This window comes from Sus scrofa, chromosome 12 (assembly GCF_054392235.1).
Source record: "Sus scrofa isolate SSC_HxYL_T2T_F1_AM1 chromosome 12, Sscrofa_HxYL_maternal_Yorkshire_Landrace_v2.0, whole genome shotgun sequence".
Classification (NCBI taxonomy): domain Eukaryota; kingdom Metazoa; phylum Chordata; class Mammalia; order Artiodactyla; family Suidae; genus Sus; species Sus scrofa.
In genome coordinates, this window is record NC_139394.1 from 66,635,558 (window position 1) to 66,767,644 (window position 132,087).

The 132,087-nt window shown below is 57.5% G+C and overlaps 5 protein-coding genes and 2 long non-coding RNA genes across 16 annotated transcripts in view; 2 read left to right on the forward strand and 5 right to left on the reverse strand.

Moving 5' to 3' along the window:
- The window catches only part of TNFRSF13B (TNF receptor superfamily member 13B), a 24,084-nt gene extending 10,762 nt beyond the window's left edge, over window positions 1–13,322 (forward strand). The window contains exons 2-6 of the mRNA XM_021068044.2: window positions 82–210; window positions 4,029–4,274; window positions 10,607–10,792; window positions 11,067–11,339; window positions 11,478–13,322. Of these exons, the coding sequence (XP_020923703.1) occupies window positions 102–210; window positions 4,029–4,274; window positions 10,607–10,792; window positions 11,067–11,326 (801 nt within the window). The 5' untranslated portion in view covers window positions 82–101 and the 3' untranslated portion in view covers window positions 11,327–11,339; window positions 11,478–13,322. The remainder of the gene's footprint in view (window positions 1–81; window positions 211–4,028; window positions 4,275–10,606; window positions 10,793–11,066; window positions 11,340–11,477) is intronic.
- A 3,788-nt stretch (window positions 13,323–17,110) lies between these two features.
- On the reverse strand, window positions 17,111–59,095 carry USP22 (ubiquitin specific peptidase 22). 2 transcript variants are annotated; one of them, XM_084986442.1, is made up of 13 exons: window positions 58,757–59,095; window positions 39,169–39,301; window positions 29,716–29,829; window positions 27,639–27,740; window positions 27,142–27,311; window positions 25,738–25,885; window positions 24,670–24,775; window positions 23,631–23,789; window positions 22,497–22,623; window positions 21,280–21,371; window positions 20,598–20,660; window positions 19,976–20,125; window positions 17,111–19,731 (listed from the first exon to the last, which is right to left on the reverse strand). In XM_084986442.1, exons 3-13 carry the CDS (start codon window positions 29,720–29,722, stop codon window positions 19,689–19,691), a joined length of 1,167 nt encoding a protein of 388 aa, XP_084842568.1. In that variant the 5' UTR covers window positions 29,723–29,829; window positions 39,169–39,301; window positions 58,757–59,095; the 3' UTR covers window positions 17,111–19,688. The 2 variants fall into 2 exon arrangements, with proteins under 2 accessions (XP_084842568.1, XP_020923704.1); XM_021068045.2 differs by lacking the exon at window positions 58,757–59,095 and adding an exon at window positions 51,151–51,470.
- A 151-nt stretch (window positions 59,096–59,246) lies between these two features.
- On the forward strand, window positions 59,247–90,715 carry DHRS7B (dehydrogenase/reductase 7B). Of its 8 annotated transcripts, XM_084986427.1 has the most exons (9): window positions 59,247–59,676; window positions 60,976–61,232; window positions 61,599–61,791; window positions 79,446–79,624; window positions 82,694–82,803; window positions 85,972–86,188; window positions 86,552–86,644; window positions 88,787–88,939; window positions 90,272–90,715. In XM_084986427.1, the coding sequence occupies exons 3-9, from the start codon at window positions 61,769–61,771 to the stop codon at window positions 90,475–90,477; spliced, it is 981 nt and encodes a 326-aa protein (XP_084842553.1). In that variant the 5' UTR covers window positions 59,247–59,676; window positions 60,976–61,232; window positions 61,599–61,768; the 3' UTR covers window positions 90,478–90,715. The 8 variants fall into 8 exon arrangements, 7 of the variants coding, with proteins under 7 accessions (XP_084842553.1, XP_084842554.1, XP_020923708.1 ...); XM_084986428.1 differs by lacking the exons at window positions 59,247–59,676; window positions 60,976–61,232; window positions 61,599–61,791 and adding an exon at window positions 63,882–64,187; XM_021068049.2 differs by lacking the exons at window positions 59,247–59,676; window positions 60,976–61,232; window positions 61,599–61,791 and adding an exon at window positions 63,882–64,116.
- On the reverse strand, window positions 73,827–75,534 carry LOC110256148 (uncharacterized). The gene is made up of 2 exons (XR_002337424.2): window positions 75,395–75,534; window positions 73,827–74,471 (listed from the first exon to the last, which is right to left on the reverse strand). It is a non-coding gene; the product is annotated as an uncharacterized LOC110256148 (long non-coding RNA).
- Window positions 90,716–93,976: 3,261 nt separating the features above from the next.
- On the reverse strand, window positions 93,977–105,775 carry TMEM11 (transmembrane protein 11). The gene is made up of 2 exons (XM_021068054.2): window positions 105,706–105,775; window positions 93,977–94,757 (listed from the first exon to the last, which is right to left on the reverse strand). The coding sequence occupies exons 1-2, from the start codon at window positions 105,762–105,764 to the stop codon at window positions 94,241–94,243; spliced, it is 576 nt and encodes a 191-aa protein (XP_020923713.2). The 5' UTR covers window positions 105,765–105,775; the 3' UTR covers window positions 93,977–94,240.
- Window positions 100,235–104,753, reverse strand: LOC146398442 (uncharacterized). The gene is made up of 2 exons (XR_014822089.1): window positions 104,651–104,753; window positions 100,235–104,013 (listed from the first exon to the last, which is right to left on the reverse strand). It is a non-coding gene; the product is annotated as an uncharacterized LOC146398442 (long non-coding RNA).
- A 4,136-nt stretch (window positions 105,776–109,911) lies between the features above and the next one.
- Window positions 109,912–120,030, reverse strand: NATD1 (N-acetyltransferase domain containing 1). Of its 2 annotated transcripts, XR_014822044.1 has the most exons (4): window positions 119,795–120,030; window positions 113,356–113,474; window positions 111,900–112,219; window positions 109,912–111,851 (listed from the first exon to the last, which is right to left on the reverse strand). XR_014822044.1 is itself a non-coding variant. In XM_021068053.2 (3 exons), the coding sequence occupies exons 1-3, from the start codon at window positions 119,898–119,900 to the stop codon at window positions 112,103–112,105; spliced, it is 342 nt and encodes a 113-aa protein (XP_020923712.1). In that variant the 5' UTR covers window positions 119,901–120,030; the 3' UTR covers window positions 109,912–112,102. The 2 variants fall into 2 exon arrangements, 1 of the variants encoding a protein (XP_020923712.1); XM_021068053.2 differs by having other exon boundaries at window positions 109,912–112,219.
- Window positions 120,031–132,087: the final 12,057 nt, after the last annotated feature.

Below are 132,087 nucleotides of genomic sequence, written 5' to 3' on the forward strand. Positions count from 1 at the left end.
CACAGGTGTTCTGATAAAAAGTAGCTCCTGAGAGAGAGCTGTGCCCGTGGCCCTCACCCTCCCTGCCTCTCTGCCCCACAGGGCCAGCGGACAGGGTGGCCATGGATCCCTGCCCCGAAGAGCAGTACTGGGACCCCCGGCTGACCGCCTGCCTCCACTGCAGATCCATCTGCAGCCATCAGGTTCCGCGCACGTGTGCAGCCTTCTGCAGTGAGTCCTGGGGCCTGAGCCTGGGTGGAACTGGCCCTGCTGCCCCTGCTGCCCCTGCCCCTGGGCCCGAGGAGGGGCGGAGGGAGGCGGACAGCGTGGCACCCTCCGCCCTCGCCCTCTTGCTCTCCTTGCTGCTTCCTGCTCCCAGCCTCAGGGCCTTTGCACGGGGACTGCATTTTCCCACGTCCCCCGGGCTCCTCCGACGCACGCTTCAGGTCTTCTCCGACAGCGTCCTCCTTGGTCCTTCTCTGTTCACACTTTCTTCAGAAATTTTGTCACAGAACGTATCAGCCAGACAGTGGACAGCATAATCAACCTGTCTAACCAGCAGAAGACAACTCTGCCCTTGTGGTCCCAAACCAGTTTTTTGCTTATGCGGGGTTTTTTTTTTTCACTGCCAAAACTCTCATTTTATTTTTGCATTCTTTGCTCTTTTGTCTTTTTTTAGGGCCGCACCCTCGGCATATGGAGTTTCCCGAGCTAGGGGCCCAATCGGTGTCAGCCTACACCACAGCTCACAGCAACACCAGATCCTTAACCCACTGAGTGAGGCCAGGGATCGAACCCGCAACCTCATGGTTCCTAGTGAGATTCATTTCCGCTGCGCCATGATGGGAACTCTATTTTTGCATTCTTATGAACAAATGCTTAAGTATTTTAAAGCAAATCCACGAACTCCTATCATTTTACTTTTAAGTAGTTGATCATGAATCCCTAACATACAAGGGTCTTTAAAATACAACCTCAGTACTTATCACCCTCAGCAAGAATTCCTTAATATCCTCTGTACTCAGGCCACATCCGGTTCTGTCGTGAAGTGTATTTGCTTTTGCTGTTCTTTTCACAGCTTCGTCTTTGCCTGATGGAACTCGGCACACTGTGTGTTAGGTTCTTGCCTGTGTGGCTGCTGGGTGTCTGTCTCACCAGCATACTGTGAACTCCTGTCCTTTCTCAGGCCTGGCACAGTGCCTGACACAGAGTAAGGGCTTCCTAAACCCTGGCTGCGTGGGGCTCGGAGAAACTGGGTAACTCGCCCAAGATGACCCAGCACACGAGTGGCAGAGTTGGGATTTGCACACTGACTCAGACTCCAAAGCTGTGGCTGTGAGCCTCCCTAGGAGGTAGAACACCCCTCATGTCGACTCCCAAGCCCCCGAAAAGAGACAGGCCCTCCCAGGAGGTTATCACCTAATGGCCAAAAGGTGCAGTGCCACACGACGTCACAGTTGGGAGACACCAGCTTCGGCTGGGGGCTGGGAAGTGCCCCGAGACGCACTGCTATCAAGTCTGTGGGCACAGACGCTAGATGCGGGAGGGCACCCTGGAGGGACCCGCGTGGACAGAGGCGCGGTGCAGGCAATCTCGACGGGGAGCAGCGAGGCCCAGCGGGGAGCTCGCGAGGCCGGGCGGGGGGGACTGTCACCTGCAAAGGCCACACGGGGGTCCGAAACCAGGGACAGGCCTGCCCTCAAGCCGATTACCTCTCACGAGTGTCGGGTCAGGGAGACCCGGGGCCGGGCTGGGGGAGGGGAGGGCACTGGTCCCCTCAGGGCCCCGCGTCTCCCCTGAGGCCCCAGCTCCAGTCTTCCGCGACGGTCGTTACTCTGAAAAGGATGTGAGAATGTGTGTGTTTGGTTCAAAAAGAAGCAGAAGTGGGAGTTCCCACTGTGGCTCAGTGCAAATGAACCTGACTGGCATCCATGAGGATGCGGGTTCGATCCCTGGCCTCGCTCAGGGGGTTAAGGATCCCGCGTGGCTGTGGCTGTGGCTGTAGTTCCGATTAGACCCCTGGCCTGGGAACCTGCACATGCCAGGGGTATGGCCCTGAAAAGACAAAAAACAAACAAAAAAAGAAGCCAAAGTGTACATTCTACTCAAAGCTTGAGCATGACTGACTGTGTGGCAGGCACCGTACGGGTCACTTCAAGTCCTCCTCACAGCCCCGAGTCTCCGTCAGCCTGTCATCAGCCCTCCCGGGAAAGAGGCGGCCAGGACACGGCGACGCCAAGCCCCCACGCGAGGTGGCCCGCCAGGGCTTCCCCAAGCCCGCGTGGCTTCAGGCTCTGGGTTCTCGGCCTCTGCCTCGCACCGCCTCCAAAATGCACCCTTAGGACCTGCATGTGAGATGCATTTTGATATGAGCAGAAGCTTATTAAAGACACATGCTGTCAACGTGGAAATTTCTGTTACGCCTGCGAAGCCGCTCTCGAGCAAGTGTGCTCAGCTTATGCGCCTTGGCACTGGTACCTGTTTGTACTCCTGCAACTCTCATTTATTATTAAGACAGGAAAAACACTTTTTTTTCTTTTTTTTTTGGTCTTTTGTCTTTTTAGGGCCACACCCGCAGCATACGGAGGTTCCCAGGCTAGGGGTCCAATCGGAGCTACAGCTGCTGGCCTCCACCACAGCCACAGCAATGCTGGGTCCTTAACCCACTGAGCAAGGCCAAGGATCGAACCCGCATCCTCATGGATACTAGTTGGGTTCGTTAACCACTGAGCCATGATGCCAACTCCAGAAAAAACATTTTTTTTTTTTTTGGTCTTTTTTGCCTTTTCTAGGGCCACTCCCGTGGCACATGGAGGTTCCCAGGCTAGGGGTCAAATTGGAGCTGTAGCCGCCAGCCTACGCCAGAGCCACAGCAACTCGCTCTCTGAACCGCATCTGTGACCTACACCACAGCTCACGGCAACGCCGGATCCTCAACCCACTGAGCGAGGGCAGGGATCGAACCCGCAACCTCATGGCTCCTAGGTGGGTTCGTTAACCACTGCACCACGACGGGAGCTCCCAGAAAACCACTCTTTTTTTTTTTTTTTTTTTTTTTTGTCTTTTGTCTTTTTTTGTTGTTGTTGTTGTTGTTGCTATTTCTTGGGCCGCTCCCACGGCATATGGAGGTTCCCAGGCTAGGGGTTGCATCGGAGCTGTAGCCACCGGCCTACACCAGAGCCACAGCAACGCGGGATCCGAGCCGCATCTGCAACCTACACCACAGCTCACGACAACGCCGGATCGTTAACCCACTGAGCGAGGGCAGGGACCAAACCCACAACCTCATGGTTCCTAGTCGGATTCGTTAACCACTGCGCCACGACGGGAGCTCCCAGAAAACCACTCTTACTTTGAGTCTTCCCACCTTCCTTCCAGCGCCTGCCCCAGCTTCCTCTCCATTCCTCATGTTTACATGAAACAAGTTTCTCCTTCATGACACTCAAAAAGTCCACATAAAGAAACCATGAGACAACAAAGTAACCTGGACATCAGCTTTAAAAGATAACTAAAAAGTCCTTACGTGGTTAGAACTAAGAAATACACTTTCAAGCAATATATATGTCAAAGGAGAAATAATAATGAAAAACACAAACATTTTAAATTACATATAGAAAAAATACTACATACCAAAATGTGTGTGATGCAGCTAAAACAGGACTTAGTGGACAATGTATAGTCTCACCCTCGCATATTGGAAAAGGACTTGGATTATTCTGGGATTGCTTTTGGAGAACTGGACTAGGATTTTTTTTCCTGGCACCAGTGGCATGTCGAAGTTCTTGGGACAGGGAATTGAATCTGAGCTGCAGGCGATACCTCTGCCGCAGTTTTGGCAATGCAGGATCCTTAACTCACTGCACTCAGCCGGGGATTGAAACTGCACCTCTGCAGTGACCTGAGACACTGCAGTTGGAGCCTTAACTCGATGTGCCACGGTGAGAACTCCCTAGGACATTTTTATTTTTAAACTGTGATACCCTTTGAGGCCAGACCTACAGTTGCAGCAAGTGTGGGTCACCCCGCAGCATCACACATCTGTCTTCCAGAGTCATTCAGCTGCCGCAAGGAGCAGGGCAGGTACTATGACCAGCTACTGAGGGACTGTATCAGCTGTGCCTCCGTTTGCGGACGTCACCCCAGGCAGTGCGCATTCTTCTGCGAGAGCAAGGTCAGGAGCCAAGGGAGCCTCCCACCGGAGGTCAGGAGACAGCGGACCGGAGAGGCCTCGACCAGGGCAGACAGCCTGGGCAGGCACCAGGGGTCAGAGCACAGAGGATCGGATGCGGGTCCAGGTAAGCCACCTGAGGTCGGCCGGTGTGGAGTCCAAGGGTCAGAATGGGTGGGAAGCAGGCACCCGGCCTCGGCAGGGAGGCCCTGCCAGGCGGCAAGGCCAGTGCAGGCAAGGGACCAGACGCTGGCTGGGGTCGGGTGGGGGGAATGGGAGGTCATCACAGGAGAGGAAACACCAGGCAAAGCCCACAGACGTCTGCGGGCAAGGAGGAAGCAGGAGAGGGAGAAAGACCCGCCAGGTGGGAGCCTTGCACCGGAGGACGAACGCGTTCCTGAAACAAAGGGGAGCAAGTGGCCCGCACAGGCGACCTGTGAGCAAGACTCGCTTCCAGTGACAGGGGGTGGACTTCCTACGGACGAGGAGGAACAGGTCACCAAAAAGCTCACGGTGGGGGGCAGCCAACTTGGACTTGGAGGGGCCTCCACGAAGCACGAGCGTTGGCCTTGACCTGAAAACGCCTCGGCTCAGCTGCTCCGCTCTATGGCGCCAGAAGGGGCGTGTGGCTGAGGACCCGCAGCCCCTGGGGAGGGTGGCCACGCGGCTCCTGGCCTGGCGGGGCGGCTGGTTCCCTCCTGCACGTGACCTTCCTCGTGGCATCGTTTTCATGAGGCCAGGCCCTGCGTGTCCCCGGAACGGAGGGGCCCGGCCTGGCCCCTCATGGTCAGACTGCCACCCTTTGCTCTGCTCTCCCGTCAGGGAGCGGCTGCCACGTAGCAAACAGCCCCAGGTCCAGGGGCTGTTACTGCTCACCGGTATGGGTCTGGCTGGAGGGAGCCGAGCTCTGCATGTCTCGCACTCTCCTCCTGGGGCCAGAGGGCTGGCGGGAGCGTCAGAGGCAGACGCGCAGCCTCTGGACCCTTGGCAGGAGGAGAGCGAAGCCTCCCTGTGGGAGGAACTGCCAACGCACAGGCAGGAGGCGTGGATGTGGGGCAGACGATCAGAACCAGGCCGGACCCTCCCCGTGCCCTGGCTCTCCTGTCAGTTTGCCCCGTCGTGGGGCGGAGGGGCCTCAGTACCAAAACACGGGGGAGTGGGGACCCCAGGCCCTCGTGAGGGGCTCCTTCCTGCCAGGGGTTGGGCACGGGGAAGGGAGCAGCCGCCCCGGAGCAGTGGGTGCCCGGGCAGAAAGGGGGGTGGGCCCCTTGCGGGAAGAAGCAGGGGACCAGCTGGAGGGGCCTGGGGAGGGGACAGACAGCAGAAGTCAGACAAACGATGCCACGAGGAAGGTCACGTGCAGGAGGGAACCAGACAAACGCCCCATCTGCCTGGCGTTTTCCTGGAGGCTGGGGGCAGCGTCGGAAGGAAGGCCGTAACTGGGATGCCCTAAGAGAGCGCCCCCGTCACGCTGGGAGACAGGTGGTGGGTGGCACAACCCCTCAAGGGGCTGTTTCTGGAAGAACAGAGGGGACAGGTGACAAGGACGGGACTGAGGGCAAGGGAACCGATCCGTTCAGATTGGCAGGATGAAAAGGCCTCAGCCCCATGGGCCCCACGGCACCGGGGGCCCAGCACCCTGCCAGGAACAATGTTCTGAGGTGTCTCAAACAAAGCCACAGGGTTAGAAGAACCAGCGACACGGAGATACCGTCAAAACGGTACCTCAAAATAGTAAACCAAATGAAATACTAAATCTAAGTATTACCAAAACGGCACAGCCTGCGACATGAGAACAAATCTAGGTGCTTCTCTACAGAAGTGTTTCGATAACCAGACGGTGTGGCGGGGGCCGTGCTGGCGGCCCGAGGCCTGTGGGCGGGGGACTCCCTGTGGACAGGGGCGGCTACCGCTCGGACGCCGGGCCACGGCCTCCCTGACGTGGGAGCAAAGGCCAAATTCAGTGAACGTAAGACCGGCTTTTTCTTTTTTTTTTTTTTTGTCTTTTTGCCATTTCCTGGGCTGCTCCGGCGGCACATGGAGGTTCCCAGGCTAGGGGTCGAATCGGAGCTGTAGCCACCGGCCTATGCCAGAGCCACAGCAACACGGGATCCGAGCTGTGTCCACACCACAGCTCACGGCAACGCTGGATCATTAACCCACTGAGCAAGGCCAGGGATCGAACCCACAGCCTCACGGTTCCTAGTCGGATTCGTCAACCACTGAGCCACGACGGGAACTCTAAGACTGGCTTTTTTTATCGAAGCCCACGGGGCCCCCAGACCCTACGTGTGGGCCCTGGGTCCCAAGTTCAGAGCTCTGGGTGGCGTGACGAGGGCCCCCTCAGCCTCTGGGTGACCGGAAGGACTCTGGGTGACTCTGTGCTACCCGGCCCCCACCAGGACAGTCCCGGCAGTGCCCAGCTCCAGGGCCTCGCTGGGCGGGGAGGGTGCACGCGGGTCCTCTCCTGGGGGGGGCACACCAGCTTCCCGTGGCTGCCGTGTCGCCGCGCCACCACTGGGGCTTGAACACAGACCTCCTCTCAGCCTGGAGGCCGGACGTGTGCGCCCCAGGGCGCACCCCTGGCTCTAGGGAAGGGTCCCCTGATCCTTCCCAGTTCCGCAGCCACAGCCCCCCCACACCTCTGCCTGTCCCCACGGGGCTTCCCTGCGTGTGTCTGCTAAGGACACTTGTCTCTGAATCAGGGCTACCCTTCCCCAGGCCGAGCCCATCTCAAGACCCTAACTGGATCACACCTGCCAAGACTCCTTTTCCCCAGACGCAGGTCCCATGTCCTTTCGTGGGAGGGCCGTGTCCATGAAGGCTGGGGTGGACGTGGCGGGAGGGGCACGCGGCTCCCTCCCCGGAATGAGCGCAGGGGGTCATCTCTGGAGCATCCCCCCCCCGCCACATGTCACAGTGGAGGCTGCCCCGGCCCCCCACCCAGGGCTGAAGCCTGGTGTCCTCAGTGACCCCGCTTGATAAGAGGCTGGGGGCAGGAGCCAGAGAGGAGAGGGGTAGCTGTCCGGGAAATCGGGGCTGGGGAGGGAGCCGGGGAGGGGGCTGGAACGGGAGCCACGTCCCCCTTCCCTCCCATTCCCAGCAGCAGGACTGGGGGCCCCAGGCCCTGATCGGGGGAGGGGGGCATTCTGGAAACAGCTCCTCGCCTATTCTGGCCCAGATGTGTCTCCCAGGATGATGGCGGCCAGGTGTCCCCCCAACACACACACGGAGGAGACTCAGGTGTGTGGGCATCGCCCCAGTTCCCAAGCAGGCAGGTTGCCAGCAGGCCGTGGTGGCTGCAGGGCCCAGGCTCCAATCACGTCCCGCCCTCGGCTACACTGGCTGAAACAAGGCCCCTCTGGACGGTCACAGCGCTGCTTCCCATCCCAAGCCCATCCCAAGCGCAAGCCCAGGCCCAGGCAGCCACTGCTGAGAAATCCTCTTTCTAGGTGACTCCTGGCTCTAAGAAACAGTAAAACTAAACAAACCAAATGGAAAAGCCACTTCGAAGTGAACAGTGCTGCCCCCAGGTGGCGGTGCTTGGAACTGCACCTGCAGGCTTGGTTTTCCAACAGGACGGAGGTCAGAAGTCACATCCTTTCTGAACAAGAGCCCCCAGGTCACTGGGGTGAGCAGACGGTGAGGGGCCAGCTGAGGCTGCCCTGTCCTGAGGCCCAGGTGACCGAGGGCTGGCAGAAGGCAGTGTCCAAGCCTGCAGATCTCCACGACTCAATGACAGAGCAAAGCAGTCAGAGGTGGTGGGGACTGCGTCCTGCAGCCTGCAAGCCGCTGGGACTCCCTGACCCCCTCCTCCCATCTGGCCGGCCTCTACCTCAGCCTCAGCAGTGCAGCGGTGGGCAGGCCCTGCTGCTTCCCCAGCCGGAGCGGACGACACGCACAGGTGGCGGCAGACGACGGAGAGGGCACTGGACAAGACTTTGGAGACACGGCACCAGCTGGGCTTGCTGGCTCACCCGGACTCTGACCTGCGCAGGTTCCACACCAGCCGCACTGCAGCACCACCTCGCCCTTCCTGTCCACCTCCTGCCTCTCAGGTCCGGCCCATCTCAAGCCCGACATGCCGTGCGTTCCCAGCCGTGGACACCCCCCCACACGCAGCTGGTCCCCGGCTTTGGTTACACACGAAGCTCCTGCAAACGCCTGTGTCCACGTCGGGTGGGCTGGGGTGTCCCCTAACGTGGAAGTGGGGGATCAACAGGAAGCTGGAAAGTGCATGCCCCAGGAGGCCCTCAGGGGAGGCCACCCACCAAGGAGGGGCCTGTTTCTCCAGCCTCCTGACACAGGCAGAAAGTGATACCTTTTGCAGTTTTAACAGCCTTTTGCCTCTGGGTCCAGAGGCTTTATAAAGCATGTGCCAGGGGCAGGTGGCCAGGCAGGCACTAGTTCATTTCCCTCAGGAAGCCCCAAATCACAGGTCTGCCCTCCACCCTCCACCCTCCGGAGCAGGTCCCAGCTTTGGTTGTCTAGCACAGCCACTAAAAGCCACTGAGAACTCGGTGGCCTGCAGACAAGCCTCCGCATCTTCCCGGCTGTGGGCTGCGGGGCTCAGAGCCAACACTGGGCTGGCCAGGCCTCACTTCTCCCCCAGGTCAGGGCGGCGGCCCTGCCAGCTGCACTTCTCATGTGGTGGCTGAGGGCACCTGGGAGGGCGGAAGCCACGCCAGGCCACCTCAGGGTGCAGCCCAGGCGAGCCAGGCCTGATCGAAGGGCAGGACTCGGGGACCACCTCTGAACACTTGTCGCCAATCCTGAGTTATCTGGGTGTCAGAAATTGCACTGAAAACATCGGCTGAAAGACGCACGATCTTTCTTCTTGCGCTGACCCCGAGGTTCGCTGCAGACTTAGCAGCATTCTGGCCGCGGGGAGCTCCGGCGCTGACGTGAAGGCTGCCTGCCTCTCCCTGATGGCCCAGGATGATGCTTTAATTTTACTCTGGAGATGATCAGGGCAGGGGAGCAGGTGAAGGACCTGGGCATTGGGAAATCCAGCTATCGAGGGCCCTGCGACCGTTCCCTGGGTCGTCTCACCTTAGGGCCTCCGCCTCAGATCTGCAGAGCCGGGTTCCGTGTGCTCCCCACCCCCGACCTGGGGGCTTGGCTTCCCCTGCCCCGTGGCCTCTCAGAGACCTGGACCAAGGACACAAACACCAGCATCCCACGCCCGGGGTGCTGACGTCAGCCCACTTTTGTCACTTTACAAAACGGACTCTAAGGAGCACACGGGAGAGACAGCAGCCACCAGCCTTGTCACCTCTGTGTGGCCAGCCCGGAGCCCTGGCCTGGAGTCCATCAGACTTATCCGTTTACTGCTCTGCCTTTGGGACCACGGGAACTTCATAGCTCAGTTGTGTCATCTGCAAGATGGGCTATAAAACGGTGGAACCACCGTGGCAAAGAGTCTACAGTTTCCTCAAAGAATTCGACACAGAGGTGCCACATGACCCAGCGATTCCACCCCCAGGTGCATGGCCACAGGAACCTGTGCACGAACGCTCACAGCATGAAGCAGGCGGAAACACCCACAGGCCCCTTGTGAACGAACAGAGCAAGGAAGCATCCTTCAGTCCTGCACCCACAGGGATGAGCCTGGGGAACGAGCAGAGTGGGAGGGGCCGAGCCCAAGGAAGGCCCCGTGTCACGTGACTCCACAGATGCCAAGTGTCCAGAACAGGCAGCCACAGGGACCAGGCACGCGGCTGTGGCTGGGGGCGGGGAGTCAGGGGGGACACGCCCAGGCGGTAGTGACAGCACACAGCCACACATCCCCTTTAAGTGGCGTGTTTGAGGGCGTGCGATTGTATCTCAATTTCTAAACGGAGGCGATGGATCCCCCTTTGCAGCATCGGGAGGGGTATCGAGACCCTGCAGCAGTGTTGGCACAGCCTGAGGGCGCAGCGGGCGGCCAGGAGCATGTCACGCTCCCTTACATTGGCTTGGGCTCAGCAGTCCTTGCCCGGCCTGGGGGTGGGGGGTGGATCTCAAGGGACCATGTCACGCTAGCAGGCTCTGGCAGCCACACCAGAGGCTCAGGGCCCTGAGGTGGGGACACGCACCCACCCCAGGGGCCCCCCGCTTACACCTGCAACACACTGTGACCCCGTCAGGAGACAGAGACACCCTCCCCGGACACCTGTTCACCTCTGCTGCTGCCCCAACTACGCCCCCCAGCGAGGGAGGCGGCGCAAAGTCCCCTCTGGGTCTGAGGTCACACTAGCAGGCTGGGGCAGGGCCGGGAGAACAAGCACACCGGCAGGCCTCAGGGCGGGGAAGGCCCCCAGTGGTCTGGGCCCAGTTCTCCAAGGGACACGGTAGCGTCTCGTGGTCTGCCTAGGGCCTGAGGAGGAGAGAGCCCACAGACCAAGGGGTTGCGGGCGGGCGGGACAGGAAGCTTCAGAGGAGGCCCCTGCTGACCTCGGGCCTCCTGCTGTCTTGCAGCCTCCGCAGGGCTGAGGCTGAGCGCCGACCAGCTGGCCCTGGTCTACAGCACGCTGGGTCTCTGCCTCTGCGCCGTCATCTGCTGCTTCCTCCTGGCCGTGGCCTGCTTCTTCAAGAGGAGGCAGGGCCAGTTCTCCTGCCGGCCGCCCCCCGGGCCATGCCGCATCCAGGCCAAGTCCTCCAAGGGTGAGCATGCACGGGGCCCCGTCCTCGCTTTCAAGGGGAGAACCGTGACCGGCTCTTCCCCAGCGAGCTGGGGGCACGTCCTGCCTTGCTGAAGCCAGCTCAAAATCAAGGCGAGCAGAGAGAGCAGGCACCGGGGGAAGGGGGCGGGCCTGCAGGGCAAACAGCCGAGGAGGTGGGGCCCTGGAGCGGGCAGAAGCGCCCGGCCGTGGCCAGGGTGACTGGGGGGCGGGCCGGAAGGGTGCCGGTGGAGGCCAACGCCCTCCCCCCTGTGCAGATCACTGGATGGCAGCGGGCAGCGCGGCTGGGGGGCCGCCGGAGCCGGTGGAGACTTGCAGCTTCTGCTTCCCCGAGCGCAGGGCGCCCACCCAGGAGAGCGCAGGCGCGCCCGCCTCACCCGGGCCCGAGCACGCGGGGAGGTGGGCGCGCTGCGGCCCGAGCGCAGCCGGACAGCCCTGCGTGCGCGCCCCCGACGGCGAGACGGCGGGCTTCGAGGTCATGCGCACGCCTGCCCAGGAAGGAGGCCCCCCCACGTGAACCTGGCGGAACGGTGAGCGGAGCTGGGGAAAAAGCGAGGAGAGAATTGGAGGGGGCGGACAGGGGCGAGAAGGGGAGCGAGGAGGAGGGACGGGGTGGGGGGCACGGGGGGAAGGGCCGGGGCCAGGCCTTGACCCGGGTCTCCCTGCAGGTCCACCATCACCCCCCCACACCCCTGCTGTCCGGGCGCCACACCTGCTGGACACGGCGAACCCTTCTGAAGAAATAAAACCGCCCTCGCTGCCCAGTCCCGTCTCCCCGTGATCACTGCGCGGTCGGGCCCCCCACCCCCCGCTCGAGGGCTGGGTCTCTCCAGGCAGGTGGCCTCTGTGGCGTCCGAGGTGGCAGGTGCGCTGCCGCTTCCGTGTAAGAGGACAAAGCTGCCGGCCTCCTGCGCCTCCTCAGGGAGGCGTGACAGCTGCTGTGCGCGCGCGCGGGCACGGGGTGCTGGTCCCTGTGTGCGGAAGGCTGGCCGAGGGTGCAGAGGAAGGGCGGGCAGGCTGCGCCCGCCGCCAGGCTGCCGCGTCCCCAGACCACCGCAGGAGCGCGCTCACTTAGACACGAACCTGCACGCTTCTTTAAATAATCTTTTCTTCCTTTGTTTTAAGGGCCGCCCCGCGGCATATGGAGGTTCCCAGGCTAGGGGGCTAATCGGAGCTGTAGCCGCAGGGCTACACCACTGCCAAGCCACAGCCACATCCAGGCCGAAGCTGCGGCCTGCTCCACAGCTCAGGGCGACGCTGGATCCTTAAACCACTGAGCGGGGAGGCCACCCTGCGTCTGCACGGGTTCTGGCCAGACGGGTTTCCTCTGAGCCGTGTCAGGTACTCCAGTCATCGTTTTAACTTACCTTTGCTTCTAGACCCCCTCTCACCTCCTGCTGAATTGCACGCATTCTGACTGATGGCGCTGGTGACATCCAAGCATTCCTACGTTCCCAACGCCACGTATTCGATGTACACACATCCCCGTTAGCACTGAAACCTCCATTTTAGCAGCATTTAAACCTGAAACCGCATGACTCCGAGAGGCACTTGCACAGAGAGATAGAGGCAGGGTCATGCACATCACCAGCCACCTCCCGAAACGGCCTGGCACACGGACACACATCCAAGGCTCACACAGCACACTCTGGCTGGTGTGGACAGGAAGGCTGATGCTCGTCTTCGAGCCACCCGTGGGCTAAGAGGCCCTGCCCGCTTCCAGGGCTGCCGTTTGGAGCACCTCACACCAGCAGCTCCACCGGCAGACACCGTGCTGTCTGAGGCTGGAGCCCACGGAGGTGTCCTCGGGCCGGTCCTGCGGAGGCCGAGGCAGGAGGAGCCGGGGCCCTGCGGGCGGTCTTGCTGTGACTCCTCTCATCCGCTTCCCTCCGTGCAGCTGTCGCTGCATCCAAGTCCCCCCTTTTCATAAGCACCCCATTCTCACAGGACCACGGCTGTACGTCTCCGAAGAGGGTCGTGCGGGTGGCAGCCAGGGTTAGGAGGCCACCTTCCAGGGGACACGCTCAGGCCAGGACATGTGCCTCCCCAGGTCACCCCTGCTTCAGCTCTGTCTGAAGGCAAGTTGGCTTCTAACAAGTTCCTGCCCAAGACAAGTCAGCCCAATGTGGGAAATGGGGACATTTCAGTGCAGTGTCGCCTGTACAGCACTGACTCTCAACCCTGTACCTGCCGGCAACGCAACAGCACACTTCCGAGCTGCCCACATGCGCCAGACGTGAAAGCCCGTCCAGGGAGTGGGGAGCCCCTCTCCCTCTGCAGTTCTCGAATTCTGCTCATCTGAACCCAAGGGGCTCTGGGGATGCTTCTGGGGCTGGAGGGGGCAGGGTACGGCTGCCGAAAACACAGGGAAACGAATGCCATACTATGGCTTTTGACAGACAGAATAACCTTGCTTTTTGTCAGTTTTTCAATTGGTCTTTTGTACATTTACATGGGTTTCGGACCGGGGTTCCTTGCTGGAAAGAAAATCTGAAAACTCTGCATACCATCAATTTTATCTGCGTTCTGTGTTCTGCTTTGACGTCCGAGATACACCCTGATTCCCAACACCTGCTGCACCTCAAGCGGAGCTCCGGGGCTCCCCCAGCCCCCACGGGGCTCCCCAGTGCCCCCTGTGCCCTCCCGCCACCTGGCCCCTGCCGGACTCAGCAAGCTCTTCTGCAAAGGACCAGATGGCAGACTCTGCTGGGACTACCCGACGGCCACCTGGCTGTGTCCACGCAGCCAGAGCCAAGGGGAAACCTGAGGAGGCCGAGCCCCCAGGACCCAGCATGGGCCCCACTCCCGCCTGGCCGCCCTGCTCAGTGGCAAGAGCGTGCGTGACCTGAAACATTGGGTTGTTGGGGCGGCGATGGGATACGGATTTGACACATGCCCACACAACCGCTCCCTCTGGAGGGAGCCCCCGGCACACCTCTGTCAGGTTCTGAGAGCTACTCTGCGGGGCACGCGTGACACGGCATCGACAACCACCAGCCGCGTCACACCCTTGGCCTCACCCCCAAGTCTACGCCCTCTGACGGGGATCTGAGCACCCCCGTCCTTTTTGTGCCTCCTTCTGTGGCTTCGAAAGGCTGTTCGCCACACACACCTTCGCGTCATCCCAGCAACCTCATCCAGCAGTGTCATGTCGTGTGTCTGGTGGTGACGCCCAGACCACACCTGGTGCTGGTTTTGCTCTTAAGTGTTCTGCACCTCCTGATGCACTTGCTATTCTGCTTTAGACACTCAAGTTATCTTTCAGAGTGATTACAACTAAGACAGGAGTTCCCCTGTGGTGTAGCAGGGTTGAGGAGCTGGCACTGTCACTGCGTCAGAGCTTCCACCTTCCGTGAGCACAACCAAATGTGCAAATGAAAAAACCTAAACGATGCCTTTCAAATCCACTTCACGCCTAGAAATCCTCATTTTCCGTGTGGCTTTGCCTCCTTCCCGTGGTAGAGTCTGCAGGTGGTGAATACTGTTCCTTTGCCCTGAACGTCTCTCTCTCACTTTTGAGGGATTTTGCGGGTGTGCAGATTCTGAGCTGCCAGTGTTTCCCTCCCAGTATTTCGGAGACGCAGCCCCACTCTCAGGCTCAGTTTTTGACAAGACAGATGCTCTCCTTCCTATCTTCACTCTTTTCCCTTCATCTCACTTTATTAGCAGTTTGAATGTGATGTGTCTAGGAGTCTCTTGCTGTGAGTACATTTGCTTTGTCATCTACCCTGCTCGGGGTTCTCTGAGATGTTCGGATCTGTAGGTTGACTTTTTTTTTTTTTTTCCCCCCTCCGCCACACCTGCAGCAAGTGGAAGTTTCCGGGCCAGGGATCGAACTTGAGCCACAGCAGCCACCACCGCAGTGACAACTGGTCTTTAACTCTGCTTTGCCGAAAGGAAACTCCCTTAAAACTGTTGGCTGTCACCTGTCCAACTGTTTGATGTTGTCCCACAGCTAAGGTGCCCTTTTTTTTTTTTTTTTTTTTGTCTTTTGTCTTTTTTTGTTGTTGTTGTTGTTGCTATTTCTTGGGCCGCTCCCGCGGCATATGGAGGTTCCCAGGCTAGGGGTCGAATCTGAGCTGTAGCCACCGGCCTACGCCAGAGCCACAGCAACGCGGGATCCGAGCCGCGTCTGCAAGCTACACTACAGCTCACGGCAACGCTGGATTGTTAACCCACTGAGCAAGGGCATGGACCGAACCCGAAACCTCATGGTTCCTAGTTGGATTCGTTAACCACTGCACCACGACGGGAACTCCAGCCCTTTTCTTTTGATCCCAGCAGGGACCCAAGGGGATGCCGGCACTGCCCTTCCAAGCACATCAAATCCATCTTCCCCCGTAGGCGCCCCCACCCCCACCCACAGACATGCGACCACACAACCCAAGTGTTGTGCCGCCGACCTGGGGGGCCCGCGGCTGGGTGTGCACAGCAGTGGACACGGCTTGGCCAAAGGTGCAGCTGGAGCAGGTGGCTCACTCTTCCAGAGACACACCGGCTGTTCGGCCCCTCAAGCATCCTTGGGACCAGGTGCCAAGGACAACCCCACAGGACGGGGACGATGGGATGTCTCTGCTGCGTGAAGGAGTGTCTGGTCACCCACCTTGTCTGAACTGAGATTGAGCCAAAAGCGCTGACTGACGCCGACTTAGGGGGAGAGACCAACGGCTCTGCCAGATGGTGAAGGGTTTGGAAGGAACAGGTGTGAAAGACCAGACAGAAGACCTGGATGGGAAGGGACCTCTCAGAGCAGGCAGACTCTGCTCACCAGCAGCCCTTCAGGGGACACCTGCCACCAGCAAGACCAAATACCAGATGGCAGGTGTGGGTGCAGGAACAAAGGGCCCATTGAGACGGCTGGGGGCCAGACCGGCTCCACCTGCAGTCCTCACCCCACCTCACCAGCTAACTCCTAACGCCTGGCAGGTGCCCACCAGGTGAGAGCCTAGCAGCAAACCCCCCGGGGCCGTGTCACTTTCCACTTCCAAAAACCTGTCAGCCACCTGCTGGCAGGTCAAGTGCACGGAGGGCAGAGGCTGGCCGCCTCTAGAAGAAACCCATCTTCTGGACGTGGAGCGGCCCCGCTTGTCAGCACCAACGCCAGGTCAGGCCCCCAAGCACAGAACGGGACAGTTGGCAAGGGGCCTGCACCCACACAGCCGCTTCTGAAGGCACGAAGGTCGGCTTCCAGGACAACCAAACGCCCTTAACCAAAGACCAGTGTGCTGACCACCTGCGGCCAAAGCTTCGGGTCCCAGGATGGAGGACGGGGCAGGATGTCGACACTCACCAACCCAAGCACAGGCCTTCGTTCCCGGCCTGAAAACTCTGGTTTGAAAGCCTGAGACCCCAGAGTGAAGCTTCCTGCAGGGGACGCAGCTGGGGACAGGGTGGGTACTCTGGAACCCAGGGGGATTCACAGGTGCTTCCGCGAAAGGGCCCTGTGACAAAGGTGTCCAAAAGGATGCTTCAGAGACGAAAGGTCAGCCTTGGCACACGGCCAGGCGCAGACGGCACGGAGCTGCCCCTGGCCACACGCCTCTCTGACCATCGCCGCATCTCGGGAGGAGCTCGCTGCAGGTGCAGGTCCTACACCACGTCCCAGGCACGTCTCGGCATCACGCTCTGGCAACGGTCCCTGCATTTGAAACACTCCGCTTGGAGTCCCCGGCGTGGGTGAGGCGTCTGACCACAGCATCTCAGGGCACTGCAGGGGGGCGGGTTCGATCCCAGCCTGGTGCAGTGGGTTAAGCATCTGGTGTTGCCGCAGCTGCAGCGTGGATTCAATCCCCGGCCCAGGAACTTCCCCACGCCTAGCGTACAGCCATGGCAAGTGAGATAAGTCAGTGAAGATGGCCCTCAGGTGACTCTATGTATGTATTTATTTATTTCTGCTTTTCAGGGCCACACCTGTGGCATATGGGGGTTCCCGGGCTAGAGTCTGAATTGGAGCCGCAGCTGCCGGCCTGCACCACGGCCATGGCAACGGGGTATCTGAGCCACGTCTGCCACCTACACCACCGCTCACGGCAACACCAGATACCTAACCTGTTGAGCAAGGCCAGGAACGGAACCCGCATCCTCATGGAACCTGGTCGGGTTCATTTCTGCTGAGCCACACCGGGAACTCCCCAGGTCACTCTGAAGTATCCAAGTCCTGGACGTGTCACCACCCTGCCCCTACAAGGAGGAAATGCAGGCAGCAGGGACACCCCGGCCCCAGGGCAGGTCTGGGTGGGAAACAAACTGGTCCCAGCCTCTCTCCTCGGCTGCTGGAGGCGCTAAGGGGAGAATAGGCCGGTTTTCAGAATAAAATGTAGCTTTATTGTAACAGAGGAAAGACCACAAGCCATTAAAGAAAGAGCAGAATCGAACGTTCCCTCAACTCCACAGGTCAAGGGAGGTGTGAACAGCTCGGTGATAAAGTCCACAGCACAATCACTGGAATCTCATAATTTTTGTTTTCAAAGTGAGAGTAAATGAAACAGTCACTGGAATTCTCAAAAGAACAGCGATTTCACAACGCGAGCATCCACACGAGCAGAAGTACAACAGCACAAGGAGAGATGTTGCAGGAGGTGGCATCTGGTCGTCCGGGCACCGACGGGGAGCTGGAGGTGGCGGAGAGGGGCCCAGGGCCCGAGGGAGGCTGGCCAGGCCCGCTCCAGACCCACTCGGCCCAGCCGCGCGGCCACTCCCCAGCTTCTTGCTGGTCAAAATCCCCACTCACGACACTGAGGACGCAAGGCCCACTGCCTCCCTGGGAGGAGCTGCGTGGCAGACACGCTAGTGGGAGGGGCCGGCTGGTGACTCAGTGCTCGGACACCCGGGACAGCCTGGCCACCCCACGGCGTGGTTACAAGGACGGGAGACCATTCTATTTAGTAGCTGGACTGAAAGAAAACAAATCCCAAGTCCATGGGGTTCCTGACGAGGCGAAATCAAAGGCGGACCTCCGTGTGGAGGGCTCGGGGTGGAGCAACCCCCACCCGCAGCGCCTCCGGTCACAGGGGAAGCTCGGCAGCACAGAGAGAGGAAGCGCCCACAACACCAGCGCCGGGAAAAAGAGGATTCACCTGGATGTCCGCATTCAACAGGACGTCCAGAAAGGACGCGGCCTGCCTCCCCAGCCCTCACGCTCCTGGAGCAGCTGAGCCCTCAACGAGCGGGTGGCGGGGAAGGGGTGCGAGGAGGGACAGAGCGGGCAGAGAGGTGACCAGACTGCAGGAGACCTGCCAGAAACCCCGAGGCCAGGACAAGGGCTGTCCCCGCTTTGCCCGGGGGACGCCCCCGAAATGCACTGGCCACAGGTTGGCAGGAAGCCCCGGGACTCAGAGCCTGCAGCCACCATCAGCCAAGGGCCAGCCCCGCCAGACCTCTGCCCAGGGGAGCTCTCCCTGCAGTCACACACAGACGGGCCACCTGTGGCCACGTATGAGGACGTGGAAAGTGGACCTGCCCACGCTTCTCTGAGGATGCCTCTGGGTATTGACAAACAGGCCTTAAGACTTGTGTTTCCTGAATGCAGAAACACAAGGCAGACTGAAGCACAACCTGAACCCAGGCCTCTACCCTACACGGTGACCCCACGGCTTGACCCCAGCACCTCAGCACAGAGCAGCAGCCACTCGGCGCCTGCAACGCAAGCAGCCGAGGAGCCAGACCTGGGACCCGCCGGCCTGTGTGCGGCCTGCAGCCAAGGACAGTGTGCTCACCCTACGTAGTGAACGAGCCTAAAATCTGGAGAGGTCTGAAAAGCACATGCAATTCAAAGGTCCGTGTCCCCCCCAGGTTTTACTGGAACACAGCTTCGCTCACTTGCGTGGGACCTGGGGCAAAGACGGCACCGTCCACAGCCCCAAACAGCTACTGCCTGCCCCTGATGGAAGATCTGCCGACCCTGCGATGGCCCAGCCCCTCCGGGAGGAACCTCGCAGGTCAGGGCAGACTGGCTCCAGGATGCCCCCTGCCTGGGGCTCCGGCCTGTCACTCCCCAGACGCAGACAACCCCCAGGGACAGTGACGCTGTGGCTGCCCCTCACCCACCCTTCCCAGGCGCCAGCCCCGCCGTGCCTCCTGCTCCAAGAGAAAAGGCCAGATGCAGTGCCCACTGGACAAGGCGGCAGGAGAGCTCTTAGGACGGCCGGGCGGCCGGAAAGGAGACACGAGGAAGGGAGACAGGCCAATTCTGCGCCTTCCTTCACTAAAGGATGGGCACGATGGAGACCGTACCCGCTGCGCCCGCCAGCGTCGGCCAGGACACGGACGCTCCGACCAGGGGCGGGGCAACGAAAACAGCACCAAGTAAAAAGCAAGATTCACTCAGGGAAAAGGGAAGACAACCCAGTGTCAGCACGAGATCAGCAAACCCTCACGTCACTACCACTACGCCTACGAGACCCACCGTTCTAGAAAAAGAAAAAGAGGAGCCTAAGAAAACGCCTATTCCTAGAAAGCCGGGACGGCACAGGCGGCCTCCCGCATGCAGGGTGGCGCTAAGTTATCTGCGGGACAGACCCGCCGGCGCCTCCAGCCCCACAGGCTCCGGGGCTCCCGTGCCTAAGCCCGCGCCACGCACGACACACTGACAGAGAGACAGACCCCGCCAGGGCCGCCCCCTCCACTTGCCTGCTTTCTGGACCCACGAGAAACGCTGGCACCTCCACCCCCGCCCCGCGAGAAGCAGGAGCCACGGCCCAGGCCCCCCCGCACCCGGCCCACCTCCAGCCCACTGTCCGAACACCACGTCCTGGGCACTCCTGGGGCCGCCTCCTGGGGGCCCAGGCTGCAGGGGAGCCGGGGCGCTGGGGGCGTCTGGCGGGCGGCAGGAAGCGGGGGCGGGGGGGTCAGGATCACTCTGGGGGGCTTCCAGCTGACGGCTACTCGTACTCCAGGAACTGCTTGTGATAGAACAGCAAGTACCTGCGGGGAGAGAGCAGGAGCTCACGCCCTGCAGCACCAGGGGCCGAGCACGCAGGCCCCGGGGAGCAGAGACCCAGCGGGGAGCACCAGCGCCCCCACCCACATGGCCCAAGGTCTGCCTGCCGCTGCCGCCAGGGGCCAGGTTCCAGCCTCAACTCCCGGCCCCGCCTCCCTGCAGCCCCAAGGCTGTCTTCTCAAACTCGGGCTCCTCAGGGACCCGCGGGACCCAGGCCAGCACACCCACCCCTCGCTGTCCAGCACGTCCTCAATGCTGGCCTTGGTGATGATGGCGTCGTCACACTTGAACCACTGGTCCTTGTGCTGCCGGATGAAGCTGGTGTAGTGGCCGCTCTCCAGGGTCCCCTGGTGGTTGACCACCGCAAACAAGGAGTACCTGGTTTGGGGGGGCAGCAGGGAGGTTCCCTCAATTCCACCAGCTCCCGAGACCGTGGTCCCCACGGTCAGAGGCCTGTGTGTGGGGAGCAGTCCACTGACCAACGGCGAGAGCCCAGAACGAGCGCTGATGGATGAGGGCGCGGGGACTGGGCTCAGCCCCCGCCCCAGCGCGAGGGGGTGGGGCCGAGGGTCAGTGCCGGAGACACCGCCGCCGCTCTGCCCTCCCTCCTCCCGCCAACGAGAAGGATGGGAGAGAAGGAGCAGGGGCCCCACACCCAGGGGAGAAGGGCGGGCGCACGAGCCGCTCGTCAGAGGGTGGGAGGCCCCGGCCAGGAAGCAGGCCAGCCGCCAAAAGCACGAGAACGGCCCCTCAAACGCAGCCGGGCAACGCTCTGGCCACCCCTGCCCAAGCACAGGCCCACAGCCCGCCTCGCGCTCCAGCTGCCAGGACACACACAGGCACCGCTTACTTGTTGTCGTTACTGAGGCTGTCCGTCGGCTGCTGGTACTGGCCGTTCATCCTGCTCTCCTTGCTGCAACAGAGGGCGGAGACTCAGCATCGGGCCGCACAGTTAACGCAAGGCCTGCCGCTGAAATGATGCCAGCACTGTGCCAGGTGCGTCTGGTCCTGCCAACTCCACCCTCGCGGCCCGTGAGGAAACCCAGGCCCAGGCCGGCGGTGTGAAGCGTCGGGACGGAGGCTCGGAGACGGGATGGGCCCAGCCCCACGGCCGCTGCCCCACGACTTCCGGCTGCCGGCCTCCAGAACTGGGGACGGGTCTCTGCCGCTTGAAACCTCCAGCCTGCAGCTGTGCTCGACGGCAGCCTCGCTCATGAGAGACTGTCCTGGCATCAGAGGAGGGTCCGTTTTAAGTGCTCTGCGACATATCGACTCCGAAACAAGGCCACCGAACTCTCCAAGTGCAAAGTCACACTACTGCTCTGTGCTCCACGCCTGTGCCTTCAGCTGCAACGCTACCCTGTGACCCCGCGTGGAGGGTCCCCGTGTGGAGACCCCCCTGCAGGAGCGCCCCCCTCACGCGGGGACTGTTTTGGGCTGAGTCAGGACAGTCGGCATTAGCAGATGCAGCGGCCCCACCAGGGACCTGGCAGCAGCCCGCGCGCCCACCCGCCCCTGGACCGGGGACAAACCTGGAGGCCATGAAGGGGGTCATGTCCAGCTCCAGCGGGAAGGACACGTAGGTGGTGATCTTCCGCCGGAGCTTGGCCGAGTGCTCGAACCGCTGCAGAAACGGGAGAGGGAAGCGGTGGTCTCCGCGGCCCCTTCCCTTTTTAGGCGGCCTCGGCCACAGCAGAGCCCGGGGACAGCCTCCACCCATGCCACGGCACCCACGGGCTCCGGCCAGCCGCCAAAGGCACGAAATGCTGGGACGTGACCAGAGCGCAGTCGGGGTGTGGGGGGCACTGACACACCAGACCTGACACTTGCAGATCCAGCTCCAGACCTGCCAGCCAGGACCTTCCTTTTCTCCTTTTTAGGGGCACAGGGGTGGCGCATAGAAGCTTCGAGGCTAGGAACGGAACTGGAGCTACAGCTGCTGGCCTACGACACAACCGCAGCCACGCAGGATCTGAGCCGCGCCTGTGACCCACACCACAGCTCTCGGCAACACCAGATCCTTAACCCGCGGAGCGAGGCCGGGGCTCGAACCTCATCCTCATCAGTACTAGTCGGGTTTGTGACCGATGAGCCACAACGGGAACTCCTGTCTTAGGTTTTTAAAAGGTCACGAAATAAAAGCAACAGAGACAATGATTTATACACAAAACCAGACAAAGGTCCAAAACCAGCACACGCGCAACCTTTGCTGCGAAACCTCCTGCAACACGCTGCCCACAGCTCGCAGCTCGCACCCACTGCCGGCCTTCCCGGGAGAGGCCGGCCCGCGCCAGGACGAGACGGGAGCGGAGGGTCTTTGCCGTGGGCCTGCGGGATGCGCAGGGAGGAGGAGCAAAACCCTAACGCGCCCTGAGGAACTCACCCCGCCTTCCTCACGAAGCAGCTCCTCTTCTTCTTTCCCTTTTCTGCCTTTCTAGGGCTGCACTTGCGGCATACGCAAGTCCCCAGGCTGGGAGTCAAATCTGAACTGCAGCCGCCGGCCTACACCACGGCCATAGCAACACTGCATCCAAGCCACGTCTGCCACCCACACCACAGCTCATGGCAACGCCGGACCTTTAACCCACTGAGCAGGGCCGGGGATTGAACCCGCAACCTCGTGGATACTAGCTGGGTTCCTTACCACTGAGCCATGATGGGAACTCCTGAAACAGCTGCAGGTCCTCCTCCTACTCCGGCCGCTGCCCCCCTCCCGCCCCCCTGGCCTGGAGACGCCGGTGGAACTTACTTTGAGATGAAAACAGGCAACAATAGGCAGCTTCTTCATGGTGAGCTGCTTGGTGGACTCCTGGTAGCTGTGGCAACCGCTACACTTGATCTTGGCACTGCTCCCCAAGTGCTCGGGTCTGGTAAACCTGCCGTGCGTTGAAAAATGCAATTTTAGGAAAGAGGGATGGAGAGGTCGGGGTGAAAGGTTACTTTATTACGTTCAGCATCACTTTAAAAAATATTTTCTTGCAGTTCCCGTTGTGGCTCAGTGGTTAACAAACCCGACTAGAATCCATCAGGATATACTTTAATCCCTGGCCTTGCTCAGTAAGTCTAGGACCCAGTGCTGCCATGAGCTGTGGTGTAGGCAGGGAGCTACAGCCTGGACTGGACCCCTAGCCTGGGAACCTCCATATGCTGCAGGTGTGGCCCTAAGAAGACAAAAAACAAACAAAATTTCTTAAAACTTTTCTAAAAGTGGAAAGTCTAAAGTGCCCACTGTGGCTCAGCAGGTTATGAAACCCAACATTGTCCCCATGAAGAAGCGGGTTCAATCCCCAGCCTCGCTCAGTGGGTTAAGGATCCGGTGTGGCTGTGGCTGAGGCAGAGACCTCAGCGGCAGCTCCGATTCAACCCCTGCCCCAGGAACGTCCATAGGCCACGAGGTGGCCCTAAAAATGAGGGGGGAAAAAAAAAATCTTTAAATGTGGGATTTCTAGAAATGGAGACCAGATCTGCGGCTGCCAGGAGCTAAGGAGGCAGTGGTGGTGGGTGGGCAGGCGTGTGGCTGTGAGGGATCCCGCAGGGACTGTGCGATGCTGCTGGCCTGACTCTGATCCTGTGCTCTAGCCTTACAGGATGCTACCCCTGGGGGAGCCGGGTAGAGAGCACGTGGGATCTCTCTGGGTTACGTCTTACAACTGCAGGCAAAACGTCAATTATCTCAAAGGAAAAAGGTTAATTAAAAAAAAAAAATGAGATTTGGGGGGTTCCCACGGTGGTGAGTGGGTTAAGGAGCCGACTGCAGCGCTCAGGCCACTGGAGAAGCGAGGGTTTGACCCCGGCCCAGCACAGTGGGTCGAGGCTCTGACGTTGCTGGACTTCACCCTGAACAGCCTGGACGCAAAGACGGGCCCCCTCCTCCGTAACTCGCCTCCGCAGGCAGTCCGTGAGGGTCGTGGTCCCCGACGCGTGGCTCTCCCCGTTCACCACGCTGCCCTCGCTGCCGGGGCTCAGCGGCCAGAAGGGCGTGGAGGAGCCAGGCAGGTCCAGGCTAATGTCCCAGAAAGGGTCGATGGTGGTGGAGACGCCGCTGGGAACGAAAGAGACAGGACGTGTGGGCGCGGATGACGGGAGAGCGAGGACGCCGCCGGGCCAGGGGCACAGCGCGCAGACCACCCACGGCCACGGCTGCCCCTGCAGCAACGGCCTCCGAGCCCCAAAGATCAGCACGGCTGTTCCGGGAACTGCGGAAAAACACAAGCTCCTGGGCCTCCCCTGAGGGATCAACCGCAGCGCCTGGACCGGGGGCTTCGGGCCCAGGAGCTGGGAGCTGCAGGCCTCGCCGCGAGCCGCCCTCCGGGGCACGCGACGCACTGCCTCACAAGCCGACTCCACCCGAGGACCCCGGCCGGGAAATGCCGCAGACGGGCCCACAGGACAAGAGCCCCGAGTCCAGACCCTGCTCGGTCGGTGGCCTGGAGCACCCTCGCCTCGGAGGCGGCGTCACACGGGAACCTGGCCCCTTCCCAACCGCAGGGCCCGCTCACCACAGGTTCGGAGTAGCTTCAGTGGGTGACCAGGGCTTTTTAAAAACACAACAACGACCGAAGTGGAAGAAAAAGCGGGGAGGGCCTGAGGGGAAGGAGGGCTCGCGACCTCCCCAGCCAGGCCCTCGGCCCCCCGGAGTCAAAGCCGAGCCCAGGACGAGGGACGCTGCTCCCGAGAAAACGGAAACACAAATGCGGAACCACCACCAGGGACACCCGTGGGAAGCGGAGACGTGGGGGCGGTCGGAGCAGCTTGGGGGAGGCCCCCGCCCCTGAAGGGCACCCAACGCCGCACCAAGAAGGCCCGGCTGGGGCACCGGGGTCTGAGCCCTTCGACCTCGGCCGTGACCAGCCCCGTGGCGGCAGCGGGCGGCACAGGAGCAGGCGGGTCTGAGGCGGCCCGCGTCGGCGGGAGGCACTTACTGGCACACCTGGCAGGTGACGTCGGACTGCAGCCCGCCCGTGAAGATCTGGTCTATGATGCAGTTGCAGTGGTTGGGGTTGTTGGCCTTCTTCCCGTTGTCGTCACCTGGGGAGACCGCAGCCCTGTGATCCCGGCCCCAGGCCGGCGGGTTCCCGCCGCAGCCGCAGGCGGCCGCGCTTGCCAAGGCCGCCCGGTCTTTCCCACGCGGCGGGGAGGGCCGGCCGGCCGCGCGCGTCCCGTTTCCTCCTTGTGCCCCTCCCGCGGACTCCCCACCACCCGCCAGGACCCTGAATGCGTCTGCCGGCAGCAACGGGGGAGGCAGGCGACGCCCTCTTCACGAGCGGAAACGCAACAGTTTCTCACTGGGGGGCCAACACTCTGGCCAGAAGCCCCCAGAAGCCTTCCGCTCCTGGACCAGACAGAATGGGGTCCCTGCTCTAGGAGGCAGCCCTGCAGGACCCCTGCCCATCCCTGTCAGCTCCGGCCCTGGGCACCCGAGAGCCCCGATGGCACACGCTCCCCACACACCCGGCCGGCAGACAACCACACACGCGTGCTGCGGGGCCTGGGCTCAACTACATGCAGGGCATGGGGTGTTGTCTGGGCCCGTGTAAAGTCACGTAAAGCTACACTGTTACAAGGGATACAGGACGGCCGTTGGGTCTTCTGACAGCAGCTGTCTGGAAAGACAGGAGAGAAGACCCCAGAAGGATTTCAACCTTGGGCACAAAAAATTAGGATACGGGAAACACACAGAAAGATGCCACGAAAAACAGGCCGAAAGTCACCTGAGGTCACGACCCACGTGCAGGGCAGGCCTGGCTGGACGGCCCTCCCGGTGCTGGGGGCCGGGAGACCTGACCAGCCCAGGGCATCCTGACGGCCAGGCTCCCCACAACCAGGCGCCCAGGCCGCAGCTCCCTGTCCTCAGGGTCAGAGGCCACCCTGCTGCCCCTGCTGCATAGACACCACGCGACGTTGCCCGCTCAAGACGCACCAAGCAGCTCGCTGTGGACACAGCTCGCTGGGGACAGGGGCCGCCCCCGCCCCAGGACCCTCTCAGGCACCTTTGCAGTGGCGGTGCAGGACGTCCAGGGCCGCGATCAGGAACTCGTGCGCGTCCTGCTGCTCGTACCCCGCCAGGTGCCGGGCGTGCGTCCACACCAGGTGCAGCAGCTTGTACGGGATGTGTGGGGACCGGTGCCCGGAGTAAAACTGCTCAGAGAGAAGGAGAGCGAGCCCTGGACGCTGGGCGTGGACCTCGAGCAAGACCCTCCGACCACGGCGAGCTCCACGGACAAGCTGCCGCCTCTCCTTCAGCTCCGGTTTTATTTGGAGTTTTTTTTTTTTTTTTTGTCTTTTGTGTTTTTTGTTATTGTTGTTGTTGTTATTGTTGCTTATTTCTTGGGCCGCTCCCGCGGCATATGGAGGTTCCCCGGCTAGGGGTCAAATCGGAGCTGTAGCCACTGGCCTACGCCAGAGCCACAGCAACGCGGGATCCGAGCCGCGTCTGCAACCTACACCACAGCTCACGGCAACACCGGATCGTTAACCCACTGAGCAAGGGCAGGGATCGAACCCGCAACCTCATGGTTCCTAGTCGGATTCGTTAACCACTGCACCACGATGGGAACTCCTATTTGGAGTTTTTGATCTGCACCTACTTTTCTCTATCCCACCATCCACTTCCCAGAGATGAGCAGAGGGATGAAGTGGGACAAACACTTGCCAAAACAAATACATACACAAAAAGGCGATGTTTGCTGTGTGTAAACTGTACCTTAATAAACCCGGGCCAAAAAACCAACCCCAGCAGCTGCTGGCAGGTTCCGGTAGGGGAACTCGTTAGGCTTGGCCAGCGGTTCGCCACCTCTTCCTGAAACGGGCCTGGCGATGAGCAACCGAGCTCTGCGGCCAGACGAGCGTGGACCAAGTGTACCCTGCTCTTGCCCCTGCCCTGGGCAGCCACTGCCCCGAGAGAAACGCGGGGGTGCAACAAGGGTCCCGACACAGTCAGACCAGGCTGAGGCTGCTGGCCCTGCGGGTGGACGCCTGATGAGCTGCTGGGCCTCCTAGTGGCCGAGGGGGCGGGAGCCAGGCCTGCGGGGTGGCAGGGCGGCTGCAGCGGAGTGCAGTCCTGCCCTTGGGGCTGGCCCGGGGTACGTGGACGCGCGTGGCTCAGGGCAGCCTACGAGCCGTCAGACAGAACCTGACTTCAACACAGGCGCCCCTAGAGAAGCAGGATCCCAAGGTCGGGCCACAGAAGAGGAACCCGCCCACCCTGCGAACGGAGCAGGGCACACGCCCTCTGTGTCGTGCTGGACACTCGCCCGCTGCTGACACCCACTAGACCCCGGGGCTGCCAAGTCCTCCCCGACAGCCCCTTTGGGAAAACCGTGCGTGCCACTGTCGAGGCACCTGTGAAACAGGCCCCCGCCCCGCGGTCCCGGGCTCCGCGGTCCCGGGCTCACCTCCTGGAAGAGCGACGACATCTCGCAGACCAGGCAGGAGCTGGGGCTCTGCATCTCGCAGCGGTGCCGGTCCGACAGGAAGAAGTCCCGCAGCAGCGGCGTGTGCGTGAGCGCCTGCACGATGCAGTTCATGAAGCACGTGTTCCCCAGGTTGATGAGGCCCCGCAGACCTGGCGCGGGAGAGCGGGCTGACGGCGCTGCGGGCAGGCGGCTACCCCCACCCCGCCCTCCAAGGCAGGACACGGGCAGGTCTCCAGTTTTATGCCGCTTTCCTATAAAACGTCCGGGGGGGGGGGTCCCCTGCCCCAGGACCCGAGGTTGCGATGGCAGCGCCAAGGTGTTCAGTGGCAACGGGAAGCCAGAAAGGAGCCTGACAAACTGGTGAACCAGGTGCGTACTTGCCGACGCCTCAGGAGGCCTGGGGACCCGCTCACAGGTGCCTCTGCCCAGGCCCCCGACCTGCAGCTGCCCACCAGGATGCGTGAGCCCAGGCCCACCTATGGTGCAGTTGGCGGTGATCTTGCGCCTCTTGGGGTTGTGGGTCAGCAGCTCCAGCTCCCGCTTGGTGGGCTCCCAGGTGGAGAACTTCTCCCCGATGCCTGGGCGGGCGGAAGGTGCCGTCAGGCGGCCTGCACGTCAAGGGGGGCCGCGCACGGGGCTCGCGGAAAGCGCCTCACAGACATCAGGGAGCGTCTTTCGGAGCCGGGGCCATGACCAGGCTGCCTTCTCGGGGGACAGGAGAGCAGCGCCCCGGCCCCCTTCTCCCCCGCCTGTGGCCCCGGAGCCCAGACGGCGGCGTCAGCACCCACGGGGGCACCAGGCAGGAAGGTGGAGGACCCTCCTGTGAAGGAGCCAGGCCCGAGAGGGGCCGGCGAAAGACACAGCGAAGCCCGGAACTGGGCCAACACTGCCACGAGCCACTCTCCCCCCGACACACAGCCTGCTCCCAAGACCCTGGCTCCATGGACCCCAGATTTCTGCATAACAACAATTAAAAGCCACACCCCCTGCGGGCAGGTGGAGACGAGGCGTGATTTCAGAAAGACTCCGACACGCGTCCCTGAGGTTTCAACGCTCTACGCAAAGAAGTAACGTCCTCAGACTCGGCTGCCTGCTCCCCCATCCCCAGGCTCAGCTCACAAGACAGTTCTCCAGAGAAGATCTGCCAACCAGCTCTGTGACCAGCACTGTCTCTCCTGTTCTAAGATCTCACATGAGGCGTCATTAAAGCAGAACAATTAAGGCAAAGAAGTGCGGGCCAGATGCTGGGGGTGTACACCCGCTGCACTGGCAACAGCTCTCCTAGCTGGGACATGGTCAGAGTCCATCGGGCTTTTCTGTACCTGTGATGCTGCCGTGGCCCACGGCCGTCTGTTAGAAGTGAGAACAAAATAAGCAAAAGAGAACGAAGAAGGAAAAATACCGGGGCAACCAAAAGGAAATACATGAACAAGAAAGCAAGCAGCCTGCATCCATCCCCCCACCTCTAGCCTGCAATCCACGTCCCTGATTCTCTTCTCTGTGGAAAGGTTCGTTTGTGCCGTAGATCAGACTCCAGAGGTGAGTGATACCATGTGGCATTTCTCTCTCCTTCCCACGTACTTCACTTAGTGTGAGAGTGGATGAGCAGTGGGACCCTGCTGCAGAGCACCGGGAACCACATCTGCCCTTACGACAGAGGCGATGTGAGGAAAAGAACGCACACTGTGTGCCACGGGGCCACCCTGCTGAGGAGCACAGCTTGACGACACTGTAAACCACTGAGGCGGGAAAATAAAAATCACTACAAAAGGGGGGTGCGGAGTTCCCGTCGTGGTGAGGTGGAAACGAATCCAACTAGGAACCATGAGGTTGCGGGTTCGATCCCTGGCCTCGCTCAGGGGGTTGAGGATCCCGCGTTGCTGGGGCCCTGGTGGAGGCCGGCGGCTGCAGCTCTGATTCAACCCCTAGCCTGGGAACCTCCATGTGCCGTGGATGCGGCCCTAAAAAGCAAAAAAAAAAAAAAAAAAAAAAAGACAGAAAGCAAGCAAGCAGCTACGTGACGCGCGTACCCTGACTGTGTGCCGGGTGTGGACAGTGTGTGCCGCAGCCGTGGGGGCGGGAGGGTCCGCAGGGCACCGTGGCTCCCGCGGGACAGGAGACCCCCGCCTGTGGCCCGGCCCCGTCCCTGACAAGCACCCCAAACCCGCCAGGGCCCTGGCCATGGGGGCCCCAGGAGAAGCTCTCGTCCTAAAGATGAGAGTCCAGGGCTCCCCGGGTGGGGGCTGCTCAACAGAAAGACCAGGCGGGGATGAGACGCTGGGGGTTTTGAGCCCCCCGCCCCGACTCCACGTGGGAGGGAGAGGCTGGAAATGCAGCGGAGGACGCAGCCTGCCTCCGGAGGGGCCCTCGCCGGCCCCGAGCGCGGGGCTCAGGGGCTTCCGGGCCAGGGGGGGCGGCACCCCAACCCCGCGGGGGCAGCCGGGGCGCTTCACTCCCAGACCAGAGCCCGCAGCCTCTGCCTGGAGCCGGGCCCCGGCTCGCCGTGCGGACGGTCGGGGGCGCGGGGGGCGGCGCGCTCAGTTGAGGCCACACCTTGCATCTTCCAAGCCTTCCGCTGCTCCTCTTTGGCGACGGCCTCGATGTCCCTGTCGTAGATGTAGTCCTGGCACAAGAAGCAGTAAACGCCGCCGTACACAAGCTCGATGGCTGAGGACAGAGAGGGAGACACCACGTTTGCCGAAGACCAAAGCAGACGCCGCCTCAGGACACAAAGCAAACACCCAGCTTCCGAGGCGTCTCGCGTCTGCACCCTCCGCGCCCCCGAGAACCTGCAGCCCTTGAACCTGAGAACCTGAGAGAGCGCCCCCCAGAGGGTCCCGCCAGGAGCCGAGGGACCTGAGAAGGCCCGTCCACACCTCACACACTGTTTAAAAGGCGCTGTCACATTTCGGCAATTCTCACGATACTTCCAGCACCTCCATCATCACCGCACTTGTGCGGAGGTGTGGGAGCAGGGACCATCTGCTGAAGGCTCACACGATAGCCCTTTCCGGCAATAACAGGGTGTTTTTGGGTCTGCGCCCTCAGCACCCGCAAGTTCCAGGCCAGGAATCAGACCCAAGCCACAGCAGTGACAACAATGAATCCTTAACCTGCTAGGCCACCAGGGAACTCCAGCAATACAGTACTTGTCAACTGAGGTGTCTACCCTTTGAAAGACATTACTACTATCACACACCTAACAAACTACAGTATACTGTCAACGTAATTTTTTTTTTTTTTTTTTTTGTCTTTTGTCTTTGTTGTTGTTGTTGCTATTTCTTGGGCCGCTCCCGAGGCATATGGAGGTTCCCAGGCTAGGGGTTGAATCGGAGCTGTAGCCACCGGCCTACGCCAGAGCCACAGCAACGCGGGATCCGAGCCGCGTCTGCAACCTACACCACAGCTCACGGCAACGCCGGATCGTTAACCCACTGAGCAAGGGCAGGGACCGAACCTGCAACCTCATGGTGCCTAGTCGGATTCGTTAACCACTGCGCCACGACGGGAACTCCCTGTCAACGTAATTTTTAAGTGCAGTGGGAAACCAAAAATTTGCGTGACTCGTTATGGAGGTATCTGCTTCATTAAGAAGCCAACCCACAGTGTCTGCGAGGTCTGCCAGTACCCAGAAGAGATGAAAACATGTCAGCACAAGAGCTCCTATATGAGGCTTGCCACGGTGGCCCAGCGGTAACGACCCACTAGTACACGGAGGACACGGGTTCAATTCCTGGCCTTGCTCACTAGCTTAAAGATCTGGCGTTGCCATGAGCTATGATGTAGGTCGCAGACTCGGCCTGGATCCCGCGTTGCTGTGGCTGTGTAGGCTGGCAGCTACAGGGGATGGCAACGGTAGCCTAGGAACTTCCGCATGCTATGGGTGCAGCCCTGAACAGACAAACGTGCACACACACACACGCGCGCAGCCTCAAGCGTTATCATCCACAGCAGCATCATTCAAAACCCAAGACAGACACCCAAATGTACACGAGCGGCTAACCAGATAAGCAAACTGTGGAACAGCTGCCCCAGGAACACTCTGCAACCACAAAGTAGTCCTGACACGTCACGGATGAACCCTGAAAAGCTGCTCAGAGGGAGAAGCAGATACTAAGGCCCACATTCCAAGAGTGCTTCCACATCAAATAGTCACTCAATGAAACCAGAACACACTCTCAAACTATGCACAAAAAATAAACTCAAAATGGGAGTTCCCGCTGTGCCTCAGTGGGTTAAGAATCTGACAAGTATCCATGAGGACTGGGTTCCACCCCGGCCTTGCTCAGTGGGTCAAAGGATCTGGTGTTGCCGTGAGCTGCGGTGTGGGTCGCAGACACGGCTGGGATCTGCGGTGTAGGCTGGCAGGTGCGGCTCCAATTCAACCCCTAGCCTGAGAACTTTCACTTGGTGCAGGTGTGGCCCTAAAAAGACAAAAACCAAACCAAACCAAACCTCACAATGGCTGAAAGAATTAAACACAAGACACCATAAAACTCTTAAAAGCTGTGTTATGTTGTGGCTCAGTAGTAAGGAACCTGACTAGTACCCATGAGGATGCGGATTCGATCCCTGGCCTCACTCAGTCGGTAAAGGATCCAGCATTTCCGTGAGCTGTGGGAAAGGTCGCAGACGTGGCCAAGATCTGGCGTGGCTGTGGCTGTGGTGCAGGCTGGTAGATGCTGCTGTGTCTCAACCCCTAGCCTGGAACTTCTATATGCTACAGGTGTGGCCCTAAGAAGACAAGTAAAAAACAAACTCTCAGCGGCCTTGGTCTTTCGGCTTCCAGGACTTAATGGACCCTCAGAGCCTGATGCCAACGCTACCAGAACCCAGAACCGCGGGGGCAGAGGGGCTTTGCTCTGACTTTCCAATAAAGCTGTTGGTCTGAAAACAAAAAACCAAAAACCAACCAAACAAGAAACCTCCTAGAAGAGAACACAATCGAACATTCTCTGACATCTGAGAATTGATTAGGTGAGTCTTCCACGATCAAGAATTAAAAACAAAAATAAACAATTGGGACCTAATCACTCACAAGCTTTTGCACAGCAAAGGAAACCATAAAACAAGTGAAAGACCAACCCACAGAATGCGAGCAAACAGCTGCAAACGACGCAACCAAAAAGGGCTTGATTTCCAAAATACAGAAACAACTCATCCAATTAAACGGCAAATAAAACAAACAACCCCACTGAAAAGGGGACGGAAGACCTCAGCAGACATCTCTCCAAAGAAGATACACAATGGCCAACAGGCACAGGAAAAAATGTTCCAACAATGTAATCACTAGAGAATCCAAGTCAAAACCACAGTAAGGTACCCTCACACCAGTCAGAGCGATCCTTGAGAAGCCCACACATAAATGCTGGAGGGGGCGTGGAGAAAAGGGAACCCCCTGCAGTGCTGGCGGGAATGTAAACTGGTACAACCACTATGGAGAACAGTATGGAGATTCCTCAGAAAACGAAATACACAACCACCACATGAGCCAGGAGTCCCACTCCGGGAACATAGGAGGAAAAAACTTTCATTAAGAAAGATACACGGAGGAGTTCCCGTCGTGGCTCAGGGGTTAACGAACCCAACTAGGAACCATGAGGTTGAGGGTTCGATCCCTGGCCTCGCTCAGTGGGTTGAGGATCCGGCGTTGCCGCGAGCTGTGGTGTAGGTCGCAGATGCGGCTCGATCCCGTGTGGCTGTGGCTGTGGTGTAGGCCGGTGGCTACAGCTCCGATTCGACCCCTCGCCTGGGAACCTCCATATGCCGCGGGAGCGGTCCTAGAAAAGGCAAAAAGACAAAAACATAAAGAAAGAAAGAAAAAGATACATGAGATGGGATTAAGACGGTGGAGGAGGAGGACTGGAGCTCACCTTCTCTCATAAAAGCAGCAAAATTACAACCAACTGTTGAACTTACCTTCAACCAAATGGACTATAAACTATCAAAAAAGACACCCTACTCCAGAAGACAAAGAGGAGGCCACGTCAAGAGGCAGGAGGGGCGATTACATGATATGAGCAACCCCATGCCCGCCAGGTGGGCAGCCCAGACTGGGAGGTAACTGTATCACAGAGACTCACCTGTGGCAGTGAGAGTTCTGAGCCCCACGTCAGGTCCCCACACCTGGGGATCCGGCACTGGGAGAGGGAGCCCCCAGAGCATCTGGCCTTGAAGGCCAGTGGGGCTCGTATGCAGGAGCTCCACGGGGCTGGGGGAAACGGAGACCCCATTCCTGAAAGGCGCACACAGGCTTTCATAGGCACTGGAGACCAGGGCAAAGCAGAGGCCTCCTGGGAATCCGGCTCAGACCTGCCTGCTGTTCTTGGAGGATCTCCTGGGCAGACAGGGGGTGACTGTGCCTCATTGTGGGGCAAGGACATTGCAGGCAAAGGTCTCAGGAATAGTCATCAGTGTGTGTTCCTCTAGAGGGGGTGTTTTGAATTTTTTTAAAGAAAAAAAATTTTTTTTGGTCTTTTTGTCTTTTTAGGGTCGCACCCATGGCATATGGAGGTTCTCAGGCTAGGGGTCGAATCGGAGCTACAGCTGCCGGCCTACACCACGGCCACAGCAACGCAGGATCCAAGCCATGTCTGTGACCTACACCTCAGCCCACGGCAACGCTGGATCCTTGACCCACAGAGCGAGGCCAAGGACTGAACCCACACCCTCATGTATACAGGTTGGGTCATTAGCCACTGAGCCACAGGGCATCTCCTAGGCGTGGCCATTTTGGAAAAATCTGGGCACACACATCAGGGCTGAGAAGCCCCAGGCCTAACAGTAATCTGGGTTGGAGCTCAGCCCCACCCTTCAGGAAAAAGGCTGCCTAAAGAGCCCCCAGGCACACAGCTACCTCAAATCCCACCCAGACAAAGCCCCACCCACCAGAGGCATAAGAATCAGCTCCATCTACCAGTGGGCAGACTTCAGAGCAGGAGAGGAAACCACCCACTGTCTGCAAGAAAGAGACCACACCAAACCCCACAGTGACCGTGCTCCAGACAAGGGAGCAGAAAATCCCCAGAAAAACAGCTGAGCAACCTGGAGACAACGAGCCTCCAAGAAAGACTTCAGACGGACGACAGGGAAGATGCTCCAAGACACTGGGAGTAAAGTGCAGGCGAAGACGGACGCATTACAAGAAACGCTGAGCAAAGAAACACAAGAGTTAAGGATTAAGCAGGCAGAGACGCAAAATTCAATAACGGAAATAAAAGATTCATTAGAAGCAACCCACAGAAGAATAAGGAGGCAGAAGAACAAACAAGCGAGGTGGAGGACAGACCAGTGACAATCACAGATGCGGAGCAGAAAGAGAAACCTCCCTAAGTGCGTGGGGAAGTTATCGCTCACTCAAATCCAGGACGCAAAACGAGTACCACACAAACCCACGGAGGAACACCCCGAGACACGGCTTAGTCAGACTGACCAAAATTAAAGACAGAGCGAAAACACCGAAAGCGGCTAGAGAAACAAACCAGTAACACACAAGGGAACCTCCATAAGGTTACTGGCAGATTTTTCAGCTGAAGCTCTGCAGGCCAGAAGGGAGTGGCAGGATACACTTAAAGAGAGGAAAGGAAAAAAGCCTCCAACCAAGATCACTCTACCCAGCAAGGCTCTCATTCAGATCTGAAGGAGAAATCAAAAGCCTTACAGATTAGCAAAAGCTAAGAGAATTCAGCACCACTAAACCAGCTTTACAGCATTTACTAAAGGAACTTCTCTAGGTGGAAAAACAGCCAAAACTACAAACAAAAGTATCACAAATGACAAGGCTCACCAGTGAAGGCACACATATGGTAAAGGCAGGAAATCACCCACCCACGAATATGCCACCAAAATCAGAAATCGTGAGAAGGGGAGGGTACAAATGCAGGACACTGGAGGTGCACTTGCAATTAAGAAACCGACAACCTAAAACACTCGTGTGTGTGTGTGTGTGTGTGTGTGTGTATAGACTCATGTATCAAAACTTCATGGTAACTACAAACCAAAAATCCACAACAGAGACACAAATAAAAAAAAGCAATCCAAACACATCACTAAAGACAGTCACCAAACTACAAGAGGAAAAGGGAAGAAAAAAGACCAACAAAAACAAATTCAAAACAGTTAATAAAATGGCAATGAGAACATATTTATCAATAATTACCTTAAACGTTAAATGGACTTAAATGCCCCAACCAGAAGACTGTCTGACTGGACACAAAAACGAGACCCACTTCACTTCTAGGGCCACATACAAACTGAAAGGGAGAGGATGGAAGAAAATACTCCACGCAAACGGGAGTCAAAGGGAAGCTGGAGCAGCAGTGCTCCTATCAGACAAAACAGACCTTAAAACAACACCATGAGAGACAAAGAGGGACGGTACATGATGATCAAAGGGTCAATCCAAGAAAGAGGTAGAACAACTGCAAATACATATGTGCCCAAGACAGGAATCACCTCAATATAAAGGCAACTGCTACCAACCTTAAAAGGAAAAATCTACAGTAACACAATCATAGTGCGGGACTTTTAACACCCCACTTACAGCAACGGACAGATCATCCAGACAGAAAGTCCACAAGGAAACACAGGCCTTAAAAGACACATGAGATCAGATGGCCTTAAGAGACCCGTACAGAACACCACCTAGAAGCAGCGAGACACATGTTCTCAGGTGCACACAGAACACCCTCTAGGATTGATTACCTTCTGGACCACAAATCAAAGCCTCAGTAAATTTAAGAAAACTGAAATCATATCAAGAATCTTTCCTGACCACAACGCTATACAACTGGAAATCAACAAGGAAAAAAAACGTGCAAAAAACACAAACATGTGGAGACTAAACACCATACTACTAAACAACCAACGGGATCACTCAAGAAATCAAAGAGGAAATTTAAAAATACCTAGAAGCAAACGACAACAAAGATACAACACTCCAAAACCTATGGGATGCAACAAAAGCCGTTCTAAGAGGAAAGTTTATAGCAATACAAGCCCACATGAGGAAACAAGAAAAAGCTCAAACAACCTAACTACATCTAAAGCAACTCGAGAGAAGAGACAAGACCTAAAATTAGCAGAAAGAAAGAAATCATAAAGATCAGAGCAGAAATAAATGAAATAGAAATGAAGAAAACTCTAGAAAAGATCAATGAAACTAAATGCTGGTTCTCTGAAAAGATCAACAGAATTTTTTTTTTTTCCTTTTCTAGGGCCTCTTCCCTGGCCGACCTACACCACAGCCACAGCAACTTGAGATCCAAGCCACATCTGCAACCTACACCACAGCTCATGGCAACGCCGGATCCTTAACCCACTGAACAAGGCCAGGGATCGAACCTGCAAACTCATGGCTCCTAGTCGGATTCATTAACCTCTGAGCCACAAAGGGCACTTCTCAACAGAATTGATAACCTCTTAGCGAGACTCATTAAGAAAAAGAGAGGACTCAGGAGTTCCCGTCGTGGCGCAGTGGTTAACGAATCTGACTAGGAACCATGAGGTCGCGGGTTCGGTCCCTGCCCTTGCTCAGTGGGTTAACGATCCGGCGTTGCCGTGAGCTGTGGTGTAGGTCGCAGACGTGGCTCGGATCCCGCGTTGCTGTGGCTCTGGCGTAGGCCGGTGGCTACAGCTCCGATTCAACCCCTAGCCTGGGAACCTCCATATGCCGCGGGAGCGGCCCAAGAAATAGCAACAACAACAACAGACAAAAAGACAAAAAAAAAAAAAAAAAAAAGAAAAAGACAGGACTCAAATCAATCACACAAGAAATGAAAAAGGAGAAGTTACAGCGGACATCGCGCGAATACAAAGGATCACAGAGATACTACAGGCCACTAAAATGGACAACCTAGAAGAAATGGACAAGTTCTCAGAAAAGTACTACCTTCCAAGACTAAACCAAGACGAAACAGAGAAGATGAATGGACCAATCACAAGTACTTAAACTAAAAACTGTGATTAAAAAACTTCCAACAGAAGTTCCTGTCATAGCACAGCACAAACGAATCTGACAAGGAACCACGAGGCTGCGGGTTCAATCCCTGGCCTTGCTCAGTGGGCTGAGGATCTGGCATTGCCGTGAGCAGACGTGGCTCAGATCCTGGGTTGCTGTGGCTGTGCTGTAGGCTGACAGCTGCAGCTCATTCGACCCCTAGCCTGGGAACCTCCGTGTGCCGCAGGTACAGCCCTAAGAAGGAAAAACAAACAAAAAACCACAAAACTTCCAACAAACAAAAAATCCAGGACCAGATGGCTTCACAGGCGAATTCTATCAAACATTTAGAGAAGAGCTAACACCTACCCTTCTGAAACTATTCCAAAAAATTGCAGAGGAAGGGATACTCCCAAACTCATTCTATGAGGCCACCATCACCCCAATACCAAAACCAGACAAAGATACCACCAAAAAAGAAAATTACACGCCTACATGACTGATGAACACAGATGCAAAAATCCTCAACAAAATACCAGCAAACCGCATCCAACACGACATTAAAAGGGGTGGACATGATCATGAAGTGAGATTTATCCCAGGGATGCAAGACTCAGTGTCTGAAGATCAGCGTGACACACATGAACAAACTGAAGAATAAAACCATATGATCCTCTCAATAGATGCAGGAAAATCCAACAGCCATTTCTGACAAAAACCCTTCAGAAAGTGGGCCTAGAGGGAACCCGCCTCAACATGATAAAGGCCACAGATGACAACCCCACAGCGAACATCCTTCCCAATGGTGAGAAGCTGAGAGAATCCCGCTGAGATGAGGAACAAGACAAGGATGCCCGCTCTCGCCACTACTCTTCAACATGGTTCTGGAAGTCCTAGCCGCAGCCATTAGAGAAGAAAAAGAAATAAAAGAAATCCAAATTGGAAAGAAAAAAACCACTGTTTGCAGATGACACGACACTATACCTAGAGAATCCTAAAAGATGCTACCAGAAAACTGTGAGAGCTCATCCATGAATTTGGCAAAGCAGCAGGATTCAAAATTAACACACAGAAACTGACTGCATATCTATATACTAGCAACGAAAGATCAGCAAGAGAAATTAGGGGAACAATCCCATTTACCATCACATTAAAAAGAATAAAACACTTAGGAATAAACCCCAAAGAGACAAAAGACCTGTACTCTGAAAACTGTAAGATGCTGATGAAAGAAATTAAAGACGACACCAACAGATGGAAAGACACACCATGCTCTTGGACTGGACGAACCAGTTCCCGTCGTTGCGCAGTGGAAACGAATCTGACTGGGAACCAAGAGGTTGCGGGTTCCATCCCTGGCCTCACTCAGTGTGCTAAGGATCCGGCGTTGCTGTGAGCTGTGGTGTGGGCTGCAGATGCGACTCGGATCCGGCGTTGCTGTGAGCTGTGGGGTAGGCCGACAGGTGTAGCTCCGATTAGACCCCTAGCCTGGGAACCTCCATATGCCATGGTGTGGCGCTAAAAAAAAAGAGACCAAAAAAATTTATATATATGTATCTCTAAATGACTGTACTACCCAAGGCAATGTACAGGTTCAATGCAATTCCTATCAAATTACCAAGGACATAGAGACGGCCAAAAACACAGGAAAACATGCTCCACATCACCAATTTTTAGGCAAATGCAGATCAAACCACTATGAGATACCACCTCACACCGGCCAGAATGGCCATCATCAAAAAGTCTACAAACAGTAAGTGCTGCAGAGGGTGTGGAGGAAAAGGAACCCTCTTACGCTGTTGCTGGGCATGTAAACTGGTGCAACCACTTGGAGAACCGGATGGCGATGCCTCAGAAAACTAACACAGAATTCCCACTGCGTCCAGCAGTCCCACGCCTGGGCTTCCACCCAGAGAAAACCACCCGATGCTACAGTGTGGGGGCCATGTGCGCTGCTGCCCCTGGAGCTCCAGGAGGACCACGCAAACCTCAGAGGAGCGGACGTCAGAATGCAAAGAACAAGACTCAGGGCCTCGACCCCAAAGCCCGGCGGCATCTCGGGACCTTACCCAGGTTGTGCCTCTTCGACTTGGCGTGCTCGTGAATGTGCTTCTTCGTGAAACAGCCAAAGAAGACGCAGTGGAGGCAAGAGTGCAGCCTGTTCAGGTGGACGCCACACACGTGGCAGACGCAAGACTTCGCCTGAAATCCAGAAAAGGGAATTAGAAAGCTGTCATTCTCCGGTGCCGGGCGCAGCTCAGAAGGAAGCGCGAGCCCAGGTTCCGTCCCAAGGCCCTATTACTTAGCAGAGCACCTCCTTAATCCTGCCTATCACCCCAAAATGTCCTCAGGTCACCTAGCTCAGTGTATGCTAGGAGAGCTCAGTCCGGCCTCAGGGACCAGGGCCCGCTGCCTGCTGACCCAGGTGAGAAGCCTCCAGGTCCTCCTGCGTCCCACGTGCCCCCCATGGCTCCTGCCCCCCAACCCTTAATCTGGCCGTTGTTTATTTTTTAGTTTTTTCCACTACAGTTGATTCACAGCATTCCTTTATTATTATTATTATTATTATTTGCTTTTTAGGGCTACACCTGTGGCATATGGAAGTTCTCAGGCTAGGGGTCCAATCAGAGCTGCATACGCCACAGCCGCTGCAATGAGGCATCCAACCTGCACTACAATCTACACCGCGGCTCACGGCAATGCCAGATCCCTAACCACTGAGCGAGGCCAGGGATCACACCCTGCCCTCGGGGATACTGGTCAGGTTCTCCACCTGCTGGGCCACATGGGAACCCTGTGGACGTCACTTCAAGGATGACCTGTCAGACTCCACCACCGGATCAATTCGGCATCCACCCACCGGGAGGGACACGGGTCAAAGCGAGACACAGAAACGGGACAAACACCGAATCCATACCTAAGTCGTCATCCACCCACCGGGAGGGACGCGGGTCAGAGCGAGACACAGAAACGGGACAAACAGCGAATCCGCACCTAAGTCGGCATCCACCCACCGGGAGGGACACGGATCCAAGCGAGACACAGAAACGGGACAAACACCGAATCCGTATCTAAGTCGTCATCCACCCACCGGGAGGGACACGGGTCAAAGCGAGACACAGAAACGGGACAAACACCGGATCCGCACCTAAGTCGTCATCCACCCACCGGGAGGGACACGGACCAAAGGGAGACACAGAAACGGGACAAACACCGAATCTGTACTGAATTCGTCATCCACCCACCGGGAGGGACGCGGGTCAAAGCGAGACACAGAAACGGGACAAACAGCGGTCAGAGGTGGAACCTGAGCAGAGGCCCGACGGCTTCACTGCAGCAATGACGCGTGCGGGAGTAAAACCTCTCACCCACCCAAACTCCCAGGGACGCCCAGCAGGACGATCACACCAGCGCTCACCACGGACCCCACGCACGGGGCTGTCAAGAGAACACCCAGCCTCGGAGGGAGCCAAGGACACGGTCGTCTGGCTTTGATGGGGGTGCAGGGAGCACGGGGAGGAAGGGGGCGGTGAAGGCGAAAGGAAGCGAGGAGGGAAGGTTAAAACAGAAAGGGCCCAGGAGCTCCTGCTGTGGTCCTGCAGGGTCAGCAGCGTCTCTGCGGTGCTAGGATGCAGGTCCGACATCCACCCGGCACAGCAGGTTAACCGCCTGGAGACGGCTGCCGCTGCGGCTCATGTGCGATCCCTGGCCCGGCGTCTCCTTACGCCATGAGTCGCGAAAAGTGAAATGCGGGGTGGGGAGGGGGGAAGGACAGCACCACGGACATGACACAGACTCTGTCTGGGGCTGGACATGGGGCCCACTTATGCCAACCAATCCTGGCGGCCAGTTCTAGAAGAGGCTGTAAGCTCTACTTTTTTTTCCTTTTTAGGGCTGCACCTGCAGCATGTGGAAGTTCCGGGTTAGGGGTCGAAGAGAAGCTGCAGTTGCTGGCCTACACCACAGTCTCACAGCAACGCTGGATCCCTGGCCCACTAAGCGAGGCCAGGGATCGAACCTGCAGCCTCACAGCGGAAACTCCAGCTGTAAGCCCTTCCCACGTAAAGCCGTAGCTGACTAGTGTGTGGGCTGGTGACCACATGCATAAGGACCCTTAGAAAGGGATTCCTGGCACCTGTTTACTGCTCACTCCCACTATGGATGGAAAGATTAAGAGGTGTTCCTTATTTTATCTCTAAAGGCATAATCCTGATTTTGCAAAACTTCTCTGTGGACTTGATAAACAAGCAAACACGATTCTATTTATAGAATTCAAGAGAAGACTCAGGACTGGCCTCACCCTGAAGATATAAACAAACACACAAGGATAAGCACGTAATTCTAACACTATTATTTTCCCTTAAGCCCCACAAAACTTTGAAAAACAGGTCAAAATTAAGCCTTGATTCTTATTTTGTTTGTTTTAGCCAGATCCACAGCAACTGGAAGTTCCCCGGCCCAGCGACTGAATCTGTGCCAAAGCAGCAAGCTGACCTGCTGCAGTGACAATGCCAGATCCTTAACCCGCTGTGCCCCAAGAGATCTCCAAGCCCTGATTTTTAAATGCAAATCTACATTGCCCAATCTCTTGCAGAACCTCAAAAAGGAAGGAAACATCTGCCTAAAGAAAAAAAAACCTTCAAGAATTTTAGCTGCACAAAAACAAACTACAGGAATTAAACAGAAGCAAATCAACTACAACCAGAAACAAAGGAACTGGTCACAGTGGAGGGAAAGAAAGCCTCAGATATAACCCAACACACACACGGTCTGACTAAATCTTTTCCACATAAATAAAAGCCATGCTCAGGACTCATGTGAAGGCAGCGAATCAGGTTTTATAACTGGGGCTCCGCTGACTGGCAGCCCCAAGCACAAACCTAGTTTCCATAAATGCCAAGGACTCGCCACACACTCAAGGTATGAACAACTCTTTGTGGTGCTTCCTAAATAAAAACGACCATGAACGGGCACCTCTTCACAAGCCACTGACTCCCACACTGCTGGGCATGAGAGGAACAGAATGGCACGGGCTTAAGAAATTCCTACTGGGCAATCCTGGCATGATTTGAGTATATAAATTAGTGACAAAAAGAATGGATTACACTAAATAAAAAAACCACAGTCTTCCTCATAAAAGGATTCCATCTAATGTAGCAGAAAAAAACAAAATAGAAAACCCTCAGCATTCCTGCTGTAGCGCAATGGGATCAGAGACGTACTGGAAGCCCTGGGACACAGGTTCGATCCTCAGCCCAGCACAGTGCGTTAAGGTTCTGGTACTGCTGCAGCTGTGGCTCATGTCAAGACTGCAACTCGGAATTGACGCCTGGCCAGGGGAACTCGATATGCCTCGGAGTGGCAAAAAACGAAGGAAAGAAAAAAAAAAAAAAAAACAGTAGAGAAAACCCTCACTGTATAATCATCACAATAATAACTGATTCGAGCTAAAAAAAAAAAAAAGTCAAAACCATGGGGTAAAAACATATTGGGTCATTCACTGCAGTTAATAGGTGGAAACAGGAGTTTCCACTGTGGCTCAGTGGTAAGGAACCTGACTAGTGTACATGAGGGTCAGAGTTCCACCCCTGGCCCCACTCAGTGGGTTAAGGATCCTGCAGGGCCATGAGCTGTGCTGTAGGTTGCAGACATGGCTCGCATCCAGTGTCGCTGTGGCTGTGGTGCAGGCTGGCAGATGGAGCTCCAATTTGACCCCTAGCCTGGAAACTCCCAGATGCCGCAGGTGCACCCTAAAAAGCAAAAAAAACACAAAACCAAAAAAAACCGGGGGGGGGGGGGAGACAGCCCAAATCTCTCGTCTCTATTAAACTCCATAACGGATACACATAATGCCGTGTAGTCACACAACAGTCTCACCCAACCACATAAACCAGAAGGCAACGACGCATGCTACAGCATGGGCGAACCTTCAAAACACGCTAAGTGAGAGAAGTCAGACTCCAAAGGTCACGGAGCATGACCGAGTCCGTTGAAATCTCCAGAGATGGCCAATCCACACGGCAGAGAAATGAGATGCGGCCGGGGGCTGGGAGAGTCTGGGGAGCAGATGAGATGGTTGGAAACACGACAGAGGCGGGGAGGCAAACGTGCCGGATACAGCAGCTCATTTTTTTTTTTTTTTTTTTTTTTTTTTGCTATTTTTTGGGCCGCTCCCGCAGCATATGGAGGTTCCCAGGCGAGGGGTCTAATCGGAGCTGTAGCCACCGGCCTACGCCAGAGCCACAGCAACGCGGGATCCGAGCCGCGTCTGCAACCTACACCACAGCTCACGGCAACGCCGGATCGTTAACCCACTGAGCAAGGGCAGGGACCGAACCCGCAACCTCATGGTTCCTAGTCGGATTCCTTAACCACTGCGCCACGACGGGAACTCCAGCAGCTCATTTTTATGTGACCTTCACCTCAGGGTAAAAACAGGCAGGTGTACAGACACAGGCGTGTCACCGGTAAAGGTAACAGTCGGGGACAAGGGTTGACAGCACCTCTCTGTTTATTTTTGATAACTTTCCCGTAAATCTAGAACTACCGTGTCATTGATATGTATCAACCCACATACAAACGGGCACGAAGAAAAACGGGGGGAAAAGGAATAAAAGGGGAGGACGGTGTTGAATTCAAACACAACACACAAGACAAGAGAACAAAAAAAGAAATGAAAAAAAAAAAAAAGACTTACAAAAAAAAAATCCAAAACAATTAACAAAATGACAATAAGAACATACATAACAGGAGTTCCTGCAGCAGCCTGGTGTTAATGAACCGGACTAGTACCCATGAGGATGCGGGCCAGACCCCTGGCCTCGCTCAGTGGGTTAAGGATCCAGCATAGCCGTGAGCTATGGTGTAGGTCACAGATGCAGCTCAGATCCTGCATTGCTCCGGCTGTGGTGTAGACCTGTAGCTGCAGCTCCAACTGGACCCCTAGCCTGGGAACTTCCATATGCCCTAGGTGCAGCCCTAAATAAAAAGATAAAAAAATAAAAAAAACCCAGGACCTGTACATGCCATCTACAAGAGATTCACTCCCGCCCTAGAAACACAGACAGACTCAGAGTGAGGGATGAAAACAGGCATCACACACAAGTGAAAATCCAACTAGGGCATTCCCGCCGGGCTCAGCATTAACCAACCCCACTAGGAGCCATGAGGACACAGGTTCAATCCCTGGCCTCTCTTAGGGGGTCAAGGATTCGGTGTTGCAGTGAGCTGTGGTGTAGGTCGCAAATGCAGCTCAGATCTGGTGTGGCTGTGGTGTAGATCAGCAACTGCAGCTCCGATAGATTTTAAAATAAAGACAAGTACGAGAAACAAAGTATGAGACATTAAAAGATCAAAGGATACATAAAAAATCAAAGACCACAGGACCAATCCCAGAGGAACACACAGCAATTGTACAAATGTACACGCACCCCACGGATAAGGCAACTGTGAACAGACGAGTAAAGAGAAACTGCCTGTAACGGAGTCTCGGGGAGCTTCTGCACCTCATTTACAGCAAGAGGTCATCCAGACAGAAAACCACAGAGGAAACACGGGCCTTACATGACACATCAGACCAGATGTGCTAAGGCGACATGTACAGAACATTCCATCCTAAGGCAGCGGGATGCACATTCTTCTCAAGTGCACACAGAACATTCTCCAAAGCAGATCACAGGCTGGGCCACAAAGCAAACCTCAGTGAACCTAAGAAAATTAAAACCATACCAAGCATCTTTTTGGACCATAGCGCTCTGAGATGAAAGATCAACTACAAGGACAAAAAAACGGCAAAAAACACAAAAATGTGGAGGCTTAACAATATGCTATCAAATAGGGAGTTCCGGTCGTGGCTCAGCAGTAACAAACCCGACCGGTCTCTGTGAGGACAGGGGTTCAATCCCTGGCCTTGCTCAGCGGGTTATGGATCTGGCGTTGCTGCGAGCTATGGTGTAGGTTGCAGACACAGCTCAGATCTGGCATTGATGTGGAGCAGCTACAGCTCCCATCTGACCCCTAGCCTGGAAAATTTCAGGATGTGGTTCTAAAGAGACCAAAAAAACCAAAGTTATTAAATAGCCAACAGATCACTGAAGAAATCAAGGAGAAAATCAAAACATACTTTGAGACAACAAAAAATGAAAACAAGTGATCCAAAACCTGTGAGGTTTTTTTTTTGTCTTTTTGCTACTTCTTTGGGCTGATCCCGCGGCATATGGAGGTTCCCAGGCTAGGGGTCCAATCGGAGCTGTAGCTGCCGGCCTACGCCAGAGCCACAGCAACGCAGGATCCAAGCCGAGTCTGCAACCTACACCACAGCTCATGGCAACGCCGGATCCTCAACCCACTGAACGAGGCCAGGGATCGAACTCGAAACCTCATAGTTCCTAGTCAGATTCGTTAACCACTGTGCCACGACGGGAACTCCAGCAAATGCAGTTTTAAGGGGCAAGTTTTCAGCAATACAAGCTCACCTCAGGAAACAAGAAAAACCTCAAATTGGTGATCCCACCGTGGGACATGGGATCAATGGAGTCTCTGCAGTGCCTGGATGCAGGTTCCACCCCTGGGCTGGCACAGTGGGCCTAAGGATCTGGCACTGCTGCAGCTTCGGCATAGGTCACAACTGTGGCTCAGATCGGGGGGGAAAATGAAGAAAAACCTCCAATAAACAAACTTACGCCTAAAGCAACTAGAGAAAGAAGAACAAGCACAACCCAAAGTTAGTAGAAGGAACAAAAATCATAAGGAGCAGAAATAGATCAAATAGAGGCTAAAAAAAGAGACAGAACAATCAGTGAAACTAAAAGCCAGTTCCTTGAAAAGACAAAACAAAATTGATAAACCTTTAGCCAGACTCATTAAGAAAAAAATGGAGTGGCATTTCTGTTGTGGCATAGCTGAAATGAATTCAACTAGTATCCAGGTGGACGCGGGTTCGATCCCCGGCCTCCCCCAGTGGGTGAGAGATCTGGTGTTGCCATGAGCTGTGGTGTAGGTTGAAGACATGGCTTGGATCTGGCGTTGCTGTGGCTGTGGTGTAGGCCTGCACCTGCAGTTCCAACTGGACCCCTAGCCTGGGAACGTCCATATGCCACAGGTGCAGCCCTAAAATGCAAAGAAAAGGGAAAAGTTCCCACTGTGGTGCAGTGGGCGGAGACTACAGAGGCACGGGGCACCGGGTAGGCGTGGGTTTCATCCCAGACCTGGTGCAGTAGGTTGCAACTGCAGCCAGGATTCAATCCCTGGCCCAGGACCTTCCACAGTTTGCCGGTGCAGCCATTAGAAAAGATAAAAAACGGAAGAAAAAAGATTAAGAGTAGAGTTCTCCTGTGGTGCAACACGTTAAGGATCGGACGTGCCAATGCAGCAGCTTGTATCGCTGCCACGGCACAGGTTGAATCCCCGGCCTGGGAACTTCCACATGCCACGGTTACAGGAAAAAAAAGAGAGGGAACCCAAATCAAGAAAATTAGAAATGAAAAAGAAGAGTTCCCGTCATGGCGCAGTGGTTAACGAATCCGACTAGGAACCATGAGGTTGCGGGTTCGGTCCCTGGCCTCGCCCAGTGGGTGAAGGATCCGGCGCTGCCGTGAGCTGTGGTGTAGGTTGCAGATGCAGCTTGGAGCCCGCGTTGCTGAGGCTCTGGCGCAGGCCAGCAGCTACAGCTCCGATTCGCCCCCCCACCTGGGAACCTCCACGTGCCGTGAGAGCGGCCCAAAAAATGGCAAAAAGACAAAAAAAATAAAAAAGAAGTTAAAACTGATGCCACAGATTTACCTATGACCATAAGAGACTACCACAGGCAACGATATGCCAATGAAACGGACAACCTAGAAAAAACTGACAAATTCTTAGAACAGTCCTCTCTCCCAAGAGGGAGTCAGGAATAAACAGAAAAAAAGGAACAAACCAATCACAAGTACGGAAACTGAAGCTTTGATTTAAAACTCCCAACAAAGACTGGGGCCAGATGGCTTCACAGGTGAATTCTACCAAACATTTAGAGAAAAATTAACACCTGTCCTTCTGAAACTATTCCAAAAAATTGCAGAAGGAACGCTTCCCAACTCATTCTATTAGGACATCATCACTCTGATACCAAAGCCAAAGATATACAAAAAAATAAAATGACAGGCCAATATCCCTGATAAACATAGATGCGAAAATCCTTAACAAAATACTAGTAAAAGCAAACCCAACAAAACATTAACAGTATCATACACCATCATCAAGAGGGATTTATTCCAGGGATTCAAGAATTTTTCCACGTCCATAGGACAACCAATGTGTTACACCACATTAACAAACTGAAGAGCAAAAACTATACAAACCATCTCAATAGATGCAGAAAACACTTCTGATCAAATTCAACAGCTGCTTCTGATAAAAACCCTCCAGAAAGTGGGCACAAAAGGAACCTACCCCAACACAATGAAAGCCATATACGATAAGCCCATAGCCACCGTCACACTCGGCAGTGAAAAGCTGAAAGCATTTCCTGTAAGATGAGGAACAAGGATGCCCACTCATGCCAGTTTTACTCAGCGGAGTTCTGGAAGTCCTAGCCACAACAGCCAGAGAAGAAAAAGAAATAAAACGGATCCAAATTGGAAATGGGAGTTCTCGTTGTGGCTCAGTGGTTAACAAACCCAACTAGGAACCATGAGGTTGAGGGTTCGATCCCTGGCCTCGCTCAGTGGGTTAAGGATCCAGCGTTGCTGTGAGCTGTGGTGTAAGCCAGCAGCTACAGCTCCGATTTGACCCCTAGCCTGGGACCCTCCATATGCTGTGAGTGCAGCCCTAAAAAGACAACAACAAAAAAGGAAACGAAGTAAAATCACCACTGTTTGCAAAGGACATGATACAAAGGAAATTCTAAAGACGCTACCAGAACTCATCAGTGACTCTGATAACACCATAAGACACAAATGTAATACACTGAAATCTAATGCCCCCCCCTTCTTCTGTTTATGGGCAGGCATGCAGGATATGGAAGTTCCCAGGCTGGGGAGTCGAGGTGGAGCTGCAGCCTACACCACAGCAATGCCCAATCTGAGCCAGGTCTGTGACCTACACACACCACAGCTCACAGCAATGCCGGATCCCTACCCCACTGAGAGAGGCTGGGGACTCAACCCACCTCCTCGTGGATATTAGTTGGGTTCATTAGCACTGAGCCACAACAGAAACTACCCTAGTCCCCAAATCTTGTTACAAAAGAACTTCACAACCTGTTTTTTTTCCCTCCAACACTGCCCAAGTTAAATCAGAATCAGTATGGTCCAGAAGTGTCACTGCTTCGCTTCAGGTAAAGTATTTGGGGGCAGTTCCTGCTGTGGCGCGACAGGATCAGAGCCCTAACGAGAGGTTTGATTCCTTAGGTTGAAGCTGTGGCTTGGATCAGGTCCCTGGCCTGGAAACTCCATATGCCAAGGTGGCCAAAAGAAAAAAAAAAGTGTTTGGGTTAAAACATTTACTGTGGCTACAAAAAGGGCTCTGGTTTGTGTGGGGTTTGTTTGTTGTTTTGGTTTTTTGGTTCTGGGGTTGTTTTGTTTTGGCCGTGCCTGAGGCATACGGAATCTCCAGGACCAGGGACTGGACACAAACCTCAGCTGCGACCTGCACCACAGCTGCAGCAACAGCAGATCCTTAACCCACTGTGCCACCAGGAAACTTAAGGGCTTTGTTTTTTTGAGGACACGCTGCTGGAAAATTTTAGAGTCACAGAAACAGTTCAAAGAAGAGAGATGTGATTATTTAAAAAACATTACCTGTCCCCCAAAGTGTCTACACACTCCAAATGCAACATAGACTGTGTTAAGTCCTAACATCCAGGAGAACTGAAAATTCCTGATGTCTTCATTGCCAGGTGCCATTTTCACACACACTCACGTGGCAAGTCATATAATCGGAAACATGCAGATGGCACTCCGTCCTCTATCCGAGGAATATCTTACGTCTAGTAGTACCAAAAGTTGTCAAGGCTGACCACTCTCTTCTCACTCTGCCTACCAAAAGAGTAATCAAATTTTGGGTATCAAAAACCGTTACCCACCTCTACCTAAAGGAAAGGGAGTTTTTTGCTTTTGCTTTTTAGGCCACATCCGAGGCATATGGAAGTTCCCAGCCTAGGGGTCAAACAGGAGCCACAGCTGCTGCCCTATGCCACAGCCGCGGCCACCCCAGATCCCAGCCGTGCCTTCAACCTACACCACAGCTCAGGGCAATGCTGGATCCCCGATGATCCACTGAGTGAGGCCAGGTATGGAACATGCATCCTCATAGATACTAGTCTATTTCCTCTGAGCCACCACAGGAACTCGGAGGAGGAGCAGGAGTTTTGTAGTTACACTGTAGCTGGGACCTCACTGTAGCCTCTTTAAGTAACTAAAAAGAGACTTAACTTATGTATAAAAAACTTCCTACTGTTAAAACCAACTGCTAAGCCTACTGAGAACCCCCAGTAAACTGCCCAACATGAGAACATGCATTGCTTACTATTCCTCAGTGTTAAACCATTCCTCAAACCAACTTGTCCCTGGCTGGGCCACTCCTAGGGAGGAGAACTGCACAGGACCCCCGCCGCATTCAGCGCATTCAGAGAATACCGGTGCTCCTGGGACAGGATCAAATGATACTGCAGTGCTGACACACCTGACCTCTGAAAAAGGTACTTCAGCTCCTGCCTGTCTGTAGTTCAAGTTCCTACTAGCGAGTAACACAAATGTGGTTCAACAGCTTTTGAACTGGGCAACTGACACTAAAAGATCAAACCAAGCCACAGAGAGCAAAAAAAAGGGGAGAATTCCTTCCTTATGAAATTAGAAAAAGTCCATAATAGGTTAAACAATACTCCTTCCTCGATGTTAAAACTGCAGCTGGAGGAGAGGGTGGCGACGAAGAGGAAAGACAGGCAAGGAGCTGTGGCGACGGGTCACACATCTCACCCAACAAACACAGCGGAGCAGTAACACACAAGGTTATCGTTGAAAACCTCAAAGGTAACCAGTCGGTTTTATTTCACGGGCGTACAATTCCATCAGCAAGGACCTCATTCCCATCCTAGCGGAAACCTTTCACCCCCAATTTAGTTCATCCTAAGAGATCGTGCTTCCCAACGCCGTTTCTGATCCAAGAAATTGGTGCTTAGCGCTCTGGGCAGTCTCACCCGAGGTTAGTTTTCCCATTAAAGATGCTACTAAACGTGGACACTGCCAACTGCAGAATCGCGTTACACAGTAAAAACAAGGCGTGTTCATTGTTCAGGTAAAAGGAGAGAAAAACGCCGTCCTCAGATTTTCAGACCGCTAATAAGCCGAAGGGCGTAGATGGCCCGTTTCCTGAGCGCCTCAGGGAGGCGACTCGCGTCTCCCAGGAGGCACCCAAGTCCCACCTGCGGTCAGACCAGCGCCCCCCCCCCCCAAACCCGCTCCTGCGCAGCTACAGGTGACGCCGCAAATCACCGTCGTGACCTCACGACTCAGCCCTGGGCCGGCTCTTTTCCCGGCGCCGCCGCGCGCCGCACCTGCGCCCTGCACACCTAGGGGGAGGGGCGCGGGCGGGAGCGTCCCGCGGACCCCGGGCCCGGGACGTGCCCCGCGCTGGAGCTGGGGGGGCAGTGAGCGCGTGTGCCCCCGCTGATATGGGGGGGAGGAAGGGGCGAGCGGCACCTCTACAGCATCCAGGGGACCCCGCCCGACGGCCGGCCCCCAGCACGGCGACTCCCAGGGCTCGGGCCGCAAAGGCCGCTTCCCCTGCAGCTGGGTCGGTCCTCTCTTTCTCCAGCGCCCCCATCCCCGCCACCACCCCCAACGGGAAGGCCCCTAGGACACGCCCCGCAGCGTCGAAGACCCTCCCCCTCCTACCCAGCAACCGCGCGAGAGACCGCCCCCCGCACGTCAGCCCGCGCCCACCCCACCCCCGCCAGTGCCACAAGGGGTGGGGGAGGGGAAAGCGAAGACCCTACCCCCCCACCGTCCCGAGACAGACGGACGGACGGACACACACACACGCACACGCCGCCGCGTGTTGCGGGGGGGGGGGCGCACCTTGCGCTTGCGGGCCTCCGCCGAGCCGCTCCACACGAAGCACTGGTAGATGGCGCGCAGGTTTTGCTTCCAGTTGTCCACCTTGAAGCTGCCCAGGTGCGCGCAGCCTGGCGGCGTCACCACCAACTCCGCGTCCATGGCCTCGCCGTCCGGCTCAGGCCGGGGCGCCGGCGGGGACGAGGACGACGCCAGCGCGGCGCGAGGCTTCGGGCGGCCCGACCGACGGACCGGCCCAGGACAAAGCAGAGCTGCACAGCTGATGTGGAGGGAGCCGCCCGCGCTGCGCTCGCGGGTCGCTGAGGCCGCGGCGGAGCTACGTCACCGCCGCCGAGCGCGCACCGCGCATGCGCTAGCCGCCCCCAGCCCGCCTGCTCCCCGCTGCCCCCGCCGACTCCTGAAGGCGAGGGGTGGGGCCAGCGAGGCCCCGCCCCACCACCACCACTGGCCACCGCCGGCCGCGTGACGTCGCTCGCCCGCACCTCCCTCTCCCCGCCCAGGAGGGGCGGTGCCAGACCGGTCTGTGCCGCCGGGCGTTGCCGCAGGGGCGGGGCGGGCGCCCGGCTTGGCTCCCGCCCTCGGGCCCTCGGTCCGGTTCGGCCCAAGCGTCGGCGACTCGGGTCCGCCAGCCGCGCTTCAAGGCTAGGGAGTTGGTGCCCTGTCCGGGGGCGGCAGGTTGTGCGGATAGGTGAGTGCTTCTCGGGAACCAAGGCCGGAGCCCCTGGGGCTGCCCCGCTCGCCCGCATCGCCAGCGGGAAGGTAAAGATGGAGTCGCGGCAGCTGCAGCTCAACAGCCAAGCCCAGGGGAGAAGCGCTCGTGGTGGGGACACCCCGCCAGCCCTGCGCCCGCAGCGCCGTCAGCCCCGGTCCACGGTGGGCCGCCTCAGGGAGGCAGCGCCTGCCCCCCAATGGGCCTGACAACCCCCGAATCCTTCATTTCCTTACCAAAGAATTTACTGGTTTAACTCATTGCATGAAAGCTCCGTGAGGGTAATGATTTTTGTGTTTTATCAGTCTCTGTATCCCCCACTGCCCAGAGTAGTAGTGGTTATATGTAGGGTCTCAAAAGTAAGTTTCTAATTAATTAAACCAAACAAACTGATTTTCAGAATTAAACATTAATGAAGTTAGGCACGCTGGGGAAAGGAGTACCATTTTAGTGAGAAGTGAAATCAGTAATGGTAGCGACATGGGAAAGATATTACTGGAATCTGGGTTCTTGTTCACAGAGCTTAAGAATGAACTTCACGAACACAGGCCGCGAGCAAGCAAGTCTTTATTACAGGAAAGCAAATAGCTGCCAGCACGGACACTGGGAAGGGGAAGAAGAGTCCGCCTTTCTAATCTTCTAAGGAGGTTTTATCTCTTAAAGACAAGGGTACAGGAGTTCCCATCATGGTGCAGCAGAAACATATTCGACTAGGAACCATGAAGTTGTGGGTTTGATCCCTGGCCTCACCCAGTGGCTTGGGGATCCAGTGTTGCTGTGAGCTGCGGTGTAGGTTGAAGACGCGGCTCGGATCCCAGGTGGCTGTGGCTGTGGCATAGGCCGGTGGCTACAGCTCTTGATTAGACCCCATCCTGGGAACTTCCCTATGCTGCAGGCGCGGCCCTAAAAGGACAAAAACAAAAATAAAATATGACTAAAACTTAAAAAGAGATGACGAAACGTGATACAACTAAGCCTGGGAAAGGGAACTTGCTCAGGACCCACAGCGTCAGCTGTGTCTAGACTTTCCATTCCTTCATGGACTCAGAAAAGAAGGCAGGACGGCTAAACCTGAGACTGGCTCCACCATTTACTACCTGTGTCACCTGGAGAGGATCACTTATCTGTTGAAAGTGGTGTGACACCAACTCAGCGCCTACATTAAAGGCTTATGGCAAGGAATCAGTGGTGAAACATGCCCAGCTCTTAGTACACGACTGTCAAGGAAACATTAGTAATTGACCTGAGAGTGGCTGGGCATTGAGATGATTAAGACAATACCCTATGTTAAGAATCCCACAGTGGGAGCTCCCTGGGGCTGAATGGGTTAAGGATTTGGCATTGCCGCTGCTGTGGCACGGGCTGGGGAACTTCCACAGGGCAAGGGGTGGCCAAAAAGGAAAAAAAGAATCCCACACAGTAGTGGGATAAACAGCCACATGAGCAGGTAATTATAGTACAGTCATCTCTTCCTAACCGTGGGTACCTCATCCATGGATTCAACCAACTTTGGGTGGAAAATATTTGAAACGAATTTCCAAAAAACAAAACTTGAATTTGTCCTGTGCTGCCAACTAATTACATGGCCTTTACATTGTATCAGGAATTATATGAGTTCCCATCATGGCTCAGTGGTTAACAAAGGCGACTAGTATCCATGAGGATGCAGGTTCGAGGCCTGGCCTTGCTCAGTGGGTTAAAGATCCGGTGTTGCTGTGAGCTGTGATGTAGGTCACAGATGCAGCTCAGATCCTGAGGTGCCGTGGCTGTGACGTAGGCCGGCAGCTGTACCTCTGATTTGACCTCTAGCCTGGGAACGTCCATATGCTGCAGGTGCAGCCCTAAAAAAAAAAAAAAAAAAAGAAAAAAAAAAAAAAGAGAGAGAGAGAGAGAGAGACCAAAAAGAAAGGAATAAATAAGCTAGAGATGATTTGAAGTACACAGGGGAGTTCCCATTGTGGCTTAGTGGTAATGAACCCGACTAGTATCCGTGAAGACTTGGGTTCAATCCCTGGCCTCGCTCTGTGGGTTAAAGGATCCAGTGTTGCTGTGAGCTGTGGTGAAGGTCACAGACACTGCTCAGATCCTGCATTGCTAGGGCTGTGGCGTCGGCCAGCAGCTACAGCTCCCGTTCAACCCCTACCCTGGGAACTTCCACATGCTGCGGGTGCAGCCCCAAAAAGACGGAAAAAAAAAAAAGTATACAGGAAGATGTGTATACGTCATTTTATATAAGGGGCATGAGCGCCTGGGGGCTGGTGTCTACAGGGTGTCCGGGACCAGCGCCCCGAGGATACTGAGAGATGACTCTAACGTGACCCTGCAGAGATAAAGGCAGGTCCGGTGGCTGAAGACACTCTGACATCTCTTGCCCCGCCCCCGTCCAGACGGTTTCGGGGGAGGGATCCGAAAACGCCTTATCTAAGTGTAGAAGGATGGGTAGGAGCTGGCCAGTTGAAAAATAAGTGACACAGTGGGGTATCTGCCTCAAAAGGGATTTCCCACTGTCCATGGGACTAACATGGCCTCAAGTGGTATTCACGTTTTCTTAAAAAATTGATTTCAGGAGTTCCCGTCGTGGCTCAGTGGTTAACGAATCCAACTGGGAACCATGAGGTTGTGGGTTCGATCCCTGGCCTTGCTGAGTGGGTTAAGGATCCGGTGTTGCCATGAGCTGTGGTGTAGGTCACAGATTCGGCTCGAATCCCGCGTTGCTGTGGCTCTGGTGTAGGCTGGCGGCTACAGCTCCAATTAGACCCCTCGCCTGGGAATCTCTGTATGCCGCTGGAGCGGCCCTAGAAAAGGCTAAAAAAGACCAAAAAAATTTGATTTCAGATTTTCAATTTTTTAAATTTTTCTAGCTGTGCCCTCAGCATGTGGAAGTGCCCAGGCCAGGGATGGAACCCATGCTGCAGCAGTGACCCAAGCTGCTGCAGTGACCATGCCAGATCCTTAACCTGCTACACCACAAGAGAACTCAATTTTTTTTCTTTGGTTTTTTTTTTTTTTTTTTGGAGGGCTATGGAAGTTCCCAGACTAGAGATCAAATCCAAACCACATATGCAACCTACACCACAGCCCATGGCAACAGCAGAATGTTAACCCACTGAGCCGGGCCAGGGATTGAACCCACATCCTCATGACTAATCAGGTTTGTTACTGCTGAGACACGACAAGAACTTTTTCCTTTTTAAATTTTTTGGCCACTTTGCAGCGCATGAAGCTCCCGGGCCATGGATCAGATCTGAGACACAGCTGAAGCTGACCTACGCTGAAGCTTCGGTAATGCTGGATCCTTTAGCCCTCTCTGAGGGGCAGGGAGTTGAACCTGTGTCCTGGTGCTACAGACACTTAAATCTCATTGCACTGCAGCAGGAACTCCTTTGCTAATTTTTTTTTGGTCTTTTTAGGGCCATACCAGAGGCATATGGAAGTTCCCAAGATAGGGGTCAAATTGGAGCTGCAGCTGCCACCCTATGCCACAGCCACAGCAAAATGATGGGATCCAAGCCATGTCTGTGACCTACACCACAGCTCATAGCAATGCCAGATCCTTAACCCACTGAGCAAGGCCAGGGATCAAACCTGAGTCCTCACGGATCCTAGTCGGGTTCGTTAACCAGAGCCACGAAGGAACTCCCAGGCCTTGAAGTTTCTAAGGCCTGGCTCTGAAATACTACTCAGCATCACGTGCAAAGAATATAGCTGCAAAGTGCCTTTTTTGCTGCAGAAATGGAGCATGGCCTGAACGCGCATCTTGTTGAACACGAATGAAACGGAAGCAAAGAGTACACCCTGTGGGGAACGCATCAGGCCATCCTGTATTTAACTTTCTTCTGGAAAACGTTCCAGGTGTTATTAACCTTTGATGCTTCTTGAAACAACTGCTTTCCCATCCACACTGGTGTAACGGTCACAGCAACCCTTGAAGCGGGCATCAATTTTCATGTTGCCCACTCAGGAAGTGAGGCTCAGAGACCCAACGCACAGGCCTTGCTCCGCCCAACTCTTTCATGGCAGTGCGAGGCCTGGAAGCCTTGCCTTGTCAGGCTTTGATGATGGCAGTGATACAGACAGTAACGGCAATGACTAACACCTACGAACACCTGCTACATACCAAAGACGGTTCCGTGAAAGAAATCCCCTCATGAGAGCCCAGTGAGGTGCCTGCTGAGACCAGCTCTGTCGCACACAGATGCATCAGACTCTTAAGCCCCCAAATATTTACACTCCAAAAGGCAAAGAGGTTTACATTTTTAAAAACCTTTTGCATTCTGAGATGGGCCATAAATATAGATGCTTCCAAATATCCTTGAAGCAGAGTTCCTGTCATGGCTCAGTGGTTAATGAACCTGACTAGGAACCATGAGGTTGCAATTCGATCCCTGGCCTGGTTCAGTGGGTTGGGGATCCAGTGTTGCTGCGAGCTGTGGTGTAGGGTGCAGATGCAGCTCAGATCCTGCGTGGCTGTGGCTGTGGTATAGGCTGGCGGCGACAGCTCCGACTGGACCCCTAGCTTGCGAACCTCCACACGCTGTGGGTGTGGCCCTAGAAAAAACAAAAAAGCAGAAAGAATCAAACAAACAAATATCCTTGAAGGGAGTTCCTGTCCTGGCTCAGGGGAAACAAATTTGACTAGTATCCATGAGGACGCAGGTTTGAGGCCCTAAAAAGACAAAAAAAAAAAAGTATAAATTAAAAATAAAAATAGGAGTTATTGAAAAGATAACTATAAACTAGAAAGAACTACAAAAAGCCTTGAAGTACAAACTTCAAAAGCTTCGCATCTATAGATAAACCATGTCTTGTTTTTTATTAATAAAAGAGGAATTCCTGGGAGTTTATATTGTGCCTCAGCAGTAATGAACCTGCCTAGTATCTATATGTGGACCTGCTCAGTGGGTTAAGGATCTGGTGTTGCTGTGAGCTGCAGTGTAGGCCAGCAGCTGCAGCTCCGATTTAACCCCTTGGCTCAGAACCTCCATAGGCCGTGGGTGCAGCCCTAAAATGACCAAAAAAAAAAAAAAAAGAGGAATTCCTGGTTTTCATCAAAAAGACACATTACCCAGTCAGAATTGAAGACTTGTATATCATGATCTGAACTACACCCACCATCTCTTTTCAGCTGCTGACCAGTTTTTCTGAAAGGCAGACTTCACATGCATGCCTGGCAAATGGACACTTTCACTCAGTGCTCAGAACTTGTTCGTGAGACTTTTTCTTTCCTTCTTTCTTTCTTTTTTCTTTTTTTTTTTTTTTTTTTTTTGTCTTTTCTGGGGCTGCACCCGTGGCATATGGAGGTTCCCAGGCTAGGGGTATAATTGGAGCTACAGCTGCCAGCCTACACCAGAGTCACAGCAATGCCAGATCTGAGCCACATCTGCGATCTGAGCTGTGTCTGCAACCTACACCACAGCTCACTGCAACGCCAGATCCTTAACCCACTGAGCAAGGCCAGGGATGGAACCCCCAACCTCATGGTTTCTAGTTGGATTTGTTAACCACTGAGCCACGACGGGAACTCTTTTTTTTTGAGACTTTTTCTTTGACAGCACCAATAACATCATCGTGTTCCAGAAACTGGACACAGAAAAGTTTGGTGACCTGCCTGAGGCTGCCCGGCTGGGATAAGAAACCAGGCTTGCCTAAGCCCACTTTGACTCTCTCTGCCATGTTCCGGCCACTGCTTGACTGCTTAGCCCCTGCTCTGCTAAGGAAGTAGTTTCTTCCACATAATTGACCAACCCCTATTTTCTTTTCTAGCTTTGTCCTAGCCACTGGTAAGATGAAAAATACAGTCACTGCCCATGCAAGTTTGGATGGGGACATCAGATAGTGACATAGGCCCTGGAGGGATGCACAGGGGCTCAGAAGTCCAGAGGACGGCCCCTCACCCCGCCTTAGAGGTCAGAGAAGGCTTCCCAGAGGTGGTGATTAGAGCCGAACCTCGCAAAACAAAAAACAAGAGTTATCCAGATAGGGAAAGAGAGGGTGGGAAGGAGTGCCCGTTACAGCTGTCCTGGTCATCTACTGCTGTGTCACAAGTCCTCATGGTCAAGGGGCTGACGAGCTTGGTCTCTTTCAGGATCTCTTATGGTTTCAGGGGGAAGGCTGGCTCTGGATTCATCCTGGAAATACCGATTGCTGACACTGGCTGCAGCATATGGAAGTTCCCAGGCTACGGGGCAAATTGGAGCTTTAGCTGCTGCCCTACACCAGAGCCACAGCAACGCAGGATCCGAGCCGCATCTGCAACCTACACCACAGCTCAGGGCGACGCCAGATCCTTAACCCACTGAGCGAGGCCAGGGATTGAACCTGCAACTGCTCCTTTAACCACAAGATTACATTACTCATCAAAAAAGTATGTGCTTCGGCCTGAAGATGATAGGGAGCAATGTATTAGAAAATAAGATTTCGGGAGTGCCCTGGTGGCTCAGTAGGTTAAAGATCCTGTGTTATCACTGCTGTGGCGTGGGTCACTGCTGTGGTGTGGGTCACGGGCCAGGTTCCATCCCTGGCCAGGGAATTTCCACATGCTGCAGGGGCAGCCAGAAACAAAAAACAAAAACAAACTAAAAAAAAAAAAAGGAGATTCGATTATAACAAAAGCAGAGAATTTACACTAAAACTTGGTGGCGTGATTTTGGAGCTCATGGGGAAATACGGACTCAAGGATGAAGTGTTACCACCTTCACTTTTTTGGAGGTGTATTGTAACGCAGTGAAGTGCACTAATCTTAAGGGTAGAAACGTGAAGAATTTTTACGAATGCAGACACCCACTTAACTACCCCCAGATGAAGACGTAGGCGAATCCCCATCCCCGCCCACAGTGCCCCCTGCCCCATCACCACACCCGCCCAGGGAACCACTGCCTCGGCCTCCGTCGCCTCCAGCACCTGTTCCTGGACTCCACGGAGGGGCACGGTCTCTGTGAAAGATCCTCCTCACCCGGTCAGCCGCACACCCACGACACTGCGTTCCCGACGCTTGGCTGACAGTCCACTACACGAAGAAGCCCCAGTTGGCCTGCCGGTGAACGGCTCGTCTTCCGGGGGTTCTGGCGACTCCGACTCGAGCGGCTCGGCACGTTCTGACACTCCTGCTGGTGGGCCACACCTTCAGCGCTCGACTCGGCGGTTCTTCCGCGGGGAGCGCGGGCGCTATAGCCGCACCGCAGCGCAGGACCTCCCGCCGCCCTCCGGGCCCCGAGTCCGCGACTCGCGGACGAGGCTTCCAGGGAGTCTCAGGCCGGGGGCGCCCCGCTGGCAGGACGCCGGAAGTGGTCGCAGCCTGCTGACGTCTCATTGGCCCCGGCCGGCAGCGGGCTCCGGAAGTGCCTCCCCTGTGGGCGGGGCGAGCTGCAGGGCCGGTGGGTCTCCCGTCCGTGCGGCGGGGGAGGCGTGTTACGGCGAAAGGAGGGATTTTTGCGGAGAGGAAGGAGCGGGGAGTAACCCGCAGCTTCACAGGACTGGACGCCGGGAACCGTCAGCCTCCTCCCGTCTTTTCTTCTTTCTGGACCTGGCGGGACCTCTCGATTGACAGTCGAGGGTCCGAACCGGCAGACAGACGCGCGGTGCGGGGACCGTAGACTACAAGGCGGGGGAGGCCATGATTCCTGCGGGCGGGCCGTGGATCTGGGGCCTCGGCCGCCACCCAGACCCACGCCCAATCCTTCGGCGCTTCTCGAAGCTCCCGCGGCAGTTTCGGTCTTTGGGGGCTGCCCCAGTTGAGAGCGCCTGCCGGAAGGGGCTGCCTCCCTGGATGGGGGCAAAATTCGCATTTCTCCGCTAACTGTTCAAGGAGAAAAAGGAGAAAAGTGAGTAACTCATCGGGATCAAAACTGTGACATCTGGAGTTCCCGCTGTAGCGCAGCGGGTTAAGGATCCGGTGTGGTCTGTGCGGCGGCTCAGGTTGCTGCTGGGATTCGATCCCTGGCCGGGGAACTTTGTGCCAGGAGTGCCGCTGTGGGGAGGGGGGAGTGATATCTGATTCCCCACCAATTACCAGGAGGACAGTATCCACTTTATACTGACCAGGAAACCTAGAGTGAGGAAAGAAAATCACTTTAAATAAATTCCAGGCAGCGGGCGTTTCCTGTCCCTCAGTTAAGAGGACTGCCACCCTCTGTCCGCATCCAGTAATACACCAGGTGACATTTGGATCCCAAAGCCTTTGCCTCCGAATAATCTGTCATCCCGATTCAGTTTGTAGATAGGAGCCCCTCACTTCCAACATCAGTACCTAAATTGCAAGGCGGAATCAAGACTGTGTAGACACAGATCGAGGTATGAGGCTTTAAAGTTCCTTGTCTTAGGTTTTCCTCAACAGAAGGTTATTGAAACCAACACCGGGTCCTTTACCCACTGAGCAGGGCCAGGGATCTGCCCGCGCCTTCACGGGTACTAGTAGGGTTCATTACTGCTGAGCCACAACGGGAACTCCTGACGGCTAATTCTTTCCCTCTGTCTGACACACAGTTTCTTCGACAGGGGTAGAAACGCTTGGCGAAGGGAAGGCCTACAGACAGGCGCCCTGTCGGGGTTAACGTGCCTCACCTGGCTCATCCTGCTGAACGTTCTGAGGGCGTAGAAATGTTCTACCTCCGTGTGGCTTAAAGTGTGGCTTATGTGACTGAGGAACTGAATTTTTAAAAATTTTGTTTTGATGAATTTACATTTAAAGAGCCACTGGTAGCTAGTATTGTCTTTGTGCTAGCCCCAGAGGCCCCCCGCCTCCTGTGGAAAAATCAGTTTTATTAAAATGTCTCGGAGTTCCTGCGTGGTACAGTGTGTTAAGAATTGGACTGTACTGGCTCGGGTCGCAGCGCAGGTTGCACGTTCGATCCCGGATCTGGCACGGTGGGTTAAAGGATCTGGGGTTGCTGCAGCTGCAGTGTGGTTCACAGCCGTGGCTCAGATTCCGTCCCTGGTCGGGGAACTTCCATATGCTGCGGGTGCGGTTATAAAATAACAATAATAATACCAATAAAATGTTTCTTCCATCTGATAGTTGATTAAGGATTTGAAGAAATACTGCATAGATATTATTTGTTAGAACAGGCAATAGAACACTACAAGACATTTAATTTTTATTTCCTTTTTTTTTTTTTTTTTAGTTTTTCTTTTTCAATCACCCCTGTGGCATGTGGAGGTTCCTGGGCCAGGGATCGAATCTGAGCTACAACTGCAGCAATGCCAGATCCTTAACCCCTGTGCCAGACCAGAAATTAAACCTGTGCCCCAGAGCTCCAGAGACGCCAACGATCCCATTGTGCCACCGTGGGAACCCCAAGCACTTGCTTTTCTACGTTTGAGTAGCGGTAAAAGTCCCCTTCCGTCCAGGAACCTTCCCGGGAATGACAAATAACAGCAGGTGTGTATGTCTCAGCTTCGGGCTCTCTGGCCCCGCGGCAACAGCCTTCTTCAACCATCACCTCCTCCCTGTGGTTCTTCTGACCATTAGTAACCTTGGCCTAACACTGAGCGGGAGGAAGGAGACCGGAAGTGCTGTGTGATATTTAGTAGCTGTGCCAGCTCCTGGGGGGGAGGCCTTGGAATCATCTCCCAGCTCCAAGCAGCATCACACAGAGCACCCATCAGGAGGAAGCAGGCTTTACCAAAAGACTCACAGGGTGCGGGTGGGGGTCGGGTCATGTCCGAGTTCCTGTCCCTAAAGACAAGGTCTCCTTAGAGCTGCAGGTTTAGCCTGGAAAACTCTTTTCTTTTTTGTCCTCCTCAGGAAAGCACGGTTGTGCCACTTTGTATTCTTGCAACAGTTCCACCTCAGAGAGCAATGAAAGCTACAACTACAATGTACGGAACAGGAACTCAGGACCGTACATTGTGTTTCACAACTGTTGCTGCCTTTGGTCTCACACTTGATTGTCTCCAGCTCAGGCTGAATGAATTATGGACTCCCCAAAGTTGCAAAGGTAGTATACAGCATGATTACATTACATGGTCAAAGCCAGGAACCCAGCAGTGCATGGGTGGGGTGTGTGTGTGTGTGTGTGTGTGTGTGTGTGTGTGTGTGTGTGTGTGTGTAGATTCGTAGCCACCAATGCAGTCAAGATGCAGAGCTATCCTGTCTTACAAGGACCTCCATCCTACTGTCCCTTTGCAGTCACTCCCCTCCCCACATTCCTAACCCCCTTTGACCATTAATCTGTCACTACAAGGATGTTATATCAATGGAAACCTATGTATGTGACCTTTTGCAGCTGACTTTTCCCCTCATCGCAGTGTTCCTGAGACCATCCAAGCTGTTGCGTGTATCAGTACATCTTTCCTTGTCTTCCCTGACTCATAGTCCATGCTCAGGATGTACCACAGTTTGTTCAAGCAAGAGGGACATTTTGGCTTGCTCCCAAGTTTTTGTCTGTTACAAATAAAGTTTCTGTGAACAACTGTGTTCAGGTTTTGGTCTGTTCCTCCGTTTCCATTTCTTTGGGATAAATGTAATTAGTAGGTTGGATGTTTAGTTGTTTTGTTTTTAGAAACTGTCAAATTGTTTTCCAAAGTGTCTGTACTGTTTTATATTCCCACGAGTAATGCAAGAGAAACGCACTTCCTCCGCAGCCTGTCTAGCATTTGGTATTGTCGCCTTTTTTTTTTTTTTTTTTTTTTTTTTGTCTTTTTAGGGACATACCTGCAGCATAAGGAAATTCCCAGGCTAGGGGCTGAATCGGAGCTGTAGCTGATGGCTTACACCACAGCCACAGCAGTGCCAGATCTGAGCCGCATCTGTGACCTACAACACAGCTCACCACAATGCCGGATCCTTGACCCACTGAGTGAGGCCAGGGATTGAACCCACAACCTCATGGTTTCTAGTCGGGTTTGTTTCTGCTGCACCACAATGGGAACTCCTACTATTGAGTTTTGAGTTCTTTATGTAATTTGGATATGAATCCTTTTTCAGATAAGTGATTTTCAAAGATTTTCTACTACTCTGTAGTTAGTTTTTGCAGCCCACTAACAGGGTCTTTGCACAGCAAATGAGTTGAATTATATCATTTTTATCCACTCTTCCAATCTCTCTTTTTTTTTCTTTTAGTATTGTAATTGTTGTTTTTCTTTTTGGCTGCACCCTTGGCATGTGGAAGTTCCCAGACCAGGGATCAAACCTGCATCATAGCAGTGACCAGTCACAGAAGTGACGACACCAGATGCTTATTAACTCATTAAGCCACAAGGGAACTCCTTAATGTAATTATTAATAAGTTATGGTTTAAGTGTGTCATTTTTTATTTTCTGCTTTCTGTTTTTCAGTTTAGTTTTTCGTACCTTTCTGTTACTTGAACATTTTCGGATTTCATTTTGATTTTTTTTTTTTTGGCTGCATCCACAGCGTGTGGGAGTTCCTGGGCCAGAGATCACACTTGAGCAAGAGCAGCTACCTAAGCCACAGCAGTGACAACGTTGGATCCTTAACTGCTAAGCCTCCAGGAAACTCTTCTAGAGCTTTCTTTAGGTTTGTGTTTTAGGGCTGCACCTCGGGCACATGGAAGTTCCCAGGCTAGGGGCCAATTGGAACTGCAGCTGCCGGCTTAAGGCCACAGCCACAGCAACATGAGATTGGAGCTGCGACTGTGACCTACGCCAAAGCACGACGCCGGACCCTTAACCCCTGAGCGTGGCTTCATGGATACTAGTTGGCTTGTTAACGCACTGAGCCGCAATGGGAACTCCCCACTGACTTTTAATTCACCTTTGTGCCAATATCACAGGCTTTAATTATAGTTTTATATGAAGCAAAGTACATTCTCCATCTTGGTGTCACCTGCACCCCCCACGAGTTCCCCTTCGCGGAACTCCGAGACGACGTTCCCCATTTCTCCCCGGAAGACTGAGGGGCAGCACTGACGTGAGAGGACGCTGCTCAAACCTCAGCGCGCAGCCCTAGCTACCTGCGCCTTACAGGGCGGGGCGTGTGTACTCCCGACGCGCATGCGCACCCCCAGGGCTGGGATTGGACGGAACCGCCTGGCTGGGCGAAGGGAAAATACGTCACGGGCGAGGCGGGACGATGGAGCTGACTCGCCATGGTCTCCGCAGCTACCAGGTAAGGCTGTCGGAGACACCGCCGTGGCCAGCGGCGCGGCGAGTCCGGCTCGAGCGCATCTCGCGTGCTGAGCGTAGAGAAGCGGTGGAGAGGCCGAAGCCCAGAGAGCCTTCCTCGGTGGGCCCAGCTCGGGCCCTTGCTCCGGAGTCCGGCTTGGCGTTTTCTGGTTGGGGAGCTGCTCCTTCGCTGAGCTGTGAGCCTCGGTTTGCGCCGCTGCAAGTGGGTGTAGGCAGGCGGTGGACCCAGTTTCCCCGACTCTCCTCGGTGCGTGTCAGCCCCGCCCCGTGCAGGCTGGCAGCACCTGTCAGGGTTCAGAGTTAGGGAAGCAGGTACTCTCTTTTCGGAAGCAGGGCAGGGGTAGCCACTGTGGATCTCTTACTCCTCCCGCCCTGGCTCTGCCACTTCCCGAGCTGTGCTGCTTGGGCTTGCGTCCTGAACTGTAACTTTGGGAATGATGCGTCCACTCCTGAGACTGTCGTGACGCGTAATGAGATTGCGCGTGGCGCGTGGACCATACTCAGCTAGCGTGTGGCACAGAATAGGTAGTCAACAAATGGTCCTACCCATAGAGCCTTTCTTCAGTTCCCTTTCCTACAGTGATTTGACAGTTGACTAGCTACTTTTTTGTTTGTTAGCTTTTCAGCCGCGCCGAGGCATGCCAGAAGTTCCCAGGCCCAGGATCCCATCCTGTCACTGCGCCACAGCAGTGACAACCCCGGGTCCTTAAACGCTAGGCCGCCGGGGAACTCCTAGCAGTTTTTATTATTATTTTCTTTTTTTGCCTTTTCTAGGGCCGCTCCCGAGGCATATGGAGGTTCCTAGGCTCAGGGTCGAATCAGAGCTGTAGCCACCAGCCTACACCAGAGCCACAGCAATGCGGGATCCGAGCTGCGTCGGCAACCTACACCACAGCTCACAGCAACCCCAGATCCTTAACCCACTGAGCAAGGCCAGGGATTGAACCCGCAACCTCATGGTTCCTAATCGGATTTGCTAAACACTGAACCACAACGGGAACTCCTGACAATTTATTTTTAAAATAACTTTTGGGCGTCATATACACGTATGTTTCTTGAACATGATACTTCTCAGAGTTCTCTTGTGGTGCAATGGGTTAAGGATGCAGCGTCGTCACTGCAGCAGATTGGGTTGCTGCTGTGGCGCAGTTTCTGTCCCTGGCCTGGGAACTTCGAGCTGCTACATGCATGGCCAATACCCCCCAAAATTTGCTCTTCTTAGTGGAATTACAAAGACGTGTGTTTTTCTTCTTTCAGCCTGTGTGTGGGGAAAACAAAGAGGAAGTCAGTTTCTAGAGAAGTGGTAGATAGAGGAGTTCCCATTGTGGCTCATTGGTAATGAACCTGACTGGTAACCACGAGGATGAGGGTTTGGAAAAGACTTCTTTCCCTATTTATTTATTTATTTATTTATTTTATTTATTTATTTTTACTGCCTATATTTAGGGTAGTATACCTAGGAATAGACTCTGTAAGCCTGGACATAAAAGGGCTGGATGTTGGGGGGGGTTCTTGTATTACTCCTCTGATTTTATCATAATTAACTTTTTTTTTTTTTTTTTTCCTTTTTAGTCTTGCAGTCAAGGCATAGGGAAGTTCCTTGGCTAGGGGTCGAATCGGAGTACAGCTGTTGGCCTACTCCACAGCAACAGCAACATGAGATCCAAGCTGCGTCTGCAACCTACACCACAGCTCACCACAATGCCGGATCCTGAACCCACTGAGTGAGGCCAGGGCCCAAACCCACATTCTCATGGATACTAGTTGGGCTCGTTACCACTGAGCCACAATGGGAACTTCCCATAATTAACTATTTTTAATGAGGACGTCCATATCCCTTCTATTAGGCAAGAGATAAAGTGGCCTCTCCTGTGTCTGGGGAGTCTACCTGCTCGTTCCAATTAGGCTCCACATGAAGGACAGTAGAGTTTACTGGATCGTTAGTGGGGTCTTGAGTATGTAAGGTGTCTGCATGGGCTTGGGCTGCCAGCCAGATTCGTTCCTTTGGGGGAGAGAGTAGAGCTGAGCATAGCATAGATATCTTGCCAGGTTAAATCAGAAGAGGGGAACTCCTGTCATGGTGCAGCAGAAACACATCCGACGAGGAACCATGAGGTTGTGGGTTCGATCCCTGGCCTCACTCAGTGGGTTGACGATCTGGCGTTGCCGTGCTCTGTGGTGTAGGTTGCAGATGAGGCTTGGATCTGGCGTTGCTGTGGCTGTGGTGTAGGCTGGCAGAAATGATTAGGCAGAGGACAGGGGACATTTAGGGCCGTGAAGCTGTTCTCTTTGGTCACATGTCGTTCTACATTTTTCCTTTTTCTTTTTTGCTTTTTTAGGGCCGCACCGGCAGCACATGGAGGTTCCCAGGCTAGGGGTCCAACTGGAGCTACAGCTGCCAGCCTGCACCACAGCTCACGGCAACACCAGACCCTTGACCCACTGAGCGAGGCCAGGGATTGAACCCGCAACCTCATGGTTCCTAGTCAGATTCCTTTCCGCTGCGCCGCAGCGGGAACGCCCTCATTCTACGTTTTTCAAAGCCCATAGTGTCCCCAGCAGTGAAGCTTCACATAAACCACGGATTTGGGATGGTTATGACGTGGGCTCATTGGTTGTCACTAGTGCAGCTCTGTGATGGGAGGCGTGGTGGCGGGGGAGGCTGTGTGGGTGGGGGAGTGGGCGTCGGGAACTCTGTACTTGACTCGCTTTTTCTGTGATCCTAAAGTTACTCTAGAAAATAGAGTTTATTGATTGAATAATTGAAAAAACAATAGCAGCCCCAAAACAGTGAAATTATCTATTCAGAGAAAAAACTGCCAACCCAGAATTCTGAATTTTGTATCTAAAACTATCCTTCGAGGAGTTCCTGTCGTGGCGCAGCGGAAGCGAATCTGACTAGGAATCATGAGGTTGCGGGTTCAATCCCAGGCCTCGCTTAGTGGGTTAAGGATCTGGTGTTGCCGTGAGCTATGATGTAGGTCAGAGATGTGACTCGGATCCTGCGTTGCCGAGGCTGTGCTGTAGGCCAGCAGCTGCAGCTCCGATTCAACCCCTCACCTGGGAACCTGCATATGCTGCAGGTGCGCCCTTAAAAAGCAAATAAAATAAAATACAGGGAAAGCAAAGGTACTTGCCGCAAACAACGACTGAGGTCGCCTACTGACTGCAGGCTTACCTTTCGAGAAATACTGAGGGCAGTCCTTGTAACCCCGGGTGGGCCTCAGGAGCACTGGGCATGGCTAATTTGTGGGCAGGTGAACCAGATTGTATAAATACATTTTTTTCATCTGTCTTTAACTTTTGTGACAGTTGTGAGATTGTGTTAAAGCCGTTATTATTTCATTATCGGCTTTGTAACATATTTAGAGGTAGCATATCTGACAATAAATGCCAAAGGCGATGAGCCGTGGCCCGAGCAGAAGTTTGATAAAGGGCTGCTGTCACTGGGAGTGACAGTCCCGGGTGGGACGGGAACGAGTGGCTCAGGGGGTGGACGAGGTGGTGGAGGAGGGAGGTCACAGACCTGAGAGCCACGGAGGAAGCTCCCCAGTGAATAGCCAGTTGCCAAGAGTTATGCTGCCAGGGGGTGTGACAGTGGGTCAGTAGCTCACAGTCCTCTAGCAACTGTGGGGGAGGCGACCAAGAGGAAGGCAGGTGGTCGCGAGGAGGAGTGGGCGACGCCGTCTGACAGCGTCGCAGCGTCGCAGCCGAGTGACTTTGGGGAGGAGGGGACGTCGGGAAGCGCAGAGATGACCGCCCGGCAGAGATGACCGCCCGCCCCCTCGTGCTGGACTGCAGGGTGCGAAGGGGAGGTCCGTGCCCAGGTGGAGCCCGACCCGCTGGGGGCGCCAGGGGAGAGGGCCTCTGGGAGCAGAGGTGGAGGATGCAGGGGCTTTGCTGGGGACCGACCCAGCGGACCGCTGGGTGGCGGAGCCCGGCTGCGGAGGGAGAGGGTCGGGAACGGCAGGTGCAGCGTGGCTCGGGGTGCGGGAGCCTGGGGCTGCCTCAGGGACCCGTGGTTTCCAGCCAGGCGCGGGGATGAGCTTGGGCCTCGAGGGGGGTGGGGGCCTTCCAGGGGGCTGCTCCCGGCCCCCGGTCGAGGGAGGCTGGGCGAGAGGCCGTTCTGCCCCAGGGCACGGAGGGTGGCACATGGCCCGGTCAACAGCTACAGAGATCTTCAGGGGCTTCTGCACCTTGAGATCATCAGAGGACGGTGCGAAGCGTCCAGATGCCCAGGTCTCCTCCTTTCTGGAATTACCGATTCAAGGGTCTGTGGTGGGTGAGGCCCTGGAGCTGCGCTTTCACGGGTGCTCCTGAGGCCGTGAGTGACTCCGCTGCCGTGCGTGGACGTGGCTCGGGCCAGGGCGCTCTGGACTATGCTGGGGAGGGAGGCCTGGAACACCTGGTGATCAGCTCGGTCGTCGCCTGGTCTCAGGTGCCCCCAAGGGACCCAGTCAGGACCCCGACCTACCTGCCGCCCCACGCAGATGCCGCTGAAACTGGACGTTGGCCCATTTGTTCCTCTTGGTGTTCTAGTTGGTGGTTTTTGATTTTTCCTTTTTTTTTTTTTTTCCATTTTAGGGCCGCACCTGTGGCATATGCACGTTCCCAGGCTAGGGGTCAAATCAGAGCTACAGCTGCCGGCCTACACCGTAGCCACAGCAACTCGGGATCCGAGCCACATCTGTGACCTACACCACAGCTCACAGCAGCGCTGGATCCTTGACCCAATGTGCAAAGCCAGAGATCGAACCCCCGTCGACTAAGGGATACGAGTCAGATTCATTTCCTGTGCCACAATGGGAACTCTTATTTGGTGGTAATTTTAAGCCAATTTTATTTTGCAGGTTTGATACTAATTATTCCCTTTTCCAACCGTATTTTAGCAAAGTTGAGCCTGAAAGATTATAGACGTGTTCACAGATACGCAAAAGTAGAGCAAATTCCCGGGTAGCCATTGCCCAGTTTCACCATCAGTGTTTTGTCAACTTGGCGGAAAGAAACTTAAATCTTGCATTTCCTGACTGACAAATTTGACTACTCTATGTATTTATTTATTTATTTTTTTTGTTTTGTTTTGTTTTTTTGTTTTTGTCTTTTGGCTTTTTGTTGTTGTTGTTGTTGTTGCTATTTCTTGGGCCGCTCCCGCGGCATATGGAGGTTCCCAGGCTAGGGGTTGAATCAGAGCTGTAGCCACCGGCCTACACCAGAGCCACAGCAACGCGGGATCCGAGCTGCGTCTGCAGCCTACACCACAGCTCACGGCAACGCCGGATCGTCAACCCACTGAGCAAGGGCAGGGACCGAACCCGCAACCTCATGGTTCCTAGTCGGATTCGTTAACCACTGCGCCACGACGGGAACTCCTATTTATTTATTTTTAAGGCCCCATCTGCCGCATATAAAAGTTCCCAGGCTAGGGGTCAGATTGGAGCTGTAGCTGAGGACCACACCACAGCCACAGCAACGCCAGATGAGCTGCATCTGCAACCAGAGCTGCAGGCTGCACCAACGCCAGATCCTTAACCCACTGAGCAAGGCCAGGGATTGAACCTGCATCCTCACAGATACCATGTTGAGTTTTAACCTGCTGGGCCCCATGGGGACTCCTGTAAATTTGACTTTAAAATGTGTTTGCCTTTGCCTCCTTCGTGGCTAAGCTTATTAATGCTAATATGACCAGAAAGATCTTTGTTATTTTACAGCGTTTATTGACTTTCTGGTTTAAATGCGTTTTGTTTTTTTAATTTATTTATTTTTGGCCACACTCGTGGCATGCCCAAGTTCCCAGGTCAGGCACTGAACCTGCACCACAGCAGTGACAGTGCCGGGTCCTTAACAGCTGGGCCACCAGGGAGCTCCAGTGCGGTTTTAAAAGCAATGGTCTTCGTGCGGTTACACACTCTTAACAGTGAACATGGTGAAAATAAAGCGAGTGTCCGTCGCGGCGCAGCGAAAGCGAATCTGACCAGGAACCGTGAGGTCGCGGGTCCGATCTCGGGCCTCACTCAGTGGGGGAAGGATCCGGCGTGGCCGTGGCTGTGGTGGAGGCCGGCAGCTGGAGCTCCCATTCCACCCCTAGCCTGGGAACCTCCATATGCTGCAGGCGCGGCTGTAAAAAGAAAAAAAAATAACAGACATTTTCAATTTAGGACATTTTTTTCTCTTCATATAGGCTCTGGAATTTGCAAAATGGTTTTTTAAGCCTGAAAGGGCTCAGAGAAATAAGGAGGGACGTGTCTCTGGGGAAAGTTAAATCTGCCGGCAGCGCTTGGTGGAATAAATAGGCGGATGGATGGCTCACTGCGGACCTGCCCCGAGGAGACACAGCTGTGTCCTCAGGGGGCTCTCTGGAAGGCCTGGCAAGAGCAGGCGACGGGGCGCGGGCTGGGCTATTTTAAGTGCAGGCTTAGAAGCCGGCCCTGGATAAACTTTCTCAGTGATTGCTCCTCCCTTCCCTTCAGTCCTTCCAGCTGCGAAGTCCGCGCCATGAGATTTCTGGCTTTAAAAATCGCTGCACCACAAGTTTAAGTAGAAGCATTATAAAAAACTGCTTTAGAAAAAAAAAAAAAAGGCACTTCAGAGAAAAGGGCATTTCCTGGTTAAATTTCACAGTAACGTTCTTCGGTCCCCAAAATAACTTTGGGGACCTCAGGGTGAACCATCATCTTAAATAAATTGTATGAGAGAGAGAAGAGTGGACGGAAGTAAATAATTTGTCCAAATCCATGAGGAAACTAATTTCTTAGAATTTTAAAATAATCCAATTTCAGCTGTGAGCCTGCTTGAAATTGGCATTTAATGTTTGTTCGGTTTTGGCTTTGTTTTGCGTTTTAGGTCATATGGACGTTCCCAGGCTAGAGGTCGAATCAGAGCTACAGTTGCTGGCCTGCACCAGAGCCACAGCAACGCGGGACCCGAGCCGCGCCTGCGACCTACACCACAGCTCGTGGCAACGCCGGAGCCTTAACCCACGGAGTAAGGCCAGGGATCGAACCTGCGTCCTCACGGAGTAGTCAGATTTGTTTCCTCTGAGCCACGATGGGAGCTCCTGGTTTTAGTATTCTGTTGAGGATTTTTGTGTCACTGTTCAAAGGGGTTACTGGCCTGTAGTTTTCTTTCAGTGTTTTCTTGGTGTCAATGCTGGAATGAGTTAGACAGTTTCTTGCCTCTTCAGTTTTGGGGAGAAGTTTCAGAAGGTTTGGTATTAGTTCTTTAAATATTTGGTAGAATTTCCAATGAAGCCATCAGGTCCAGGACTTTTCTTTGTTGAGATTTTTCTTTTCTTTTCTTTTTTGTCATTTTGCCATTTCTTGGGCTGCTCCCGTGGCATATGGAGGTTCCCAGGCTCAGGGTCTAACTGGAGCTTTAGCCACCGGCCTACACCACAGCTCACGGCAACGCCGGATTGTTAACCCACTGAGCAAGGCCAGGGACCGAACCCGCCACCTCATGGTTCCTAGTCAGATTCGTTAACCACTGCGCCAGCCACGACGGGAACTCCTGTTGAGATTTTTGATTACTGATTGCATTCCCTTAATGGCCCTAAGTCTATTTATATTTTCTGTCTTCATGATTTAGTCTCAGTAGGTTTTGTGTTTGTAGGAACGTGTCCGTTTTGTCCAGGTCATACAGTCTGTTGGTGTACTGTGTTCTTAGTTCTCTTTTATAACTTTTTTATTTCTGTAGAATCAGTAGTAACGCCCTCACTTTCTTTTCAGATCTTAGTAATTTGAGTGTGGGGGTTTTTGTTTGTTTTGTTTTTTCATTTTTGGTCTCTCTGCAGCATATGGAGTTCCCAGACCAGGGATCAGATCTGAGCCCCATTTGTGACCTAAGCTGCAGCTACAGCAATGCCAGATCCTTAACCTGCGGTTTCTGGCTGGGAATTGAACCTATGTCGCAGTGCTCTCAAGACGCCACCAATCCCATTGCATCACAGTGGGAACTCCCAAGAGCGTGTTTTTAAATTGAATTTTCTAGTTTTGCTTTTGTTATTGATCTCTAACCTCACCCCACGTGGTTGCCAATGATTCTTTGTCTGATATCTGTCTTTTAAGTATTGAGACTAATTTGAGACTTCATTTGCGGCCTAACGATGGTAATCCTTAATTTCTCCCTTATTGTTTCCCCCCCCCCCATTTTTTGCTGCACCTGAAGCATGTGGAAGTTCCCAGGCCAGGGACCAAATCTAAGTCCCTGATGTGACCTATACCACAGCTGCAGCAATGCTGCATCTTTAACCCACTGTGCCAGGGGATCGAACCTGCACTCTTGTGGCTACTAGTTGGGTTTGTTACTGCTGAGCCACAAGGGAACTCCCCTGATGCTCTGTTTATTTTTCTTCTATCTCTTTTTTCTTCTGTTCCTCAGATTCCATAATTTCCATTGTCCTGTCTTCAAGTTCACTAACTCTTTTTTCTTCCTATTCAAGTCTGCCTCTGAATCCCTCTAGTGAATTCTTCATTTCAGTTTTGTTCTTTTCGGCTCCCGTATTTCCTTTTGGTTTCTTTTTTAGGTTTTGTCTCATTATTGATGTTTCCTTTTTTCTTCATACATTATTTTCTTGACTCTGCTTCTTTCTTTAGTTTTTTGAACATCTTTAGACAGTTGTTTTAATATCTTTTTTGGGTAGACCTACTACCTTCAAGTCCTTTTCAGGGACAGTTTCTGTTGCTGTTTTTTTCTTTTGCATAAGCCATGGTTTCCCATTACTTTGTGTGCGTTTTTGTTTTGTTTTGTCTTTTTGCCTTTTCTAGGGCTGCTCCCGCGGCATATGGAAGTTCCCAGGCTAGGGGTTGAATCAGAGCTGTAGCCACCAGCCTACGCCAGAGCCACAGCAACGTGGGATCCGAGCTGCGTTTGCGACCTACACCACAGCTCACGGCAAGGCCGGATCCTTAACCCAGTGAGCGAGGCCAGGGATCGAACCCGCAACCTCATGGTTCCTCGTCAGATATAACCACTGAGCCACAGCGGGAACTCCTTTGTGTGCGTTTTGATTTGTTGAACATTGTACATTTGAATCTAATACGGTAACTTGGAAAATCAGATTTTCTCCATTCCCTGGCATCTGCTATTTTTTGTTATTGTCTTTATTATTATTTTTTTTATTTATTATTATTATTATTATTATTATTATTATTATTATTATTATTATTTAGCCTCTCTCTGTGCCGAGGATAGGCCTGATATATAAACATGAGGTCTTCTCAAGCCTTTTCTAAAGCTGTACCTTCCCCTGGGCGGGCATGGTCACTTTCTAATTTCCCCCATACATAATTTCAGTTGCTTTTGAATGTTCTTGTCTTTAATTACCAGCTTTCAAAGAAAAAATGAAGGGAGGACAAAACAGCACTGGCCCTTTAAACCTCTGGCATTCACCTCATTGGGGTGGAGGTGCAGCCACAGTGGCTTCCCCGCCCCTGCCCTGCCCCCCACAGCAGATTGGGAAGTGACAGGCAGCAACGGGGCACAGAGCCCTGCTCTTTGGAGGACAGGGTCACTTTTGCCTCCCTCACTCCCACAGACTGTGTGCAAGCTGCTCCAGGGACATGTGCACAGCTGCCCGTCCCTAGGGAACCCTGTGCAGCTGCTCCTGCACTCAGAGCTGAAATTGGCCACAACTGCATCCCAGCTTCTCTGAGTATTTGCACGACGTCAGTGGACCCAGAGCTTCAGAATAGTTACATCAGACAGGTGCTGTGAGTGCAGGTGTGTACGAGTGAGGGGTCCCCTCTCTCTCTCCCTTGTCTTTCTAGAGCCCTTTCAATGTCTCTTTTGTTTGCTAATCTCCCACTGATGTGTCGTCTCCTCGAGGACAGTGGTTTATTTCCTGCTTCATTCACTGTACCCCACAGCCTGGGAAAATGGACACAGTAGGTGCTCAGTAAATATTTATTCAGTGACTCTTTACTGTGGCACATAGTGGGTGACTCTGCTCCGTCTTGCGTCTGTGCCGTGGCGGGTGGCTGGCAACTCCGCTCCGTCTTGCGTCCACACCGTGGCGGGTGGTGGGTAACTTCCGTCCTGTGTGCAGATGCTGTGAGCGACCGTGTTTTACCCTCACATTTCTGGGGCTGATGCCTGTGCACAGGTCCTGTAGAGGCACAGGTCTGGGGTCCAGAAACTCCTTTACACACTCCGTCTGACCTCACGTGGACCTTGGCACCTTGTCTGTCTTACTGTTGTTGTTCTGTGTGGTTTTTCAGGTAACAAGCTGAAACTCAGGAGGCACACACAAGCTAGCAGCCCCCTGGGCCAGGCTGTGGGCCGTGTGGCCAGCAGGCCAATGTGGGTCATCTGGGCTTTGAGTCAAAGCTTCAGGCGAGGCTTGTCCTCTAGACAGGCCATATTATCACAGTTCTAGTCGCTTCGTTTTGCGTGTCTTTGTTGTCTGTCTGTTCCTCTAGGCGCCACGAGGTAGGAACCCACACCTGCTTGGTCTTTCACCTGCACTGCACGTCTGGCCAGTTCTGACGGTGGAGCCCGAGGCGTCCCAGAGCTGAGAGGGTCCTCGGCACGTGAGCTGTGGGTATGAAGTAGGAGCTTGGTCTTTTTGCCAAACGCACTTGAACGTGCACAGCCCTTAACGCTGCCTGCTTGGCCGCCTTGGCTCAGTTCCTTTCTGAAGCCCTGCCTGGAGCAGCCTCCTTTCGGTCAGTTTCAGCGGGACTCCAGCACTTACATCGGGCTTCCCGTGTGGTGTCTCACTGGAACACTCACCCCCGTTTTGACGTTAGGACGCTTAGCTGCCGGGGGAGAGTGGATCAGCCTGCATTACACAGTGAGGACATGACCGAGTGGACTCGAACCTGCTCCCTAGAGCTGACTTGGTGCTTTGTCACCCCGAGGGCGAGTGCCTTGTGTGGTTTCTGTCGGGGGTCGGGGGTGCTGGGCCTCCTGTGTGCTCTCAGAAAGAGGGCAGGATCATTCTGGCGTCTTCCAGTAATACTGACTTCATTTTGTTCTTGTCTATTTATTTTTGTTGTTTTTTTAGGGCCACACTCATGGCACGTGGAGGTTCCCAGGCTAGGGGTCTAATCGGAGCTGTAGCCGCCGGCCTACCCCACAGCCACAGCAACACGGGATCCGAGCCGCGTCTGCAGCCTACACCACAGCTCATGGCAATACTGGATCCTTCACCCACTGAGCAAGGCCAGGGATCGAACCCGCAACCTCATGGTTCCTGGTCGGGTTCGTTAACCACTGCGACACAACGGGAACTCCAAAAAGCGCATTTGAAACCAGAGTTGTGTCTTGGTACAGGGTGTCTAGGTAGCTGTCACAAGTGCTGTTCTTCACCCTGCACCAACTCTTTGGCCTGCACGGAGTGCCTGACCACAGCGCCCCGGCCCGTGTCGGGAGCCTGCACCTCGGGGTCTGCAGCTGCCCTCGGCACCCCCCCCCTGCCCCGCCCTCCCCGGCTGGGCTGCGTCTTACCCGTCTTACCCGAGAGCAGTGCTCGCTGCAGCCCGGCTGCTCTTCCGGGGCTGGGCCCTTGGCGCTGGGCTCCAGAACTCTCAGGCCTTCCTTCCGGTGGTGTCTCCGTGACGCCAGCCTGCAGCCCTCTCAGCGGCGGCCCGAGGCTGGCCTCCCAAAATACACCCCGCGGGCCCGCGTCCGAGGCTCGTTCTGGCATCCCGGAGAGGGCCTGCTGGCCCGCAGCCTCCGCTGGCCTCTGCTCTGCGTCCTCTGCCCCAGGTCCAAAGACCAGAGAAGACACGCGTGCCAGGACCCGCCACGGGCCCCTTTGCCGCCCCCGGAGGTAGGATGCTGTCCTGTCTTGTCGGCCAAAAACGGCTGCACTGCTGCGTCTCCTACGCGCGAGAGCAAGAAGGGGCAGCCTTCCTCTGCTTTAACGTTCTGAAGTGAGCTACGCGTTTTGGGGTTATTTTCTGATGCGGGTCGTGCACGTGACCCTCAGCTCAGGTCACCTTTACTCGCACAGCTGTTGGAGCTGGCCATCCGCGGGGACGCACAGGAGCGGCCTGGGCACCGCGTGTGCCACCCAGCGCTCCTCGCGGCGCGGCCCCGCGTCCTGCCGTCCAGCTGGAACCCTCTCTGCCCTTTGGCCCAGTTTTCTTGTGCGCAACACGGCCCGTTATTTCAAGACTAATTTTAAGACCTGAACTCATTCTTATTTTTGATTTTGGAGGGTTTTCAGATGTGGCTATTAATGGTGTCATTTCTATGTGTGGTTTCTGAGTATGTTCTAACAACCTGTTTTTATTCATGGTTCGACTTACTTTATTTTTTGTAATTGTTTGGGAGAAAAAAGGAATCTTAGGAACAAATTCTATCTGTTAAATGCCACGTGGAATTTTGTCTAAAGGGAGTTCCCATTGCGGCTCAGCAGGTTAAGAACCCAACTAGTGTCCACGAGGACATGGGTTCGATCCTGGGCCTCACTCAGTGGGTTACGGGTCCCGCGTTGCCGTGAGCTGTGGTGTGGCCGGCGGCTGCAGCTCCGATTCAGCCCCTATGCTGGGACCCTCCGCATGCCGTGGGTGTGGCCCTGAAAAAAAATACTTTTGGCTGAAGGATGGCGCCTGGATGAGATGGCCTAAGAGGTGACATTTCTGCTCCGAGTTGCTTTCTTGGCGGTGGTCTCGCTTCTGGTGGGAGGTGCCGAAAGCCCTTTCAAAGAACCTCTGTAGAAATAGGAGAGCAGCTGAATCCGGGGGCACAGTGGGCACTGGGGCCTGAATGGCAGGTGCCTCCGCCTCCTTTAGCCTGCTCTGGAGCTCCGTCATCTGCATGTGTGCTGGGCCGTGCGAGCGCCTGGGCCCCAGTCCGCCTGGCCCTTGGCACAGGTCGTGCTCCTGTGGGCTCCTGTCCAGGGAGCCTTGGGCAGACGGGTGCCATGTGCCTTTTGCAGAAAACAAGCCCCCTTTGACCTTGCTTTGGATAGAAGACTTGTTTATTTCCTGGTCTGGACATGGCCAGCCAGGACGCAGGCCCCTCTTCCCCTTGCAGCTGTCCCTTTTGCTCAGAGAAGGCCCCGCAGGAAGGAGTTGGCGCAGCTGCTGCTGAGGGTCCGGGCGGCCCCGGCACGGCCACACCCGCCGCACAGCGGAGTGAGAGCTGGGAGTTGGAAGAACTCCCGCAAAGAGTTGGGGTCGCCCCTCGTAGCAGCTTCCCCTGGTCAGGACGTTCCTCTGAAGTTGAAGCTGACCCCTGGGGGACGTCGAGCCTCGCACCTGGGTGGTTGCTGCGGGGGTCAAGCTGCTGCGCGAAGTCCTTGATCCTGCGGGAACTTGCCCGACTGGATGTCCACACGCTCCTTACAGAACGTGGGCTGAGACGGGCCCCATAACCTGGCGGGGGGGTTCCCAGGGCCAGGAGACCTAGGCCGGCCTGCCATGTGCCAGGTGCGCGAGGAACGCCAGACGGGACGAGACGGTGTGTGGTCCCGTCGTCAGAGGTTGCTGGCGTGGGTTTTGAGCAGGCGCGTGGAAACGCAGCTGGGCGGGGGCCTTGCTCGGCTCCGGTGGGCGGCCTGGGGGCTCGTCCTCCTCCCGCTCCTCCCCTGGCTGCTCGCTCCAGCCCTCAGCCTCGGCCACTGTTGGGCTGGCCCCGTTTTCTGAAACAAACCTGGGGCTGTGGGACTCTGACGTCGGACGGGGTTGGGGCTCCTTCTTACTATTTGTCAATTGCATTCAACGGGACTTCGTTTTGCAGATGTGGGTGCGGAGGCCCCGGGCCCTGGGGTCCCTTACCTGGGCTGAACGTGGCCGAGCCAGGCCGGGAGCCCGCCAGGCCAGGCGAGGGCTCGTCCTTGCAGCCCTGTGCTGCCGCCACCATCCGCACGTTTTCAGGCAGTCTCCGAAACCGCCGAGTTTGGGCACCGGTGGGCCGCGTACTGGCGCTCGAGCCCGCGTAGCCTTCTGTGGGGTCCACCGCCGCCCGGGCTGTAGGGCTGAGACAGGCCAGCTCCCCAGACAGGGCTGCGGTCGCCAGGGCCTGTGTCCACTCGCTGACCGGATCGCTGACCTCCGGTCCTTATGGAAGCAGTGCCCCCACCTCCCTGGGCACCTTGGGCAGTGGCTGGGCCACCTTGCAGCTCACCTGGTGAGGCCCTGGGGACAAAGCTCCCGCAGTCATGGCTCTGAAGTCGACCCATCCCTCCCCTGCCCTCACGTGAACGCTCTGAGACTGCGGGACCTCAGGGCCTGCCTGCGCTGTCGGTCGCCACGATCCTGTGCTAAAGTCCCTCTCACACACTGGCAGTCATTCCTGCCCCCACAAGTCACCTCCGCACCCCCAAGGGACACTCCTGCACCCTGCTATCTTCAGGGGTGGGCGCTGTGGCCCCGGGCAGCCCGCCCCAGGCAGGCACCCCTGGCAACACCCCCAGCAGGGCCCAGGCAGCGCCCCCCGGCCCAGGGGGTGGCGCTCACGCTTGCTCTGCCGAGGGACCTGGAGTGCTCCCGGGTGCCAAGCAGAGCAGCTCTGGGTCCCACCTCTCCCCTGGGACCCGGCCTGGCCTGAGCATCTAGCTGAAGGCCTGGGCTGGTGCCAGTAGTACCCAGGCAAAGAGCTTGGTTCTCAGAGCCACCTGGGCTGCCCTGTCACTCATGGGCTGGCCTGGCACAGTGCAGGGTCAGGGGAAGCATGTCCACTCAGCCGACTGTGGCCAGGGTTTTTCAGAAGTAGATTAAGTGCAAGTTGGTAGGACGTGGTCGTCTTTGTCTGTGCTTGTGTGAGAATGTTCATTTCTGAGGGTGACCGAGGATTCGGGGAGCTCCCGCTGTGGCGCAGCGGGATCAGCAGTGTCTTGGGAGCACTGGAGCACGGGTTGGACCCCTGGCCCGGCACAGTGGGTTAAGGATGCCGTGTTGCCGCAGCTGGCGCTTAGTTTGGACCTGATCCCTGGCCCAGGAGCTCCATATGCTGCGGGGAGGCCAAAAAAAAAAGAGAATTTAGGTGTATGCAGAGTTTCCTGGCGGCCTAGCTGTTAGGGATCTGGCATTTTCACTGCTGTGGCTCAGGCCTGGGGACTCCCATGTGCCACAGGTGGAACCGAAGAATAAATGACTACCTAGGTGTGGGGGGCACGGGAGGCGCGCGCCCCTCCGAGGAAGGCTCGGCAGCCTCGGGCTGGTTGCTGCCCTTGCCTCCAGCCTCCTGGTCCGCGAGGAGGGTCTCGCTCACGATGTCACAGTCCCAGGGGCGGGCTGGGTGGGCACCTGTCCTCCCCAGTAGCTCCTCCTCGACGTGGCTTTAAGCCCGTGCCTCCTGGTTTTCTAGCTTCACAAACACAGGCGTTGGAAGGGATGCTGTTACTTCAGTGCCCCAAACAGATTCCCGAGGGGAGCCAGGTCGGTGCTCCCCGGGGCTGGTGCAGAGCCGCCGTCCCTGCGTGCGGCCAGGCCCACGGCCCCGCTGCCGGCTCATGTCCCTGCACGGCGAGAGCTGCGGCCTGCGTGCGTCGCGGGAGGGCCGGCGAGTCCCTGGCCCCTCCCGCCTCGTCACTCACCGCTCGGCTTTGTTCCTCCAGGAGGAGTCTGCTGAAGGCGCGGGCTATGGACCTGATCACCTCCACGGCCACCCTGCCCCTGCTCTTTGGCTGCGTGGGCGTCTTCGGCCTCCTCAAGCTGCTGCAGTGGCTGCGCACGAGGGCCTACGTCCGCGACGCCGTGGTCGTCATCACAGGCGCCACGTCGGGCCTGGGACGAGGTGGGTCGAGGGGGCCGGCAGTGCGGGTGCAACACAGAGGCAGGTGGGTGACGTGGCCACACGAGCATGTCGCCGTCCTGTCCGGGTGGAAGGCAGAGCCTGCGTGCAGTGAGGGCGGCCAGGCCTTCAGCACCTGCTCGGAGGCCGCGGCCAGGGAGCAGACGCCGTCTGCGTGTGGGCAGCTCCCGCCCCGTCGTGTGGACGTGCTCCCGACTTTCCAGAACAGACCCCGATTTAACAAGCGCTTCTGCCTCTGCGGGGCCAAACAGAACAGGCCTTTTCCTGGGCCGAGCTGGCATCGCCAGTTCACACCTGGGTGTCCAGTTCCCACGCCTGCCCTGGCAGGGCTCTGCCCCCAGCTGTCCTGGGCGCCCCCCAGCAGTCCTGGGCCCCCCCAGCCGTCCTGCGGAGCGCTGTAGCGTGGGTTTCATGCGTGTTGGCACAGCTCTCTGCCTGTCTCCTGCTGTGTCTCTTAAGCTCTGTGAGTTTGTCCTTGTGAAACAGTAGGAAGGCCGAGGGCAGGGCTGCAGCGTCCTGGGCCCTGAGGTCGTGCACGGCAGCTTTGAGCTGTAAGCCGGCTGGGCCGGGCCGGCAGCACCAGCGTGCCTGGCAGCCACCTCGGGGCTCTGCCTTTTCCCCGAAACCCTCCTGCCTCCTCGTAACAGCTTTTCCAAGGATGGAAGTGGCATCTTTCCAATCTCCTGTTTCCATTTCTGTCACTCTGCGCAAACCTTACGTTGCTCCCTTTTGGCTTTGCCAGGAAGCAAAGCTTAAGCAGGATGCAGGTGACCGTTTTCGGGAAGTTTTAGTCACTGCCTCTCCCCACCCTGGATCTTTTTTTGGGGGGGGGGGGGGCTCTTTTTGCCTTTTCCAGAGCCGCTCCTGTGGCATATGGAGGCTCCCAGGCTAGGGGTCGAATCAGAGCTACAGCCGCCGGCCTACAACCGGCGAGCCAGCGCCACCCAGGCTCTGCTTGACCGCCTGGCCTCTGAGACTCAGGCCAGGCCCCGGGGCTGCACGTCGGCTGGGGCTGCGGGTCTGGGCAGACCTGCTCAAGGGCGCTTGAGGGCGACATGGCCTCCGGGAGAGCAGGCTGGGCCTCCTGGACCCGTGCTTCCATCTGCACCAAGAGCCAGTTTTCAGAACACTTTAACGTTAGTTGTTGTCAGGGAGTTCCCATCATGGCTCAGTGACTAATGAACCTGACTGGTATCCATGAGGATGCGGGTTCGATCCTTGGCCTCGCTCTGGGGGTGAAGCATCCAGCGTTGCCATGAGCTGTGGTGTAGGTCACAGATCCCGTGTTGCTGTGGCTGGCTCAGATCCCGTGTTGCTGTGGCTGTGGTGTAGGCTTATGGTTGTAGCTCCAGTTTGATCCCTAGCCTGGGAACTTTCATATGCTGCGGGTATGGCCCTAAAAAGACACAAAAAATAAGTTGTTATTTTATTATTATTATTATTATTATTATTATTAGGCTGCCACATGTGGTGGCTTAATGTGGGATCTCAGTTCCCAGACCAGGGATCGAACCCAGGCTGCAGCAGTGTAGGCACCAAATCCTAGCCGCCAAACCATCAGGGAGCTCCCTAGAACATTTTTTTTGTCTTTTGTCTTTTTAGGGCCGCAGCCACGGCATATGGAGATTCCCAGGCTAGGGGTCTAATTGGAGCTGCAGCTGCCGGCCTCCACCAGAGCCACAGCAATGCCAGATCCGAGCCACGTCTGGGACCTACACCACAGCTCACGGCAACGCCGGATTCTTAACCCACTGAGCGAGGCCAGGGATCGAACCCGCAACCTCATGGTTCCTAGTTGGATTCTTTTCCGCTGCGCCACGACGGGAACGCCGAGCTCCCTAGAACATTGGAAAAGGGCAGCTTAGAAATACAGAACTAGGCGGGTAAAGAGCTTTGTCTCCCGTCATCCCAGCTGTGTATCCGAGTCCCCGAGGAGGAGGGTGAAGGGCGCAGGGGTGATAACTTCCCAGCATCACGGAGCCGTCAGCTCTGCACACGGCAAGTCTGATCGCGGCCCATGCTCACCAGGAGCCGTGAGCTTTCGGGCACTGAAGCCTCGGCCGTGTTCAGGGGCTGGGCAAGCAGGGGCAGGAGGACCCCCCCGCCTCTGCCCCTCCCATCAGCCTTGGGGTTCACCTGTGACCCTGGCTGGGCCGGTCCTTATGGTGCGGTCCCCACCACGGCTGATCCAGCCCCTGCCAAGGTTTTGACCCCAGAACTTGGAGGGAACAAGGCCGAGCCTCCTTATCTGAGGGGCAGTGGTGTCTGTGTGAGCCCAGAGTGTCTGCAGCCCCGACCCCCTCTTGGGGAGAGGTCAGGCCGGGGAGCGAGGTGGGGAGGGGCCTGCCTGCGCCGCCACCCAGCCTTCAGCTCCTCTTCTCAGCACCGTGGAACCTCCTGATAAACCCTCTTCCCTCTGCCCTGGGGGGCTCCAGCCTCTTTTCTTGCCACCAGAGGATGTTAACTAAGAGAGGTGCCCCGGCAGTTTTGGACTCTGCCCGCCGATCTTAGTGGGCGTCAGTTGTCACCCGATGCTGTAGGGACTCGGAGCAGCCGCTTTCCCCCCCAGAGCAGGAGGGAGCCCTCTCAAGACGCGGCCGACCCTGAGGCCTTCCGCTGTGGGCCTCTCCTCTCACCCCCGGCGTGCCGGCTGGACCCCCGCTCTCTCAGCCCCCGGCACTGGCCGGTCTCCCTGCCCCTCCGTCTGAGTCCTGTGCCCCCCCCCCCCCCGCCTCAGAACCGGGAGGACCCCACGCGGATGTGCCTCTTGCAGAGGTGACTTCCGAACAGCCAGGGTCACCACGGCCAGAGCATCCGGGCGTGGCACCCGCAGTCGGCCCTGGGCTCCTGCCTCCCTGTGGCCTGTGCACGTCCGTCCCCCTCCCCCCGGGGTGTGAGCGCTCAGGCCTGGCTCCTGGCTCCGGGCTCCAGCCTGCCCGTCGGGGCCAGTGCCACCGTTGGTCGGGGCCCAGAGAGGCAGGTCTGTGTCGGGGCGCGCCGCCGGGGGGCAGGCCCTGGCTTCCCGGCCGCCACGCTTCTCTCTCTTCCCAGAGTGTGCCCGAGCCTTCTCCGCGGCGGGCGCCAGGCTGGTGCTCTGTGGCCGGAACGCAGAGGCCCTGGAGGAGCTCAGCAGAGAACTGGCTGCTTCTCCTGCTGCCAAGGTGAGCACGGGGGGCAGATGCGCTCCCTCCTCCGCGGGCCTGACGTGCGCCCTGCGGCCCGCGGGCTCATGGCCTGGGGCAGAGCCGGGCTCGGGTCAGGGCCCTCCGTGGGCGCCCCGCCCCTTTGCCAGGCTCGTACCTGGGCACGTCTTGGTGGTGGCGGAGGCTGGCGAGGCCTTTACACTTTTCATTGTGGGGACATACGCATAACGTGCTGGTTTTCGTCCACGGCCGTGTACAGGCCAACAGCTCCGTGGTGGCAAGCTCGTTCGCAGCGTCTGTCACTGTCACTGCTGTCTGTGCCCCAGACCTTCTCAGCATGCCAACAAAAGGCCCGTCCCCGCTGAACAGTTCTGGCTCCACTCCCCTTCCCAGCCCTTCCCATGAATGTGCCGGTTCCAGAATCTTCATCTAAGTGGGAACACGTGCCCTTCGGTGACGGGCTGCTTCACTGAACCTCATGTCCGCAACTCATCCACACAGGTGTCCGAACGAACGGCTTTCCTTTCCGTGATGGGAAAATATTCCGCAACATGTGTACAGCTGTACCACACCTCGTCCATTCATTTTTGTGTGTGTGTCTTTTTAGGGCCGCACCTGTGGCGTATGGAGGTTCCCAGGCTAGGAGTCAAACTGGAGCTCCAGCTGCCAGCCCTGCACCACAGCCACAGCAACACCGGATCCTTAACCCACTGGGCAAGGTGAGGGATCGAACCTGCAGCCTCATGGTTTCCAGTCGGATTCCTTAACCACTGAGCCACGACGGGAACTCCTAAACTACTTTGTGGTCTGATAGCACAGCCACCCTGGTTCTCCGTCAGCTGCCACTGCCGTTGTTGTTGGGGTTACCATGGTGCCGTGGAAACTGCAGAAACTGCACAGCACAGCAGTGAGCACACTGGATTCTGAACCAGCTGTGCCACAAGAGGACTCCTCTTGCTTACAGCTTAAATGGAATATGTCTTCTCATTCTTTTACCTTCAACCTGCTTGTGCCTTTTTTTTTTTTTAAGGGCCACACCCGCAGCTCATGGAGGTTCCCAAGCTAAGGGTCGAATCAGAGCTACAGCCACCGGCCTCCACCGCAGCCACAGCCACACAGGATCTGAACCACATCTGCGACCTACACCACAGCTCACGGCCACACCGGATCCTTTACCCATGAGTAAGGCCAGGGATTGAACCCGCATCCTCATGGTTCCTAGTCGGGTTCGTTTCCCCCACGCCACAACGGGAACTCCCGATCCTTATTTCTCCGACACAACTTTGAGTCCCACTGTCCAGCTTCTGTCCGTTTTAAACCTGAGAGGCTTCATTCGGCATCTCTGGCAGGGCATATGTCGAGTGCTAACAGACTCCGTCAGCTCTTGTTCACCTGAGAACCTTAATTTCTCTTCATCTTGGAAGTTATAGAATGTGGGTATAGGATTCCTGGTGGCGGGTTTTTCTCTCAGCACGTTGAACACACTGACCCGTCTCCCAGGGTTTCTAGTGAGAAATCGGCTGGCCTTCCTGCGGCTTCGCTGTGATGTGAGCGGTAGTTTCTCTCCGGCTGCTTTCAGATGCTGTCTTTGGCCAGTGGCTGGTGCTGTGGCCCAGTGCGTGTCTGAGTTTATCCTCCCTGGTGTCCAGCTTCCAGGATGTGTAGATTCGTGTCTTGCATTAAATCGGGGCGTTTTTCAGCCTTTCTTTCCTCGATGTCCCCTCTCCCCTCAGAGCCCCGCAGTGCACAAGCTGGTCCACTTGACAGTGTCCTGCTCACCTGTCCTGATTCTCTTCGTTCTCAGATTTGATTATTTCCGTCTTCCCTCTTCACGTTCATGGATTCTCTCTTCAACCGGCTCATGTCTGCTTTGAACCCTGTAGTGTGTGTGTTCATTTCAGTTACGGCACTTTTGAGCTCCAGAGTTTTGTGGTCTGTTTGTTTTGCTTTTTAGGGTCACACACGCAGCATGTGGAGGTTCCCAGGCTAGGAGTCACATCGGAGCTACAGCCGCCAGCCTGCACCCGAGCCACAGCAACGCGGGATCTGAGCCTCGTCTGTGACCTACACCCCAGCTCACGGCAACGCCGGATCTTTAACCCACTGAGCGAGGCCAGGGATCAAACCTGCAACCTCATGATTCCTAGTTGGATTCGTTTCCACTGCGCCACGACAGGAACTCCCAGAATGTTTTAATCATTTTTCTTTCCAGTGATATTCTCATCTTGTTATACGTCAGTTTCCTGCCTTTGTGTTTTAAGGTCTTTGTCCAGTAAGTTTTCCTGGGCTTTTTAAGAAATGTTTCCTGGGGGTTTATTGCATTTTTGAGTACCAAAAAGCAGGTGCAACTCCTTTGAAGCCATTGGGAGCCACGTTAGCCAGTGGTGGTCGAGACCTCGGCACCTTGGCACCCAGAAGGGCATCTACCATCACAAGGCAGCCCTGCTGTTTGGAAGACCAGGGCCTTATGGTCTCGCTTGACTCCCTTGAGCTGCACCAGAAACACGGGCTGCCTCCCCAGAGCTTCCCCCGCAGGGATGGGCCCCCCCGTGGAGCTAAGGCTGAAATTGGCCAAAATTGCCTGTAATTTGCCAGCCAGGTATTCCCTGCAAGCGTTCAGATCGACTCGAGCGTCTGAATTAGCCCTTCAGAGCGTCCCACCCGTGCGGCTGTCCAGGCAGAGAGATGGCTCCCGGCCCTTCCTCTCCGCCAGCGTTTCTGAGGCCACCCTCCCCTCCTTGGGATGCTGGGAAGGCCCGAGTTAAAGCGCTCGGCCGTGTACGCCTCGTGGCCTTCTTGCAGTTACAGGATCCGTCTGTCATCCCTCGAGACTGTTTTAGGACCGGAACCCACCCGGCTTGCTTTCTGCTGTGTCGCGGTGTCGGGCACAATGGGGGTACGCATGCGTCTTGGGAGCACAGGCGTCCAATGGCCTTGGCCTGGGGAGGACGGCGGCTCCGATGAGCACGGGGCGCCGCCCCGAGCCGGCCCGGGCGCCAGGGGGGCCGCGATGAGCAGCTCCCGCGCTCACGTCACACGTGGGCCCCGCTGTGGAGCTTCCAGTCAGTCGGGAGGAGGCTTGGGCTGAGGGCAGGGTGTGCAGGGCCCTCCCAGGACCGAGGAGCAGGGCCTGTGGCTCACGCCCGCCACCCTGAAGTGCGTCTGGCTTCTCTTGGCCTTGGCCAGGTGCAGACACACAAGCCTCACACGGTGACCTTCGACCTTGCTGACCCTGGGGCCATAGTCGGGGCTGCGGCCGAGATCCTGAGGTGCTTCGGCCACGTGGACGTGCTCATCAACAACGCCGGCATCAGCTACCGCGGCGCCGTCGTGGACACCAGCCTGGATGTGGACAAGAGGGTCATGGAGACCAACTACTTCGGTCCAGTGGCTCTAACCAAAGGTAGCGTCTCAGCGGAGAGGGGGGCGCCGGCCCCCGCGTCCTGCCCCCCGGGGCCTCCGCCCTGGAGCTGGGGTCCGGGGCCGTCCTTCCAGCCTGGGCGGCGGCTTCTGCAGGCGTCACTTGCGCGCTCCCTTCCCAGCGACAGCCGCATCGGGGTGGGCTCGCCTGCCTGGCCTTGCCCTGCGTTTGCAAACCCAGAAGGGGGGGCCCTCTCGGTCCGCGGTTCTCCCCGGACCGTCCGTGGTGGTGGCTGGGCCTCTGTCTGCCCCTCCCTGGTCCCCCCGCCCGCCTGCTGGCCTGCTGGGCACGCGGAGGCCAGAGTGCCGCCTGGGCTGTGGTGACCTCCGCCCCCCGCCCCCCCAGCGCTCCTGCCCTCCATGATCCGAAGGCGCCAGGGCCACATCGTCGCCATCAGCAGCATCCAGGGGAGGATCAGCATCCCCTTCCGGTCGGCGTGTAAGTGCTCCCTCTCCTGCCAGGCGGTGCTCTCTGCCCCTTTCTCCCGGTTAGAAGCAGCGCGTTTTCTGTCCGGAAGCGGTCTGCCCGCGGAGCGGCAGCAGAGTGTGCAGGGACTTGGCTCCACTGCCCAGCAGAATGCCCTGCCTGTTGAGTTCAGCCCTGCAGTAGCCCCACTGCTGCGCCAAGTGCGCCCTGGGCGAGGGGCCCCGAACGGCGCGGGGTAGCCAGGCGGTCTCAGCCTGGGGGGTCCCGGGGGACTCGGTCATCCGTGAGCGTGTGCAGGCACTGCCCTGTCATCACTTGCAGCTCACGGCGCTGCTGACGCGCGCCACGTGACCCAGCGCGCAAGACTGGGGCCCCGCTGTACCCAGGTCTGTGGTGTGCTGAGTCTGCTCGCTGACGTATCTTTCTCCGTCAGGATCGATGGATTCGCCTAATTCTTTTAAGTAGATATAGAGTCATTCATGGGTTGGATATGACATAATTTATTCAGTAGTTTTCCTGGATGTTTTCCCCTTCTGAGACCAGCAGCAGTGATGTGCTACATAAAACATCCTTCAATATTTATACCTCTGGGCCCTCATGGGCAGGTTTTGGGAAGTTCTGAAAAGTGGAAACATTAGGACCAAAAAATTAAAACTGCCGGAGTTCCCGTGTGGCTCAGCGGAAACAAATCCGACTAGTATCCTTGAGGACACAGGTTCAATCCCTGGCCTTGCTCAGTGGGTTCAGGATCCGGCGTTGCCGGGGCTGTGGTGTAGGGTGGCAGCTACAGCTCCAATTCGTCCCCTAGCCTGGGAACCTCCATATGCTGTGGGTGCAGCCCCAAAAAAGAAAAAAGAAAAAAAAAAATTAAAACCGCCAAAATGACTTCAGCGGAGACTCTCATCTCCCGTGTGAGTGGCTGTGCCTAGATGTTGAGATTACATTTCCTTCCTCTGCCCTCACATTGCACCAGCAAAGCAAACAGAACCTTGTTTTGTTAAAAGATCTTAAAGGTAGTTTCATAAACTGTCCTGGTCACTCCGTGCTTGACTCCACCCTCCGAAAGGAAATACGTCGTGACAGCCGCACCAGCCCAGTCGCTTAAGGCAGCCACGCGGGCGAGCTGGGCACGCTGCAGGCATGCGGGGGGTGGGCAGAGCTGCCTCAGCACTAGGAAAGGACCGTCACACACGCCCAGCTGGACGACGCAGGAGCCACCTGTCACAACCCAAATGCAGCAGAAACTTCAGGATGTGACCCCAGCCCCTCCTCCTGGTTCCAGTCGGTTGGCAGGTGCAGGGAGCCCCTTTCCGTCTCAGAATCACTTAGGTGTCGGGTCCTGTGCCTTTCCGGGGAGAAGCGACAGCAGTGGCTATGTCTGCGGAGCAGCCAGGAAGGGGCGCAGGGCTCGCGTTGCACCTTAGTTCCTGCTCAGCTGTTGGAATAAACCCCGTAGGCATTAGGTTTCATTTTTTAACTTTTATTTATTTATTTATTTTTCGGTCTTTTTGTCTTTTAGGGCCCCACCTGCGGCATGTGGAGGTTCCCAGGCTAGGGGTCTCATCAGAGCTGTAGCCACCGGTCTACACCACAGCCACAGCAACGCCAGATCCTGAACCCACTGAGCGAGGCTAGGGATCGAACCCGCAACCTCATGCTTCCTAGTCGGATTCCTTAACCACTGAGCCACGACGGGAACTCCGTCGAAGCTGCAGTTTTGATCAATGCCAGGTCCTTAACCCACATGTGGGGCAGGGAACCGAACCTGTGTCCCAGTGGGAACTCCTTTTAACTTTCATCTTAGAACAGTCTCACCCTTGAAAGTGGCAAGAACGGTACAGAAAACCCCATGAGCCCTTCACAGACCTTCCCCGCTGGTGTCTTACCGTGTTCGCCGCTTCCCGTCGTGTGTGCACACATGCCCCACCTTCAGCGCTCTCCCTGAGCCACCCGAGAGAGGGGGTCGTGGTGCCCCTCCCGCCAAGGGTGCCTCCTCAGACGGGGCGGGGGCACCGCTGGCTCGGGGCGCATGCTGCCTCGACGGCACAGGGGGATCCGTTGGTCGGGGGAGAGCTGGAGGGGGCGGGCGGGCGGGCCTGTCCCCGCCGCGTCCCACCCTCACGGGCCTGCCTCTCTGGCCGCCGACCTTTGCAGACGCGGCCTCCAAGCACGCGACCCAGGCCTTCTTCGACTGCCTACGCGCCGAGGTGGAGCAGCACGGCGTCGAGGTGACCGTCATCAGCCCCGGCTACATCCACACCCACCTGTCGCTCAACGCCCTCACTGCCGACGGCTCCAAGTACGGAGGTGAGGCCCGGCTCCGCTCGTCTCCAGAACGCGACTCGGTAGTTCCGTGATTGCTGTCATTTTCACTTGGAATCTAAGTATAAAACCGAAACATTTGAGGAGCTCCCACTGTGGCACAGCGGGTTCAGAACCCGGCTCGCATCCCTGAGGACGCGGGTTCGACCCCTGGCCTCACTCTGTGGGTTAAGGATCCTGCGTTGCCGTGGCTGTGGTGGAGGCCGGCAGCTGTAGCTCTGATTCGACCCCAAGCCTGGGAACCTCCATATGCTGCGGGTGTGGCCCTGAAAAGCAAAAAAAAAAAACCCCGAAAACCTGAAAATCTGAACACTTGGCATGTGGGTGTTGGTTGTATATACTGATGCCTCCACCGCAGAGCACCCGGGGCTAAGGGGAGCCGTGGGGCAGCCCCGGGGCAGGGAGAGCCGCCTGCCAGCCCGTCGTGAGGTCGAGGGCAGGAGCCCGCGGGAAGGCCCAATCCGCCTTCCCTCACTGCCGCCCCTGTGCTGGGTCCTGCCTCCCTGGATGTGCTCCCGATCCTGCGTTGGGTGCTCTCCAGGGGCCTCTGGGCCTGACGCCCAGCCCAGCCCAGCCCAGCTGGGCCTGCACCAGAACCGCCTGCGGCCCGGGCGGGGCCCTCCCACTCAGCGAGGCGCCGGAGGCCACACAGACGCACACGGCCGGAGGGGTTCCCCAGCACTTACCCCTAGAGGAATCGCTTTCACAGTCTCCCTCTGGGAGTTCCCGTTGTGGCTCGGTGGGTTCAGAACCCGGCCCGTATCCATGAGGACGCGGGTTCGATCCTCAGTGCGTTAAGGATCTGGCGTGGCTGTGGCGGAGCCCGGCAGCCGCAGCCCCAATTCGACTCCTAGCCCGGGACCTCCATAAGCCTCACATGCGGCCCCAAAACCAAAAACGAAAAAGAAAAACTCCGCTGTGGCATTTCAGAGCGTTCTGCTGTTCTGCTGGCACAACGGGGATGGATCCCGGAGGGCAGCTCGGCCGCTCCCCCCATCTGCGGGGCCGCTCTGCCTGCTGCTCACCCCCGCTGCCGTCGGCAGAAGTGGCCACTGCTGAGCGAAGTGGGAGCTCCAGGCGCCCTTCCCCTGGCAGGTGCCACAGGCCACCAGCGGGGTTTCTCCGCGACGCCTGTCCTACCCGGCTCTGCTCTGTGCCAGCTCGCCCGCCGCCGCCTCTCCCACCCGCACCGGGCTCCCAGCCCACGGCCTGTGGGTGCTCCGGGGGCCGGGATGCGCGTGCTGAGAGCCCAGAGGCTCGGAGGGGCTGCCTCCCCGGGGCCCCGTCAGCTCAGGCCCGGCTTCTGTCTTGTTTCAGTCATGGACGAGAGCACGGCCCAGGGCCGAAGCCCCGCGGAGGTGGCCCGAGACGTCCTGGCGGCCGTGGGGCAGAGGAAGAAGGACGTGGTCCTGGCCGGCCTGGCGCCGTCCCTGGCCGTTTACCTGCGGACTCTGGCCCCCGGGCTCTTCTTCAGCCTCATGGCCTCGCGGGCCAGGAAGGAGCGCAAGTCCAAGCACTGCTAGTGCCCGGCGGCCCGACGGGCGGGTGGCAGCTCCTGCCCGGCCACGGCCCCTCGGGGACAGGTGTGTGGCGGGGCTGTGACCGGACTGGCCTCGGGAGGGTGGGAGGCATGCTTCTGCCGAGCCCTGGCCGGGCCCCACCGCCGCCGAGGGAGGGAGGGAGCGCGGGCCGAGGCCAAGGCGACCCCCCCAGTGGGCTTTGGACCCTAGGACGTGAAATAAAGGAACTGTTTGACCTCTGGAGGTGGAGTCCCCACACCCCCGCGAACCCCAGCCTGCGCCCTCTCCCAGGCCTGCCGTGGGCTCTGCCTTGGGATCAGAGGATGCCCTGGTGAGGCCGGACCCAGGCCTCGTGTTGACTTGCTCGGCGCCGGGGCTGCGTGTCCAGGCCTGGGGTGGGGGGCTGCGGAGCTCATCTGTCCCCAGCGTGCCCCGCGTCTCCATCAGCTCGGCACAGGGAGGTATGTGGCTGGCCTTTGACCAGGGGACGCTGGCGTGGGCTTGCGTCCCTGTTGAGGCTCAGCCTGTAGGACTCCAAGCAGGTGAGTCTTCTAAGGAGGCAGCAGCCTCTGGGCCGAGGAGCACCTGGCCTGGTCTCACGTACCCTCTGGACACGAAGACTCAGGGCCGGGTCAGGTGTCCCTGAAGCAGAGGCTGGGGCCTGCTGGACGCGGTGCACTTGCAGTGGTGACTGCGGTGCAGCCGGGAAGGGTCCCTGCTCCCACCTTTCTCGTTGACTGAACCCCTGGGGCTCATCGTGTCAGCTTCAAGCTCAAGTTTAGGACAGTTCCTTTTTTTTTGTCTTTTTTTTGCCTTTTCTAGGGCCGCTCCCGAGGCATATGGAGGTTCCCAGGCCAGGGGTCGAATCGGAGCTGTAGCCACTGGCCTACACCAGAGCCACAGCAACGCGGGATCCAAGCCGCGTCTGCGACCCACACCACAGCTCACGGCAACGCCGGATCCTTCACCCACTGAGCAGGGCCGGGGATCGAACCCGTTACCTCCTGGTTGCTAGTCGGAGTTGTTAACCACTGCGCCACGACGGGAATCCCGAGGACAGTTTCAGACCTTGAACTGGAATAAAGATCCCCCAGCCTGTGGTGCTGGCCTCTGACGCCCTGACTCTGGACCCAGGCAGCTGGCATTTGAAACAGCTGTCCCCAAGGTAACGATGGCCACGGCCAGCCCGGGTCAGAGCTTCCGGGCAGGAGGTGGTGTGGCACCTGTGACCCTACTCCCAGCACAGCCTGGGGTCCAGGAACCTGTGGCTGAAGTGTGGACCCCTAGGGGCTTTTCCATAGAAACCATCGGCTCCCGCCTGCTGGGAAGACGCCCGCTTAGTGTCCCCGTCCCCGCGGCCCAGGCCTGAGGTCCCTCCCGGAGGGCGTCTCTGCTCAGACACGTGGCGGCCCTTGCGAGGGAGCGCCCTCCTCCCACTGCAGAGCGGCCCGCCTCGCGGGGGCGACGTCTGCAGGCAGGAGCGCAGCCCCCACCAGGAAGGCGTCAGCCTGCGGGGGGGTTGGTTCTGCAGCCCCCGGCCTCACGCCCAAGCAGACACCAAGGGCCTCGGCGGAGACTCGACACCCGAGCCACTTCCAAGTACCGCTGGCTGTTTGTTTACCCAACGTTAAAAACACTCAACCCACTGAAACTTTATTATTATGGTGGGGGTTTTTTTGTTGTTCTTTTTGCTTTTTAGGGCTGCTGTAGTGGCACATGGAGGTTCCCAGGCTAGGGGTCAGATCGGAGCTGGAGCCGCCGGCCTGCACCACAGCCACGGCAATGCGGGATCCCAGGCGTGTCTGCGACCCGCACCACAGCCACGGCAATGCGGGATCCCAGGCGTGTCTGTGGCCTGCACCACAGCCACGGCAATGCGGGATCCCAGGCGTGTCTGTGGCCCGCACCACAGCCACGGCAATGCGGGATCCCAGCCGCGTCTGCGACCCGCACCACAGCCACGGCAGCACCGGATCCTCGACCCACTGAGGAGGCCAGGGACTGAGCCTGCAACCTCACGGATACCAACTAGTCAGGTTTGTTACCACTGAGCCGCAACAGGAGCTTCCTCTAAAACTTAATTTAGAAACTGTTTTTAACTATATTCTACTGTGGAACACACACAGAGCCACTGAAATCTAGTGGGACCTGGTGGCTCCAGAGGCTGGGTCTGCGGCCTGGACGTGGCTGGAGGTGGCAGGGGGTGGTGCTGGGTGCCCCTCCCAGAGGGCTGGGGTGGGGGCTGGCCCACGGGGCAGCGTCTGGAACAGAAGGGCCGAGGGGCCGGTCGTGCTGTCCCAAGGCTCTGTCCCGGTGGGCTGCCACGCACGGCATGAGCGGGCTCTGCCTCCAGACCAAGTTCCCAGGCGCTTTCAGCTCTGCTCTCCAGGCCTCCTGGTGTCCTCCTGGTCTGAAGGCAGGAGCGGCCGTCACGCGTCATGACAGCATCAGCCTGAAAGATAAAACCCGAGAGAGATTTTCCGTGAAGCCGCCGGAGCTGCCTTCTGCTCCTCCCGCCCCCTCGCAGGGATCACAGCTGCCACTTCCTGACCAGCAGCTGCAACGAGACTCTTGTTCTGAGCCCTGTGGGACCCAGTCCTGTAGTGGTGGCAGGGCTCCTGGGTGTGGCCTCTGAGGAAGCCCCGCAGGCTCGGTCTTTGGAGGCCAGGGACACAAGCCCTGCCTGGTGTCCACGGTGGCCCCGAGGCCTCACCTCCTGGGCCAGGACACGCAGCTGAGACGGCCCTTGGGCACCGAGTCCACCAATAGGACCCGCGCCGCACCTGGCTTCTGTTCTGTTCTTCTGCTCGGTGGACCCGCGACGGCCACTGCTTCCCAGACACTCTGTGCACAGGCCGGGGACAGGCCCCCTTTCCACATCGTGGCTGTCGGTCATAAAAACACCTCCCGTTTTCCTGCCCAGCCCGCTCAGCGGGGTCTGTCTAGGGCCCCTGCCAGTTTGCGCTTGTTCCCGACCGTCCTGCCAGCCAGCACCCAGCTGAGGGATCAGCACTTCCAGGCCCCTCGCAATCGGGTCAAGGTCTCTCCAACTCTCACAAGCCCTGGCTCTTCCCCCAGAAAGTGGCCCCCGGCCCCCCTCCGTTACTCTCTGGGATGGGACCTTCCCGAGGCGCCTTTAAAACGAGCAGAAAGTCAGTCTGGTTGCCCTTCGAGGCGCCTGGCAGAGGTCTCGAGAGGCTGCAGGGCCAGGGCCCCGCCTCTTCGGGGGAAGGTAAGCGGGGAGCGTGGGGCTCCCCTGGGCCCGGGCCCCCATCGGGACGGCCTCAGTGCTTTCAAGGTGTGGAGGTGGTTCCCGGCTCCTCCCGCGTCAGATCCCTGGACACGACCCAGCCCCAGCTCTGCAGGCGGCCGCCCGGCCGTGCCGCCCACCTGTCCCGCCAGGTCCCTGAGCAGCACGGAGGGTCTGGGCCTGCCCGTCGCCAGGGCTGACACCCGTGCTGCCCACGCCCACCAGGGCCGTCACGGAGAGAGACACCGGGCGGAGGGGAAATTCTCATCACTTTAATGGTCAACAGCTCCGGCTGGCTCTGGGTGGTACAGTTACCGGATGTTCTCAAGGACCCCCGAGCGCGGTCGCCCCCCCGCAGCGCTGCTCCCACCACATCCTGCCGCCCCGTCGGAAACCCGCACCGCCGACCCCGGGGTCGCGGGACCCACGTCTTCGTGGGCTGAGCCGAGCGCCCCGGGGCCCCGGTGATGTGTCCTTCCGTTCAGCGGACAAGCGTGAGGCCGGCCGCCTCCCGGCTCACACGGCGCAGAGCTCGTACACCTTCTTGACACAGTACACCAGGGCCGCCAGCGCTATCGTGTTGTGCAGTCTCTTCCTGTGCAGGTCGTCCTTGCGGACCAGCACCACCGGCGTGGAGGAGGTGAGCGTGTGCAGGGGCAGGCGCGACAGTTTGTAGGCGTCGTACTCCACCTGGTACTTGCAGCAGGGGTCGAACTGCCAGGAGATGCCGTAGAGGGTGCAGCAGGCCAGGCTCAGCACGCCCGCGGGCAGGGAGACGTAGTGCGAGTAATCCAGGGGCAGCGCCAGCGGCGTGAAGAGGCAGGCGGTGCCCGCCAGCACGGTGGTCTTGTGCAGGCAGTTGCCCACGGTGATCCAGCGGGCCGTCTCGTCGCCGATGCGCGTGGGCTCGATCACGATGTACTTGTACTGGGCCTCCAGGGCCTGCTCCAGCTCGCACTCAAACTGGTCCTGCGCGTTCTCCCCGCTGTAGATCTCGTGCACGATGTAACAGTCCGTGGCCGCCAAGCTCAGCCTGCGGGGGGGGGCGGGAGAAAGGAGCCGTGAGCGGGGCGCCAGCTGGGGGGGCCCCGCCGAGCTCCGGAGGGCGCGCACGGCTCCCCGGGCCGCCCCCTTCCCGCCCTGCAGATGGGGCCGAAGAAGCAAGCCGTGGCCCACGAGAGACACAGCAAGGGGCCCTGGGGCTCCTGCGACAACATCTGTGAGGATGGCGGCCGACGACGGGGGCGGCCTGGCAGTTAAGGCAACGCAGGGTCAGACCCGTGAGTCAGCAAAGCCCCAGGGAGAGGGGGCCTCGGGCCCACGACGCGGGGACAGAGGCCTGTGACGGCAGGTGCGCCGTGCCCTCAGCCCACCAGGGCCACTGAGCCCGCACGGCCCACCTTCACGGGTCCGGCCGTGGTGGACGGAGAGCAAGCTGCCCGGGTCCTCCTGGGGCGGCAACGCCAAAGCCCCCCCAAGGGCCACCTGGCCGGGAGCGCCCCACTCAGTGCCTCGGCCTTGGGCGCTGGGATGAGGGTCCAGGGGCCTCGTGTTCCTGCCGCTCTGACCCTGTGGGCCCAGGACTCTACCTATGGCCACTGAAGGCGTCTCACCCACGGAAGCAGCCCATGCAGCGACCCGGCCTGCCGGGGACGTGACGCTCACCAGCAGACAGAGCCCAAGCCCGCGGGAGGCCTCAAGCGGGACCTCCCACGCCGGACGCAGGACCCAGCGCCTGTCACCCTCTGGCTCGTCCCCGCCCATCCAGACCCTCCACGCTGCCCCCCAGCACAGCCGGTTCCCCCAGTTTGGTCTTCACTGCTCATCTCGCAAGAAGGCTTCTTTACCCCGGCCTCTCCCAGCTGGACGGGTGGCTCCCTCTGCATCACGTCACCAGGCCCTGCGAAGCCACCTTGTCACCTGCCTTCCCTTCAGTAGCCCCTAGTCCCCCGACCTGGCTCCTGGTGGTCACTGTGCCCCCGGGTCCACGCCCCTCAACCTGGGGCTCTGAAGGGTGCCCCCCAGCAGCAAGAAGCACAGCGCCGAGGGCCCAGACTGCAGGACAGCAGCCCCGAGGGCCCCACGACTGCAACAGGCCCGCCCAGACCCTCTCCGTTCAGCATCTCCTTTACTGAAGAGGGCAGTTCCGTGTGCAGGGGGCAGAGACGGGGCTGCCAGGCAAACGCCAGGGGAAAAGGACTGGTGGCAGGAGAGCCGCCACTGAGTGCGCCTTCCTGTCGTGGCTCCCAGGTGGGGTTCAGCAGTAGAAGCTCCCCTGCAAGCAAATAAGCAAGGCCAGGAGGCAGGGCTTCCCCCCCACCCCCGGGGGCGACCCGCTGCCTGATGCTCTCCTGGGTCCCAGGAGCCGGGCCTCAGTTGCAGGGGAGGCAGGTCCCTTGGGAGGCGCTGCCTGGGACTCGGTGGCTCTTTTCTCGAGAGAGCAGCTGTAACTAAGCTGAGCTCAGGGACAACTCCTAATTAAATCAAGGCTCTAATTAAACCCTGAGCACCAGGGAGAAGCTGTCCCAGGGGGCAGCGGTGGGGGGGACTGACTGCAGGGGCCCGTTGGCAAAGCTGCCTTTCTGGGCCGCCTCTTCCCTTGAACACTTGACGGGGTCCCTCCAGGCTCCTGCTCAGCCCTGACAGCACAGGAGCCACCACCGGTGGACTCGACAGTCAGGACACCCCAGACCTGAGGGGTGCGGCCAGCGCCCCCCCCTCCAAGGCATCTAGGCCTCCCACGGCGTAAAGCGCCCTCCCAGGCGCCTCGGGACGCAGGTCTTGGGAGCCCGGCCAGCAGGCCCGCCGCCCCGAGGCTCACCAGTTCCCGGGCTGGACCCAGTCAGGGAAGGACAGACACCAGGCCTGGACAAGCAGGTTTCCGGGATGTCACCTGAGGCACAAGGAGGGAGACTCCCAGGCAGGCACCCCCTCTGTCAAAGGACCCCCCACGACGTCAGCAGGCACACCTCCACTTGGCGGGAGCCACGGCTGTCCCTGCACATGCAGTTTTTTGGTTTTGTTGTTTTATTTTTCCGGCTGCCCCCGTGCGTACGGAAGTTCCAGGGCCAGGGACTGAATCGGAGCTGCAACCTATGCCGCAGCTATGGCAACGCCAGATCCTTAACCCACTGCACGAGGCCGGGGACCGAACTGGAGCCTCTGCAGTGACCTGAGCCACTGCAGGCAGGTTCTCAACCCACAGCGCCAGAGCGGGAATTCCCTGTAAATGCAGTTTTACAGGCTGCCTGGACCACCAGATTCAGCTCTGCCTTGGCATGAACTTTGCCTCAGAATCCAGGTGGCCAAGAATGCCCAGGAGACCCACAGCCACCCACGATCACTGAGCTACCCCAGCACCCACTACACGTGGCCTGCTTGTTTCTGGGTCAAAAGCAACCCAACTAAGAAAGAACCCAGTTAGAAGGTCACCCTGAACCATCTCACAGCATCACCAGCCACCCTCCAACTCGAACCCTGTACACACAGGCCAATTAAAGCATTAAATAGCTGGGAGTTCCCACTGTGGCTCAGCAGGTTACAAACCCAACTCATCTCCATACAGGTTTGCTTGCGATCCCTGGCCCTGCTCAGTGGGTTAAGGATCTGGCGTTGCCATGAGCTGCAGTGTAGGTCGTAGACATGGCTTGAATCCCACATTGCTGTGGTGTAAGCCGGCAGCTACAGCTCTGATTGGAGTCCTAGCTGGGGAACTTCCATATGCCACAGGCGTGGCCCTAAAAAGCAAAAAAAAGCTGAAGTTCTGTGGTCAAGGATCCGAAGTTGTCATCACACTGGCTCAGGTTGCTGCTGTGGCACTGGTTTGATCCCTGGCCCAGGAACTTCCATGTGCCATAGGTGTGACAGAACCAAAACCAAAACCCAGTAACAGGAGTTCCCATCGTGGCTCAGTGGTTCACGAATCCGACTAGGAACCACAAGGTTGTGGGTTCGATCCCTGGCCCTGCTCAGTGGGTTAAGGATCCAGCGTTGCTGTGGCTCTGGCGTAGGCCGGTGGCTGTAGCTCCGAGTGGACTCCTAGCCCGGGAACCTCTATATGCCGTGGGTGCAGCCCTAAAAACACAAAAAATAATAATAACAAATTTAAAAAAATAATAATTAAAGCATGAAATAAAATACATCTACACATACGCAGAGAGCGCGCTAACAGTGGAAAGGCCTCCAAAGGGCCGTGAAGAGGCACAGAACAAAGGAGCTGCTCGGGGCATTTCTGAAAGAGGGCACGTCTGCTTCAAGCCGCACCGATACGCAGAGCCCTGGGGATCATGACTGTCCCTGGGAGGGGAAGACAGTGGCTCCAGAAAGAAAAGGGGTCCCTTTTTACCAAGTGGCTTCAGACCCTCCAACCGGGCAGGTTCCCTGGAGCTCAGGGAGGCGCAGGCCTGTGCGGCGGAGTGCGGGCTACTGGCTGCAGGGGCGCTCAGGCTGGCGCTCCCGACCCTGCCTCCCTCGGCTCTGAATCTGCTCTGGCAGCACTCAGGGAGGCCCTCAAAGGGACCCCTGGAACGCTGGCAGCCCCCCCGAAGAACGGAAGGGACCAACCCCTGGGCCCCTGCGTGTTCGCTTGGCAGCCTGGCCGGAATGCAGCCCGCATCCCCCACGCCCACGTGCAGCCACGATGACAGAAGCAGTCTCGAACTTGGGTGCCGAGGTCTAGAGCCACCTCTCCGCAGCCAGTGCTGCACCAGGATGTTCAAAGCCGTGCTGTCTGGTGACAGCAGAACAGGTGGTGACACCTCCACAAGAGCGAGAACAGTGGGGTCCCAGCCACCCAGGCCCCCGAGCACGCACGGGAGGGGAGGGCGCGTGCCCCACACCCACGTTCACCTCTCGTGGGGCGCGAGCATGAGTCAGGGTAATGCTGCCACTTGGTTTTTTCAGTCCTTCTAAATTACAGGAAAATTTACCCTCCTGACCGCTTTTCAGCGTGCGGTGCAGCAGTGCGGAGTACATGCAGTGCGAAGTACGTGCGGTGCGAAGTACATGCGGTGCGGGACGGTGCGTCTCCAGAACCTCTCCATCTCCAGAAACTACAACTCTGTCCCCATCGAGCCGCAACCCTCACCCCACTGACTGGGCTGCTGAGGACCGCACCTAAGAGGAATCGCCATGGGTCTTCTGCCACCAGCTTATTCTGCGAGGCACTGTGGCCCCCAGGCTCCTCGACGTTGTGGCGGGTGTCAGGGCATCCACTGTACGTACGGACCACGTTTCGCTACCCGGCCGCCCGCGGACGGGCTGCTGTGCACATGGGTGTCAAAACATCTGTTCAAGTCCTGCTTGTAATCTCTCTGGGTCTATCTAGAAGAGGAACTGCTGGATCATCCGGCAGTTCTACTTTTATTTTTTTTCTCTTTTTAGGGCCTCACCAGAGGCATATGGAGGTTCCCAGGCTAGGGGTTGAATTGGAGCTTAGCCGCGGGCCTCCACCACAGCCATGGCAACACCAGATCCTTAACCCATGGAGCGAGGCCAGGGATGGAACCCGCAACCTCATGGACCCTAGTCGGATTCATTTCCGCTGAGCCACGACAGGAACTCAATCTATTTTTACTTTTTTGAGGAGCCTCCGAGACTGCTTCCCTCGGTGGCCAGACCAATTTACATTCCCACTAACAGGGCAGACGAGTTCCCGTGTGTCCACGTCTTTGCCGGCAGGCTTGTTTGGTTTTTTCAATAGTGACTGTCCCAGAATTGTGCGGTTGTGGTTTTCACTTGTGCTTTTCAAGTAACGGTTTACTGAGATAGAATTCACCCACTTACCCGCACAGGTCAGTCACGCGAGACTGAGTCGCGCCGCTTCCACCACCACCACCACCAGTTTAGCACCTTTCCCCGTGTCCCTGCCCCAGTCCCCGAGATCACCAGCCCGCCTCCTGACGCTCCCCTCTCCCCAGCGCTCCGCAGGAACCCCGCCCGGACACCCGGGCCTTGGGGCTGGCTTGCGTCGCCGAGCCTCCTGTGTCCAGCGTCATACACCCGGTAGCAAGTTCCTAACCTTTCACATGTTGAAGTGCACTTTTGATGGATTTCGCATAATATTTAAAACTCCCTGACAAAACACCCGGGGGAGCATCGAAGGGGCTGCACATGAAAAAAGGACAGCAGGAGGAGTTCCCGTCGTGGCGCAGTGGTTAACGAATCCGACTAGGAACCATGAGGTTGCGGGTTCGGTCCCTGCCCTTGCTCAGTGGGTTAACGATCCGGTGTTGCCGTGAGCTGTGGTGTAGGTTGCAGACGTGGCTCGGATCCCACGTTGCTGTGGCTCTGATGTTGGCAGGTGGCTACAGCTCCGATTCGACCCCTAGCCTGGGAACCTCCATATGCCGCGGGAGCGGCCCAAGAAATAGCAACAACAACAACAACAACAACAAAAAGACAAAAAGACAAAAAAAAAAAAAAAAAAAACAACTTAAAAGAAAAAAGGACAGCAGTTTTCTTTGGATGGTGGCCCAACAGGTGACTTTTAAATTTTCTTTTTCTTCATAGTTTTCTGTATGTTTCAAAAGCAAAAGACAAACATGTGCTGCTTTTATAATGAAAAATTATAAATGTTTTCTTAAAAAGCAAAACCGTCCCACAGCCCTGCCCCCTTGGGGCGATGAGACCAGACAGCGCCGCAGAGTCCCGCGCTCCCAGGACCAAGCAACCCCCGCCCCCGCCCTGGCTGAGTCGCCACGTGGTCTGAGACCCCGGAGGTCCTGCCAGGAAGGGCAGGAGAATTCCATTTCCCAGGGGTTCCCTCAAGCGAACATTGGCCTGCACCCCCCATCTTTTCTGATCCTTCTAGAACCAGAAGAACCAACCCTAAGTGCAGTGCTTTAGGGCTGCTTCCTGGAGCGGCCCTGAGCTCACAGGCTCCACCTGAAACACAGAGGGAGACGGACTCGGAGCTCCCTGAAGGCAGTGACTGTGCTTTCATCACGGTCCCTTTGCACTGGCCTGAATGTGACAGGTTCCCGACAGACGGAGAGGAAGTAGGTTGGAAATGAGTGACAGGAGGCAAGAACCAGTATGATAATTAAGAGAACTTGGCACTGAAAGGTAAACCAACCAGGTCCACTCAGCAGGCAACCACCTGCGACATGCCGGCTGGAGGACTCGAGTTCTACCCCTGGTCTGGAAAACCCACTCCGGCTGACCCCAAATCGCTTCCTCGAGAGTCATCAAAAGCAGTAAAATTCTGTATTGTAGGTTCAAAGCCCGGCTAGGACAAGAGGCACAGGCTCCAAATATTGAGAAACGGTCCAAACAGGTGCCCGGTGTTTTCCGAGGAAGCCACACGCCAGAGAACGGGCTCCTGCGGCGCTCCGGGGACCGGGCTGCTCTGCTTGGGGACAAACACAGTGCACCAAGAGGGGGGCCAAGAGCCTGGGTTCTGGCTGTGTCCAAGGGCTAAACTCCTTGCTGCTCGGAGCCGGCTTTTCTTGTATCCAACGGGGCCACGGCCCCAGCCTGCCCAGAGGGAAGACAGGCCAGGCTGGGATGGGCATGCAAACAAAGTGACAGCTGCAAAGGACAACCAGCATAAGGCCCGAGCCATTTAAACTTAAGAAAAACTTAAAATTCAGTTCCTCAGACACCCCAGCCGCACTTCAGATGCTGGACAGCCACACGTGGCCAGTGGCTGCCCTAATGGACAGTCCCAACCCAAACCGCGTGACTTCTCGGGCACACAGCTCCCCCGCTCTGTGGCCCATAGAGGCACTGCTGGCACCGGAAGGCCACCACAGGGGCAGCTAGAAGGCTCCCCATGGACTCGCCCACCAGTGCCTCCTTCTTCCTCCCGCTGCCCTCGCTCTGAGCAGCTGGGCAGAGGCCTCCCTCAGGACATGCCACCTCTCGCTTCTTCAGAAAGTCAGGCCCGACTCAACCAGTCACTGCAGCGGGACCGGTCAGCTTGAGTGAGTCAAGGAACATGGAGACTGTGCCAGAGACCAAGGCCCAGCAGACCCTAACCTACAACAGCCAGCCCCCGGGAGCAGCGCCTCTGGCAGCCAGCTGAGCGGGACCCAGGTGACGGGCACGGCGTCCAGGCCTCGAGGAGAGGCGCGTGCCGCACCCATTAGGGCCAGAAGGAGTCGTCAAGAGAGACGGAAGACCCACACCCCCAGAGAGCCTCAGCTCTAAAAGAAAGGACCCAATCAGAGCGAGGGAACGTGAGCCTCCTGCCCACGGGGCCTCTGGCTGGCTCGTTCAGCTGTCCTGGGAACTGATCCCTCCACCGGCATCCAGGACATCCATCCAAGTCGCCCATTAAAAGTAAAGCTTTCGGAGTGCCCGCTCTGGTGCAACGGGACCAGCGGTGCCTTGGGAGCACTGGGACACAGGTTCGATTCCCAGCCCGGCACTGTGGGTTAAGGATCTGGCATTGCCGCAGCTGTGGCTTAGGGCTAGTCTGCTACTTGGATCTGATCCCTGGCCCAGGAACTCCACGTGCCACGGGGTGGCCAAAAAAAGAAGAAAAGAAAAAAGAAAAGAAAAGAAAGCAAGCAAAGCTGTCGAAGAGGGGCAAGTCCCAGGGAATAAGGCGCAGGACAGAGAGATGTGGACGTGACCCGGCAGAGCTGGCTGCCTGAAAACGCGGGCACAGACGCCTGCAGAAGCCAGAGGAGGGGAGGCCACAGAAGGGGTCTGACCCTAAGACCCGCGCCTCTAGTCCAGCACGCCCAGCCCTGCGAACACACCAGGCCTCCAAGCCGCGCTGCCCCTCCCACAGAGACCAGACGCAGATCAAGTGTGTCCACACGCTGAACTCACACCCACAACGGCGGGGAACACAGGACCTCGGGGCCCTGAGGGCAGGCAGACAGCGGGACAGCTGGTAGGTCTGTGAGATGGCCCGTCTAGGAAGGCGCCCAGCGGCACAACACTCAGATGCCTGCCCTCCTAGACGGGCCAGTGTGTTAAAGACACTGACAGGACCTGTGGCCATCTGTCTGGCGTGCTCACTGTCCGTGCCCTACTGTGGACAAGAATTCAGGTTATGGGAGTTCCCTCCAGGCTGAGAGGAGACGAATCTGACTGGCATCCATAAGGACACAGGTTCCATCTCTGGTCGGCTCGGTGAGTTAAGGATCTGGCGCAGCAGTGAGCTGCGGCATAGGTCGCAGACCCTGCATTGCTGAGGCTGTGGTGCAGGCCAGCAGCTACAGCTCCAATTCGACCCCTAGGCTGGGAACTTCCATATGCCATTGGTGCGGCCCTAAAAAGCAAAAAGAAAAATTTAACTGTCACAAGGGACTAGCGACCACTGAATTAACACAGCTCGAAACTCAAGAACCAGGTGAAGAATCCGCACACTGTGTACTTTCTAAACTGGATCATCGCTAACACACAGCTGACAACATAACTCTTGGGGACAGTCTGGCAGGAGCTGCTTTAAATCCAAGCGTGCTTCCATGTTTGCAGCCACCGGCAAATCTGCAAAGTCTGCCCAAAGCGCTGCTCTGCTCCAGCCCCTGCCCCAAACCAGGCAGTGTTTCCCACGCTTTCATCATAAAGCAGACTCCAACCAAGTGCGTGCAGCAATTCGGGAAAGTGGTCTCACAGCGTGAGCTGTAATCTGAGCCGGCACAGGTGTGACATGGAACAAAGTCATTTAAGAGAGCCCTGAACAGCCTACTTCAGTCCCAAGAGCCAATAACATGCTTGAGCTTCCATCTAGGGTGTGGGCAATCAATTAATCCAACCAGCCTGCCCAGAGTCTCCCCACCCCCGGGGCATGGGTGGAGGTGCGCCCAGAAGTTAGCGAGCTGACCGAGGGCTGGCGGGTTGGGTTTCCATTCCCTGCTCAGCATGGGAGGATCCCAGGGACACCAGGACCAGGCCAACACTCCTCCACCAAAGCCCTGCTAGGCCCCACGGCACAGGCCAAGAGAGGGGCTCCCCGCCGCACTCCTTATCTGTAAGGAGAAGAGATGGTACCACCCAAACCACAAAACCAGATGCGCCATTCCCAGCTGACAGAGACGTCTGGACGTGTAAGCAGGGCCTTCTGTTCCAGGCCAAAGGTTGCAACCTGAACACCCAGCACGACCAGGCAGGTAAGGGCACTGAGTCGGCTGTCAGGTGAGGAGTGATGAGCACCTGGCCTGACCAAAAAGAGCCACCATGCAGCTTTCCAAGGAGTTTCTCGTGAAATCTTTCCATCGCCAGGCTTTGGCAACTCATTTCAATCCTCTTAGAAACCGAGAGTCACAGTCGAGGGAGGACTGGATTCAGCCCGGTGGGAATCCTGGTTTGCAAACTTCGTTTTGAATTAACTCCTGTCTCAAACCAAAGAGAAAAAAAAAAAACCCAACATCAAATCTATTGGATGAGTAGAAGCCTAACTGCTGCTAGCACAGCCCTGGGTGACGTCCGGGGCAGGCCCAGCCGGCCCCTTCCGTCTGCCTCCAGGAAGGAGGCGCGCTCTCTCGCTCTGTGACACCGAGTTTTCTAAACGGGTTATTTCTTATTCCTAAAGGACGAATGTCTGCAACACCGATCTTGAACACGTTGGCAAGATTTTAAGGCCATGTGGAAACCACTGAGCTCACCTCTTAACTTTTTATTTTTATTTATTTATTTATTTATTTATTCTGTCTTTTTGCCATTTCTTTGGGCCGCTCCCGAGGCATATGGAGGTTCCCAGGCGAGGGGTCGAATCGGAGCTGTAGCCACCGGCCTACGCCAGAGCCACAGCAACGCGGGATCCGAGCTGAGTCTGCAACCTACACCACAGCTCATGGCAACGCTGGATCGTTTACCCACTGAGCAAGGGCAGGGACAGAACCCGCAACCTCACGGTTCCTAGTAGGATTCGTCAACCACTGCGCCACGACGGGAACTCCACCTCTTAACTTTTTAGAGCTGGGTCTAAGAAACATACCAGGTGGACGCTGGGAAAACAAAGATACCTACGTGCTTGCCATTCATTCACTGCTTCTTTTCCAAGGCAGAGGAGCTGAAGAATGGACAACGTTGGGTGACGCTGAGCTCAAGCATAAAATGCAAGTGAACACAACTAACAAAACAAGGCAAGAGCAACAAACATGTGACGGAATCAGTCAAAGAAAAGGAACAACGCAGAATAGTTAAGCGTCAGAACAGAGAAGGAAAGGGAGAAAAAGAAAGAACTTCGCTGTATTCCAATCTTCACAGAAAAGAAACGAAAAAGAAAAGCGAAGGTCTTGCTGACCTCTACTAGGCCACTCCGGTCCTAAGCGAATGGTCAGGGCAATTCACACCAGGTGACTCCCCCAACAAGCACTCTTTCCCAAATTTCTGGTGGGTGAACAGCTTCTAGTGGCTTCCACTAGCTAAACTGTTTTCTAGGAGCAAAAACTGTGAACTCGACACGAAACACGACAACTACTCCCACCTCGTCTTCTAGAAATGAGTCCTCTAAATCAAAATCCACCTTGAAAGAAACAAGCCCCTAGCTCCCTACTCGTAACACACCCTTCGTTAGGAAAGGTCACTGCAAAGGACTTCCACGGCAGGGGCGCTCGCAGAGAAGCCTCCAAAGTCCCAGGAATCACCCCCGGAGAAAAGCGGCCGGCTTGGAGCCCGGAGGCCACAGAGCGGAAGGCGGAGGCCCCGGTAAACGTGCGGACCGCACCGCGCTTCCCGCACCGACCCGCGATGGGAAGGCTTCCCCTTCCCGCTCCGTCCCGGGAGCCACCCCTCGCCGCGGCCGAAAGAACTCCCCGCGCGACCAGGCGGGCGGGCTCTGGTGCCGCTCGGCCCGCGGCATTCAGGCGGGCCCCGCGGCGGCCCGACGGTGCCCGGGCTGCCGTCGCCCCTCCCCGGGCCCGCCGCGGAGGCCGCGGAGGCCGGAACCGGGACCCCGCGCGGCCGGCGGATGCACCGGGGAGAGCCGCGCGTCGGAGGCAGGGGCAGTGCTGCAACCCCAAGGGCGTCGCCGGCTTCCCGCCCCGCGCCGCCCGCAGGGAAGGGAACAGCGCCCGTCTCACCTCTCTCGCGCGGGGCCGCCGCCGCCCGGGCCGAGACACCTCCTTCCCCACGCGGCCATCTTGGAGACTCTCCGCTCGCGAAAGCCTCGCGCCGGGCGGCCTCGCGACAGCGCACGGGCGGGAGGGAGATGTAGTCCGGCCGCCGCCCCAGACAGAGCCCCCGGCTGGGGCCGGGCCCCGCGGGACCACAAGGTCCACAATGCACCGCGCGCAGGCAAGGCCTGCCCCGAAGCCGCCCGGGAAACGCAGGCCAGCCCAGCGGCGCGGAAAGCCCACTTCCGGGCTCGACTCCTCGGCGCCCCGGGCCCTTCCGGAGGGCCTGCCGCTCGAGGTCACCGAGGGGCCGCTCCCGCTCGTCCCCCACATCCTCGGGAGGCTAGGCACAAGCGGCTCCCGCCGCCACCGAGTCCTTGCTGGCAAGCCGTCGGCGGGGAGGGTCTGGAAGAGGAGAAGGGGCCGAACTTAACGTGTGGCGGCGGCTGGGAGAGACCGGGCTCCGCGCGCATATCCCGCTCCTGTCCGGCCGCGGTGACGAAAACGCAGTCCAGCCCTCGGCCCCTGAGAAGGCAGTGCTGGCCCATCACCCCGCCGACGGGGCCCTGCCTGGACGCAGCCGCGACGGGCAGGCGGCGCAGCCCGGTGACTCCTAAGCGCTGTTCCCGCGGAGCCGGGGCCAGTCCGGGGGTCCCTGCAGCCTTTGAAGTCGCAGTCCCTCAACTGCTCTCCACACAACGTGGCTGGACGTATTAGTTGGCCCCATAACTGTTTGAGCCACTGTCGTGCGGAAATCCGCTCCGGGGTCAGAAACGGAGAAGCGCGGCCCCTGCTCTCAGCCCTCAGGTCTGGACGCACCGGGCGAGCCGGCGCCCCGATGCGGCTCCCCCACCGAAGGGTCCCCAGGATTTCCTTGCAGTTCGCATTCGCCAGCAGAACGGAACGTTTGAGGCCGTTCCACAGACCCTCATTACCTACCAGACGCCGCTCAAGCCCGTCAGGGCAGCCTTGGAGCCCCTCCGTTCTTTGGAGGCTGCTCTCCCCTCCAGCTTCCGTCGCAAATTCAGAGCTTCCTTGCTGTGGCTAAAATGCTTTTCGGTCCCTGAGAAGTACCTGCTCTTCCTGTTGGGTCACAGCCCACCTCCAGGTGCTGGCTCTGGACCCTTGTGAGTCGTCTGTTTCCTCTGGACCAGTGTGCTGATGCCGAGGGTTTCCAGGGATTCTAGAACAGGAACTGTGAAAAATGGGGGTGAGCCAGTTCCCGCTGTGGCGCAATGGAAATAAATCCGACTAGTATCCATGAGGATGCGGGTTTGATCCCCGGCCTCGCTCAGTGGGTGGGGGGTCCGGTGTCGCCCTGGCTGTGGTGTAGGCTGGCAGCTGCAGTTCTGATTCGACCCCTGGCCTGGGAACTTGCATATGCAGCCCTGGGCGCAGCCCTAAGAAAAGTAAGTACATTAATAAAATGGGGGTGATTTTACCTCTCTTGGTCATTGTCTAATTAGGAAAAGAAAAATCCATCCTAGATATTTCAAGCAAAAGGAATTTAATACAAGGCGTTGTTTATGGATGTGTTCGGAGGGCCAGAGCAGCTGGGGGGCAGTAAGGACCCCCACAGGCTGGTGACTGAAGGGAGCAGCTGTGGCCCCTAAAGCTGAAGGAGCAAAACTGTTGTCCTGATTCTTGCTGCCAGAGCAGGAGCTGGGAGCTGGGTTTGGCAGTGAGCTCGATGGGTGTGTTGTGCTGTAGTGGAGCTTTCACTGCAGTGGCAGGAAATGGTCAGCCAGCCAGGAAACAAGAACAGTCCAAGAAGTGATAGAGGGTCAGAACGAGAGGGAGGGACAGGATGAGAGTGCCCAGGGAGGCGGCATCAGCCTTTCCTCCTGCCTAGAATTTGCATGTGATATCTGGAGGGCAGCAGCCATTCTGTGACCACGAGGCAACAAGCATGAGGGCAAAAGCCACCACATGAAGGATGATACGAGGAAAGATGCAAAGAGCCCGGGCCTCTCGGGACATCACGGCACCACAGCATGAGACCTAGACCTTCGTCCTCCAGACTTGGTGCTGCTTAAGATGAGGGAAATGCCACACGAGTTGGCTTTTTCTAGCTTCTGAACACGTCTAGCTAAAACACACCAAAATGACAAGGAAGATTAAACTAGGATCCAGAGGAAGCACCTTTCCGGCAGAGGGCACGGCAAGTGCAAAGGCCCTGAGGCAGGAACAAGCTTGAAGATTTGGAGAGCAGAAATGGAATGAGTGCACCTGAAGCTGCAGACCTGGATGAACACAGCGGGGGAGGACTGGGTCACGTGCTTGGGAGCACTGTCCCCCGGGATCTGCCCTGCCCCCGACCTGCCTTCCTGCCCCCAGCCTTACCTTTCAGTCACTTCTCCACACAGGGAGGCAAGAATGCCTTTAAAACAAAGAGGACCCACCTACCGTCAGGCGATGCCTCAGGGATCAGATACCGACCAGGGGACCAACTCTTTCACTGCCTCTGTCACTCCGTTTCCACATCAGGGACAGGGAAGGAGAGATGGGTGGGGAGGGCAGCCTTGTTCCTGCAGACAGCTTACGACGGGGAGGGAGGCGGGGAGGCGCAGCCGGGGTCCGGGGTCCGGGAAGGGCCGGCCGCCCACCACAGGCTGGCAGCATTGCCCTTTCCTCACCCACACCCCCGAGAGGGTCGCCCCACACCCAACCCCGTGTCTGCCCGAGGTCTCAGCTCTGGTTCTCCACCAGCAGCAGCCTGGGGTTTAGAGGTAAAACCCAAGTTACTGCCCACCACCGAACCGAAATGAAACGGTGCAGCAGGGACAGGACGGACTTGGGAGAGTTCCCACCGGGACAAGGGCGGGCAGAAGCCGGCCACTGGGCAACGACGGAGTCGCCGCGGCAGGTGTCTTGGGCGCGCTGCGCGCCCTGCCTGGCCTGCCCCCGGCTCGGCTCTCCAACAGGCCTTCTCATCCCGTTCCTCTAGGGCTACACTTTGGGCAGCTCCTTTCCTGGCTTTTCTCTGAGCAGCCACTCAGGGGCCCATGTTCCCTGCGGCCCCCACTAGCGCCCAGGACAAGGACACAGGGCCCTCTGACGGCCCTGCGGTGCCTGGGCACCAGGGTCTGTCGCTCTCGGCCTTTGGGACTGATTGGCATGCGTCCGGTGCCCACCCCTGTGGGCAGGAACCTTCCTTCTATGTCTCAAGTGTTTGCTGGCCCAGAGCCCCTCCCCGTGGGCTGCGTATTAACTTCTGCCTTTTGTGGGGGAGGGGGTGGCTGGCAGGAGACTAGGAGGCTGGGAAGGGCTGTCTCTGAGTCAGGTGGCTTCAGGGGCTGGGGCTAGTGACACGGTGCCTCTGGCCTCTGGCCCTTCCCAGGGGTCCTGATGAGCCCCTCTGCAGGAGGCTCTGGCAACAGCTTACGTTATCCCGACTCTGCAGCGACCACTCTTAGAGCAGAGGTGGCCTCCGAGGAGGGGGCCTCCCAGGCACAGGAGGCTGGGGTGGGGTCTGACCTGACTGCGTCAGAGCAGTGACCTCACTCCCCCCGGGGGAAATGAACCCCGGACGTGAGCAGCATTTCATCTTGCCTGTTTAAGAGCCCGGGGTGTGGTGCCTCTGGACACCAAAGCTTGGGGCCAGGGGGCTTCTGACCACATGGCCTTGGCCATTGGGACACGGCGTGGCCCCAGAGGCACTCGAGTCAGGAAGAACTGCAGCCTCAGCTCTGGGCTCCATCGTGTGTCCCCAGCGATGCCACCCTGGCCTGCATGCATGCTAGACGCCCCAAGAGAAGGCTTCTGAGGGCACAGCTAAGAGCAGCAGCAGGTGGAACGTGGCAACCTCTTCCTGGTGACCAGCAAGGGGGACCCAGTGCCAGGAGACGACAGTGGCCTCAGAGGGGCCTGCACCTGGGAGAAGGTGTGGCCTGGCCAGCAGGGGGGAACAGGTGTGGGCCATCCCGACATCACCTGCGCCTCCCTCTCAGAGCCTGGCTCCCCCTGCTGCCAGTTAGGTGACAAGGACACGGGAATGCAGAGCTCCTGGCGGGGCAGGGTTGGGGGAGGCTGCCCCACCCACCTCCCTCACACCTGCAGGCTCCCCACCTGCTGAGCTTCGGGCTCCTCATCAGTAAAAGCGGGGCCACCAGGCCGATTGCTGTGGGGGTGGAGAGCACCCCCGCCCTTCCACAAGGAGTCCTGGAGCCAAAGTGGGTCACACCTTTTATTGAAATGTATGTCATGCAATCCGTCTGGAGACCGGCCGTGGCCCAGACGCCACCTGGAGCACGTCCTGAGTAGGAAAGGCACATGAGTTACCGCCCGTCCGAACAGGGCGAGAGAGAGGCCCACAGCCAGGCGTGGCAGGAGGGCCGTCCGCTGGGAGGGGCCTGGTGGGTCTCCCTGCCAGTGGCCACGTGACCTGCCTCCTGAGCAAGGGTTCCCGAAAAGACATATCCCGGGACAGGCAGGGGGAGGCTGGGACCTCAGACAGTCAGGGTAGCACCGGGGACTGGCCAGCCGCAATGGGATCGGGCGTGCTGGTGGGGTGGGCTGGGGGCTCCAGGGCCCGGGTCTGTGGCAGACCCTGGCCCGGCCTGGGAGAGGAGGCCGAGGGCTGTGGCGGAGCCGCCGCTTTAACGCACCTGCAGCCACTGGGGAGAAGCGGGCCCCGGGCCAAGGGCTGCAGGGCCCTCGAGACGCCGCACACCCCTCGTTCCAGTACTGGGTTTGTGCATGTGCGGCCAGGTGTAGAGAGTCACTTGCTGTCAGAACACAGGTGCAGGCTGGGACACGGCAGGGTCCCCCTGGTACCACCTGGCCCTCTGCTCCTCAGTGCACTGCTTGCCCTGGGGTGCCCTGTGCCACCACAACAGGACTCCCTCCATGGGTTACTGCCTCCTGGATTGGGTCACCTTGTCCCCAAGGCTGCAGAGGGACGAGCACCAGCTCGCTGAGCTAAGGGAGACAAGTTTTCATGACAGTCTGTGCTTGAACTTGGGGGTAGGGGTGGAACTGTACCAGGAAGGGGACGCCCCCAGCCGAGCCCACCTCCTGCCAAAAGGCTCCCCCAAGAGCCCTCTACAGTGGGATGGGGGGGCGGGGGGCTGGGAGGGGAGGAGGTGAGGACAGTGCCTCTGGGGCCGCCAGCCCTTCAGGCAGGGCAGACAGATGCTGCTGCCGCGTGGTGAGAATGTGTCTGTGCGGGTGTCAGGGGCGAGGTGAGGGCCTGGGTGGAGCAGACCAGTGAGGGGCAGAGTCACGCATCAGGTGTGGCGGAGTCGCAGGGACGAGCAGCCCAGACAGCCAGAGGCCTGGAGGGGCCTCGTCACGTTCACTCGGGTCTCAGCCCACAGGGGACCAGGCATGGATTCCGCCCTTGTGGGGACCAGGGACCAGGAGGTCAGTACCCTGAGCCCTAACCAACCCCCCAAGGAAGCCCCCACAGAACAAAGGGCCATTCCCAGGAGGCTGCTGTGGGGGGGGGGGGACTCCTGACAGGCCACGAGCTCGCAGCAAAGCAAAGACGCCCTGGTGTCCGGCGGCCGCAAAGGAAACCCCTCTGCAGATCTGTGTCTTCCTCGGAGCGAGGCTGGTTCCCGGGGGGCAGCTTCCTCCCGCCCGCTCTGGCTGCCAAGGGTCCTCTCTCAGAAAGCTCACCCACAGGACAGCAGGGAGGCCCGTGAGGGGGTGGGGACGCCCGCGATGCCCAGGCTGGAAGGGGGGGCGGCCACAGGTGGGGCCTGGTTCCCGCGGAGCTGACAAAAGGGGGTGTGAGGAGTTAGGACACCTCCTAGCTCAGCCTCCCCGCCAGAGCACAGCTCTGCACTCTGTGTCCTGCGTGTGTGTGCGCGTGTCCAGCCGTTTCCGGCCTCTCTCCGCAGGGAGGGCTGTCCCCGGCTTCCCGCACCAGGCACAGTCGGAGAAGGGGCAGCACGGGGGTGGCCACACCTGGCATGATGCCCCCAGAAGTTGGCACATAAGGTTCCTTGTTGCTCCCTCGGTCGGGGGCATCCCCCTCGTCTGCACAAAGGACCCTGACCGGGCAGGTCGGCAGGACCCAAATCAGCCGCCGTGCCCATCCATCCCAGAGTGGGGAGCAGACCGGCCCGAGAGACGACCCGTCTGCGTCCCAGTCCCGCCCGCAGGCCCTGGCTGGCCAGGGGGCCTTCTGAGGAGCAGGCCAGTGCCTGCAGGGCAGGAGCGACTGGGACCTCCCTTCCACCACGGCGGCTGGACCACTGCCCGTCCTCAGCCAGCCGCCTCCGGGGGCCACGAGCGTCCTTACAAAAATAACTCTGAGTCTGTCCCCCGCGGGGACCAGGATTCCTGAGAGCACGGGGAGGCCGGGAGGGGGCTGGCGGGAAGGTCTGGCGGGTGGGCTCCCGCCTGCGGGCCGGGGCTACGGCTGCAGGCGCTCCAGGTACTGCGGCAGGGGGTTCTCCTTGACGTACTTCTGGATGTACCAGCACGTGAGATGGGCCTTCAGGTCCTCCTCCACCACGAAGTCCAGAGCGGCCTGGCAGCCAGGCAGAGAGAAGAGCCGTCAGAGCCCCGGGGGCCCGGCCCTGCCCCCCGGCCTGCCCTGCACCTGTTCTCCCGGGGCTGCCGTCCCACCCCCGTGACAGTCGGGAAGCGAGGGAGAGAGCTCCGGTACATTGCGGGGAAGGAGGGAGAGGGTGGGATCGGCCCTGGGAGAAGGCCCGCCGCCAGGGCTGCCTCCCCACAGGCCGGGTGCCCGCCGAAACTCCCCTCCACTCGTCGCTTCCTCCTGGAAGCGTCCCCGTCGGCTGGGTCAGAGCGCCGGGGCGCCCATGGTCCCCAGCAGAGGTCACTCAGTTTTCACAATGGATCCTAAGGCCAGCAGTTGCGGGGGCAGGGGGCACACACTGGTGCTTAATTAACATTTGCTGAACCAGTGGAGGACAGCCTGGGGGGGGCGGCGGGCCTGAGGAAACAGACGCTGCCTGGCTGAGCGCAGACTCGGTGCCTGGCTGCCTGGCTGGTCTCTGGCCGTCCGGGCCTCCGGAGGCCTGTCTGTACTCGCTGCCCGCCCCCGACCCCCGGGCTTCAACCTGAGACCCTTTAGTGACAGGATTCCAGTCCCTTCTCCCACTCTGCAGATAAAGGGGGGGCCACAGGTAAGCATCGCCACGTCATGGGCAGACCCCCCCCACCCAGGTAGTAACGGTTGGGGTTCCTCACCAGTAACACGGATGGCCCCACAAACCAGCTCACAGCCGCTCCTGGGAGATACTCGCCCCTGCAGGCGAGCGGGCAGTGGAGGTGGGGGAGCAGGAGACAGAGGGGCCTGTGCTTTCGGGGAAACTTGAGCCCACTCTCCGCTCCAGGCTCCACCCCCGTGTTAAGCCCAAACCGTAACAGCCTGGGGTCAGCGGCGCTCTGGGGACGCAGGGGGCACCAGCCGATTCACCAGAGTGTCCACTGAGCACTAACGACCTGCTGGATGCTGGGCCCAGCCAGCCAGCTCCCGACACGCAGCAGGTGTCGGTGGCCCTGGAGGCCTCGGCCCAGGACCAGCCGCCAGCCTGAGAGGTGCTGGGAGTGGGCAACAGCTGCAGCCCGTGTAAAGAGGCCGGGCCGCCGGGGCGGGTCTCCTCCGTGGGGGGAGCAGCTCCCCTCCCACGCCCCTACCTTGGCGAGGTGCTTGGCGATGCCGCGGCCGCGGTAGGCGTCGGGGACCTCTGTGTGCTGCAGGTCCACGATCCGCTTGCCCACGTACTCGTAGAGCAGCACCGCCCGGTCGTGACAGCCTGCGGGTAGGGTGGGCAGGTGAGGCTGGACCCGAGCATGGAGCTGGATCTGGAATAACCCCTCTGTGCCTCGTTTCCTTGTCCCCGAGCATGGGCACAACACGACACTTCTCAACAGAGTGTCTGGACCGCTAAAACGTCATTTCCGTAACATGCTTAGAACAGCCCCCTCGAACGCACGGGGGCCCCAGGAGGGCTTTGCTGCGGTGGCCGGGCTCAGCGTCCCAGGCCCCCAGCCCCCGCATCCCCACCCGAGCACCCAAGCCCAGTGCTGTGTGTAGAGCAGGGCTCAGCAAGTCCCCGGCCGAGCCAGAGCCTGAAGGGACAAGCGAGCAGGCCAAGAGACCCCAGGGAAGGCCAGAGGGAGTGGCAGCCGCGTCCACACGAAAGCAACACAAGGCGCGGGGGGCGGGAACCAGCCAGCCTTCCCACCGTCTCGGGCCTGGGCCTCGCCAGCCCCACGGCTGCTCCAGCTCCTCCAAGCTTAGTGTCCAGCTCCCCACCGCCTGTGCACATCCGACCACGCACACCCCTTCACCCATCCAGCCTCCGCCTGCCCATCTACCTGCCCAGCCTCCACCTGTTCTGCCCAGCAAATGCTCACTGAGCCGCAGGCACTGTTTGTGGCGACAAACAAGGCAGAGCACGGGCCTGCCCTCATGGGACCGGTCAGAGGGCCAGGCAAGAAAAGCGAGGTACCGTGTGGCAGAGCACAGGTGTGTGTGCATGTGCACGTGCCAGGCGGAGAGGTGTGGGGGGGTGATGCTTGGGGGAACAGCCAGCGCAGAGGCTCTGAGGCAGGAGTGGGCGAGGGGAGGGCGGAGGAGGGGGGCTGGGAGGAGATGGGGGAGGCTCTTCGGGGGAGAGGGGCTGAGAGAGGGGAGGGGGGTCCTTGGCAGAGGCGGGGCGGGTGTAACTTCATGCTGTGAGGAGAACATGCTGGGGGCGGGAGCAGGCGGACCAGCGCCGCGCTGGCCCAGGTAAGGATCCGGGGGCACTGCCGAGTGAGAAGAGCTCAGAGGCAGGTGATGTTCTGAAGGGGGAGCTGGCAGGACGGGCTGACGGCGCCGACGTGGTGCCGCGGGAGTTGATGAGGACGGCTCCGCGGGTTATCCTCTCAGGGAGGCGCGAGCGAATGAGGGGAAAAACCAAGCTGGGTGGGGAGTCGGCCATTTAGCCAAGGGAGTCGGGGAGACCCTCCCCGGGGAGAACTCCTGAGCTTAGGGAAGAGCAGGGGAGGGGTGGGCAGAGGGCACGGCCAGTGCAAAGGCCCTGAGGTCAACACACAATCCACTGGCCCTGAAAGAAAACACCCCATTAAGGCCAAGCATCTTTCTCTGACTTTCACGCCGTGTCTTTTCGCTCCTTCGTGCATCCCAAGAGGACTGACGGGCGAGAGCTACCGAGGAGCGGTCCTGGGTGTCACAGAGGGTCAGACCCTGTTCCAGGGTCCAGCTTTCTGGATTGCCCCAAAGCTCAGGAGTGAGGCTCCAATGCAAGGCCCCACTTCCAGATGGAGAACTGAGATCTGGGGAGCCAAGTCCACCATGAGGCTGGACCCCGCTGCCTCTGCCCAGGCATCTCCCACTGCCTGGAAGGCCCTTCCCCTTCTCAGGCCCAACTGACGGGCCCCCAGCACCCCTCCTCGTGGCTGGACCTCTGCACTGCCAGATGTGCCTGCCACCCTGACCGGGCCCACCCGTGGCTCCACTGCTGCCTGCCTGCCTGCCCAGGACCGGAGAGCAGAGATGGGGCCTGACCCAGGCACCGGGCACTGAGAAGCCGCCTGCCCACTCTGGCCACTTTATTACCCAGAACCCTTCAGGGCCCTGCATTGGGTCGGGCAGGCTCTCCAGCAAAGAAAACGAAGAACGCTCTCTCGCTCCCTCGAGGAGGGAGACTGACAGGTCACATCGTTTTAAACAACACAGGATTCAAAGGTAATAAACTGGCAAACACAAGAGCAAGGAAGGGGGTGGGGAGGCAGGATGTCCAGGGAGGGGCAAGAGCCAAAGGGGTGCGGGGGGGGGGCGTCCAGGGGAGAAGGGCACGTGCAAAGGCCCTGAGGCAGCGAGGCTGCGGCAGGGCGGGGCGGCGGGCAGGAGAGCGCAGACCTCAGCTCTGCACTCTGGCCGCCTGCAGAGAGGGGTGGGGGCCCTTGTCCGCAGCCTGCTCCCTCTCCTCGGGGCCATGGCACCATTGCTGCTTCGGGATTCCTGGAATGGCTACTGGGCCGCAGACCCCAGGCGGCCTGGGGGATTCTCGGCTTCGCCCACCCCGCCAGCTCCTGGTGGTTACATGAGTGGGGTGCCCGCCCCGTCCCCACGCCCAGCCCAAGGCAGACACCCAAGACATCTCTGCACCACAAACACCTGCCATCCGCTCTGCCAGATGCACCACGGGAGCTGGAGGCTGGCTGGTGGCTCCTGTAGCCCGGCCCCTCCCCAGGCCTGGCCCTGTGCCCTCGGGGGACCAGGACCGGGACAGCTGCAGCCCGGCCCTGTCCACACACTAATCCCCCCAAGAACCTCAGGAACGGGGAGGCTCCTTCCAGCCCAGTCCATGGACGGGGAAGCTGAGGCTGAGAGAGGGTCACGCGGCCCAGCGTGTGGGGAGCTGGCTGGGGACGCGCGGGGCTCCTTAGGGGCCACTGGCTGAAAGCAGAACAGGAGGGCATTGGGGGCTGGGTACCAGCAGGTCAGCCCTCATCCCGGGCGCCCCGCCGTCCTGTCAGCAGCATCTGGGCCCAGGGACGCCACTCTCGGCACCAGGGCAGAGCCCAGGCACGGCCTGGCTGGACCCCAGGCCCCACTCTGGGCGGGGTCAGTACTTGCCGCTTTGGGGCCACAGGGGCAAAAGGCAGGCCAGTCCACTCTCCGCCAGGTGACCTCAGACCCTGCCTGTCCTAGGACAACTGTGCTTCCCTCCTGGGCCTGAGAATCGCATCAGGTCACGGGCTGTGGCTGATGCTGAGAAGAGGGCGGCGACCTGGCTGATGAGGGGCTTTTTTCTGGTCGCCTCCCTTGTGCCCCTCGCTGGCCCCAGCCCAGGATCAGAGGCCCCAGGAAGTGACCAGAAGTGGTCACTGAGAGGGGGGGTCTTCCCTGGCCAGCGGGGGACAGCAGCGGCGGGTCCACGTGGGAGATGGGGGGCTGCGCAGAGGGCGCTCCTGACGCCGTATCTGCTCTGCCTGCACCAGCCTGAGAGTAAGGCTGGCAGGTCAGAGCGTCTGTTGAACAGGTGAGGGGACCCAGACAGGGGCCACGCCGGAACCCGGGTCTCCTGCGCCCTCTGGGAGCTGAGGCAGCCAAACGAGGGCACATGTGTGGGGCAGGAGGCCCCCAGCTGGCTTTGCTGGGCCTCCCCACCTGAGAGCCCGGTTTGGGGATGAGCCGCAGGCTGGTGGCTCAGAGCTGGGAAGCCTGAGAGGCAGACACGGGGGCTGCTTAGGAAAGCCCACCCACAGGCCCGGCTGGTCGGCTCCCCACACCAGGCACCCCCGCCGTCCCTGCCCAGGGACCTGCTCCAGTGCAGCCCAGGACGCTAAGGGCACGGGGTTCCCTGGGGGCTCACGCAGGGGTCTCCTGCCCCAGAACTGGGATCTGAGCACAGGAGGCCTGCAGACACTTTCAGGGCACAGGGGTGCTGGGGAGGACGTAGGAGACTCTGGGTTCTAGGACCCCCCCAAAGGGCCCCTCTCCTCAGGGCAGGTGGGACACTCAGCCCTGGCTGAGACGGGGAAGGGAAGGCCTAGGAGGCGAGGGGCTGGCTCTGGCTCAGCGGCTTGGCTTCCCACCCGTGGAGTGGAGACACACAGGCCGGCGTTTCAGACCCTGGGTCTGAGGCCAGGCAGCCTGAGCACCAGCGCTCTGGCACCCTGCTCGCCAGCCAGACGTGCCCACACTTCCTGCGCACGGCCCAGGAGCCACAGGCCCAGACTGGGGCGGCGGCTGCCTCCCTGCTGGGGTCCTGCCCAGGATGTGCCACCCTCCCTCCGCTCAGCAGCTTCCCAGGCGCCCACCTCACCTGGGGTCTAAGCCCAGGCCTCACGATGCCTTCCAGGCCCCGCACCACCGTCCCCAAGACCTCTTGGTGTCATCTCTCCTTTCCTTGCCTCCGCTCCCAGTGGGCACCAGCCACCCAGGGCTTCAACTTGCTGCCCCTTCCTGCCTGGGACAGCGGCGCCCTCAGACTGGCTTCTGAACGGCAGCCTGCCCTGCCACGCCAGCCCTGGCCCGAGGGCGCCAGGACACTCTACACTCTATTTCTGGTCCACTGCCCCTCGAGACGGCCAGTCCCACGAGCTGCTGGCACCGAGAACCACCTCTGGCACTGGGTAGGCACACAACAGGCCCTTGTGGAAGGAGTCCTAGTTCTTCCACCTCTAAGCTGAACAACCCGGGCCGTCCGTCACGTTCCCTGCCTCAGTCTCCTCCTCTGCAAAGTGGGCAGAGCCCGTCCCCGACCCCACCCAGCAACGCCTGGGGCCTTCCTGGAACCCGAGGCCTTAACGCACACAGCTGCTCAAACCTCTTCACGCCCCAGAACCAGAGCCAGCTTGAGGCTCATCAGCCTTGCTCTGCCCGGGGATGGCGGGGCCGAGGCTTCCACCCGGAACCCCAGGATGGCCCTGCCTCAGCTGGGCACTGAGAGCTGGCCTCCAGGGCCTGCCTGACCCAGGGCAGCCTGCTCCCCTTCTCAGCTGAGGTGGGGGCGGGGGAGGGGAGGCTCAGACGACCCGTCTCCTGCCCTCTGCCCCCCACAGACACACCCAGACCAGGTTGCACCTGGCTGCACCGCCCCACCTTGCAGGCTGGAGAGGAGCTGCTCCTGGGCTTGGCTGGGGAGCCCAGTCCACTTTATCGTTAGCCAGCTGGGCAGCAGGCTCTGGAAGGGGGCGAGTTTAGAAAGATGGCTGGGCACGTCCAGCTCTGACCACAGCCAGTTCTGGAGGCGCTTCCTCCGGCTCTACTCATGTGGAAAACAAAGAAGGAAAACCCCAAACATCCCCTTCTTCTTCTGTCTCGGGGGGTGTGCAAGGCCCCCTGAGCCCCCCGAGGGAATCACAGGCCCCTCTGGAGCCTCAGAAAAGAGGATCTGAAAGGCCACGAGGCCCCTCTGCACAAGGGTAGCTAGGGCCCTGAGTGTCATGACCCGCTGGGCCACCGTCAGCGCCAGGGGTGGAAGGACTTGCCGGCCCGTGGCCTGGCACTGGTGACGCTGGGCACGTCACTCCTTCCCTGTTGCCCCAGCCCGGGTTTACTCTGAATGTGGGCAGGGGGTGCCAACATCATACGGATGTTCTAACAGAGGTGTGCGGGGCCTGGCTCAGGGCACAGCTCAGCCCAAACAGGGGTCTGAGCAGCGGCTCTGCTCCAGGGCCCAGACCCTGTCCACAGGCAGGTGGGAAGAGCCCAGGTTCAGGAGTCAGACCAGCGGGGCCCCTGTCCCCGCTCTGCCTCAGTCCATGGCCTGGCATCAGGAAGCCTCTCCCTTCTTTTCTCAGAAATGGGTACAGCGGCCTGGAAGAGCCCTTTCAGCTTGAACACTGCCACGCACAGGGGGCCTGGCTTGGAGGGGAAAAAAGTCGTTAAAGCAGAAGGGGGTTCAGCCCTCCATTTTATCTTTCTACTTTCCATCCCCAAACCTCTTGGGCAGAGGGCCTGTGAGCTAGTAGGAGATGGAAGCGTTCTTTACAGGAAACGAAGATTTTTGCTTTCTGGTTTAAAAAACAATGACCAGCCTGTGTTTACCTGCACTTACTCTGTGCCGCCAGGCACTGTTCTGAGCCTTCCTCCTACTGTGGCATCTCATCCTTAAAATCAGCCAGTAGTTGTGCCCTGGTGTTATTCCCACTGTAGACATGGAGACGCTGGGGCGCACAGAGATGAGGCAACTTGGCCAAAGTCTCAGAGCCGCTGGGGTCTGATGGCGACATCGCCCCCCTGCCTCCCTCCAGGGCAGAAGCCCCGCTGTCCGCCTCGGGTGCGCCCAGCGGATTCTTTCAACCCCCTCGGTGCAGAAAAGCTAAGGTTCCCAGGGGCAGCCAGCAGCCACTTAACACGGGGGAAGGGGAAGGTCGCGGCCCACCCGCTCCCAGGACCCAGGCAGCAGCCCGGAAAAGAGCCGGGCGGAGCAGGTGCGGGGTTCCCGGCGCCTGCCTCCGCCTCCCCGGAGCCCTGCCCGCCCCGGTTGCCCCGCGTGGGCGCGCCTCTCCCGGTAGCCCGCCCCCGCCAAGCCCAGGAGTGCGTCCCCGGCTTCGCAGCGCGCGCCGCGGTCGCGCGCGCAGACAAAAGGCGGGGCGGCGGGCCCCGCGTTACCGTTGAGCCTGACGGTGAACTGGCGGCGACGACGGTCGTGCTCCACGCGGATGGGGCAGCCCTGCTCCGGCGCGCCCGGCGGCACGGCGGCGGGCGACTGCGCCATGGGCGCTCGGACCCGGGCCGGGGGCGCGCGGCGGGCCGGGGAGCGCAGCGGGGCCGGGGGCCGGCTCTGCAGGAGGCGCGCGCGGACCCGCACCGGGAGGCCGACCGCAGGCGGCGGCTCAGAAACTGACACTCGGCGGCGGCGGCGGCGGCGGCGGCGGCGGCAGCAACAAAAAGGGGGGAGCAGGAAATCAGCTGTGCGGTCACGTGCGGCGCGCGGCCAGTGGGCGCGCGGCCGCTCTGTTTTGATACATTCCGTTCGGCTCTTAAAGGCGCCGCGCGGCTCCCAGCCTCGCGCCTGGGCCCTCGGGCCTCTAGCGTCCGGGCCGCTTGAGACGGGGCCGCCGCCCCGCCACCCCCCAGCCCCGCGGCCGCTTCTCAAAAAGGTGTGAAGACCTACCGGGCAGTTCCCGCCGATCCCCTCGCAGCCACCGCTTATTAAGCGCTTGCTGTGTGCCCGAGCGCAGCCAAGCCCCGGAAGCTGCAGGAAGCGCTCCTTGGAGACTCGCCGAGACCCTGGGAAGTAGGTGCGCCTGACTGCCTTTCACCGAGAGGACAGTAGCCCGGGGCAGTGAGAGACCTGCGAGGGTCACACCACGCTGCGTCGGGATTACTCCCGGAACTATCGCTCGGGGTCGGGTGAAATGTCATCTCTCCGCCAGGGACGGAGTGAGGGAAGCGCCTCGAGCTCCCCGGATCCACTCGCAGAGGGGGAAATTGAGTCCCGAGAGCGCGAGGTTCTTGCGAGAGGTGGGAGCCCAGGCTTCTTTTCTGAAAGGAGTTTTGGCCCCCTCTCCACTTGTCACACCAAAAGCTGCCCCCGGAGTCGCATGACTCCAGGTGACTTTTTACTAGTCTGTTAATGCAGGTGCAAGCATGACGTCACTGCCTGGTGACCACCGCCTACCTCCAGATAAGTAACACTGCGTTCTCCTTTCCCGTCAGTACCCCACCCCTTGAGCTAACCACTCTCCTTCTCTAATTTGCTTTTCCTGGAACCTCGTGTGAAAAGCAGATAGAGGAGTTCCCTGGTGGCACAGGGGCTTAAGGATCGAGCGTTGTCACTGCAGCGGCTCAAGTTGCTGCTGTGGAGAGTTTCAGTCCCTGACTTGGGAACTTCTGTATGCAGTGGGCGCAGCAAATAAATCAGTAAATAAATACTCCAGCAGATGCAGTGTGTGCTTTCAGGGTCCAGTTTCTTTTGTTGAACATTTTCTCTGTGAGATTAACTCACGCTGTTGGGAGACGTTGTTGGGAGTATCTTTTCCATCACAGAATCATATTCCATTGTGTGCATATTCCACGATTTATTTACATTTTGGGCAGAACCCGGGGCATGTGGAAGTTCCTGGGCCAGGGCTCAAACCCATGCCACAGTAGTGGCAATGCTGGATCCTTAACCTGCTTTGCAGCTTGGAAACGTCCTCCATCGTTTGTTTATCTGGCCACTGTTGATGGGCATTTGGGTGGTTTTTGGATTCTGACTGTTAGGAGTAAAACTTTGGTGGACATTCGTGAACATGCGTCTGCGAGGCTGCCTTGTACCAGTGAGTTTTATGAGGCGTTGCCAGACCTTTCTCCGAAGAGCTTGGTCCGTTTTCCACTCCTGCCAACAGTTTTGAGAGTTATTCTTGGGGTCATCAGTCTTTTTGATTTTAGCTCCCCTGACGGTTATGAGGTGGTCGCGCTCTGGCTTTAACTTGCCTTTGCCTGAAGGCTGATGGCGTTGAACCTTGTGTGTCCCCTCCTTGACTGTTTCGTTATCTAGTTTTGCGAAGTGCCTGTGTAAGTATTTTGCCTGTTCATTTTTTTTATTGCCGTTCTTCTTATTGTTTGGTTTTGAGTCCTTCGTTTGGACATATTTCTGGAGAATATACTAGCCTAGCAGATTTTTTTTAAAAAAACAAGTGTGTTTGGGAGGTCCCATCGTGGCGCAGTGGTTAATGAATCCGACTAGGAACCGGGATGTTGCAGGTTCGATCCCTGGCCTTGCTCAGTGGGTTAAGGATCCGGCATTGCTGTGAGCTGTGGTGTGGGTCGCAGACACGGCTCAGATCCCACGTGGCTGTGGCTGTGGCTGTGGTGTAGGCCAGCGGCTATAGCTCCGATTCCACTCCTAGCCTGGGAAACTCCATATGCCGTGGGAGCCGCCCTAGAAATGGCAAATAAATTAATTAATTAAAACAAACAAACAAACAAACAAAAACCAGGTGTGTTTGGAAACCAAACAAGACTGAGGAGTGAGCCATCATACACAGGAGACAGGGCGGGCTCCTGGGCTCAGAAGGGGTCTTGCGGAGCTGAGTCAGGGCTGGCTGCAACCTTGAGCAAGATGTCACCTGGCGTGTGTGTCTCAGGTGACTTCTGTCTTTCCAAGGAACCTAAGTGGTGTGGGGAGCCAGAACAAGTTTCTGGAAACTGGCCGTGCTGTTTCCCACACTGGGCCTTTGCAACGTGCTGTTGCTGAAACATCCCCTCCCCTGAAAAGCCCTCGTGGAAGCTCCCAGCCAGCCTGGGTCCAGGGGAGACACCTGGAAGGGCCAAGTGCAGGCCAGGTCAGCATAAGAGCCCAGGATCCTCCCTGGTGAGGACTCCCTTCTTGCACTCCTACTTTTAAATGTCTGTTAGCTGTAGTTCCTGTTGTGGCGCAGTGGTTAACGACTCCGACTAGGAACCATGAGGTTGTGGGTTCGATCCCTGGCCTCGCTCAGTGGGTTGAGGATCTGGCGTTGCTGTGGCTATGGCGTAGGCTGGTGGCTAAAGCTCCAATTAGACCCCTAGCCTGGGGACCTCCATGTGCCACGGGAGCAGCCCAAGAAAAGGCAAAAAGACTAAATAAATAAATAAATAAATGTCTGTTAGCTTGTGGGGTCTTTAACCCTTGCAGAAATCCCTTGTGGAACCAGGCAGTGGATCAGTCAAAGAATAAAGGAAACAATCAGTCTCTACAGCGTGGAAAGGACCTCCTGCTCTGTCCTTGGGCCCCAAAGCGCACGGGTCCCAGAGGTGACCCCCAAGGCAGACAGCAGAGCTGTCTGGGGGATGGGCCCTGAGAGCCTGGTGGGGCCACAGGGAGACTGGGCCACGTGTCCATCGAGTGTCATTTATTCAGCCGTTAATTCACTTAGCAATTATTTAGTAAGCACCTACTGTATGCCTCTCACTATTTTAGGGGGCACGCAGTGAACAAACAGACCAAACTCCTTGCCCTTCGGGAGCAGATATTCTAGGGAGGGCGAGACACTCGGGCAGGAAGTGAGTGAATGCGGGCGCTCAGGGAGGTCGGGGCCCAGAGACGCAGAGGGAGGGGCCCGTGCTTTAGGAGTCTCAGACCTCAGCTGACAGAGGGCAGCTCTTTTACTGAAAGACTTGAAGGAGCTGAGGGAGTGAGTCAGCGGCTGTCAGGAGCGCAGGCCGGAGCGAACAGCCAGTGCAAAGGCCCTGGGGTGGGTTTAGAGACCTGAGGTCACATGGGGTCTTCAGCTTTTATGCTGAGCAGGAGGGGCCGTGGGAGGGTTTGAGGAGATCAGGGATCTTAGGTTTTCTTCTTTGTTTTTTGATATGAGAAATTTTCAAGTGTGTATGTAAGTAGAATTCTAAAATGAAGGCCAGGAGTTCCCATCGTGGCGCAGTGGTTAAGGAATCCGACTAGGAACCATGAGGTCGCGGGTTCAATCCCTGCCCTTGCTCAGTGGGTTAACGATCCAGCGTTTCCGTGAGCTGTGGTGTAGGTTGCAGACTCAGCTCGGATCCAGCATTGCTGTGGCTCTGGCGAAGGCCGGGGACTGCAGCTCCAATTCGACCCCTAGCCTGGGAACCTCCATATGCCGCAGGAGCGGCCCAAAGAAATAGCAAAAAAGACAAAAAAATAAATAAATAAAATAAAATAAAATGAAGGCCAGCTTATCCTTCATGGCTGAGGTTTTCGTTTCTGTGCTTTTTTCCTTTTATTTTAAAAAAAGTAGGCGCTCCTGTCATGGCTCAGTGGTAAGGAACCCACCTAGTATCCGTGAGGAGGAGGGTTCGATCCCTGGCCTTGCTCAGTGGGTTAAGACTCCAGTGTTGCCGTGAGCTGTGGTGTAGGCCGCAGACGCCCCAGGGATCTGTGGTGTAGGCCATGATTCGACCCCTGGTCTGGGAACCTCCATATTTTGCAAGTGTGGCCCTAAACAGCCAAAAAGAAAGAAAGAAAGAAAGAATCCTAAAAGCCAGGCTCAGTGGCCGCAGGTGCCCCACCCGCCACCCCGGGGGAGGGGGACTGAGGCTGGGGGAGGGGAAGCGGCTCCCAGGGAGGGCCGGTGGCGACAGCCTGGCTTCTCATAGCCCCAAGCCCTGCAGCCCTGGTTTCCTGTCTGTGAAAGGAGATAAGGGGTCTGGGTCTGGATTGAGTGTCTGAGCCGCCCTGGGCCTCCCTGTGTGGGTGGCGGGTGGGGCGCCTGTGCTGTCACCAGCCCACGTCCAGCCCAGGGAGCCCCACCCCTCCCCCGTCTGCACCCCAGTGGAGGGGGGGCACCTCTGTTTTCCTTCTAAGGCCTCAGCTGTGCCCACTGAAGTTGTCAGAAGAATATCAAGGAGGGGAGCCCCTCAGACCCCGCCTCAGAGGTGACGCCCCTCGATGCCAGGCCCGCCCGCACTCTGTCCTCCCTGCCCTCACTCTCGCTGGGCAGTGTTTATCGAGCACCTGCTCTGCTCTAGAAGGAGGCATCGAAACTCTCCACATGAGCGCTTTCCACACAGGAGGTGTTTTTCCCATCAAAAGTGAGGTCATATTGGGAGTTACCCGGTGGTCGAATGGTCAGGATTCTGTGCTTTCACCACTGCGGCCTGGGGTCCATCCCCCGTCTGGGAAATGAGATTCCGCATCAAACCAAAGAAGAAAAGAAGTGAAATCATATTCACTGTTTTGTAGGCTTCTTTTTCTTCTTCTTTTTTCTTTTTTTTTTTTGTCTTTTTAGGGCCTCACCTGTGGCATATGGAGGGTCCCAGGCTAGGGGTCGAATCAGAGCTGTAGCCGCCGGCCTCTACCACAGCCACAGCCACGCCAGATCCGAGCCGCGTCTGGGACCTGCACCACAGCTCACGGCGACGTCGGATCCTTAACCCGCTGATCGAGGACAGAGGTTTGATTCGTTTCTGCTGCGCCACAACGGGAACTCCTCTTCCCCTTTTTTAAGCCCAGAGCTAATCCTCTGACTCAGCAGTGAGCGCTGAGCCCTGTTGATGCCAGCACGTGCCAGGCCCACCCTCTGCCCGGTGTGGGCTCATCCACTGAGTGGACACCATGACGTCATTAGCAGATGGCAAGACCCTGGCTGCCCTTCCCTGTGACGTGGTCCTTCACTGTCCGCATGGGAGTCAGTTCTAAATGCAGCCTCTGAGAGTTCCCACCCTGGCACAGCGGAAACGAATCCGACTAGGAACCACGAGGTTGCAAGTTCGATCCCTGGCCTCGCTCAGTGGGTTACGGATCTGGCGTGGCTGTGGCTGTGGCGTAGGCTGGCGGCTATAGCTCCGATGAGACCCCTTAGCCTGGGAACCTCCATATACCACAGGTGAGGCCCTAAAAAGCAAAAAAAAAAAAAGAAGAAGAAGATGGGGCAGCAGAGGCCCAGACACTGTTCTCTTTGGCTGCTGACTTCGCTTCCTTACAGCGAGCAGGTGTCGGGCTGGTGGGGCCAAGGCCCAGGCAGCACCTTCTGAGCCCTGGTCCCTCTTGTTCCCTGACCGGAGCTCCAGGTCCTGGAGGTGGAAACTGAGGCCCAGAGAGAAGTGAATCCACTGTGTTCTGGGAGCTTCCTTATGGCCCAGTTGTTAGGACTCAGCTCTTTCACTGCTGAGCCTTAGTTCAGTCCCTGGTCTGGCAGCTGAAACGCCCACTTCAAGCTGCTGCACACTGTGGCAAAAAAAAAAAAAGAATTGACTGAGTTCTTTCCAGATTGTAGTTATAGTGAATGAGGCTGCTGTTAATACTTGTTTGGAGGAGTTTCCTTCGTGGCTTAGCTGTTAACAAACCCGACTAGGAACCATGAGGATTCAGAGTCCACCCCTGGGTTAAGGATCCAGCGTTGTCATGAGCTGCAGTGTAGGTCCCAGGTGCAGCTCAGATCCCGTGTGGCTGTGGCTGTGTGGCACAGGCAGGCGGCTACACCTCCGATTCGACCCCTAGCCTGGGAACCTCCTTATGCCGTGGGTGCGGCCCCAAAAAGACAAAAACATATCAAAACTTGCATTCCGTGTTTTGTGTGTGTATGTGTAGATTTTGTTTCTCTGGGGAGTAAGTAGATCAGCTGAGCTGGGGGTTGGTTATATTTCGGTTTTTTGGGACCTGCGAGCCTGTTTGCGTGTTGGTCGGACCACTAAGCATTCCCACTAGCAACCTGCGAGGGCTCCAGCTTCTGCCCATCCTGGCCAGTGTCTGGAGCTGCCAGCCGTTTTCTCTCCGCCGTTCTGACGGGTGTGGCAGACGCTCTCCGATGTCTTGTCTGCATTTCCCTGTGACAGGTGCTGAGAGCATCTTTTCATAGGCTTGTTTGCCGCCTGGACAGCTTCCTTGGTGAGGTGTCCGTTCAAGTCTCTTACCCATTTTTTTTTTTTTTTTTTTGGTCTTTTTGCCATTTCTTGGGCCATTCCTGGGGCATGTGGAGGTTCCCAGGCTAGGGGTCGAATCAGAGCTGCAGCCGCCGGCCTACGCCAGAGCCACAGCAACGCGGGATCCGAGCCGTGCCTGCAACCTACACCACAGCGCACGGCAATGCGGGATCCTTAACCCACTGAGCGAGGGCGGGGATCGAACCCGCAACCTCCTGGTTCCTAGTCAGATTCGTTAACCACTGAGCCACGACGGGAACTCCCCCATTTTTTTACTAGGTTGTTTGTTTTCTTATGATAGAGTTGTAAGAATTCTTTGTATATTCTGAGTATAAGCCCTTTATCAGAGACGTGTTTCGCAGATATCTCTGTCAGAGTTGTTTTGAGGATTCAATAACACCGTCCACACTCGGGAAGTGGTTATCTTATCACTATTACTCTTTTTACTGCTGTTATTTATTACTCTCTTTTGTCCTGTGGCTAGAACACGACCTCATGCCTCTCAGCCCGGAACTCCCCACCGCACCTGCCAGGAGGGGCCTCGTGGCCCAAACCCCACCCCTTGGGTCATCTTTGCTGAAACTTTGCTGTGCTGTTTGTTGTTTACATGTTTACTTATCAGAGCCAACCAGCAAGCCCAGAGGAGGCCTCGCCCTCCGGCCCCGCCCCTCCCGGCGCCGGCCCCGCCCCGCCCCGGGACAAAGCCACCGCCCTCCGTCTCCCGCCCACACGGGTGTGCAGCCAGGCCTGCAGGGACACGTCCCCTCCTTCAGCCTCATCACAGCCCCCAGGGCCCGAGCCGAGGCCCAAAGGAGGACTTGTGTGCTGGCTCGTGCACACAAGACCTCCGGGGCACACAGGGATCCCGAGCGGCGAGTGCTGCGTGAATGGTCTTCCTGGCGGGAGTAGCTGTTGTCCCATTCTACAGATGAGGAAACTGAGGCTGAGAGAGACCGAGTGACAATACATTAGTGGCAGAGTAGGATTTGAACCCAGCAACGCTGCCCTTCAGCCTAAGTGGTTGGCTGCTGGGCGAAGCTGCATGCATGGCCTTTGCCCCTTCCGTGGGGCCTGCGGTGCTGGCTGCCTCCGCACTGGCCATCAGGATACTCATCAGAAGGTGGTCACGACACCCCCATGTCACGCGAAACGCCCTGCCCACGTCATCCCTTCAAGCTCCTTTAGACACCTGGCTCTGCAGCCGTATCCAGGGCTGCTCCCTCGCAGAGCGCAGGGCGATGCAGCAAGATCCGGCTGCGCGGAGCAGCGCACACCCTTTTCCCAGCCAGCCCCCCAGGACCCTTTCTCAGCTGCGCTCAGTGTGGGAAACAGTGTTTGCACGAAGCCGTTGTCAGCACGCAGACTGGAAGGCGGAGCCAAGCGCGGGGTCTCAAGGGGTGCGAGGCCCCATTCTCTGGGCTGGAAGGAGGCGCGGGATCTCGGACACGGGTCTCAAAGAGATGGGCAGGCCTCATGCTGAGAACACAGGCTGCCCCGCCTGCAGAGGCGCGCAGGGCTGCTTCTGTGGAGGCCTCTGAGCTGGCCCAGGTCCTGCGCCTGCCCCTGCCCGAGCTGCAGCAGTGGGCTGGTCCCACTGCCAAGCCCCCTTGACCTCTGGCTGTGCCGCTTGCATCCCACCCTTCACCCTGACTCTTCGAGGCCAGTACCATTAAACCCCCACTTCACAGAGGAGGAAGCTGCGGCTCAGAGCAGTTGCGAAACACCTTAGCTGGTCTGCCGAGAAGCCAGGCCCCTGCGGCCCTGCGAGGGGGTGTTCTCCCAGCTGTCCCGAGGCCCCTCGGCCTTTAATGCCTTTCTTCTGCCCTGGATGAGGCCCAGGCTCCAACCATGCACCAGGCCTGGGCCTGAGGACTCTGACCCAGTGTGACGAGGGGAGCCCAGAGGAGGGAGCAGTGATTCTGTGATTCCGCGGGGAGCAGCCCAGAGGGCTTCCTGGGGGAGGCGGCACTGGCCCTCAGCCTAGAAAGATGAGGTGCTTGTCAAATCCTTCAGCCCAGCGTGTTCCCCCCCCAAACTCACTATCTTCTCTTCCCACACCTCCTGCCCCGCCCAGTTTTATCTTGTGACCCGCCCCCTCCCTGTAACCCTGGCCTCCTGCTTTGGCCTCTGCCCTCTTCCCACCAGCCACTGCAGCCTCTGGTCTTTCTCAGATCCCGCCCCCACCTTCCGTCGCCACTCCTGTCCCAGCTGGACTTGCTCCAGCCTCCCCGCAGGGGGGACCTGCCTAGGAGTCCCATCGACACACTGGGAAGTGTGGCAGGTGGCCCTGTGAATGGTCACTGCCCATGATCAATTGCAGAAGGGGTGCAGAGGTTTTAAAAAACAGCTGCAGACTTCCTGCTGTGGTGCAACAGGATCGGGGCGTCTTGGGAGCACCGGGACGCAGGTTCAGTCCCCAGCCCAGCACAGTGAGTTAAGGATATGGCCTTGCCACAGCTGCGGCTTAGGTCGAAACTGCAGCTGGGATCTGACCCCTGGCCCGGGAACGTCATATGCCATGGGGCAGCAAGAAAAAGGAGAAAAAAGGCTGTTATTCCTCTCGTTGTGGGGCAGAGTCCACCTCTCCCCCCCCCCCTTTGAGCAGAGGATACTTAGTGACTCAAACCTGTCTCCTCACGGATGCTAGTCAGATTCCTTTCCGCTGTGCCAGCCAGGGAACTCCATCTCTGCCCTTTAAAACTGGGCAGACTGTCAACGGAATGAGGCAGAAGTGACACCTTCAGAAAGGACCATGTAACTTCCGCCTGGTTCTCAGGCCACTGGCCCTGGCCTGCCCACACGCCACCTGGAAACCTGGCCAGAGGGTAGGGGCCTCCTGCCTGCAGCGCCCGCGGGGCCCAGCCCGGGTGATGACACGAAAGGGAAGGAATTGCAGGGCCTCCAGGTGAATCCAGTTCTACAGCATCGTAAAATAGCTGTGCTACACCCCGAGTTCAGGGGCTTGCGATGGAGACGAGCAGAGGGCACTTGGGGACTCCCTATCTCTGAGGTCTTTCATTTCTCGACACAGAGCTGCTGGGACCTGGAAAGGCCTGGAGGCTGTGGGGGCGGAGCTGGCTTGGAACTCCAGGGTCAAATCCTAGAGTCACAGTTTACCCCTCCCCTGTGAAACTAGGGGGTGGATTAGAATCGGTGGACATTGGGCTGTGACCCCCGGCTTCCCCGGAACTGCTACAGTCAACCAGCCCCTAATACCACTGGAGTAGAGTCTTGAGTCATTAGATGCTGTGGTTCTCAGTTTGGGAAATCCAGGAAGGCTGCATGAAAGAGGCAGGGTTTAGTCATAAAGAACAGCCAGAGTTAAAAATAATGGTTGTTTGGAGTTCCTGTCGTGGCGCGGTGGTTAATGAATCCGACTAGGAACCATGAGGTTGCGGGTTCGGTCCCTGGCCTTCATCAGTGGGTGAAGGATCCGGCGTTGCTGTGAGCTGTGGTGTAGGTTGCAGACGCGGCTCGGATCCCGCGTTGCTGTGGCTCTGGCATAGGCTGGTGGCTGCAGCTCTGATTCGACCCCTAGCCTGGGAACCTCCATATGCCACAGGAAGCAGCCCAAGAAAAGGCAAAAAGACAAAAAAAAAAAAGTTGTTTTTTTACATTAAAATATTAAATTAAAAGATTATGTTAATTGACTTTATTAATGTATTGAAACACTATATGTTTCATTTATGTTAAAGATAACATAATAGGAGTTCCTGGAGTTCCTGTTGTGGTGCAGCGGAAAGGAATCTGACCAGTAACCACAAAGACGCAGGTTCGATCCCTGGCCTTGCTTACTGGGTTAAGGATCTGGCGTTGCCTTGAGCTGTGGCATAAGTTGCAGACAGGGCTCGGACCCAGCGTTGCTGTGGCTGTGGTGTAGGCCAGCAGCTGCAGCTCCAGTTTGATCCCTACCTTGGAACTTCCGTCTGCCACAGGTGTGACCCTAAAAAGCAAAAAAAAAAAAAGAGAGAGAGAGAGAGTTCCCGCTGTGGTGCAGTGGGATCGGCAGCATCTCCAGACCTGCAGTTTCGGTCCCCCGCCCCCCACGGTGGGTCAAGGATCAGGCATTACCACAGCTGCGGTGTAGCCCAGGACGGCGGTGCAAGTCTGATCCCTGGCCCGGGAACTCCATATTCCACACGGTTAGAAAAAAAGAAAAAAGGAAAAAAGCCCACCTCAGATTCTTGCAGAAATGTGTGACAGGAAGAGCACAAGGAAGGGGGAACCCATCCCTGTGGTCTCCTGCCGAGCCGTTACCTGGCTGACCTGCCCAGTATTTCCTCTTTCCCACCTCAATCCCAGTGCAACTTCGGGCCCACTTTTCCCAGGGTCCAAGCAGGGCACACCCAACTGGCAAGAGGGGGTGTTCCCACCACCAGCAGGGGCCCCCAGGCCCTGGCCTTGCGCAGAAGTCCCTGCAGAGGGACAGGCGGAGGTGGGGCTAAGCCCCAGCCGGCAGGAAAATCCCCAGACTCAGGGCCTGGTGGTCCCTGCTCAGCACAAAGGGAGCCGCGCCCCACCCCCACCCTCGCCTTCATGGGGCATCGCGGCCCCCAGCAGCCCCCCCGGGTGGGGGGGAATTCTTCCTTCCACCCAAGGACGTTTCTCTTTCGGTCCCTCCAAGGTCAAGCCCTCCAACGCCCTTTCCCGTGAACAGGTCTTCAGGGAAGACCTGCCGGGCAGGGTCGGGGGGCAGAACGTTCGAAGGGCGGCAAGGACAGTCCCCAGGTGGGGCTCCGGGACTCGGGGCCGCGGCCGCGCCCTGGACCCGGGCGGCCGGAAGGGAGACGCGGGTGGAGACAAGGCGGCATTTATAGCATTTCATTTATAGCATTTTCTGCCGCAAAGCGCTGTCGCACCCTCGCGGGGCACCCTCGGTGTGTGTGTGTGGGGGGGGGCCCGCCCGGATTCCCCCGGGGCGGTCCCGCGCTGGCCCCGCGCCCGCATGACCCGCGCCCCGACGGGCTCCGGAGAAACCAGGCTGCGGGCAGAAAGGCGGCGCCAGCGCGGCCGCGGGGCCAGCACCGCAGGGGCTGCGGAGGGTGTCTGGGCTGCAGGGCTCTGGAGAGTGACTTGTGCCTTTGTTCATGAGTCAAGAGCTTGAAAAACTTTCCCTTTGTGGCCTCCCAGGCCCTGGGCCACAGACCTCCTGGCCTCAGGCGGCCCCCTCGAGATCACGCGCTGTTCTCTAGACCCGCTGGCCTTGGAATTGTTCCTTAAAGGGGGCCTTTATTTTATTGATTTATGTATTTATTTATTTTGCCTTCTAGGGCTGCACCCTCGGTCGGCATGTGGAGGTTCCCAGGCTAGGGGTCTAATCAGCCGCTGGCCTACAGCACAGCTCACAGCAACGCACTGAGCGAGGCCGGGGATCGAACCCCCATCCTCATGGATCCTAGTCAGGTTTGGTAACTGCTGAGCCGTGAAGGGACCTCCTAAAGGTGACTTTTAATTGTTATGAAAGTGACACGCACATCAGAGTCGAACGGCACCGAAGGGCCTCTGAGCAGGAGAACAGAAAACCAGCTGCCACCTGCTAACACCCACGGACAGACAGGAGCTGAACACCTGCTGGGTTCTGGGCTCCCCTCTCTGTGCTG

Bases quoted from the DNA above. Each gene is read 5' to 3' on its own strand.
- USP22 (XM_021068045.2), bottom strand. From the start codon at position 51,288: ATGGACGCGGAGTTGGTGGTGACGCCGCCAGGCTGCGCGCACCTGGGC. The intron at 24,776-25,737 runs GTGCCTGAGAGG...CGGTCTCCCCAG, and splicing joins CCTGCACCGCCACTGCAAAG to GTGACGACAACGGGAAGAAG. The intron at 21,372-22,496 runs GTAAGTTCCACC...CCGTTTCTGCAG, and splicing joins TTGCCTGTTTTCATCTCAAA to CGGTTCGAGCACTCGGCCAA.
- DHRS7B (XM_084986427.1), top strand. From the start codon at position 61,769: ATGGACTCCCCAAAGTTGCAAAG. The intron at 82,804-85,971 runs GTGAGCACGGGG...GGCCTTGGCCAG, and splicing joins CTGCTTCTCCTGCTGCCAAG to GTGCAGACACACAAGCCTCA. The intron at 86,645-88,786 runs GTAAGTGCTCCC...CGACCTTTGCAG, and splicing joins CATCCCCTTCCGGTCGGCGT to ACGCGGCCTCCAAGCACGCG.
- NATD1 (XM_021068053.2), bottom strand. From the start codon at position 119,900: ATGGCGCAGTCGCCCGCCGCCGTGCCGCCGGGCGCGCCGGAGCAGGGC. The intron at 113,475-119,794 runs GTAACGCGGGGC...CCCTACCCGCAG, and splicing joins GTTCACCGTCAGGCTCAACG to GCTGTCACGACCGGGCGGTG. The intron at 112,220-113,355 runs GTAGGGGCGTGG...CCTGGCTGCCAG, and splicing joins TCGCCAAGCACCTCGCCAAG to GCCGCTCTGGACTTCGTGGT.
- TMEM11 (XM_021068054.2), bottom strand. From the start codon at position 105,764: ATGGCCGCGTGGGGAAGGAGGTGTCTCGGCCCGGGCGGCGGCGGCCCC. The intron at 94,758-105,705 runs GTGAGACGGGCG...CCCCCCCCGCAG, and splicing joins GGCGGCCCCGCGCGAGAGAG to GCTGAGCTTGGCGGCCACGG.